A 144,179-nucleotide genomic window follows, 5' to 3' on the forward strand; every position below is an offset into this window, starting at 1 on the left:
GTAGTACAGCCTGATTAATTCTGCTAAAATAAAAATTACAGTGAAGGATGAGATTTATTATACAGTGATCTTCATATAAATATAAGTCCATGTCCTGTGGACAAAAATGCGAGGTATTTGAAAAGTCAACACTAAAGAAGAAAGAAATAGAATCCATAATGCTTTTGTCCTTGGCACAAAATGGCAGATTATTTCCTGGTATTATTTTGTATCATATTATAGCAATTCTTAAGTGAAATGCATCAAACTGACTATTTAAATTTAAAATTTGGATATTTTACAATAGTTACATGCTAAATTTTTTTTAGGTAAATTGTGTTTACTCTGTGGTCAAACTTTATTTCTTCTCACAGTTCATAACTCTTCATAAATATTACATGTGTCTTCACTGCGTCTTTAGCTTTTATGAAGTTTTCATAATTTTTCAAATAAGAGACACAAATTAAGGAATTAGTTCAAGCCTCCTTAAAGGAATCATCTCACAAGTGCTTGTGGCCAGGGCTTGAAACATACTGAATCAGGTTAATTAATATTAAACATACTGAATCGTGTTCATTAACAAAGTACTGTACATCTGAGGCAGGTTTGTGGCGAGATTATTCTCTGCCCTTTTCTAGCTTACGGATTTGTGTTATGTAGGGATAGTCAGCCTGACCCAAACCTTGTACTATTTTTTCAGGGAATGAATACTTAACATGTAATATTGAGTAGATGTACCTAGCACCCACTTGGCCTCAGGGAAGCTGCCATCAGTTGACCAGATGCCATTTCCACTTGTTTCCTGGATAGCTTAGGGTTGTGAAAGCCTGTGTTGCAATGGCTGTTCTGAACTGATCAGCCTGACAAAGATCCTGGCTGCTGTGTTTTCTATTTCTTTAGCCCAGGAAGTGGTTGTGTTGTTTTTCTTGTTGCAAGTGATTTATCACCAGCAATTTGACTACAACTTGTAGGCATGGATGCAGAAAAAGAATGTTAAAACACAATCTGCTGGATTACAGCTGGAAGCTAAATTGTGGAGAATGATATTGATATGGTTACTGAAGAAAGCAACATTAATTATTTCTAACCCTTAGGTTTTTCTCAGTCAGTAGGAGTATCACTTACATATTCCACTAGAGATCAGGCAAATTAACCAAAATATAGTAAGTACTTAGGAGGACTGTTGGAAAAGAGAAAAGGCATATGCCTGAAGATACTCTGTGAATTTTTAGCAATCAATAGGTGTTTGGACCATTTTGAGATATTCCTTGCCTGCCAGCTCATGAAGCAGATCAGAATTAGAATTAGTCTTGTTGTTTTTTTATAATTGGAACATGAGAATTCTGAGAAATGTGGACCTGTTCTGCCTTTAATACATGCACCAGCAAAGGCTGAGATCATCATTATCCTGTTTCAAAGGATAGTCATAACCACAAGGACAGAAGGGTTTGAGAAGAGTAAAGGACAGTTGTGAAGGGAGAGCATGTAGGGTAGCTGAGCTCAGAGAATCGGGGCTGAGAAGTTTTAATAACCATACCAAAGCAAGGATTGCAAGGTTGGCACAGAAATAAAATGGAAAGGCACCTGCTCACCACGTGTGAAGAAGTTCTGTGCCTTTTATCCTTTAGTTTGGAACAGTGAGAATAGAAAGTGATAGAACAAAAGTAGACACAGTAATTGAGAATATGAATAGCCCCTAAAGGGCTTCCACTGGGGCTTGAAGAGGCAAATTTAGGATAATAGGCATGCTGGTTTTGACAGTGTGTACTATCTAAAAATTTTACTGCCTCATGTTTAGAAAGCCTCTGGAAAAGCACAGAAATAACAATAAATAATAGATTCTCAAAACACTATCTTTGCTGCTAATGTTACCTTACATTTGCATAATGCTTAATAGATTTCAAAGTGCATCTGTATAAATTAGTACATACAATTTTCAAAACCCTTTTGAGTTATAAAGGACAAGTACTATAGGACACAAACCTTGTAGGCACTGAACTTGAAATGAGATTTAGAAAGGCTCAATTATTGTATCCAGCATCAAAGCAATTTGCAACAGGTGAACTGATGCTCAGACCCCCAGCTTTTTCATGTTAGAAATCCAGATATCTAAGTGGTATTCATATTAATTATGTATTTCATGTACAGCTGGATATATATGAAATATTTTGAAAGTTAAATGCTTGGTGATGTATTCTGAATTTCAAAATGAGCAAAAGACAAAAGTTTTGTGCTATGTTTGGCAATTCTACCAGAGCAAGAATCTTAGTTTAGTTTGGAAGAAAAATCTTGGTGCAGTCATATGGTTCCTGGTTTTCTCACAAAGAAGATGGGATGAGCAAATGGGGTGAAAACAGGTTAGCTTGGAAAACTAGGAAAGAATGGCTGAGATTAAGCAAGAAAAAGGAGGAGCTACCTCCTGACTTGTTAGTGTGAACGACCAGGAGCCACATTGCAGTTTTGCATGGTATTCTGGTCCTTCAAACATCCATAACAGAAATCCTTAATCATATCTGCTTTCTTGCAGGAAATAAAGCAATAAGGTATATGTCCAAATTCTGAACAGCCTTCTGAACTCAGACTTCATGGCACTTTCCAACCATGACCAGGGGAAAGGCAGGCTACTGAACAGTGAATTAGCATTTAAGTCCCAGACATTGCATGTCATATGCTCTTGCTAATTTTCCATTTCACATGTTCATTTAAAACTAATGCTATAAGATTATCACACAAAATAGTTCAAAATAATTCAAAGTAATTTCAAGTATTTGTTAACATCAACTGCTCTTACAAGCATCATCTCTTTTGAGATGATTTCTCTGTAAAGAAATATTCTATATAGACTGCTCGGGTCACATTTTTTTGCAGATAGAGTTCCATGATTGTATCACATTGAGTCAAGGACAAAAACTTCAAGAAGCTTGTATTTTTTGGGCTGGACGTGATGACAGCCATTAGTGAGAAGGAGGTAGAAGCAGCAGCTGCTCTTGCAGCTGTGGAGAGTTGCTGACACAGGATTCAGTTGGGAAGACACTGAATGGAGTGCGGTAATTTGGTGGAGAAAGCTGAAGAGAAAGCAGAGCCGACCACAGTGAAGAATGACTCAGAGAGTTTTCCCTACCCATAACTTTGTTCTGCCAGAGTTCTCTTCAGCATTTTTGTCATTGTAAATTGGAGGCTTGGAATCAGCAGGAGACAGAAAGAGTCTGTGATGAACCCACAGATGGAGGTACTTTGTTTCCCAAAAAAAAATAGAGAATGAGAGGTGTAGCTGCATACAGAAAGGAGGCACAGAATGTATGAAGGCTTGTAGACAAAGGCAGTTGTTAGCTGACTTCGGAGGGAGGAACTCCACTTAGCTGCCTTCTGGGAGATATTAAGAAATGATTTCATTTTATCCTGTTCTTTTGAGAAAGAGGAGAGAATTTAGGCTTAACTCTACAAAATAAAGAAAACTGACTTTGTCTAACATCTACTCTTATTGCCAGCCCAGTGCTATAAACTAACAAGCAATACATTTACTATATTCCTTGATTTGTGTTAGTACTTAAAGCAAGTAAATAGAACATGTTTTGAGAATTTAGTGCTGAAAGCATTCATGTTTTTCATAAATCATTTATCAACACAGAGTTAGCATACGATAAAATTTTCTGATCTAAAATGCCTAATTTCATGAGCATATCAAATGCATACCGTCATACAAGCACTATCACAATTGGAAGATAGATTCTCATTATGATAAAAAGATTCTCCTAAAACAACACTTTCCTGGGAGTCCCCTTTTCTTGCACTTGACCTTGGATCTCAGTGATGTAATACTACAGTTGCTCCCTTTCAGAATTTAATTATAAATGTCTAATACAGTGGACAGTCCTTCGTTTTTTAGTTTCATTTATTCTATTTCTTGTGTCACCTAGATTCTCTTATTGATGCATATTATCCATAGTATGCATAAAACATAATGTGTTTATTACTGTTTCCAACTGATGAACTTCCTCATTGATCTAATTTTTGTCTGATGCATATAAATCCTATAGACTCTTAATAGATAAGTTTAACTATGAATTTGTGCTTTGCAAAGAGATTATGTGATTGTATATAAATCAGAAATATTACAAATTAAGAACTAGCTATGCCAAATATAAATATTATATTATATTATATTATATTATATTATATTATATTATATTATATTATATTATATTATATGTTAGGCTCAACAACATGCTTGGGGAAGCAGAAGAAGAAAATCCAAGGTAGAAGGCAAAACCTTGAAAACATCATACTTGGACAAATGAACAGAAGAATAGATGAGAAATACACAAAACAATTTCCACATGTATGGGGGACCATAAAGTGACCGTACGTACATATCTTTGGAATTCCTGATGATGCCTAGAGAGAATGGATTACAGGACATGTATACTGAAATAATAACAGAAAACTTTAATGTGGAGATGGAGGAATATCAAGTACAGGAAGCAAATAGAAGTCCAAGTAGGCATGTTCAGAAATGATCTTCACCATCACATATTACAGTCAAACATTCAACAGTAAGATAAAACAACAACGTGCATCAGGTGACCCTTAGAGAATTCACAAATGCATTAACAACTATTTTATCATCAAAAGCCTTGCAGATAAGAGAGAATGGGGAGACAAAGTCCAGATCCTACAAGAAAACAAGCTGGCAACCCACCAAGGCTTTCATTTACACAAGAAGACAAAGCAAATATATCTCAAAACAAAGTAAAATTGAAATATTACCCATCCAGCAATACAAATGATGCGTAAAGATATGCTAGATAATAAAGCAGGATGATAATCAGCATCAGTAAAGATTATAAAGTTATAAAATCTCTTAGTAAATATATGCAGGAAATCCAGTGCCAGTGAATGTATTTACAGAAAGATGGTAGGACCAAGTCATTAGCTCTCTATACTAACCCTGATCATAAACAACCTAAACATTCCAATCAAATGATACAGACAGGCTGAGTGGATTAAAAGAGAAGACTTGTCCTTTTGCTGTCTACGGGAAACAATTTGCCAACTAATACATACAGATTGAAAATGAAAGGATGAGAAAAGATATTTGTAGCAAGAGAAAGAAAACTAAGCTGGAAATAAACTTAGATGTTGGACAAAATTGGTTTTATTTTGTAGTGTTAAAAAAAAGTCATTGTAATATAAGACAAAATATACTTTAACACTAAAACTTTGAAAAAAGATGAAAAAGATTACTTGGTGATGAAAAGATCAATTCAACAAGAAGAAGTAATTATAATAAATGTGTAAACACCCAAAGCCAGGGTACCTGGTTATTAAAAAAAAAAAACTGTTAATGGATCTAAAATGATGCATACACACCAATAATAATGGGCAACTTGAGTACATCACTTTCACCAATGGCAGATCTCCTAGACAAAAAATCAACAAAGAAACAATAGAGCTAATCTATATATGGACTATATGGACTTTATGTATACTTACAGAACACTTCACCCCACAGAATATATGTTCTCTTCTCCAATACATGGGACCTGCCTTAGGATCAATTACATGCTGGGTAATAAAGGAAGCATAACCAATTCAAAAGAATGAAGTCATATTATGTATATATTCTGACAACCATAGATTAAAGCTAGAACTCAACAATTGAAGAAACTCTAAAAATATTCAAACACATGAACACTAAATAACACATAAACAAATGATCAATGGGTCATGGAAGAAAAAAATTGAAATAAAAAATTTCCTGAAAACATTTGAGGATGAGAGCACAACAAACCAAAATTATGGGTTAAAATAAAACCAGCAGTAAGAGGGAAGTTCATAGTAAATGGAGTCTACTCCAAGAAATCAAAAAAGGTGTCAAATAAATAACCTATCCACGTTTCCAGTGACCAAGAAAATAACAGAAAACCAAACTCAAAAATTGTGGAAAGAATGAAATCATTAGAATTAGAGAAGAGAGAAACAAAATTGCAATGAAAAATAGTACATAAAGTTAGGAATCTGAAGAGCTATTTTTATTTCCACAACAAAATAGATATGTAAGCAGCCCTTTAAGAAAAAAAAAAAATAGAGGGAGGATACCAAATATTTAAAATCAGAGGTGAAAAGAGAAATGTAACGACACCAGAGATATACAAACAATTATAAGGAATTACTACAAACAGCAATATGTGCCGACAAATTTGAAAATTTAGAAAAAGTGGATGAATTTCTGGACACATAATACAATATATCTAAATTGAGCCATTGTGGCATAAAATAAAACCTAAATAGACCAATAACAAAACTGGAAATTGAATCAGTAATAAAGACTCCTCAAAAAAGAAAAGCTAGGGAATGGATAGTTTCACTGTTGAATTCTATTGAACTGATGAAGAAAAACAAACTCTAGTTCTTTTTTTTTTAAGATTTATTTTTATTGGACAGTCAGATATACAGAGGAAGAGAGACAGAGGAAGATCTTCTGTTCGCTGATTCACCACCCAAGTGGCCACAATGGCTGGATCTGAGCCAATCCAAAGCCAGGAGCCTGGAGCCTCTTCCAGGTCTCCCATGTGGGTGCAGGGTCCCAAGGCTTTGGGCCATCCTCCACTCCTTTCCCAGGCCACAAGCAAGGACCTAGATGGGAAGTGGGCTACTGGGATTAGAACCAGCACTCATTATGGTATCCCAGCACGTTCAAGGAGAGGAATTTAGCTGCTAGGTTATTACGTTGTGCTCCAAACTCTATTTCTTCACATATTAAATGGGAAAAAGTTAGAGGCATCTCCACTAAGATCCAGAATCAGAGAAGGATGGCCACTGTCTCCACCAGTATTCTATATAGTCCTCAAAGGTTTAGCCAGAACCATTACACAAGAACAATCATCACAGATACAAACTGGAAGGAGGAAGTCAAACTATCTCTGCTTGCAAATGAAATACTTCTCACATAGGGAAACCAAAAGACTCTACTAAAAGCTATTTGAAACAATCAAAAAGTTTGGTAAGATATTTGTGAGACATAAAATCAAAACACAGAACTCAATAGCCTTTTTATACACAATCAATGTTATGGTTGAGTTCCATTCACGGCTGCTACAAAAATATTAAATATCTTGGATAAAATTTAACCAGGTTGTGATAAATTTCTACAATGAAAATGGCAAAGCATTAACAAAAACAATAGAAGACACTAAGGTGTTAATATAATCAAAATTTCTATACTACCAAAAATAACTTACAGCTTCAGTGTAATCCCAGTCAAAAGACCCATGACAGTCTCTCAGATAGAGATACAAATGTTGATAGTAACAGGGAAACATGAAAGATCCAAAATGCGTAAAGCAATTATAAATAGCACAAGCAATACTGGATGCAAGACAGCTGTAATCAAAACAGGCCGGTCTAAAATCAAAACTGAAGATTAATGAAACAAAATTGAAATCCAAATATTAACCAACAGATATTCAGTGATCTACTTTTTGACAAAAGCATGTAAATTGATCAGAGCAAAAGGGCAGCTGGGAAAATTGGACTTATGTGTGCAGAAGTATGATACAATATCTATAACTTTACATCTCATGTAAGAATAAACTCTAAAATACATCAGAGATCTGTGACCTGATTGCATCAAATCACTAGAGGAAAGCATTGGAAAAGCCCTGAAAGACATAAGTCCTGCCAAAGTATTTATGGAAGCAATCCCACAAACATGGAAAATTAAAGCAAAAGAAAAAAAAAACATTTAAAGAGGGATTCAGACAGACTAAGGAACTTGTGCACTACAAACCAAATAGTCAACAAAATGAGCAGGCAGCCAAAACAATGGGAGAAGATATTTGCAAATTCTCAGACTAATATATGATATATATCCAAGATCTATCGTGTTCCACAAACTCAACAACAAACAATGCACTTAAGAAATTTAAAAAAAAATAGACATGAACAAGCAGTTTTCACAGGATGAAACTCAAATGACTAATAGATATATTAATAGGTGCTCCATTTTATTAACCATCATGGACATATTGTGGTTTCACCTCCCCTTGGTTGGAACAACTATCGTAAAGAAATCAGAAGCAATTAATGCTGATAAAGATCTGGAGAAAAGACACCTACTGTGCTGCTCATGGGCGTGTACACAGTGCAGTCACTGTGGAAGAGTCCTCAGAAACCTGAAAACAAATCTACCATGTAATCCGGCCACCCCACTATCAGAATTCATCCAAGCAAACTAAAATCAGAACATGGTTTATTTATCTGTACCCCCATGTTTACGGAGGTTGCCAATCTGGATGTCCATCAATGGATGACTAGATAAAGAACATGTGACATACATACGTTATTCAATATAACTCACGCATTAAAAAAAAAATCTTGTCTTTTGCAACTACATGCAATTGGAAGACACTGTACTCACTAACAGAAGTCAGTCCACAAATATAAATATCATGTTTTCCCTGATCTCTGATATAATATGCAGATTACAAAGATAGAATGTGAGTGAGTGAGATTGACATTTTGGGATTTAATTATGGTTGACAACTTTTTTGGTACTCTTTGGGAATACAATAAGTAGAGCTTTTTTTTTTTTTAATTTTCAGCTTGCTGTGTCTTGGTATATTTACCTAATGGAATGCTAAATGTGTGATTATGAAGCAAATGGATGCATGTTACTGTAAATATTTAGAAAGCAAAGATTGAAATGAAGGCGAGTAGGTGGGCATGTAGGGGGGCAGAGTGTGTAGGGCGGGATATATCACCATGCACTAAAGTATTGGAAATGCATGAAATTTATTCAATTCATATAAAGACATTTAAAAATACATTAAAATAATTAATTGACCGCATAGATGTGTATCTATTTCTGGACCCTGCTTTGTGTGTATGTGTGTGTGTGTATATTTGTTTTTATCATTCACCTGCATAACTGTATTTATGACAATATGATACTACCTGGAATACTATGTTTTTTACTAACCTTAAAGCAAACATATGTGCTCGTTAAATGGATTTTTCTTTTCACAATTGCTTTGGATAATATGGGTTCCATCTAAAGTTTCCTCAGAGGACCAACTAGAGTTTTATTTTGAATATATGAACAAATTTTGGACAGACTTTGCCATTATAGTTTTCTTGCATGTTTCAATTTGGTCATGCAAAATCTATTTTAGCACTTCTTTACAGCTTAAGCACCCAGACGTCACACATATTTTGCTAAGTCTATCACCAAATAACTCATTGTTGATATTGTTATAATTGAGCTGGCTTAAAATATTAACTTGTGGATTTATTAGTAAATGGAAATTTAATTGATTAGAGTATATTGACTTTACATCTAAAAATTTGTTAATTTGTTGCTTCTTATTGATTACAAAGGCTCTTGGGAATAATTGACTACGTTAATGTAGCATGAGATAATTTTACTGCTTTTTCCTATTTTTACTTTCTATTCTGTTTACTATTTTTTTTGACTAAGACTAAATAATAAAATATCAAAAATTTGCCTTGCTACTGATGAGAAAATACTCAGTGTTAGACGATAAGCATGCTGTCTGTCATATTTTATTGATATTTGTTATAAAAACACAGTTTGTAATATGAGTGCTTTTTTAAAGAAAATGTGCAAAAGTAATGTTTAAAACTTAAATTTGACCAATTTTGTCCAATAAAGCTGTTATAAAATTCTGTGTTGTAAGCATATGCATCATCTCCAAAGCCTCCTCCAACCATCTTTACTTACCATTATTACTATTATTTCATGAAAATGACACTTACATTACAATTAAGTGTACAAAGTGGTGTGCCTAATTGTGCACACGATTTTGTGCAGCACATCTCCAGGTTTTCTTGTCGCACCAAAGCTTTGACTGATACCTTCCGTTTTCCTCTTCCTTTCTTCCGGAGACCATTACTGCATTCTCTGTTTCTGCATCTCTTTTTAGATTCTATAAAAGAGTTTCTGTGTCTTTTCTCACTCAGCTTAACACCTCCAGGTCTGTTTATATTACTTAATTTAAAGTATATCTATAGAATACCACTCAGATATAAAAAAAAAATCCTGTCTTTTGCAACAAAATAAATGCTACTACAAATCATTATGATTGGTGGAATAAGTTAATCCAAAAAAGCAATATGTTTCTCTGATATTTTGAAAAGAAAACAAGGAATGCATAGGATAAAGATGAATGCCTTGAGATTTGATTGTCGCATTTAGATCTGTCTATATTCTTGTAAAATGTGGCCTTGTGTTTATTGTCTCAACTTGTTGAATATTATACTTAGTGGTGCATTAAGCCTGTGATTATAGAATGGACTGAACTTATGCTTTTGCGAAAGTTAAAGAAAAAATGAAAAGGAAGAAAGCAAGGGGATGGAAGGAGTGAGAGTAGGAGGATGAAAAGTTATCTCGGAATTAAACCTATGGCATACGTCAAATCTACTCATTATGTTAATGCAAATTGTAAATAGAAGAAAAGAATATCAAATATATATGTCTATCACATTTTCTGCATATTTATCTGTTAACAAATATTTTTGTTGTCTGAACAATGCCTTTTGTGAATAATGCTGCAATGAATATGGGAGTATAGGTGTCTCTTTGACTTGCTGATTTAATTCCCTCTTAAGGTACACCTAGAGGTAGGAATGTAGAAGCAGACAGTTGTTCCATTTTATTTTCCACACACTTATTTTCCACACACTAACTTATTCCCCAAAGCCAACAACAGGCAGGACTGGGCTGGGCCAGGACAAAACAAGGAGGTTAAGAATCTATTTGGGAAGGCCGCGCACAATAGCCTAGAGGCTAAAGTCCTCACCTTGAGGACGCCAGGATTCCATATGGGCATCTGGTTCTAATCCTGGTGGCCTCACTTCCCATCCAGCTCCTTGCTTGTGGCCTGGGAAAGCAGTTGAGGATGGACCAAAGCTTTGGGACCCTGCACCCATACTGGAGACCCAGAAGAGGCCCCAGGTTCCTGGCTTCGGATCAGCGCAACACTGGCCATTGTGACCATTTGGGGCGTGAATCATTGGAGGGAAGATCTTCCTCTCTGTCTCTTCTCTGAATCTTTTTTTTTTAATAATCTATCTTGGTCCCTCACAAGACTAGAAGGAGTCCATGAACTTGAGAAATTATCTGTTGTCTTCAGGAACATCAGCGGGAAGCTGGATTGAAAGGAGACAAGTGAGGACTCAAATTCGCACTTCACTGAGGGATACAGGCTTCCCCAGGGGTAGCTTAACCTGCTGTACTATAACACCACCAACCTCCGGAATATTCTGCTTTTTTATTTTTCTGAAGTAGTTCCATAGTATTTTCCATTACTTTGATAACATTTCTTTGCTTATTGAGATATCTGAGGTTCTCATGCTGTTTAGCTATTATCTCCTTATAAAATATATTTTTTGCAAATATTTTCTCAACCACAGATTGCCTGTTCAGTCTGTTTATTTTCTAGCTTTTTTTTTTTCGGTAAGTAAAAACATGTAGTACTACAGTTATCGAGCAGGAGAAAGATTTGGGCACTGAATCATTGATAAAAGAAATCAAAGATAATACAAATAATTGAGAAGATACTCTGTAGTCTCACATTCCAAGATTATAATGAAATGCTCATACTGCTTGAAGGAAAATTCTTATTCAATGAAATACCTGTCAGAATTTCCATGACATTTTTCACAAAAATAGAAAAATCAAAACTAAAATGGCTGCTTTCAGAGAGAAGTACTGAAGATCTTAAATACTCTTGCAACCTTTAGGAAAAAGAATTCAAGAAATGAACAAATGAAAAGGAACAAGGAATACCAGAGGCACCATGCTATAAGATTTATATAACATACTGCAATTTTATCATTGCAGTGGCTACATTACATGATCCCCAGTGACCACACATAACGCTAAATCCCACATTTAGTGCATTTCACTTTGGTTTGTTTGTTTGGTTGTTTTTATCTTAAAGATTTATTTTATTGGAAAGGCAGAAATACAGAGAGAAGGAGATACAGAAAGAAAGATTTTCTGTCCACCTGTTCACTCCTCAAGTGGCCACAATAGCTGGAGTTGAGCTGATATGAAGCCAGGAGCCTCCCCCTGTATCTCCCATGCAGGTGCAGTGTCCCAAGGCTTTGGGCCATCCTCTACTCCCTTCCCATAGGCAGGGAACTGGATGACAAATGGATACAAACTGGCACCCATATGGGATCCTGTTGTGTGCAAAGTGAGGATGTAACCACTAGGCTATCGTGCTGGGCCTAATGCATTTGTAAAATGTTATTTATTAATTTATATTGTGACTAAGACTGAGAGAAAGGAAGGAAGGAAGGAATGGGCTTTCTGCTGGGATACCATCAAATTCCCACACAATTGAGGCTGTGCAATTCCAAAGTCAGGAGTCTCCCATATCAGTCTTCTAATCCAGGCTGCAGAGATGAATGGCCTTGACTCACCACCTGCTGCTCCCCAGGCTGCACATTAACAGAATGTTAGAACTGGAGCCAGTCAGGCCCAGCGCAGTGGCGCAGGTGGTTAAGGTCCTCTGGTTAAGGTCCTCGCCTTGCACGCCCGGGATCCCATATGGGCGCCGGTTCTATCCCTGCAGCCCCACTTCCCTTCCAGCTCCCTGCCTGTGGCCTGGGAAAGTAGTCAAGGACGGCCCAAGGCTTTGGGACCCTGCACCCGCGTGGGAGACCCGGAAGAGGTTCCTGGATCCTGGCTTCGGATTGGCATAGCATCGGCCGTTGCGCTCACTTGGGGAGTGAATCATCGGACAGAAGATCTTCTTCTCTGTCTCTCCTCTCTGTATATCTGCCTTTCCAATAGAAAAATAATAAAAATAAATCTTTAAAAAAAAAAAAAAAAGAACTCGAGCCAGTCAGGCTCAAATACAGACTGCACGTGTCCAAGCAGAATCCTAACTGCTATGAGAAGTGTTTGTCCATTTCATTCCAAGGCAGATCCTTGTAACTTTAACAAACAGCAATTTTCTTTAGCAGGTCAGTGACTTCAACCTTCTCACTGACAGCAAGAACTTTATCACTTTTCTGTGGCATAACTTGATTGCCAGGATGACTACTCTCAAGTGCCTTTATTAAGTTATCTTTAACTTGAGCATTATTATTATCCCTGCTGTCACTCTGATAACTTAGATGGCTAATATGTGATTGACAGGCAGGTGATATATACAGCATGGATGAACTGCACAAATGGATGAATAATGTCCCAGGTGAAATGGAGCAGAACAGCAAGAAATCTCATCACTGTTTAGAATGGTGTTCAACTTAGAACTTATCAATGGCTGCTTTCAGAAATTCTTATTTTTTGATCATGTTGACTGTGGATAATTAAAACTTTATGACATGAAAATAGTTAATGAGTTGCGATGGTAATCCATCAGCCTGGTGCTGGCATAAGAACTGACTTACAGACAAATGGACAGCAGAGAACTCAGAAATCAACTATGTATTCTGATCTGTTGATCTCTGGCCAAGTTGCTGCTACAAACAATGTGTACAGTATAGACTCTTCAATAAGTGGTGTTGGAAAACTGGATATCCACATGCAGGAATGAATATGGGCAGCTTGTGTGAGATGATCTATGAACTGGATTTATTATAAAAGCACAGCATAAGCCTCAGTCAGGATAGTTTATGAATCAGGTTTTGCAAGCTGGGTGCTAGTCCAGCAGAGATGAAAGGATAGGTAGGAAGTCTCTGTACTATCTTACCACTTTCCCATAAGATTGAAACTTTGTGAAAAACAATTTATTTAATGGAAAAATAATTATAAAATTTCTTATACAGCCCAATGACAACACAAAATCCACGCTGTCTCTGGTACCTTAAACAAACTCCTTCAGATATTACAACCTGGCCCTAAACATTTTATAATGGTTCTTTTTGGTTTCTAGTAAAAGCAGCAAATTGATTGTAGCAGATTTTAGACAAGGACACTTTTATTTTCAAGCATGTATGTGTGCATTGAGTACAAATTTGAGTAAGTCATGAAAACTAGAATGTGCAAGAAAGATTTTCTTTTTCTACTAACACTGTAAAGTCAAGTATTTTTAGCCAAAGAATGATATTTAAAGGCCAAACAGTGAAGGATAACATACTACTATAACCAAATGCAAAGTTCTGAAGCCATTTTAAAATGTCTTTTACACTAGTTGGGAAACTTAATATGACAAAATATTATTCAATGTAGTTTTTATAATGATTTATTATTAAAGATTCATTTATTTTTTGTTGGGAAGCCAGATATAAAGAGAGGAGAAGAAACAGAGAGGAAGATCCTCTTTCCAATGATGGCAATAGCCAGAGCTGAGCTGATCCAAATCCAGGAGCCAGGAGCCTCTCCCAGGTCTCCCTTGCGGGTGCAGGGTCCCAAAGCCCTGGGCCATCCCTGACTGCTCTCCCGGGTCACAAGCAAGAAGCTGGATGGGAAGCAGGGCCCATACAGGATCCCAGTGCAAGCAAGGTGAGAACCCCAGTCACTAGGCTACTGCGCCAGGCCCTAAAGATTTATTTTTTATTGAAAAAGCAAACTAGCCTGACCGAGAGAAGAAGAGACAGAGAGAAAAATCTTCCATCTATGGGTTCACTCCCCAAATGGCAATAACAGCCAGAACTGTGCTGATCTGAAGCCAGGGGGTAGGAGCTTCCTCCAGGTCTCCAAGGTGAATGCCGGGTCCCAAGGCTCTGAGCCATCCTCTACTGCTTTTCCTGGCCACAAACAGCAAAGTGGATGCGACGTGGAGCAGCCAGGATACGACCTGGTGATCATACGGCTTCCCGGTGCTTGCAAGGAGAAGACTGAGCCACATTAAGCCATTGTGTCAGACCTTCAATGTAGTTATCGAAAAGAAGAAAAGAAAGGCTAGGCTTGTTAGTTTTAGTCTGTCTAGAATTGTTCATTTGAATTGTCTTCCCACTACTGAAATCCAAAATTCTCGTTTATTTCATGTGAGTCCTGCAATCTGTCTTCTTCCTGCAGGGTTGAAAACTGACACTAAACCTTTTGGCTTGGTCGCTATTTAGGAAGTAGAATGTGTCGGGAAAGGCAGAATGACTCTCAGGCAGATACTGTCCTCGGGGCCCCACCCACACAAACCGCTGCTGAACTTCAGAGTGACAGCCCTGAACCAAAGGAAAGCAATAAGCACTGAAGTTCTTGATGCTAGTTCTTTTTTTTTTCCTTGAAAGAGGCTGAAACACAAGGAGGTGTTTAACATCCACCAAAAATAATGAAGAGGAGAACGTGCAAAATCTGTGAGAAAGGGGCACATGAGAGATCCCTTCAAAGATGCATTTTTTATAAGGATCAGATTTAGGGTGAAAACAGTAAAAGCCCACAAGGGGAATATGTAAGAAGAACATTGATAATAAACGTATTATAAATGTCTCAAAAGAATATCTGAGTAGTGATTCAAATTCTGAGAATGCCTAGACATAATATTAGCTTCAGATGTGGGGCAATATGTAGGGCATTTGGGGAGTTACCAGGGGTAATTAGGAGATAAACCAAAGCGAAGACATTACTGCCGGTAAACCAAGGACTGAGAAGATGCATATGCAGGTTTTCTATGGGGAATTATAAATGCAATCCATTGCACTTGCTCTGATGCAGTCTTGGTTTCCTTTATGTGAATATCTAAATCAAGTTGTTATTGTTGTTGTTTAACCTAAGAGCCAGATAACTTTCTGTCAGTTACGAGTATTTGGAGAACAGCTCCAGATTTCCCACATTGACATCAATATGTCTAGTTATTGATGAGAGACAGTTAATTGCAAAGAGAAGTGTAAAACTGAGGTCAAAGGTGTATTAAGGAACACTGATGTGCTTATCATTTTTCTTGTCCAAAGAATTTGGACATTTTCAATGAAAAACAACTGTAAAATAAGAGAAATCAATTCATCTCGAGAGGAAATCTTCAAACTTTTCAGTTTTGCAATTTCTTTGAAATCTCTACCTAATTTTACCTGGTATTTACATTTCTTTTACATATCATTGCTTTCTGTTCTTTCCCTAATGTTAAAATCTGTTTAATTGTTGCTTGGGTTTCTACTCTGTACAGTCTCTAAGCCTTCTTTTCTCTTTGCCGGTTGCCTTCTTCCTCAGTGCAACTTCTCCTCCAAAGACTATTTGCTTCATCTGAAAATACCAATGAAAGCACACATGAAAAAAAAAGAAACAAGTATAATTCCAGAGCCGTATATTGTTTCACGTTAGTTGGCTTCACTTGATACCTTCCTTTTCTCACTAGGATCTCAGTCACACCTGCTCTTAAATATGGCAACTATTCACACAATGTTTTCTTTAAGTCAAATTCCTTAAGGCAACTTGCCAGAAACATACCTGAAAATGTTGATGCTTCTACTACAAGCCCACCACAACACAAAATTTGTGTTTTAGTAATCATAAGTAATGTTTATTTTATGTCTTCACTGTACTGAGCCAAGCACTTTAATGTTAATACACATTCTCTCTCTCTTTCTCTCTTCCCCTCACCCCCCAACTGTGATAGAACTATAAACATGTGCTTTAAGTGATTCAAGGAAATGTTAATCCTTGGTACTACCGGGAAGGGGCTTTGGAGATTTAATTCAGGTTAGTATTTAACTGATCTTAAAAATGAAGGTTGTTTTGGATTGTCCTGCTGGACACAATGCAATCACCTAGGATTGAATGACTGATTAATTGGAGTGATTTGGCAGAATAGGAGAGGAGATGAGGTGGAAGAGGAAGGCAAAATCAAAGCATGAGAAGGATCCTATTCCCTGAGGCTCTACACTTGGAGACAGAGGTTTGTGAGCTAATGACCCACAATCAAATAGATATGACAACTGCTGTCTTACAATGAGATGGGGCTGAATTCTGCATGGAAAAAAAATATGTTAAAATAAATTTAGAATACTGAATGAGGTTGTAAGAGAAATCATCCCAAAGCCCTTGGAATGGAACACCTTGACTGTGACCTTATGATATCCAAACCCACCAGCTATGACACCTCGTATTTTTGACCTACAGAACTTGAGAAATAACAAAGCCAGTTAACTTCATTAACATTGTGGTCATTAGTTACAGAAGAATATGAACTAATTTCAATAACACTTTATTGAACACTTATGCACACAATTGTCCTTGCCAGTTTTGAGATGGGGTAGGACAACAATGACAAGACAATCTTTGCCCTTTCTGTGTTTTCATTCTAGTACAAGGAGATACACATACATCATATTGGCTACTTATAATATGTTTGATCATGTTTATAAGGGGAAACAGTATAAAACAAAAGAACTTCAGTGATTATTCTTCATAAGCTGAGGCTTCATATGCCTTATATAAGATCTGCACTTTTACCTTGAAAAAAAGAGTGATGCTTGTAATAGATATTATTGCTGTGTTTCAGATGTCTTAGTTTTATCAACATATGCACATATTTTAGGACGTGTATCCTATCTCCAAACAATGCAAAACTGTCTTGGAATTTACAACCACGTTGCTGCACCGAGGTCTTGTGATACAGCAGAGTGTTCAAGTGCTGAGCCTTGTTTCCAACAATATGTTCACCAAATGACTAAATTTCAGGTTCTATTTGACTTCTTAAGTTACAAACTCCTTTCAGCTTGCAATACGCATGACTCTATAATTTCTGAAATAAGCAAAAGTATTTTCTTCAACTAAAATTATGACTGGTGAATGCATAATATTTTATGTATGCATTCAATTGTAATACTTCCAAAAATATATAATTTAGAGTTGAAATGTTTCTTCATATACACAAAAAGAACTATGGTCATTTCTGTTCTTCTCATTTGTCCTCACTGTTTGGAAAAACAAAAGAATAAGCCATATTTCTAAACTAGTCTAAAGGTGATAATGTAGTTTCCCCTTACTGTTATTCTAGTGTAAAGTGATTCACAGAACAAATACAATTTGGAAGACAATGACAGGAAATGGTCAAAAGGGATCGTTTCTATTGACAAGAAAGGTGTATTGTGAACGGTTTTCTTGCTTTTTGCCTGCTTCACATCGTGTAAAACTTGGCTCACATGAACACCAACCTGAGACACATCAGAATATTCAAAACCCGTTTGGATTAGCTCTCTTACCCGTCTATGACCATCCTTCTCATGTATATTTGGAAATATATCCTTGTATCTCCACTTCTTATTCTATCTGAAACCATAAACATTGAGTCAATGTAGTCACGTAATGCAAAATTTTTTCATCTGTTCTCCAAGTATTTCTTGCTTTGTGGATTTAATCCTCACTTACCCCTTGTATATAAATTCTAATCCACATACTTGTAAACTAAAGCCATTTATGCAAATAAATAGGAAGCACACATGCAATGCACAGGGAAACAATTTAAAAAGTATTCTAAATATCTTCGGTTTTTAACTTAAAAATAAGGGCATTTATTAGAGTCTATTTAATCAATGTTTTGTGCGTGTCATAACTTCGGACTTGTAGTACATTTCTTGTGTCATTATATTGTAGGTTGCCTGTCCATTGGACCTAACACCACATATGCCATGAGGGCGCTGATTAATTGCTTCAGTTAATTTTTGCATATGATAGTTTTTATAGAGTAAGAATTTTCTCTAATCCTAGGTGATTCATATTAATGGCCTTCATACATTCAGTGAACACATATATTTATATATATATAACTGTATTTATATACAAATCACTACTCTAATGTTTATGTGCTTTTTGTAGAAAGAAAAAAACTGCATTTTTTTTTTCATCAGCTGATATAAGGAACCTCAACATTCAAATATGAGGAGGTCCTCTTATTGAAAGCTTATCTTTAATTTGAGGCCATAATCTTTTTCCAATCATATTTTTCTCTTACATTTAGTGCTTCACAGAAAGTTCTTTTATTCTAAATCTATTCACCATGGTGACGCCTCCAGTAATGGGAACTTCAGCCATCTCATTATTGCAGCAACTTCAGTGTTCTGGGAAGGAAGATCATGTGATTTGAAACGTGAAAATTCACGCTTTAAACATAACTCTGGGGCAGGTGTTTGACTTGGGGTGCACATAGCCCATATCAAACTGGCAAGCAAAATTTCTGTCCCTGCACCTAATTGTAGATTTCTGCAAATGGACATTCTGGAATGCAGCAGCTAATGGCTCAGTGGCTCATATAGATCAGCCCCTGTCGCCAACATGGAAGACACAGAAACTTAGAACAAGTTTCTAGCTCTTTGCTCCATGCTGCCCCATACTCGGTTGCTACTGGCATTCGGCAAATGAACCAAATGAAATATGATTTCTTTCTCTGTGTGTGTCCGTGTGTGTGTGTGTGAGAGACCACCATTCCTCATCTTTATGTGTTACAAATTAAGCAAATAAGTATTTTTTAAAACTTTATAAATCCCTCCAGCAACCATAAGAACTCATGGTTTAAATATTATTATTACTACACACACATATATAGAAATAGAGACAGAGACAGAGATAGAGCGAGAGACAGGGACAGAGACAGAGAGATATGACACTGAAAAGGGGCCAGCTGGTGGCTGAACAATTTAGTTCTTGCTTGCTGTGCTGCCATTCCACATGCATTCCATTACTAGTTCTGACGCTCCACTTCCTAGCCAGCTCCCAGGCAATGCCCTGTGAAAGGAATAGAGGATGGTCCAAGGCCTTGGACCTTTTACATTCATGTGAGAGACTCAAAAGGAAGCTCCTGGTTTGGAATCAGATTAATCCAGCTGTTGCGGCCACTTACGGAGTAAATCATCAAATGGAAGCCTGTCTCTCTTCATAAATCTGCCTTTCAAATAAAAATAATAAATCTTTATTAAAAAAACATTGAGGGTCCGGCGCGGTGGCGCAGTGGTTAAGGTCCTCGCCTTGCACGCCCGGGATCCCATATGGGTGCCGGTTCTATCCCTGCAGCCTTGCTTCCCTTCCAGCTCCCTGCCTGTGGCCTGGGAAAGCAGTCGAGGACGGCCCAAAACTTTGGGACCCTGCACCCGCGTGGGAGACCCGGAAGAGGCTCCTGGCTTCGGATTGGCATAGCATCGGCCGTTGCGCTCACTTGGGGAGTGAATCATTGGACGGAAGATCTTCCTCTCTGTCTCTCATCTCTGTATATCCGCCTTTCCAATAAAAATAAAATAAATCTTAAAATAAACATTGAATATAAGCGACTTGGGATAAAGTTGATGACAGTAGTAATTAAAATGTAGATATTTAGTAATTTAACTTATCATAAATAATTATTTATTACACTTTATTTATAAGGCTCCTTTACAAAATTCTGAAATAAGTCAACCCCAAAAGGTCAAATATTAGTTGTTTTCTCTGATATAAGACAACTTTTATGCCAAATACAGGATAGATAGATAGGTAAACATTATATACATATATTTTCACAGCTGAATTTTAAAACAGACTAGCACACCGGGAGGTGGAGATATGTTGCTGTGTGCATCTCTACTCCTGAATAAAAGAAGAACCCCACTGAAACTGTTCAATAAAACTTGAAAACCAGTCAGAACTTTCTACCAGTATCTATACCTACAATGTCAAAATACACTGAAATAGCAGAATGATGGACTTATAACTGTTGCTGAAGGATTATATCATTATACTAATATGGGAGAAAATGGGGTGAAGGGGCAAGGGCAGCAAGAGTGGAAATACTTGTTTATAGAACTGTATCATGAAAAATAAGAAAAAAAAAGATTTCTTTCCAAACACTGATTTTTATTATTTTCAAATATTTAATAAAATTGGAAGTATTAAATTGTCTAAAAAAAGATATTTTATTTTAAAACTTAAGTTTTATATATTTACTTAAAGTATATAAGTTTTGTTTATATGGTTACTTAAACTGTACAAAAAAAAATTTAAGCAGAGTTTAAATGCTACATTTATCCATATCTGGTAATTAATCCTGACACAGATCAACAATCTCTCCAACATCACAGGAACCTTCCCCATGTTCAACTCCCATTCATGACTCCCTCTTTGAATTTCTTCAATCTCTGGTTTTAATCATGAAAAGTGATGCTTGCTTCAGAACGTCATATGTTTAAGCTTAACTTATGAAGAGGTGTTTAAGAAAAACGCGGACAGGCTAGGGGAGGATTCTTGAGTACACTTGTGGATCTCAGCTGGGGAAGGAAAAGGACATTCATTGCTTCCTCCCCAACCCCACCCAGAGAGTTAGGACTCAACACAGAGGTGGAAATGTTTCACAAAGATCACATAACTTGCAACTGAGCACTAAAGTAAGACACCTCCAACCTGCAGACAAATTGGATCCCCAAAGCTCATTTATGAACTCACTATTCCAAATTCAGAACTTACTTCTGCACAGAAACATTGTCACAAATATCACAGCCAATGGTTACAATTCCAGGTTGTTCATAGAAGCCTATATTAAGTATAATTTGTCTGAAACATAACACATTTAGGATGAAAAATAGGTTTAAATCTACCACACACATAATTAAGCAAAACAAAAATTGAATTATTGTTCTTATCTTATTGTTGGCACTTTGGAGAAGCTAACTTTAATTAGAGTATGTATGTGACAATTTATTAGGGGTGTGAAAGAATTCTAAGGACATTTTCAAATATTTTAGGTGACATTTTCCTTTACTTCCTCTTTTGAGTTTTTATCCTGGAAATACCATGATTTTGTTTCATTCTAAGTTGATCATTATCATCTGCCATTTGTGATCAACCAGGTTGGGCAGAGACTTTAGTAAAAAGGTAAATGCCATCTACATTTTTTTTCTTTGCATTCAAAACTCACTAAGGACCACACTGTTGTGCTCAGAAACATGTCCGTGAATTTGTGTTGAGACCATGGTCACTGTGGGTTGCTCCAGGTCAATGACTGTGCTCTGCTTGGGAATTGTTGGTTCTGAAAAACAATGGGCAGCTTTGCTCTGACTGCCAATTTTGCTTGGTAGACTCCCTAATGGCATCGTGAAACTGCTGCCAACAACAGAGCAGACCAGGAGCTGTCTGCCAGCTTTGCCTTCTGCCTCCTTCACTTGGACTTCAGGGTCCTTCAAATGCCTTTTTGGTCTTCTTCGGTTTCCTTCTCATGTTTCTTCAAAAATGCATCTTCCTATGTCTTTGTATGCTTCATCTTATTTTGGCATGTACTTCTTGGAAGAGCCAGGCTGCAACAGATATGCTCTTTCTTGTCACACTAAGTCTTAAAGTGTTAAATGGAAACACATCAGGAATAGACTTACAGCTCTAAGAGGAAGTAGCGTTAGACATTCTTTTCTTCTTTCACTCAGCCTGGAGAGTAAGGGAATTGTCAAGAATGTGTACAGAAAAATAGTTAGAAATGAAAGCTATGAAATTGACAGACACATACCACTCTTTTTTTTTTTTTTTCCTGCCAGTAAATTAAGTAAGGCTACTGGTGGGTGAAATACAGGTTGAACAGAAAAGATCACAACTTTTAGGACTTTTAGGAACATATAAAGGAAGGAAAGCTTTAGAAAAACACATAGCACAGTATGTTTGGAAGGTAGGCTCAGTGGGGAATCTTGTGAGATTTATGTTTCGACGCTTGAGATTCAAGTTATAGAGAGAGATTTATGACCTGGAAGAGGATCACAGTTGATGTGTTTTGTGTCAGGAACCTGCATGGTGGGTAATCTCTTCTTAAGGATGCTTTCTCGATACTCATTCTAGCCCATAAAGTCATCAGTGGAAGGCAATATTCACCAATGGAGTCCTCAGTATGTATGTAATGCTAGAAATGAAACTGTCTTTCTTTGAGTTCTTAATATTTCAGTTCTGATGAGGAAGCAAATTTGGCCATGGAAAGTTTGTGAAATTAATACTAAAAGTGTAAGGTCATGAGTTTCTGGCAATTGCCTATCTTTTCGGGTTTCTTTACTTCTCCAGAGGAGACCCTAAGATCCGTAAGTTCTGATGCTGACCCTCATTAAATGCACAACTTAAAAATGTTTTCTCCCATTTTGTATTTCTCATTGAATCCACATAGTTGCTTATTTGCTGTCCAAAAAGCTTGATTATAATTTTTCCAAATTTTATTTTATTTTTTGTCTAATCTAAAAATCTAGAAAATCATTATCCATTTCAATGCTTTCAAAAGGGTTTATGTGTTCTTATCCTAATACTTTTAAAGTTTCAGACATCATATTTAGGGTTTTAATTGATTTTAAGTTGTTTTTTGGTCAGGAAGATATGAATCGCCTAAATTATACACAAAAATGTACATCACTAAGAGATGTACTAAGATATTAAATAATACAGGAGCACTATGAATTACTTTAAATAAAATACCTCATGACCCAGGTGTTATATACTTTCTATAAGGGCTCAAATTTATGGAACTGGCCCATGACATGTATAAAAATATGAACAGGACTAGAACTATTAGAATGATTGTATTCTCAATGAAAAAAGGCACCCTTTAAGTTTAAAAAAATGGTTTAAGCTAAAATTGTTTTAATTATGAATTTTTTGACATTTAATGAAATAATAATAATAATCATATATAACCTCTTGTAGCAAACAGAGTGGGAGGCAATATTCTTTGACTCCTACCATCAGGCCAGTATCACACCAATATCAAATCCAAAAAACATCACAACAAAAGAGGATTATCAGTATCACATGATCTCAAATGTAAAAACCCACAATAAAATTTAATAATCAGTATACAGTCATAAGGGAAACGTGAAATCATTATAACTGAGTTGGGTTTTTTGACAACACGACGTTCACTGCATTCAACATCCAATATTAACTCAGTATATAATTTAGCATAAACCACAAAAGCTCATGGACAATGGAGTTAAAATGTATGTTTTATTCAGTGAAACAAATTTAGAAGTTAATTCATCTTTTTTTTTTTTAATATGTAAGGTACATTTTTGAGCTTTTGAATGTCCCTGTGTTTTTGTAAACTAAAACAATGCTATACTCACTTACTAGTTATGCAATTTTTGGGTGATGTCAATTCTTTCAGAGTATGCAATTGTATCATCTGCAAACACAACAGTTTGATTTTTCCCTTTTTTCATCTTGCACTAGCTAACTTCCAGTCTGTTGTTTACAGGAGAGAGGGAACACCCTTCCTTTTTCCTGATCCTGGAGTGTGAACTTCTAGTTTTCCACAATGAAGTATGATGCTATCTACAGGGAATTTCAGTTTTTGGTAAATATTTGATCAAATGTAGGAAGTTTTCCTTTATCCCTAGTTTATGCAGAATTTTTTAAATCATAAGCTGAATATTGAATTTTGTTAAATGCCTCTTATATATAACTGTTGTTACAATAATGTGGTTTATCCTCACTAGCCTGTCAATACAATGAACAACACTGATTTATTGGGCTGATGAAGTCACCTTGCATCCTTTATTAATTCCCATAATTTTTATATAATATCACATTGGTGCAAGAGTAATTTACTTAGGATTTTCCTTTTATATTCATGAAAGACCTTAGTTTATTATTTATTATTTCATTTTCTCATATCTCTGATTTTGGCATTTAGGTGATTTTACCCTCAAGGTTTTAATAATCTCTACTTTTTTATTTTTTGAAAGATATTGTAGATAAGTTGTGTAACTTTTTCATTAGATGCTGGCTGAATTCAAATGAAATTATTTTGATTTGGGTTTATGCTTTGAAATATTGTTAATTGTCTATTCAGTGACTTTCACTGACCTGTTCAGGTCTCCATTTCAACTTGAGTGAGTTTTGGTACATTATGCTTTTGATAGCATTGGTCCATTTCATGTCTATGGCTTATCATACTTATGGGCACAGAGTTGAAAATATTTTACCTTCATGATATTTTTAGTCATATGGGATTTATAGTGATGTTTCCTGTTTATTTCTGTTAATTAGTTTTTCTTAGTCTGGTTAGATGTTTATGCACTTTATTGATGTTTTAAAGAAGCAAATTTCTAGGGCAGTGTAACAGTTAGGCAACCACTTGGAATGCCTGCATTATATACCTGAAGGCCTGCTAAGAGTCCTGGACTTAATTCCAATTCAGTTTTCTGCTTATGTATACCTTGCATGGCATGTAGGAGCCCTGGACTGCATCCCTGGCTTATGACTTCAGCCTAGCACTGACCTTTATAATCTGGAAACTCAGAGTGAAGAAACAGACAGAGGATCTCTAAATGTCTCTCAGCTTCATGATTTTCATGCAAAACAACTAATTAAGCAAATAAATACATAAAATTTTAAAACCAGTTTTAAACTGTATTGAGTTTCTCTATTGAAAACATATCTAGGGCCCGGCGCGGTGGCGCAAGTGGTTGAAGGTCCTCGCCTTGCACGCCCGGGATCCCATATGGGCGCCGGTTCTAATCCCGGCAGCCCCGCTTCCCTTCCAGCTCCCTGCCTGTGGCCTGGGAAAGCAGTCGAGGACAGCCCAAAGCTTTGGGACCCTGCACCCGCGTGGGAGACCTGGAAGAGGCTCCTGGCTTCGGATTGGCATAGTATCGACCCATTGTGCTCACTTGGGGAGTGAATCATCGGACGGAAGATCTTCCTCTCTGTCTCTCCTCTCTGTATATCCGCCTTTCCAATGAAAAAATAATAAAAATAAATCTTTTTTAAAAAAAAGAAAACATATCTACTCTAATTTGTAACTTTCTGATTTTGCTTGTTTAAAATTTGTTCCTTAGCGTTGGTGTTGTGGCATCACGGGTTAAGGCACCTCCTATGAAGCCAGCACCCATATGGGTGCCAGTTCAAGTCCCTCCTGTTCTGCTGGCTCTCCTGTTCCCTGTTCTTTTTTTTTTTTTAATGTTTAAACTATGTATGTATTTATTTTCATTATTTTTTTATTGTTATTAACATTGTATTATGTGATACAGTTTTATAGGCACTGGGGATTCCCCCACCCCTCCCGCATCCCTCCCCCCATAGTGGATTCCTCCACCTTGCTGCATAACCTCAGTTCAAGTTCAGTTGAGATTCCTTCATTGCAAGCATATACCTAGCATAAAGTCCAGCATCTTATTGTCCAGATAAGTTCAGTGGCCTCTTGGGGAGACCTTCTCTGGTCTGAAGGTAGAGCTAACACAGTAAAGTTCCGGTCAGTTAAAATCCCCAACAAAACATCAGAATCAATATACAACGTTTATGGAAATTAGTCTGGAGAACACTCAAACAACTCAAAATCTGCATACCATATGACCCAGCAATAGCACTCCTAGGAATATATCCAAAACACCTGTTCCACGACAAACCAACATGCATCCCTATGTTCATAGCAGCACAATCAGTAATTGCAAAAACATGGAAGCAACCAAAATGCCCATCAGCAGAAGATTGGATAAGAAAGCTTTGGTTCATCTACTCCATGGAATACTACTCAGCTATTAAAAAAAAACAAAATGCAGTTCTTTGTGGCTAAATGGGCCCAACTGGAAACTATAATGCTAAGGGAAATGAGTGAAGCCCAAAAGGTTAGATACCACATGTGTGCCTTGATTTAACCTGTAATTTTTGCTTGGTGGTTTGTTATTTTTTGAACCTGTCATTGGTACTGTATCAACCTAGATGTTTTGAAGAACTAGACACAATGATTCAAAAATTCATTTGGAAACACAAAAAACCACGAATAGCTTGAACCATCCTAAAGAATAAGAAGTTAGCACGGGGAATCACAGTTCCGGACCTGTGGACATACTATAGAGCAGTGGTTATCAAAACAGCCTGGTACTGGCACAAAGATAGAGAGGAAGATCAATGGAATAGAATAGAAGCACCAAAAGGGAACCCACACAGATACAGCCAATTAATCTTTGACAAAAAGACCAACGACAATCCAAGCAAATGGGAAGGCCTCTTCAGTAAATGTTGTTGGGACAACTGGCTGATATTCTGTTCCCTGTTAATGGCCTGGGAAAAGCAGTGGAAGAGGGTATAAACGTTTGGGCCTTTACCTCTCATGTGGGAGACATAGGAAAATATCCTGGCTTCTGGTTTTGGCCTTGCCAAGCGTAGCCATTGCAACCAAATTAGGAGTGAACCAATAAATGGAAGATCTTTCTCTATATGTCTCCATTTTACTCTGATTTAATAGAAAGAAGGAAGGGAGGAGGTAAAAGAGGAGGGAATGGAGGAAGGAAGGAAGGAAGGAAGGAAGGAAGGAAGGAAGGAAGGAAGGAAGGAAGGAAGGAAGGAAGGAAGGAAGGAGGGAAGGAAGGAGAGAGAGAAGGAAAGAAGAAAAAAGAAGCAAAGGAAAGAAGGGAAAGAATGAAAAGATGAAAGAAAAAGAAACAAAGGAAAAAGGAAAGACAGAAAGAAAGGTTGATTGGTTTGCTCCACTTTATTTTAGTATCCTGAGTTTGCAATTTCGATACTTATGTTAAAGATACTTTTTCTAATATATATATATATATATATATATACATTGTAATAAAATTCTCTGTAATCATTACTTTTACTGCATCTCCCAAATTTTGTTGTTTCCACTTTCTTTTTTTTTTTCAAAAAAATTTGTAATTTTCCTTGAGCTGTCTTAATCAAGCATGTGTTGTTTAGAGGAATATTGTTTGATTTGCTTATATTTGATTGTAAATGTGTAAATTTATTTTTGGGCTTTGTATCTTTTTGTGTTCCTACTGCTGTCTTTGATAATGGTTTATTCTTTTTCCAGTTCCTTAAGAAAAAAAGTTATAATTCTTGAGATTTTATTTTTTCTTAATGGAAATATTGATTGCTATAGAGTTAGAACTGATTTGCCTTGTTGCATAAATTATGGTATATACAATCACCAAAGGAATTTGCTTCAATTTTTAAATTTCTATTTAGTTTTATTCTTTGACCAATCATTTTTTATAACATGTCATTTAATTCTGAATACATATACATTGTACGATTGTTTGCCATATTGTGGTTTTTCCATACTTTTGCTCTTGGAAAATATACTGACCAAATTTCTTCTTTCTTAATTTATAATGAATTGTTTTGTGACATGGCATAGTTATCTGTCTTGGGAAATATTCCATCTGTACTTGAAAAACTCATATTTTGCTTCTATTTGATGCAAAGTTTTGCTGAGTTTTTTTTTTTTTTTTTAAACTCAGGTCCTTTGGCTTACAGTGTTGTGCAATTCTATTGTTTCCTTATTGATAATCTATTGTAGAAAATGGAGTATTGTGGAATAGTATCAGTGTATTATTGTCTGTTTCTCTTTAACTTTGTAAATATTTAGTAGAAGCCCTGAAGCTTAGTATACATTTTACAAATACAGTATCTTCTTGATGCACTAATTAATCTTCATTCTTCATTGTAATCTTTTTGTAAGATGCCTGAAGCTTCTGTGGGTAGGCTTGCTGTTAGGCTTCAAGAAGACTGGCTTGATATTAAGGCATCAGGTAAGCAGGACTGTATTCTGGGCCCACAAGGCCCAAACACACTCAGGTTGGCCTACACTCTGAATCAATTGTGTCAGCATGAAACCTGGAGTCCACAATGGCTGGCTTGTTTCTGGAATAGGATCTAGCCTGATTCCAAAGGAGCTGACCTGGGGCATGTTTGGACATGAGGCTGGATCTATAAGGACTGGCATGAGCTAACATGCACCTCTATCCTGAATCCACTCTTAGGACTATCCTGGATCTAGCATCCATGAGTCTTGAAACTATTTCAGGAGTTGATTCAGAGGTTGCTCTTACATTCTTCTGCAGAGAGTCTGTAGGAAGCCTGGCATTGCAGCTAATGACACCGCCTGAAGCTTTGGGGAGCAACCTTTAAACTGAGTCCATGGAATCTGACTTGTCATTGGGTCTTGAGCATAGATCCATAGCAGCATTTTTGGTAACCTGGCCTGTGGGAATTAGCTTTCAGATGCCTGTGCTTATGCTGGCCTGGCACTATGGTGCCTCAGGGTTTGGTCTAATGTCCTTTGAGGTTAGCCTAGCAGCTACTTCTATAGGGCATTTCTTTTTCTGTAGCCACAGTTAGATGCTTACTCGCATCTCTATGCTGTGCTATGTCAATTTTGTGGTAGGGAAGCAACTAATGTGAAATTCTACTTTATTCCCTCTATACTGCATCTTTTCTTATTTCTGTGCCTGACCCAGGTGACATAAACTCTCACCTTGTCTCCTTATCACTTATAAGGTATGTTTTCTCATGAGAAACTGTTCAAACTGATATTTCTATGATAAGATAAGCACTAGAAAGCTCTACCATCTTGCCAATGTTACTAGTTTCTAGATCAAATTGACTATGCATATACATACATGTCTCATGGTATTATGTTATATTACAAAAATATTAGAGGTTACATGAAATTTTACATAAATTATTTTAGTAACTTCAGGTAGTCTCATTTCTCAATATTTAACAAGGATTCTAGTTATTTCATGATTAAATTAGTTATTTGTGTATTTTATTTGAGGAAGAGAGAGAGTAGAAGAAGTCATTTAGAGTAATTCCTTTTGCTGGTTCATCCCAGAAACATCCATGGTAGCTGGGGAAAGCTAAATTCAACAGTCAGAAATTCACTCCAGGTCAGCCACGCAGGTTGCATGGTCTCAGCCGCTGGAGCTATCATTCACTGCCTGCCATGGTGTAGGTTAACAGCAAGTTGAAATCAGGGAAGGGGCTCGTACTTGAGCCAAAGCCTTCTCAATAAGGCACAAAGACACTGTAATCAAAGTCTAAACTGCTGGGCAACTATCTCCTCCTCCAATTTTCAAAATCTTAATAAGTTAGTATGAATCTTCTTGAAGTTCTAGAAAAAAAAAATAATCCTAGATACTTTAAGAACAAAGTAATTGCTAGGTACATTTGAGAAGTCTGAGCATTTTTCCAAGATTCAACTTTCCAGTTTTTCTCTTCACCAACACGTTTACTGCTTAGTATTCACATTTGCTAAAACATTCCATTAAAGCCGGGAGTGATTTCTTTGTATCCTTTGTTGTTTGAAATGTTAGACAATCTTATCTTTCACTATAATTTTTATTGGGCTGGCTGGAGAGTCTTGTCTTGAATTAACATTTTACAGCAAAAAAAAAGCAATAGAATTTGTATATTAATTATATGACAAACTGCCTCACTCAATTAACATTTTTCATACAAATTTCTTCCACTGACTTCATTTTCTCAGTAGTAAATCATGTTAGTAGCAAATAATAAGTCAAACATTTCTGATTTTAAAATATTCAGTTATACTTAATTATCCAAAGAAAATGCATATAGACTAGCACCTCTAAAGTATTATTAAATATCAGTAATGTGAGCAGGGCTGAACAGTTGTCCTAACTTTAATTAAAATCCATTTTTTTCTACAGTGTAACACAATGGTTGGTCATTGCTAACCTAATCATGCTTGGTACACTATGGAACTGTCTAATTTGGTATATTCTGTTGAACACCCTGGTATAAGTTACTCAGTCTAATCATTTCTAAAATCTTGCCTAATTATCACTAGTATCCAATCAACAAAATTCCATGACAATGTCTGCCTCTGCAAATAATACATGATCTAGTCAGTTATTGCAATAAAATAACTTTATATTTAGCTTATAAATTGTATATATACATATTTTTAGTAATGTTGAAAATTATTTTCCAACATATTAATAGCTTTCCAGGCTTGAAATTTGATGACTGACACATTACCTTAATGGAATACATCTGGAAGTTTTCGTTTTCTATCTGTGAAAGTATTTTTCTGAGTCCATTTCATGCAGACCCTCCATATTGCAGTACTTTAGGATACTTCACCGTGTTTTATATTGAATCCCTGAAGTTTTTATCTATTCATATTTGCTTTCCCTTCAACAAAATAAATGTTCCTTTTGTTAACTTTCTGTTTTCTTTATTTGTCAGTGTTCATGCTTGCTGTGTTTCCTACCTCTTGCATTCCTGGTTTGTGATTTTTACTACTTTAAATTGAGTAATTTATTTTCATCTTTGTTTATTGATGCAATATAAGGATAAAACCTTTTACGGGTGCAAATGAGTTTCATCTCAGTTTTGATATACAATATTTCTGCTACTGTGATTTTGAAGATATTCTTTTGTCTCTGTTGATTTCATCTCTTGAATGTGAGAAAAATTGCATCTTTAAGTAGTTTGCAATGTTTTGTTTTGGTGCAATTATTTGTATTTCTCTTTGTATTGCAATATGATCAGAAAATGTCATCTAAGATGTTTCACTGCTTTAAATTTTAATTTAGATTATTCTTTTATGATTAACATGTTGCAAATTTATGTTACCATTTTCTGAGGAAAGTATGGGGTTTATGTATATCAGCATACATAAAATCAGTAATATTATTATTTTGATTATTATACATTTGAACTTTTAAAAATGTTAGTTACTGTTTTTATTAAGTTGATTTCTCATGGTATATTTTTGCAGTGTTGGCTTTGTATTTAATGTCCTATTAACTTGAGGCTTAAAGCCATGATGACAACATAGTATTAATTATATGTCCATTATTGAGACGTCTCCATTTTTCTCTCATTTGGTACATAAGTACCTTTAATCAGTCTTGTCAAGTGTACCAGCTTCGTTTGCATATAAGTACACACATATCTGCCTGCTTTATTTTTATTCTCCTTCCACTATAGGTATTTTGAGTTATTTATCTTAGGAATATTTCTTGTGTATGACCAGTTGTCTCTCTCTCTCTCTTTTAATGGCAAAGAGCCAAAGAAAGAGACAGAGGAAGAACCTCTGCTCCATTTGTTCATTCTCCAAACGCTAATAACATTTGGGCTGGGAAAGGCCTTAGTTGGGAATCTTGAACTCAACCCAGTTCTGCCACCGAGTCCCAGGGTTCCAGTCACTGAGGTATCACCTCTCAGAGTGCTAAGGACCAGGAAGCAGGAGCAGGAGGATGGGCTGGACTCCAAACCAGCACTCAGAAATGAGATGCAGGCATCACAAGTGGCATTTTAACTTCTAAAACAAGTTCTAGCCCCAGTGCATATTTTCATGGTGGAGTTTATCTCTATTATTTTAAATCTTGCTTATATAGTTTACCCTACTTGGAAGTTAGTTTGCATTTTTAACTTGTTGACATTTTCCTACATTGTTATAAACCCCTACATTTTCTTCTTTTTATCTCTACTTTTTCCATAAACTTGAAATCGTATAGTATTTTTTTTTGCTTCTTTTTGTGATTAAGTTTATAGTTTATAGCTAATGGCTGGTTTGCATTAAACATCATCATATGTGAAATTTCTTTAAGATATTAGTTACTGTCCTTACCTGGTCTCCACTCCTATACCTTGAGTTATGTGGTGATGCTGGGATTTTGCTCTAACCCTTACAGTGATGATATTATATTTACATGTACTTTTCTCTTAGTGTCCATTTCTTTCATTTGCTTCTTAAACATAACTCACACACTTCTTTTGCCATTTCTCAGTGATTTTCTAATACATGATATGTACTTTTGCACTTCCAATCTATTCTATATTTTCACCATTAGTACATTCTCTATTTGACATTTCCCTTTTGGGTTAAATTCATCCATGAAGTTGATTTTTATGGATCTATGTTTGCTGTATTTCACTTTTTTTGCATGCTTAAGAGCGTCAAGCTTTGCACTACTGTGTTCCCAGCGACTTAAACAAATATAAAATATTGATTTATAACAACTTCTCTTTATCCATTCAGATCTCAAGAACTTGGAATCTGTTAACTTATTTCAATAAGAATCTAAAGCCATCATCTCACTTTTGGTCACTGCACTTTCTTTCCTGTCAGAAGGTTTATGAGATTTTCCTTGAACTTCATTATTTATCTCACTTTTTTTATACCCTGCTAAGTTCCTTCCTGTTTTATTTATCAGGGGTATCATACAGCAGATACCCCGAGACTTCAGCATTTAACCTCAAAAATCTCTTCAACCAACAGAACACGACTATTACCTGTGCTTTCCGTTCTCTCTGTTACCATGGATAACTATTTTACCAAGTATTCAGTTCTCACATAGTATAGCATGACATGTTACCCACTTATTATAATTTTGCTCATTATTTTTATAACCTTCAATAAATTTCCATGTCACCTGATGCCAAGTTGCAAAACCAGTGTCATCTATGTTAGATACTTGTAACAGCATCTTCCCTGATAACGACGATCACACCACTGCAAAAGCAATCACCCTAAAATTGCTACCTACCGCAATAAGCATCTTTTTTTATCTATGCAATGCATTTTTATTTAAAAAATGCATTTGTTTATTGTGCTTATTTCAAATGAATAGAAAGAGGGGGAAAGAAGACAAAGAATGACAAGGAAAGAGATACAGAGAGATTGATTTCATTCGCTGGTTCTCTTCAATATTCAAAAAATCCTGGCTTAATGTCAGACTGAAACCTGGAGCCTTTAGCTCAGTCTGGGTCTCCCTGGGGATATTCAGAATGCAAACACTTGAAGCATTGCTCATTCCCTTCCACACTGCACAGTAGCCAGAAAGCAGGACTCAAATCCATAGCCACTGGGCCAAATGTCTGCCCTCAATGTGAGTTTTTTGCAATTTAATTGACTATATTGAATTTAGCACCCAGATTTAGATGAGAGAAAAGTCTGCACAGTGTGATTGTAGGTAATCACTGGGCAGCAGCAATCCATGATGTTTTCCTTGCAGTGCAAAAAATTCAAGAAGCACGCTCAAATATGTAATCATATTTCAAGTTTTGCTTATGGTCATATACAAACATGTAACTGTCAAAACAAGGCAGTTGGCCTAGCTGGAAGAGAAGAGGTAATTATACTCAGCTCACTATGAAGCCATGACAATTATATGGATATATATCCACGTTAGAGTAGCATGAATAATTTAGAGTTTTAATTCAATCTAGACATATTTTGTTGCTGTTGTTAAGCAGAATTCAATAGCAAACTCCCCAAATCATATTTCATCTTGATACATATGAATTATAATTTTCCTATATAAAAAATCATGAAAACAGAGGTCAGTACAAGCAGCACTAATATGTCATGTCTAAGCCATACAGATTTCTCTATGTTCATCTTCTGTGACTGCTAATATTGTCATAATTCTATTTTGTTAAGAGAGCTAAAAAGAACCAGTTTAAAAGAAGTTCTTAGCATCCCAAACTCTCATAGTTGGTAACAATAATCTAAGTCAAGGCCCGGCACAGTGGCCTAGCAGCTAAAGTCCTTGCCTTGAATGCCCTGGGATTCCATATGGGCACCGGTTCTAATCCCGGCAGCTCCACTTCCCATCCAGCTCCCTACTTGTGGCCTGGGAAAGCAGTCGAGGATAGCCCAAAGCCTTGGGACCCTGCACCCGTGTGGCATGCCCGGAAGAGGTTCCTGGATCCTGGCTTCAGACCAGCATAGCATCGGCCATTGCGCTCACTTGGGGATTGAATCATCGGATGGAAGATTTTCCTCTCTGTCTCTCCTCCTCTCTGTGTATCTGACTTTCCAATAAATAAATAAATCTTTAAAAAAATAATCTAAATCAAAAGTAAACTACCATAAGGAATGGGAAAAAAAACAGAGCAAAAAAAAAAAAAAAAGACTCATGCCTATAGCATGTTATAAAGACTAAGAAATTCTTTCCAGCTTAGCCATATGTAAGATGGGAACTAAATCTCCCCAAACCACAGGCATAGCTCCAGAGCCCATGCCTTTAGAAAAGATGGTAGCAGAAAAAAATATAGGAAAAGGGGGCCCATAGGGGGAACAAAAATCGAATTAGTCCCTAGAAGAGAGAATTTTGTATTTAATATAGTTTTACAAAGAGGTTTGTTAGCTGTAATTCAGAACAGTAAGACTCAAAGTAATTTTGTGGACAGAATTCCAAGTAGCTTATTTTAGGAGGCAGGTCTTCTGGAGAAAAGAGAAAATCTTGGAAGACACAGCCATTTTTCTGAGACTTATGAGTGACATAGAAGAAGGAAACTGGGGCAAATATTAAAGAATGTGAATAAAATTAAGGAAAAGAAGTGTTAGCAAGGCTTGTGTATCCAGATAAGCTATCTTTTGATACCAAAGCAATAAAAAATAGTACTACTCTGTAGAAACACAAAAGAAAACAAAATTTAAAACAGAACTCTCCCTTCCTAAAGGAATGTAGTGAACTATACAAAAGAAAAAGATCATTTCAAACTATAAAACATAGAAAACTATATAAAGATTTCCAGCCGCATTTGCACACAAGTGGTTATAATCTCAGAAGACATCATATTGCACACTGGACTGATGGTCACCAATGTCTGGAAAACGGAACATGGAAATAACATGAAATCCAAGATCAAAACTTTGATGTTTTAAAAATTTTCCCAAGCAAAGAGTCATGAAACAGGAAAACCATGAACTCATCATGCAATATTAAACAGCGTTAAACAAGCATAACAAGATACATAACTACCACCTTAATTTAAAATTCAAAAACTCACACAAAGAATCACAGCCTTGTGAAATAAGAGAGAGAATAGGATTTTAGCACAACAGCTTTGGCCTGCTCTTGCAGTACTCACGTTCTAAGTTGCATTGCTGTCTTGAGACCTGGCTGTTCCACTTCTAATCCTGGTTCTGGCTAACCATCCACCTGGGAGATTCATCTGGAGTTGCTGGTTCCCAGCGTTAAGCCAGGTAACAGCCCCAGCCATTGTGGCCAGTTGGAAAGTGAAGCATGAGTTGAAGACCTGTCTTCACATCCCAAATACACATACCACCAAAGTCCTTCCTCTCCCTCACTCTGCTTGGAAAAATCCATCAATAAATCAATTGTTTAAAAAAAAAGTTCATGGGAGCTGGCCATTATCAGGAATAAAATTTAAAAAAACAAAAAGAAAAGAAAGAAAAATATATGGGACTTAACTGAAAATGGAGTAAGTAATTAAATAAAAATGTGAAGAAAAGGCAGTGAAACAGAAAACAGAATATAAAGGCATTCGATAATGTGGAGTAAAAGATCATGGTAAAGTGATGAATAAAATAGACAAATTAAAGCATAGTATATATAATTGGATCCCTTGCAAATTAAAAGTTCAAACTGATGCAATCATAACAGAACAGAATTATTTTGTAAACTATTTTCAGCATATTTTCTCAGGATAAAAGACCTTCATTTACTTATGTAAAGGCCATTAAACATGCAAAAATATGCCAGTACTTACATACCAATCATAAATTAATGTTAAAGGGAAACAAAACTTGAGGACTATAGTCTAAAAGATCAAGTTATATACTAAAGAAAGAAAATTGATGGTGGCATCAAATTTTTTTACAAATCAATAACCTATAAAATAGCAGAGTTGCATTTTTTTCAAAAATCTAGGAAATAAAGTGTCACCTATACAGCCCAGTTGTCACGGAATATTAAAGTAGTAATAAGCAATATTTATCCTCCAAGAACCCACGAGAACTGTGTTCAAAGACCTATGATTGGAGAATTTCTAGTCTAACCAGACTATTTCTAGGGATACTGGTCAAGAATGAATGATAACCATTGTAATTCTGTGAGACAGTCATGTGTTCATATTTAATTTTGAACCATCATAATGTTTTTAGTTATTATGCAATTATATTTAGGGTGCTTTTCTCATGTTTTATTTTCATTTAAAGGCAAGGTGATGACAAGAACAAAATTAGTGCAAATGCAATGCATCTAACATTTGGAGAAAACAAGAAAAAAGAAACATGAAATGATCTTAGTGATTACCCTACAGTGACAGAAATCTAACCTATATAACTAGAGGTGAAAGCCACAGAATTGAGTGATAAGAAAGAATGGACACTATTACAGGCAAAAATTTTACGGTGCCTGTGTGGTAACATAGTGGTCTAATCCTCCTCCTACAGTGCTGGCATAACATATGGACACCAGTTCATTTCCTGGCTGCTCCAACTCTAATGTAGTTCCATGCTTATGGACTGGAAAAGCAGAGAGGATAGCTTAAGTCCTTGCACCCACATGGGAGACTCTGAGGACGCTCCCGGCTCCTGCATTCAGGTCTGCTCAGCCCCAGCCATTACAGCCATTTGGAGAATGGATCAGCAGATGGAAGATACCACTTTTTCTCTTTGTTCCTTTCTCTCTGTAAATCTACCTTTCAAATATAAACACAACTAATCTTTTTTAAAAAAGCTAAATGTTAACAAAAATAAAATTTTCTCACATATCAAAAAGAATGGAAAAAGTAAAAATAGCATCATGTAATGAAAGTAACATTATTCGTGTGAGATAATTTACCAGCTAAATATAATCAACACATACTTTATTATTAAGAGTGATTAAATTCAAGCCACACAAAAATAATTTTTAAATTCCCCCACAAGGACATGGCCTGATGGCCTAGTAGCTAAATCCTCACCTTGCAACTGCCAGGGTCCTACGTGGGTGACAGCTCCTCTCCCGGCTGCCCCACTTCCCATGCAGCCCCCAGCTTGTGTCCTGGGAAAGCAGTTGAGGAAGTCTACAGCCTCGGGGACCCTGCACACTCGTGGGAGACCTGGAAGAAACTGCTCGTGGCTTCAGATTGGCTCAGCTCTGGCTGTTGTGGCCACTTGGGGAATGAGCCAGCAGATGGAACATGTTTCTCTCCGTTTCCCCTCTTTGTAAATCTGCCTTTGCAACAACAAATAAAATAAATCTTTAAAAAAATTTCCTCACAAGTGAAAATACAACTTTATTTATCGACTTCAGATTCAAGCAGTGTTTTGAACCAGAGGGATCCAACATGTGAAAGCAAAATTATTGGGTGAATGTCCTGTTTTTATGACTTTCCACCTGGAGCCAGAATATAACAAAGTGCATCCTGCATCAGGTTTTACAAACGTGACTGGAAACCTCAAGTGTTACTGGCAACAAAAGTCAGAGGAATAGGAACAGTGCACCAGTGAAGCTGGAAAGTATAGTGCAAATCCTGGAGAGGGAATCCCAGCGGAGGAGACCCCCAGTCTGTATGTCAACCTTACCCACATCCCTTTAGCTGTGTTTGAGGCTAATCCTTCAAGCATTATTGCACAAGAAGCATTCCATACAACTCAAAAAGGCTAAAAGAGCATCACATCAGTAAATGCTATATGTCATCAGGTGGGCAGTTGAGTGTTTGAATTTAGTTAACAGAAAAAGAAATAGAAATTATCATTTTTCAGAAGATAGCAGAATCCATAATTTATAATTCTTGAGACACAATATCCAATAAATACAACATTCAAAGTTACCAGCTAAATGAAGAAACAAAAAATGACTCACACTTGACAGAAAATAAAAATCAATGTAAATGAAATCTGAGATAGCTAAAATATTAAAATGGGAAGACAAGAATTTTAAAACAGGCAATATGACTAAGCGATATCTTAGCATAGGAATGAATGTGATAAGAAATGCATTTACGGGAACTGGTGCTGTAGTATATTCCATATTTCATGTTCTAGTTGTTCCACGTCCAGTCTAGGTCTTTACTAATGGCCAATGGCCAAGAAAAACAGCAGACCATCATCCCAGCATTTGGGACTCTGCAACCCATTTGAGAAGCCCAGATGAAACTCCTGGCTCCAAGATAATTCACCTATCACAATAGGTATATTTAGAACTGTGTTGTATTTTAATGAGTAATAGTTTCCTCTGGAAGACACTAGCAATCTTTGAGCAACTGGCTGGTTGTCCAGGACCATGCAGAAGGAATATGGGAATGCACTTAAAGTATTTTACATCAGACTAAATTCTCAAATCTGCTATGTGCATACAAAGAAGGAATAGGAAAAGTTTCTTATTGGCCAAATCTGAGAGAATTGGAGTATTAGAAATAAATATTGGTAGAAATGGTTAATGATACACCGAAAAATGAGTCTTACTGATACTAGTTTTCAAAGGACAATGAAGGAGGGAGTCAGTTTTGACCTTTTGTTATTGAACCATGTCAGCTAACAAATGCAAAAGGGCATGATAATTAATAGATGACAAACCCATTCAGCTATAAATCAGCAGGCAAGTCAGTCTTAACATACGACTTCACAGATTAGAGGTTATTTACAAAGGGGGAATGCTAATATCACAAAGGAGAAAATTAGTAAACATTACTATCAAAATGTCAAATTTAGTATCACCAAGAGTATTATAGGATCAGCTTGACAGCTTAGCAAGCATCCCCTAAGGGCTTTGGTTCTTGTCCCGGCTCCTCCACTTCCAATCCAGCTCCTTGTTAACATAAACCTGGGAAAAGATGGTCCAGATGCTTGGGGCCCTACCACTCATGTGGGAGAACTAAATCAAACTTCTAACTCCTGTCTTCGGCCTGACACAGCCCTTGCAGTTGTGACCATTTGGGGAGTGAACCAGTAAAAGGAAGATTCTTTCACTCTCCCTCTCTTTCTCTGTAACTCTTCCTTTCAAATAACTAAATGAATCTTTACGTATCTACATACATTTATTATATAAATTTGTATAGGTCATAAAGACATAGCTTACATCAATATTATAAATTTTGAATATATAAAAATTATAAATATATACACACATATTATGTATATAGCCTACTTATTGTGGAATAGATAGCTGGATTAGGGTCATGAGCGTGGAAGCCACTCCCCCTACCATCTTTGTGGTCCCTTCTGCCCAACTGTGACACTCACCTATCATCACCTGGAACCTGAGAGGGGGCAGTATTGCATTGTTGCATAACCACTCCTCTCACAAGACCCCATGAAGGGCCATGACAGGGAGGGCTTGCTGCCTTGGAGGCCTGCTTCCATCACTGTCACTCTGACTCTTGACCTCCCCAGTGCCTGCTCACTCTTTGGCTTCCTGCGGACAGACTCTGAGGACAGGTAGCCCCCCAAGCATGACCCCTGTATGCCTGTATTCCTCACCCTCTGTTCACTGCTCTGGCAGGACAGTAAAGATGTTAATGTTAAGATGTTTTGTACTTCTAATTTGAACTGAGGCCTAGCAGTAATAGATGTATGCAGAGAAGCCAGGGAAGGGTGAACACCGGCAGCTTGTAAGTGCCTAGGTTGTTCACTTTCTGTCCCTTATGATTACTTATACTGCTGGGGAAGCTGGGACATAAGGTTTCAGTTTAATGGATGAATTCCAGTGTAATGACTATTTGCTGCTCTTGGAGTTTAGGTTCAGACTGAATTGTCATATGGACTTGTCATTAGCTAATTTCTAGTGGGCCCTGTTTATCATCAAGCTTGGTTAATAAAGACTCCTTAATATACCCTAAACTTGTCTGGAATGATCTTGCTCATGCCCTTCAACAATCTCACCCCATGCATCTCTAGCTCTCATGCACTGAGAATAATTTAAGCTCTCCTACGAAATATTCTTGGTAATATAAATTTTAACCTGTTTGGTAATATAAAGTTTAACCTGTCTTGGTAATATAAAGTTTACCTGCTGTAAGGTAAAACCACCACGTTTCACGCCAGCATCCCTTATGGGCACCACTTCAAGTCCTGGCTGCTTCACGTTTCATCTAGCTCCTTGCTAATGTGTTTGGGAAAGCAGCAGAGGATGGCCTGGGTGATAGGTCCTCCAATCCAGTTTGGAGACTTGGAAGAACATCCTGGCTTTGAATAAGCTCAGCTCCAGCCATTGCAGCCATCTGGGGAGTGAACTAGTGCATGTAAGATTGTTGTACAGTGTGAAAGAGATCACGCCTGGCAAGTCTAGGATGTATTAAGGAGTCTTTGTTAGCCAAGTTTGGTGATGGCAACACCCTTTACTTTAGGAATCACTAGCAGGTTCAGAGTTGCACCTTCCTAATTACAAGCTGTGGTTGCTAGGCTACCATTTATCTGGTGATAACAGAAATTAGCAAATGAAAAGTCACAGTAGCAACCTGGTCAGAATTAAGAAGAAAAAAATGGCCATTACCTGTGGAATCCATCTATTAAACTGAAGATGTATGTTCCAGCTACCCCAGCAATATAAATTACCCTGACAGACGTGTAGCAAACAACCTGGACACATATACAAAATTGCAAAAACTGACCTCTTCTTGACCCTGAGCTAGCTGCCTAAGACCATAACAGGATCTTTGTCTCTCTTTCTGTCTCCTTCTCTCTGTAAATCTGCCTTTCAAATAATAACAGCAATAAAATGTTTGAATCACAAGGAAACAAATGAAATGAAAGACATTCTACCCAACAAATGGCTTGCATTTCTCAAAAATAATGTCATGAACGACAGAAAAAGGTGCAGAACTATTATTTTTAGGAAACTATGCTAAAGAGTGATGACAACTAAGGCACCATTTGGTCCTAGACACACTGGGGAAAAACACAGAGGAAATCAGTGTTACTTACTTAAAAATACCTAAAGTTCTTACAGTTGTTACGTTGTTGTTTCGAGCAGCTAATTCCCACAGCCGTGTTCTTTTACTCATGGGCGGAAAACACCACATGCAATGAGGCACTTTAGCGCATTTCTTCCAGCGGGGCAGGAACCGGACTGAGGTGGTGGGAGAGCTGGGAGGAAAGGGGAGGCTTTATGTCATTCAGGTGAGCCCATAAATTGTGGGGGGCAGGGATTGGGAGGGATTGAGGGCAGGCCCCTAGGGGATTGGTGCCTGAGATTGTCACAGATGATTGCCTAAAGATAATTGGTAAGTGGGCAGCTTTGGGGGAGGGGCTGAGAGATTCAGGGTGGGGCTCGCAGGTGAAATGCGGGATTACATCTGATTGGTGGACGGTTGGACAGGCACGAATTTCGTGAGCTGTGAGGAGGAGGAAAAGGCATCAGGTCCGGGGTGAGATGTTCGAATCACTCCTTACAATCAAAATATGGATAATATAAGTTAATAATAACAAATCAATGTAAATTTCTTTCATTTCAAATTTAATTATGGTCATAGAAGCCCATTCTTGCTGCTGTGAGCCACCTACCTCATTAGAGGGGAAAAACTTAAAAAAAAAATAGTGAAAGTAAATGAAGGCTATAAAAGTGTCCATTATTCTTTTGTTAATTTTTCTAAAACAAAACATTGGAGAAAAAGAACATTGCAAAAGCCAAACAAGCTTCAAAAATCAGACAAAACATTAAATACCCTTGTAATTTAGGGAAATGAATTCTGATCCTCTAACGTTCTGGCTTCTGAATGTAATTTAAGAGATCAAATCAAGACAAAAAGCAGTTTTGATGCAAAAAAAAATCCTCAACAATGCCCTTGCTCATGGAGTAACATACTCTTTTTTTTTTAAGACTTACTTTATTGTTTTATTGCAAAGTCAGATATACAGAGAGGAGAGACAGAGAGGAAGATCTTCTGTCCATTGATTCATTCCCCAAGTGACCACAACAGCCAGTGTTGTGCAAATCTGAAGCCAGGAGCCCAGATCCTCTTCCAAGTCTCCCACTTGGGTAGAGGATCCCAAGGCTTTGGGCTGTCCTCAACAGCTTTCCTAGACCACAAGCAGGGAGCTGGATGGGAAGTGGGGCTGCTAGGATTAGAACTTGTGCCCATATGGGATCCCTGCACATTCAAGGCAAGGATTTTTTAGCTGCTAGACTACCACACCGGGCCCGAGTAACATACTCTTAACTGCCAATCCCACATACAGAATATATTTTTGAGACCAGTTTCCTATTCCCAGAATTGTTTTTCCCAGGAATCCCTAAACCAAGAGAAAAAGATTACCACATACAAAAGCAACACATGAGAATATCAAGAATAAAATATGCTATTACTCAGCAATATTGAGATTTTTAAGGACAAAAGAATTGACATAAATGTCTCCTTTTCAGTGTTTTTAAAATTTTTAATTTCTTTCCCATGACTAGATGATAAAACGAGAATGTCTTTCTAAGTCTGAGATAGATGGATGTTCTGACTTCTCTTGTATGTGTTGGGGAGGGTGGTGTGCTAAGAAAAATGCTAGGGTAGGGACTTTAACCTAGATCTTACAAGAAATCGGTTAAAGGAGTGATGGATATTGTAGACGGGGACTATCCAGGTGAAAGACTCTAAGTTTTGAGAGCCCAGGGCTCATGCTGCTGCTTCCTCTGAGTCCCTCTGGACTGGGCATGAAATGATGGCCCAGCCTCTACAGCTAACTTCTAAATATGAAAGGAAGTCATCCCAGACTGCTGCGTTTTATAATCAGTTCGGCTATTGACTACTTTTGTACTTCTGGTTTAATAAAATGATACTTGCTTGTCTTGTTCAAGTTACTCTGTTTTGGTTTGTGACCCAATTCAACTCTCCAGGGTAATCCGGATGTGTTGTAAAAACAAACGTAGATCCTGAAGAATTTAGTTCTGTTTGAATGTCCCTTGAGTTATGTCCCTTAGGGACCTAGGTGTCCAAATTCAGTACTCTACCACCACAGATAACTCATACCATTAACAAGTGTAAAAGTCAACATCCCACTAGACAGAATAGACTGAGCTGTGTCAACTGAAGTCAAAGAAGACAAGAGTCTCAGGAGAAAAGAGAGTGAACTTGGACAAATGTTTCCTGTATCAGTCACTTGGAAGCATTGAAGGCCAGAATGTGGGGTATGTGAGACCAACTGATGGCGAAGATGCAGCCCTTTCTGGTTAGACTGAAGAGAGTATGTGCAGTGGTTCTGTTAAGAAAGGAGAACAGTGAGTCATTAACCCCAAATTACACTGCTTTAAGTTGAAAATTTGAAGGACATGAGCTTTCCTCTGACTACTTAATAAAATATTTAGAAGTTATTATATGATGACTCAAACAACAATAAATTGTGATGAGTGTAGTTGATCTTGAGACCTGGCCAATATTAAAGATCCTGCCAAAGCAGGTCTGGCATTTGGCTTCATCACAAAGGCAATCGTGTAGATGCGGAAGCATCTGCTGTCCTCGCGACTGCTTACGTTGAAATGAAAGCTATTCAATCAAATATTTATAAGTATCGCTTCCATTGGTGGCTAGATAGAAATCAAGTGGCGAGAAACCAAATTTCTAATAAATATATGAATAGCCATTCAGTTGACCACTCTTTGACATGCACATCATTCATAAATCCTGATTATTTTTCAGTATGTGCCTTGTAACAAAATTAAAAACAAGCCTTTACTGCTAAGTGTGTAGAATAAATGAGTTCTGTCAATATGGACAACAGTAATCATCTGGTACAAGTGTTTCTTGCTTAAAAATTGGGATTGCTAACTCAATCATCTATTAATTCATTTAGCACATATTTTGACTGAGATACTGTCACTGGTTCTGAGGATAAAAGAAGCATAATTAACATTCCTAAAACTTACCTGTAAGAGAATCATTATAAAAGGGAAAAAAGGAGGGCCTGGTGCGGTGGCCTAATGGCCAAAGTCTTCACCTTGAATGCGCCAGGAACCCATATGGGCACCGGTTCTAATCCCAACAGCTCCACTTCCCATCCAGCTCCCTGCTTGTGGCCCGGGAAAGCAGTCGAGGATGGCCCAAAGCCTTGGGACCCTGCACCCGTATGGGAGAACTAGAGGAAGTTCCTGGATCCTGGCTCTGGATAGGCTCAGCACTGGCCGTTGTGCTCACTTGGGGAGTGAATCATCGGACGGAAGATCTTCCTCTCTGTCTCTCCTCCTCTCTGTATATCTGACTTTGTAATAAAAATAAACAAATCTTTAAAAAAGGAAAAAAGGAAATGAAAAATATGCATATTACTTAATATTATATATTAATTAATATTTGGATCTTGCTTTGAATTCAGCCTCAGCAGTGACTCAGTTTTAAAAAGATTCAAATAATAGCTATTGGGCAATGTGTGTCAAAAATGTCCAACAGATAGATTGCAATACAACATTTAAATTTTTTCTAATTCTAGTTTCATTGGTTCTCTGTGATAATCATGTACGTATCATGTAAATTCCTTTCAGCCTATAAGCTTCATAAGAAACAAATTCCTTTTTTATTCTTTAAATGGGTTCATGAGTACTTTTTCCCTTTCTTAAGTTATTTAAGCTTCCTTGTTTATCGAATGGTGGGTTGCACAGAAAGGTGTGACACGTGTATCACTTGTCAGGATTTTCTAGGCCAATACAAAGACAAGCACGGTATTTTATAATGCCTTTTTCACTTTACAAATCAATCCCTTTAATATTCTATCTTATTTGACTGAAATTCATATAGGATAACTGCAGGAAGCTTTCAATTATAGTCCAAAGCTTTGGACCGTCCTAGACTGCTTTCCCAGGCCACAGGCAGGGAGCTGGATGGGAAGTGGAGCTGCCGGGATTAGAACCGGTGCCCATATGGGATCCTGGGCGTTGAAGGCGAGGACCTTAACCACTGCGGCACCGCCCTGGGCCCAACCAAAGGTTTTCTAAGAGCATGGTAAACCCTGGCTATAATCTTCTTCATAAATTTCACAGTTCTTCTCAGATCTGGAGAAAGTCATTCTTCCAATCTCTCGTGATTTATTTCACTCATCCAGCATTCCCTGTAACCCCGACCTCCGGATTTTCTTCTCTTCATGTATAAACTCTGCACACTCTCGTTTTACATAATCTCTATAAAAGGCTGTAGTTTCATCTCATTCCCACCACACATTGGTCTTTATTATTGTAACCAGTTTATTATGTAGGTAACACATTTTGTTAATTTTTCTACTTTAGTCATTATTTAGATTCACTCTAATAAAGAAATGCCAGAACTGGCATAATAAGGACATAAGAAGGAGAGTAGATAGCAAATATTTACACATTGCTAACATTTCTTTATCCTTGTCGCAACTGAAAACAAACGCATACATAAACATGGTAGAAGAGAAGGGAGGAAAAATGCTATTCCTGAATGCCTATAGTGTGTTAAGAAACATATTAGGTTGTTTTTATGTTGTTTTTTGCTTAGTAGAAGTTTGACTCGCATAAGTGTGAGGGTGAGTGTCCTGGTCCAGGATGTTAGGCTCTCATTCAGGACACTATCCCATATTGAAGTGTCTGAGATCAAATGCAGCCTCTGATCCAGCTTCCTGTTGTTGTCTATCTTAGTAGAAAGCAGATTATGGCTGCAGTAGGTATGGAAGACCTGAATGCAGTTCCTAGATCCTAACTGACTGACCTAGCCTAGGCTGTTGCAAGTATTTGAGGAGGGAACCTGTCCAGTACTGGAAAGATTTTCCATTAGTTGAAAGGGCCCAGCGAGATAGCCTAGAGGCTAAATCCTCGCCTTGCACATGCCAGGATCCCATATGGGTGGCGGTTCTAATGCCAGCAGCCCCGCTTCTCATATAGCTCCCTGCTTATGGCCTGGAAAACCAGTTGAGGACAGCCCAAAGCGTTAGGACCCTGCACCTGCATGGGAGACCCAGAAGAATCTCCTGGCTTTTGGCTTCGGATTGGCACAGCTCTGGCCATTGTGGCTACTTGGGGAGTGAATCAGCAAAGGGAAGACCGTAAAAATGAAAAATCTGAAAAAAGAGATTGATTCATTCTCTCTTTGCCTCTCCCGTTTTCTGCCTTACATATGAATAATAAAAATATATATATATATTTGTAAAGAAAATGAATGTGGCTGGGATGAGCATTTAGTGAGACATCCTGTATCAGATTTCCTGGCTTATGCCCCTGCCGAACTGTGTGCCCAGTGCAAGGCCCCAGTAACGTCCAAGTAGTTGGGTCCCTGCCATCCATGTGAGAGAACCAGGAGTTGCAGACTCCTGGGATTACTGTGTGCCAGGCCTCACAGCTGTGGGCCTTTGGAGAGTTGTGCATGAACGATGTCTTTCCCTATATCTCTGTCTCACCTTTTTCTCTACCTCCCTGGCTGTCGCTCTCCTTCCAAATATTTTTTTTTTTTTTTTAAAGAAAAGAAGTGCAAAGTTTTCAAATATTTTGGGCCAAGATTTTGATTGGCCCATGTAATTCAGTTAGTCCTCACCTCAATAGTTAAATCAATCATTAAGTTTTAAAAAGAAATTCACAAACTTTCATGTTTACTTTTCTCATCAGGACTTACTGGATGGACGATTGCCTGACTATTTCAAAGAGCAGATTCTGATAAATACAAGTAGATCAGTAAATGAGATTATGTTTTCCAGCATGCCTCCTTTAATCCCATCTTTTTATTTTCTTTTTTTTTTCAATTAAACACACATGCGAGTTGTAAAGATGACGTAACGGAACAGTGATTCAGGTACATTCATGCACACATATGTTTATATGTTTGTATGTATCATCAACTTAAACTTTCACAAAATCTGCAAGAACGGGTGGGTTCAAAATACTTTAAAAAGTAAGTAAGCAGCAAATAACCAGTAAAGTTTTTCTCATCTCTTCTATGCATTTTAAAAAGAAACAATTCATTTTACCCATCCATTTTATTAATTTTTATTTAGCAACTACTAGGAACTGAGAGTTTATCAGTGGGATAGAAAATGTACCAAAAGGAAAAAAGGAAAATGTACCTGCCTGTGGGGCAGTACTCTTCAGACAGACAACAAGCTAACAGATATTTGAGGGGAACATCAGAAAATTCCAGGATAATGTAAATTGTGAAAAAGCTATGCATGGTTTCCAAATTGCTTTTCCACCAAAATAAACTTATTTCTTAACTTCATTTCCACACAAACTTTAAGAAACACACAAATACAATATACATGACATTGTAAGTGTTGCCTCAGAAAAGAAAATGTAAAAGACAAAAATCAAGAGTGGGCGGGGGCTATAATTTGAGATTAGGTACTTAGGCCAGATCATCTCTCTAATGAAATGCTAACTGAGCACAGATTGAAAGTTGAAGTTGCCAGCCTGGTGGTGCTCCAGAGAGGAGCACTGCCTCCAGGGGTACCCTCTCACAAAAGGCCCCGAGGCAAGCATATGGCCAGAGAACCTGGATGAGTGAGAAGAAATCAGATCAGAAAAGTAAGGGAAGACCAGGTCAGGCAGAGCACTTTGATCTTATACCAAAGTGATGGAAAGGCATTGCAGTGCTTTCAGCAAGGGTGTAATACGATCAGATTAATGTTTTAAAAGGATCACCACAACTACCGGGCAGAAAATAGCTATAGGGGCAGAAGTACACACAAGTGTTCAGGAAGCTACTTCAGTAGTTCACAAGAGAGATGAGACCAAGAGGCCTTGAAAACAATTTTTTGAAAAGTGTGTTGTCCCACGCTGTGGACATGAAAAATAACATACTGCTCTTATGGAGGAAGTCTACTGGAGGTAAGAATAGGGCAGATTATAAACAGGTCTTTGCAATATCTGAGTCCCTAGTTACTACAGATTGATTTTATTATTGAGAATAAGAGCAAATGCTTATTAATGCAACTATAATTGATCATGTGTTTAGTGATATGGATTACTTTTCTATAATAATTTTATATTTAACCTGAGTGGTCAGCAAGCATTGTAGAGGGGGAGGATGAGTAGATGTTAGCTCCAAATTTGTATATTTCAAACCCCCATCTGGATCCTCAATCCCTTTGTGCATTTTGGAGATGTTCTCTGTCTTTGGTTGAATAGATCTTGTGTCAAGCTTATCTCTCAAATATCTGATTTTGCCTGTGGTAACTTCTTTAATTCTATTCCACCATTTCTACAGTCTCTCAACCATATTAAAGTTGATACAAGGGCCTACAATAAAAAATGTTAAAAGATTTCTAGTCTGAGTTAGCATTCCTTTAAAAATCAAACAAAACGAATGAACAAACAAACAGAAAAAACTACTTTGAGTTTGTCTGCAGGTAAGGATAAAAGAGTGGCAAATTGTGAGAGAGCAATAATGAGAGGAATAAAATGAAGTATGTTGGGGCAGAAAGAAAAGAATTTGCAGTATTGGGATAGAAAGTAACCCATTATGGGCTCCAGATGGATGATAACTCCCTAGACCCAACCTGTTGCTCTGTCCTTTACATAAATAAATAGATGAATAAACAAACAAATAAATAAATAAATAAAAACTCTAAGTGAGAAACAATTCACTACTGAACCAAATGACCTCTTCAGATGATTTCTTTATGCATCAATTTCCTCATATATAAAATCAGTAAGTCAGGATTGATGTTCTCAGTGTCCTCTTCTCCTTCCGATATTTGCTAAAACAATATGTGGAATAAACAGTATATAAAAACAGGAATGATTTCAATAGAGTGCCTCTAAACTTCATGTTTCCTGCTCAGAATTTCTTTTCTTCTAGAATGGTATAATCATGAGATAAATCCTCAGCAATGCAGAATATTGCTTAAGAAAGAGCCAAAACATCCCAAAATAGCATGAATGTTGAATTGAAAGTCAGGTGTGGAAAACATTTTTTATTCTATTTTCTAGGTTAATCTTTATTAAAATTTAATTATTAAATATAGTCTTCACTAAAGCTACTGGAATTCTGTTTGCGATAAGGAGTGGCTGCAGTGTTTTCCATGGCTCTTATATTTGAGGTCAGGGAAACCTACTGTGAAGGTTGAGAATTTCTTTCAGACTTAGCCTTGAGCTTAATGATGTTCATGTTGAATTTTCTTGCCTCCAATGTGAAGGAACACATTCTGTAACTTTTATAGAGTTGGTCCTAAATGATTTTTTAAAATCTGATAATAGATTAGCTTTCTGTTTGATCTGGGCATAGTTTATTTCTGGGAAGTAAATAAGTGACTGGAATACATATTTCTCACCACTCCTTTCTGCAGTGATGGAGTTCTAAATCCTCATGTGTGTACGCATCGCCTGTACAATGGCTTCTTTTCAACAGCAGAGTGTATGCCAAAAATCTGCCTAGTCATTAGTTACTTCCCTTTGAAGGCATGAAAAGTCATTGGACAGCCTTGGACAGTGGTGTCTTGACTTATTTTTGTGCTTTAGGTAGTCACTCTTAGTACCAAGATCTTTACAAGGGGAAATGTAAACTCAGACATACCGTTTCCATAGTAGCATGACTCTCTAGTGCTCTCAATTCAACCACTGCAGGCACTAGTGGCAACTTACAGTTGATAACTACAGGAAAGAACAGACAGCTGAGAATACTTCAACTACTGGAATGATCCACTCACCTTATCCTTGTCTTCCTCAAGACTATCCTTGGATTCCAACTCTATTATCATTTGTGAATAAGTGAGGTTGAAATGTGTTTACATATTTGGTTCTTATCTGACCAGCTAGCTTTCTAACCCCTCTGCTTGACACAGATGCAAACAAACACAAACTACTAAAAGAAGCAGAAGAAAAGCAGCACTAATAAAGACTAAAAAATGGGCCCCATCTCATCTTGTTTCTTATGATTTCGCTATTACTTCCTTGAGAGCAGCACTGTCTAATTTTTGGAAGGGTTTAAAATGTTCATTGAGCTAAAGCACTTTCATACCAATTGGTTGTTCTGTATTCAAGTTATTACAACTCTGAGCATTAACAATGTTCTATCTGAAACTGTTGGGATAGGTCAGATGTCAACATCTGACTATCTAATGCCACCAAATTTTATATTTTGGCAATGGCTTGGGGCAAGCAGTGGGACATGTAATTCATATTTGCTTAGTAGTGTAATTAACTGCTTTTATTTAACCAGGGCCAATTGCAAGGATTTCTGACAAAAGAAGTTTTTCCCAATTTAAACTTTTTCAAGCTACACATGTTGTCCTCTTTCTTCCTCTTCATCTTTTTTTTTAAATAATTTTATGGGAAGTGAGTGGCTCAAACATGGATCACCCTAGATTTCAATAAAAAAGACAAGGCTTATAGCTATTTTAATTTGAGAAAAATAATACGAAGGATGATCACAGATCCTGAGCTATTATTTGGCCAAGATTTGCTGCAAGCTTTCAAGAAATATTATAAAAATATAGATCTGTTTTAAGATGCAGTGTAATGTATAATGGTTGGACAACAGTTTTCAAAGTGGTTTTACCGCTTTACATTATTTTCTCTGTGTTGAACTAATAGTAGATCTTCATCTTCAGACTGAAAATCAGTGTGATTTGCAATGGGGAGGCAATGGAGAGGACTTCTTCACAAACTGTTCCAGGAGAAGACTTATGGTCCATTTGCCTTTCTAGTCAGTTCTTTTGCATTGTTTATAAAATTGATAATACTGGGCCCAACGTGGTGGCCTAGCAGCTAAAGTCCTTGCCTTGAACATGCCGGGATCACATTTGGGCACCGATTCTAATCCCAGCAGCTCCACTTCCCATCCAGCTCCCTGCCTGTGGACTGGGAAAGCAGTCAAGGATGGCCCTGCACCTGCATGGGAAACCTGGAGGAAGTTCCTGGTTCCTGGCTTCAGATCGGCGCAGCTCCAGTCGTTTCGCTCACTTGAAGAGTAAACCATCAGATGGAAGATCTTCCTCTCTGTCTCTCCTCTTCTCTGTATATCTGACTTTGCAATAAAAATAAATAAATCTTTTCAAAAAAATTTATGACACCAAAAAGAAATATGAAGTCAAAAGGAACTGACAGACTAAAAATGTCTTCTGTGACTTGGTTTGTAATTATTACTAACGTAACTTAAATAGCAAATAATAAATAATGTTTAAATCACTGTGAAACACAAGTTCCTAATCTAAGCTCTTATATCCACTGGAGCTCACTTTCTTACTTATAATTATTTGTAATAACTTAAAATCATCTAAAAGATATTATTCATATTTATTTCTTTTAATTATCTTACAGCATAGCCAATTATATATTTATCTGTTAGTAAAAATAACAAAGGTTAATTATCCATTCGTAAAAATATGCAGGTTGGTAAGAAGGTTTTCAAGCCAACTTAAGTGATAATAAAAGCACCTTTGGAAGTGCAGAAGTCATGAGTCATGGAACAATGGAATATCTCATGTGGTTCTCACTGTATCATGAGGGGGATTTTGTGAGTTCAGCTTTGACTCCAACCTGTTTTATCTGCAATTTCAAGTTCTGAGGTTTTCTTTTCATGTTTTTTTTTAAATTATACCTGTTACAGATGCATTTTAACAAAGTCAAAGTATTTCAAAAATAACATCATGCCAATTCACTATGATATTAATGTATGTATAATACTTAATTTTACTCATCATTCAGTACACGGTACAAATGGTGATAAAAGATAATCCATATGAAGTCACAAATAAATGAGAGATGAGGATAAGGATGACTTACTTTTCTGTGTAATTATACATAGACTTTGAAGGTGCTTTTTCTGAAATGCTTGTGACTGGAAATTCCTCAGGTTTCGGAGTTTTGATGAATTTTGGAAAACTTAAATAGACTTTAATGGTTGAGCAGCCCTAATATGAAATTCCAAACTAAAAATCCTCCAAAATTCAAAACTTTTCAGCATGATGTCAGGGTCCAAAATATTTTGGATTTGGAAATATTTCAGATTATGTGTTTTTGCATTAAGGATGGCCAATCTGTATGATAATATGATTTCTATAACTTTAGAAATCCCATTCAAATAACCAAAATGAAAACAAAAACAAAAACAAAAAAGATATAACAAAAAAGGAAAGTGTGGGATAATACTAACCTAGTTGAAAGAAGGAGGAGGTGTGGGGAGTGTGAGAAGAGATGGTGAGAGAGAGAGAGAAAGAATGGGACACAGAGAGAGAATTTCCTACCTGCTCATTTATAATCTAAGTTCCTTCAGCAGCCAGCGCTGGGCCAGGAGGCAGCCATTAGCCAGGAGCTTCATGTGCATCTCCTACATGGCTGGCTACTACTCCAGTCAGTGAGTCATCATCTGCTTGCCGCTTATGTTGCATTAGCAGCAGCAGCATACAAAAGCAGGTGGAACTCAAACCCAGTACTTTGTTATGGGATGCTGGGATGCTTAAGCTGCTGTAACACCTCAGGGATTCTTCATTTTGTTTTATTTATTTGATCAAAGTAAGGCTGGTCTTACATGCTTGATGTATAGATGGGGAAGTAAATCCAGTAAGATTATGACTATGTCTTGTGGGTTTGTCCTTGCTATATAAAGTATTACATGTCACTGCCTTGTGTTTTTTTTTTAATTTAAAAAATTTATTTATTTTTATTGGAAGTCAGTTTGATAGAAAGACAGGCAGAGAAAAAGATCTTCCATCCATTGGTTTATTCCCCAAGTGGCCACAATGGCCTAAGCCAATCTAAAGTCAGAAGCTAGGAGCTGCTTTTGAGTATCCCATGTGAGTACAGGGTCCCAAGGCTTCACGTCATTCTCTACTGCTCTCCCTCACCACAAGCATGGATTTTGGTGGGAAGTGGTTAGCTGGAGCACACAATGGTGCCGATATGGGATCCTGTTATGTGCAAGGTGAGGATATAGCCACTAGGATATTGGGCCAGGCCCAGGCACTGACTTCTAATATGCCGTAATTTTTGCTATTTGTTCAACTGTTGAAAAATGGGTCAGAAGAAAGTTGTGGATTGTAAGTAAATACCTTGAAACAGAAAAAGGACTAAATTTTAATATTTTAACATCTACCCTCAACCTAACAGAACAAATAACAGTGGACCATTGCTTGTAACCACCCATTTAAAATGAAATTGGGTCTGACTCCTAGACAGTACAGATTCATATTATATCAGAAACAACAAAGCAATTTAGCCAGAGCCACAGCCAAACGAGTTGTTAAACTAGGCAATGGGGAAGAAGGTCAGGGTGGGGAAGACAGTATCAAAGGAAATCAATGAATTGGACCCAAAATATAATAGTGACCTAAGCAAACTTTGGAATAGTCTACAATGCAAAAATCACACAGGCAATAGGTGAATAAGAAAACTGAATCCAATTTGCTCAATCTATCTGAAACTGACCAGGTGTAAGAACATTCATCAAACCATTGATAGACTAACAGCACCCATCCATGAGCAGTCTCATTTCTGGACATTCAGGAGTCCTTGACCTTGAAAGCAATTCTGGACCAATAGTCTAACTTGATAAATGATAACTTCTCAGAGAGAAATGGAATTCTCCCAGTCTGCTCTGAAACACACACACACACACACACACACACACACACACACGGTATAAAGATGTATAGCTATACCCTGGAAAGACCCATGAATTGTGGCATCTTCGTTCTACCATCAAGTCACTGATAACAGCTGTACACTTGATGTATTCAGTATTATTACTGATGCAAACACCTGCACATGTCGGCCTTGCTCAAAACACTCAGAGAAATCTGTGTTGTGTGATAGCAACATGTACAAAGAAGACATTGACATAGAATAGGAATACCAACGCTCATTACAAACAATGCCTAGGCAACATTTGTGCAAAATATAAAACAGATATATAGGTAAACATACATAAAAATATATTCAAATTGATGAACTATATAGTGGAGACCAGTGTATCAGGAAGTGAACATATATTGCAGTATGCATTTCTATTCCTGAATAAAAGGAGGAGACCCATAAAACTGATGAATATACCTCAATAGTATGATACTAGATTTTCCAACATTAGCAGTGCCTACAATGCTATGATAGATTTAAATAGCAGATCGTTGGATTTGTGACTTGCTGAAGGACTAAACCATTATAATAATATGGGGGGAAATAGTGGGGGAGGAAGAAAAATAAATAATGTCTGGGGTTATGACTGTGCTATCTACAGAACTATAGTGTTCTGTCTCGTGCCCCTGGCCAAACAATATCAAAGTGTGCTGGAATTTTCCTACACTTTTTAAAATAAACACAATTATATTTTATGTCATTTTCTACATTACAATTGCTGACTTATTTTACTCAATTATTCCCACTAAGTTGTGAGCCCTGTTAGACTGAAGAACTGAATAAAACAAATCAGTAATAGAAATATATGTTACATATAAGTAAATATTTTAACAAAATATCAATTTTGAGAATGCACTTGTGGCTGGGGCACAGATTCTGGTTTTCCTGTTATAAATGTTCTTTGTTCTATAGAAATTCTATAGTCATTTTGAAATTATAGATATACATTAACAATGGTTCCTTGATTTATTTTACAGAAGATCATCGGCTTACTTTACATATTAATCACCATTCTCTCCTGAAACCCATAGAAGAGTAGACCTCCTTAGCACCCCATGTTGCTCTCTCCCATTAGTTAAATTTTATGTTTATTTAGTATTAAGTATTTTTATAATATATTTATGCCAGACTTTTTGATGTTCTATATCTTTAACATTATTTATTTATTCAAAAGTTAGAGAAACTGAGAGAGATGTCCCAACTGCTGGTTTACTTGCCAAATGTCCGTAATGATAAGAGCTGGCCCAGGCAAAATTCAGTAGCTAGCACCTCAGTCTGGGTCTCCCAAGTAGGTGGTAGGCTCTCATCTATTTGCATGTTTACCTGCTCCTTTTTTTTTAAAAAAAAATAATACATTCATTTTATTTTTGATGATGTTTACATAGTTCAGAGGGATGCCCATGTGGACCACGAATTAGGGTGGTGAAGATCAAGCAACGGGGAAAAGTGGATGAGACACTGCTTCCAATCTCCTTTTTTTGCTTCCTGTAGCTGGCGAAAGTGGAAAGAGATGGGGAGAGGGCTGCTCCCAGGAGCCCAACCACATCAGTATCTGGGATTGAGAGATAGCCACCTTTGTTGGAGTTCTGAGTTCAGTGGTCCAGTTGTGAAGGTTCCCAAGAAACCTTGCCAGAGGTGATCCTGGACTTGACCCCTGTATGTGCCAGCCAGTATGAGTTTCAGCTCAATCCATCACCCATATTATACATACTACACATTACTACTACCATATTACACATACACTGGTAGTTGCAGTCACTTGGACAGTTCTGTCCCCGGCCCCATCTCATGCGCACACCAATAGATGCTGCATATACCAGTTTTATATAACATTTTAACTAATTAACTTTAAACCAAATAAATGATGAAAATAAAAGCTAAAATAAATTAGTATTTCAATGAAAATTATGCTGCATATTTTGGATACATATTTTTAATAATGAGCTATAATACTATCGAATTAAGTGGGGTGGGGATGAAGCAATTGCAAAATAGTCTGTAATAATTGTAAAACTCTTTAAAAAACACTGTGGTTGGATGATTCAGAAAAGTTTATGGTTTCTGTAAGAAAGATAATTGGCCTATTTAAAGTTTTCAAAGTAAAGCTGTTCTCAAAATGTTGGGACAAATATATATACATATGTATACACACACACACATATATATACATGTACAGCAAGCTCTAAGTTATAAGAAATCTTCAGATGTGGCTTATCCTGAAATGATTAGATATCTGGCTTTTCCCTATTCATTGTGTGTTTATTAAACTTCACATAATACTTCTGATTTATATGTTTATTCATTCATTCATTTTAAATTTAGTTGTGTGTGTGTGTGTGTGTATGTGTGTGTGTGGAAAGGCAGGGAGAGAAAGAGAAAGAGAGATGAAGAAAGAGATTCCACCCACTGTTTCATTCCTCAAAATGTCCATACCAGCAAAGGCTGGTCCAAGAAAACTGGGTACACGAAGAGTATACATTAGCAGGAAGCCGAATTAGCAGTGAAGCTTTGGTTTACGACTTTGTATTCCAATGTGGGCGGTAAAAATCACAAGTGGCAACTTCATAGCTACATCAAATTCCTGTCCTGGTTCATGTAACTTTTTAATGTAATCTTCTCAAAACTTGCAGTAGAATGACTCATTCACAGAATTAATATTGATTAATTAATTTTTATTGTGATCACCTGCTTAAAGTAATACTTAATGATGCACTGGCTACAGTTGTTAGCACGGTGCTTGCCCTCAGATAACTTGCAATTGAATACCAATGTATATTATCAACACACACAACTAGAATCAAGCACTTATATAGGTGGCACAAAGTCTAACAGGTGTTCACATACAGAAGTGTAGATAAAAACTTGTTTTTTATTTTTTTAAAATTATTTACATATTTATTTGAAAAGCAGATTTACTGAGAAAGAGGAAGAGATACTGAGAGGGAAAGCAGGAGCAATAGAAAGAGATTCTTCAACCACTCGTTTACTCCCCAGATGGAAGCAATGGCTGAGGTTGGTCCAGACCAGAGCCAGGAATTAGGAGCTTCATCCAGGTCTTCCATTTGTGTGGCAGGAGTCTAAGCACTTGGGTCAGCTGCAGTTTCCTTTTAGGTGCCTTGGCAGAAAATGAATTGGAAGTGAAGCAACCAGGACTTGAACCAGCAACCATCTGCAATGCTGTACCACAATGCTAGCCCGAGATTTATTTCTTTGATCAACACTTAGGTTTAAAAATACTGGCTGGCTATCAAGAACTGTGCTGAGTTACTGGGGTATAATATTAAGACAGACAAATCTTTCCTACTGGATGTGGCTGGTTGCAAATGCGTTAAGTGGAAAGGTTTCTGATCAGTACACAGAGTTTGGAAAAAAACAGATGCTGAAATAAATGAGTGGCTTAAGTGAAAGCAGGAAAAGGCTCTAATTCCATCCACTGAGTGATTAGTGAATCGTCTGGCTAGGGTGAGGTAGCGGAGGAAAAGAACTGAGAGACGAGGCTGAAACACCTCTTGGTGAGACCAGCTAGCTGAAAATTGCTGCTGCCCCTTTCAGAACCCCTTCCCTCTTCCGTGGAGGGCATGATTCTCAGTCCACTGCCACCAATATCCTATCTAGGTCTACTTCTTTTTGTATTAAGAATTCAAATCCCATTTATGTCCTTTGGAAGACAGTCAGCAGCCAAAAATACTTCTTGCAGGTTTGGTTAGTTTGAATCTGTCATCCTGGACTGGAATTAACTCAGAATCTGAAGTTGAAGATATGAAAGTTTTTAATCAACATTACTCAATGCAAGTTAGCAAGCCTTTCCATGGCTTATGTAAGTGCCAGCTCTTGAAGAAAAAAGAGGAAAGAAAGCCAGAGAGTTTGTAACTCCAATTTTACCCTGTAATTTCTTGTCTAAAGAGTGTGCTTTGCCCCCCTGAGTCTTACATACTAAAGTGTCATCTATATTTGGAATTTATAGCTTCTTCTTTTTATGTTATTTGCTTTTATAGCTTAGGCTTTACAAATTCTCAGACTATGTCTATATAATGCCTAAAAAGATTTATTGGGCAACAAATTTGCTTGGCCATTTGCATCCTAATGGCAAAAGCAATTTCTTTACCCAGAATAGTTTATTTTCCTTTCAGTTGCAAATGGGGATATTTTAAGGGAAAATACATTATTTTGGTTCAAAGGGGAGATATTATAGCTCCTTATTTCTGACACCTGTCAATGTGCAACCACACAAAAGTTCTTCCTCGGCCAGGATTTTATGGCTTGACTCAACTGACCCCATGCTACATTAAAATTAACTAGTTCCTTCATATTTTAACCTTCAAAGTCATTCTCTAGGTTTGTATGGATAGTTCAAAAATATAACATCCAAAGAAGAAAAAAGCATTATTTAATGGAAGAGGCAATTCCTACTCTTCATTGTATACCTCTAGATGATGAGGAGTAAGAAGGGAGACTGGCATTGTGGTATAGGGGGTTAGGCCACTGTTTGAGATGTTCACATTTCCTATTACTCATCAAAGTGCTAGTTTGAGGCCTGGCTACTATGCTTCCAATGCAATCTCTGAACATTATGCATGCTGGTAAGCTGCAGATCATGGTCCTTGCCACACATATGTGAGACCCAAATGAAGTTCCAGCACCGACTCTGTCTCTATTGCTGTTCCTTTAGGAAAAGGAATAGAGCTCAAAGCAGTTAGGATTGTCTTTACCCAGAGTCACATGGTTGTTGAAAAAAAAATAGTCTCATGTTAAAAACTGACTTTCCTTTTTAAAATTATTTATTTATTTTTGTTGGGAAGAGAGATCTATACAGAAAAGGAGAAACAGAGGGAAAGATCTTCCATTTGCTTGTTCACTCTCCAAATGGCAGAAATAGCTAGAGCTAAGCCGATCCAAAACCAGAAGCCAGGAGCTTCTTCCAGGTCTTCCAACAATTTGGACCATTAGCTGCTGATTTCCCAGGACATAAGAGTGGAGCTGGACTTGATGTTCAGCAGCTGAACTTGAATTTGTGTCCATAAGGGATGTTGGCACTTTCAGTTGGAGAATTAGCCTGTTGGGCCACTACACCAGCCTCATTTATTTGTTTATTAAAATGTATTTACAATTATTAAAAACACAGAATTCCAGAGAGATGGGAAGACAAAGAGCAAAAAATTTTCTTTTACAAAGCATTGGCTCACCTAAACTCCCTTCGAGCATTCAAGTCTTTCACTTGAAGCTCTAGTGCTTGGTTTTCGACATCCTTTGTTTTCCTTTTTTAGCTGTACATTCCAGAGTAAAATAATTCAAAGGTAACAGGATAAGTTCCTACCTTCTGATTTTTTGTTTTGTTTTGTTTCGTTTTGCCCTGCTGTATTAGTGTGATCATGCATGCAAAATAACCTCACAAGCATCAGGTACTGTTCTTATGAGATGAACCCATTTACTCACTGCGGGCTTTTCAGTCTAGGGTTAGAATTGTTTCATTTCAGATACACACAAAAATCTTCATTCTTGTTCTTCAGTTTTGGATTCCACATAAATTATCTAGCCACTTCTAAGATCTGTGAAAATGACACTGGCAGGCATTGGGACAGTCAAAAGAAACCCGCAGGCCAGACTGCAAAGTCTATTACAGGAGATATTGTGCATATCACCTTCCTTTGCCTGAAGTCAAGCAGTCAGAGCATAATATTGGCAAGAATGAATTGTAGTTACGCACTATTGTAGGCCGATAATTCTCTAAGAGGTGTCGTGTATTGGGGGAGGGGCGGGGGAAGGGTGCAACTCAAATAGAGGAAAGATAAAAATAGATAGCACATCCTTTAAAAATATCATTCTCCTTTTGTGGGTTTAATGACTCAGTAGAGAATCCCAAGGGGACTCTAGGGAAAAGATCCTCACTCAGAGGTGAGTCTTTGGGGTAGCAGGTAAGATACTTCTTGAGAAGCAATTGTGTAGCACCAGAGTGCCTGTGTTTGGATTCTGGCTTCACTGTAGATTTCAGCTTCTTCCTAATGTTCGCGGAAGAGGCAGCAGGTGATGGGTCAAATACTTGGGTCACTCCTACTCACGTTAGAGCTTTGAGTTCCAAGCCTGTGACTTGGGCCTAGCTTGGCCCAGTTGTTGTTGTGGACTTGGGGAAGTGAACCAGGTTGCTTTTACTTTTTTCTCTCTCCAAAAAAGATAAATTAAAAATTTTTATTTAGGAATTCAGTTCTACAGAAATACACCTAATTTTACTTGCCATGAAACTTAGTGTGTTTATGTTTTCCTTTGACTCCTGACATAGAGAAAGAAAAAAGCCACAGTGGAAAGCAGAGGTGACTTCTAAGAACTGGATTCATCAGTTCACAAATCATTTGAGGAAATGCATATGATTTCTCAGTAATATAGGAAAGCTTCCCTGAGAAAATTATCACCCTTTCGTGAAGATTAGCCATGGGAATTGTCAGGTTTTATCAAATTCTGAAATTTTATAGGAGTAAAACGCAGCTGTTAGGAAGGGAAGAAAATGACCTTAAGCAAAAAGTGATTAAGAGTTTTCCAAGTTTTCCACATGGATTCTTCGTTTGTGTCATTCTTTGTAGTCAACATGGGTAGTTGTATTATGTAATTTTAAGCTGTTGTACAGATATGCCACGGTGTACAAAAATATCTTCCACCATGAAATTAAGATGGATGTCATTCATACTGTTGTATAAACTGAATTTAATGAAAGATGAGTTGATTTTTGTATTCAGAAAATTTCAACATACACAGACACATATATACACACACCTCTCCAAGGTCAGGGTTCCTGAACCCTGGCAATGTATCAGGTTGACATGCACTACTGTCTACAACCAAATTAAAGCATCAAGGGATAGCACCTGAATGTCTGCTATTTATCAAGTTTCCGCAAGTGACTTCACCCAGCCAATTTGAGAACCACTTTCTTATGTTGTAAACAGTGTCCCTGAACTAAAGCAAAAGAGTATGAACAGAAGTAGAACGAGATACATTCTTTTCCTTAGCAAAGAACATTTATGAAAAAAAATCTCTAAGCTTAAAATCTATTTTAAAAACATTTTTGATACTGATATTAAGGTCACTGGTACCTGAGTGTAGAAGCTCTCCCTGGTCTCAGAAAAACAAGTCATTATCCAGTTGTTAGCTATATTCAAAAAATTCCTGCCCTGCACTCAGCATTCTGCCAGGCTCTGTAAGACATAGGAGATATTTGGAAACCTTAACTTACAATTTGGAAAAACATAACGCAGAAATACCAATTAATTAGTGATGTGTCTTTAAAATAACACAGAAATGGATGGATAGTATAGATGACAGAGTATATGTTACAAGCAAATATCTAATTTGGGCATCAGATCATTAATTTTTTAAACTTGAATTTTTTTGAAGACATAAATACAGAGAGAGGGGGGGATCTTCTATCTGCTGGTTCATTGCACAGATTCCCAAGAAAGCCTGGCCTGTGCCAGGGAAAGTCAGGAATTCCGAACTCTGTCTTGGTCCCCTACTTGGATGCCAGGAAACCAAAAATTTCAGCCATCGCCTGTCGCCTTCTAGGGTGCAAATTAGCAATGAGTATTATCAGCAGCAGGGGGTAGGGACCCTGTACCTGGAGGAGGTTCCTGGCTCCTGTCTTCGGATCAGCGCAGCACCAGCCTTTGCGGTCACTTGGGGAGTGAATCATCGGACGGAAGATTTTCCTTTCTGTGTCTACTCCACTCTGTATGTCTGACTTTGTAATAAAAATAAATAAATCTTACAAAAAAAGAAAAAGAACACAGCTAGACATGATGTATTAAGCACCTCCTAATGTATTACAAAAAGCCCTTGGGACGTATACAAGATTTTACAGTGTGTTTAGAGGAGAAGGAGGACCTGTCCCTTCCTACTTCTTGCTCCAGAGTCCATTCTCTGGCTCTTAAGCAAAAAGTCTCCTGAGAGCAGCACAGCTTGGGGTAAGACAAATAAAGCAGCCAATGAAAGACTGGCAAACAGCAACAGAAGTTTGGGCAACCTGGAAGAGAGCCTCTCTATGGGGAATGGAAGAGAAAGAATACACGTGAATTGTACAAAATGAAATGAGAGAATTCAAAGGACCTTGAGTGTAAAAGTGAAGATCTGAATTTAGCAGGCCAGGGTTCCTCACCCTTGCTAAAAGTTCCTGATGCCAAGGTCCCACTACAGAGATTCGGCTCTAATTGACCTACAGCGGTTATTGGGTCTAAACAGGCTTAAAAGCCCCCAGGTTGTTCCACTCTCTGTCCAGAAGATCATGGGAGCCATTGAAAGCCAGACGTTGGAGCCTCTGCAAAATTGCCAAAGAGGATTAACCTGGTGGTAAATGAATAGAGTAGAGCAGGGCAGAAAATGGAGGACAGGGCTCTGTTCCAAGGTAGACACCTAGGGGGTATGGAGAGGAGGACCCATACTAGGCAATGGGTCTGAAATAGTGCTGGAGTCAGAGGCCCTCTGCAGCTCTGACGCTGTTGTCACTTGTTTGCTATTCGCCCTGGGAAAACCACTGAATTTTCCTGTCTCCATTTCTCAGTAAAGTGCTTATATTGCCCCCTGAATATGCCACAAAAGTGCTATGAAATTCGAATTATATAAATAACAAGTAGTAGGGCAAAAAAGAAACTGAAGCACAATGCACGGTACTATAATGGGTGTGATGCAGTGCAGCTGGCGAAAACAGCGGACACCTGGTTTCTGTTAGTGATCAGGAAGAACCACTTGAAAGGCATTAACTGGTACTGGCAGAAGATCCTTCCAGAAGAAACAGGAATGAAGGGAAAGAGAAATAGTTTATGAAAAGAAATGGCAGAAGTGGCAGACCAGAAGTTGGGACAATGTTGCCCTCCCAGGGACATTTGGTGTTATCTGGAAACATTTTTGGCAGTTCTAACTAGTGAAGGACTGGGTGCTGCTATCCTTTGCTGGATAGAAGCTGCGAATGCTGCTAAATTCCTCGTAGTGCACTAGGCAGCTCTCCATCACCAAGTAATGTGAGGCAGTGTATAAGCAGTGCCAAAACTAAAAAACATGGTGCAGATACTATAGATGTGCAAGGGCCCAAAGGCATCACGAACACGTGGTTGGATTACTGCCACTGGTGACTAAAACGAAGATCAGAGATTCAGTGACCCGGTTAACATCCCCAACAAGTGGAAGCCATGGTGACAGAAGTGCAACATTCCTGGATCCTGGTCAGTGGTCTTAGGAGGGGCCCCCTGTGACCCGTCTCCCAACTAAAGCCTGGCTTCTGGTGATCATATCAGAAGGGGTGGAGGTCAGCAGAAAGGCTACAGCTGAGTGCGGGTGAATCTCTGGTGGAGTTTAACCGAAACAGGTGTGTCTTATTTGCAAATAACTTAAACATGGGGAAAGGAGCGGACCACAGAAGGTATAACTACGGGTGAACCCAGGGTTACCTAGAGTTCAGAGGGAGGCTTGGAAATGTCTCTAGCCAGCCGCTGAAATCACGTAGAAAAGAGGTGCCATCAGCATAACAGTGCAGTGGGCCGAATGTCCAAACTGGCAGCTGAAACTTTGAGGTCATGGCGACATTTGACTTGTCGGGGGAAGAAGGGAGATTTGGAAGAGAGCAGCGGGATAATTGAAGACGGTCGGCACCCAATTTCCAAGTGCTTCCTCATGAAGAAAATTCGGGCGACAAGGTCAAGCCAAGGACTCACAGAAGCAAAAGCTTCACCTTTGTTTGCTGAGAGCGAAGAGGACTTGATGGCCTTGGACAGACCTGGCACAGCCATCAGCAAACGCTGGGCCACGGCGCTATCCGCCTGCGCGCACTAGATGGCAGTAGCGGGGCCCGTTCGGCTGGCTTCCCGGTCCTATAAGGCGCTGCTTGTTTAAGTACAGTCTCATTTAGTTGGAGCTGCAGGGGAGTGAGGGAGAGGAGGGTAGAAGGCGGAGAGCGGGAGCGCTTGAGGGAGAAGGGGGCTCGCGGTGTTTGCGCAAGGCACGGGCTCCGAGCGTCTACCCTGACGCGGGCTCGCGCGCTCCGAGAGCACAGCCGGGCTGTTCCGAGTCGGGCCGTCGCGCGGCAAGAGCTTCGTCCGTCCTGCTCGTCCGCGCCGGGAGAGCCCAGAGGGGACCCCGGGGACACGAGCGGCGCGTTAGACCTGAGAGAGCGCGAGCGAAGAGGCGAGAGCCGGACTGTACCAGAGAACCTTCAGCGCGGCGGAGACATGAGGACCTACTGGCTGCACAGCGTCTGGGTGCTGGGCTTCTTCCTGTCCCTCTTCTCGTTGCAAGGTAAGGAGCGGATTCCTTGAGCCCTGGCGCTCGGCGGCCCCGCCGCCAGGTTCGGGGTGGTCAGGGCTGTGAGGAGCGCTTGCCTTCGGCGGACGAGGGGGCGTCTGTCCAGGTCCTGCGGTGTGCTCGGTGCCCTTCGTTTGTGCGCCCAGACTCGGTGCTGAGGCGGGCGGGAGGCTGCGGGCTCTCTGCTACGCCGGCGTGGACGACGATGGTGCGGGGTGTCGGACCCTGAGTGTGGCGTGTGCGTGTGTGGTGTGGTGTGTGCTGTGTGGCGAGGGAGGCAGGGGCTGCTGTCTAAACTCCAGGCACCACCGCGGTGTCCGCTGTCCCCAAGTCCCCGGTGCTGATACCACTGCATTCCTCCTCTTTCGTGAGGGAATTGGCACTTAAGTTTAGGATGAGACTGGGTATCCGCTTGCGCACCTGGTACTGGCATCTCCGTGCCAAATACACCCCACAGATTCTTCTGCCCCGGGGGGGGGAGGGGTGGTGGTGGTGGAGGCTGCGGGTGGAGGTGGGGGGCGGTGGGTGAGTGAGGAGAGAGAAGGATTGAATTCACGGCTTGGTATAATAGCTGTGCTGGCTCGGAATGGTCTGTGTGGTTCATGCTTGGAGGACCAAACGGCTAGTGCTGGTGTTTACTTTGAAGAGGTTTTGAGTCTCTCTGTTTTGACTAGGTTATGAGATAAATTGATGAAGGTTAAAACGGAAAACCTACATGGTATATTCATTTCACTTACAAGCCTGTTATCCTCAGCTCTTCTCTATGTGAAACATACTTACAATACAAAGTAATTCAAACGTAAGAATTTGTGTCTTTTGAATTCCCCTGGCACACACTTCTTGCCCGTGACAGGAGCCCTTGCATAATTAGCCAGAGAGTCTGAGCCGTATTACTCTACCCTTATGGTTCTACTACATCTTCATGTTTGGGCTTTCTGCCATCATTAGGACCTGCACTGGCTCCCCTTCATCATGCTGCTGAACATGCATGTCTCTTCATACACACACACACAGAGCCCCTTTCACTAACATTCAGCATGGAGTGACTGGACGGGCAACCCTTTGCTTGGTTTTCTTCTGACAGCTGGTTGCTAATGTTACGTTTGTGGGTTTCATTTTCATTGCTGGGGGATATTTTGTGTAGCTGTAAAGCCCCCTTGCCAAATGCAAAGAGAATAGGCTCCCTGGCTACTTACTAGTTGAAGCGTTGCAAGTAAATAAATAGTGTGTTGAAGTTACATTTTGAAATATGCTTGTGGGAACAGCTGGATCTCCGCCATAACACAATTGCAAGTTACAGGTTCTAAAAACTTCCTCATCTCCAAACTCACTGACCCGTTGCTTCCCTATCTAAATTGCAAGGTCTTGTAATACACAATTCTTCCAAGCATATATGCATGGAAAATAGAATCCCAACCAAGACTTGGCTTTTCAGATTTTATTCCCTCATCCCCCCCCCCCCTAAACCTCTCAGGGCTTCCTCTGTGATTTCAGATATTGCTGCAATTCAGCTTTTCCATACCGAGCCATTAGCATGGTGACTGTGCTATACCAGCAGCAGAGGTTAATCCCTTTCCTTCCTATTCCATTTAACTCTGGGAACTTAGCTCTTGAGAGAAAATGCTGAAAATGAAGTCACTAATACATGTTTCTCTTAAGTTTGGATAATGCTGTGGAATATTCATGACACAGCCAAGGGGTCGCGTGAGTGAAGGGCACATTGAGCTGATGTTGGATGGTGCTGGGAAGGGGTAGGGAAGGTCTAATGGAGAAGCGAACAAGATCATTGTATTTCAGGAGCTGTTCCACTAGAAATAATAATAGAGGCCTGTGTTTTTCTTTAGTCATACCAAAGTGAACTTTGACAATTCTTAGAAGTAGGAAATCTATCATTTGGCTAAAGGATGGCTTTTGCTCCTAGAATATTGTTGTTTTAAAAAGGAGTTTTCAAAGTTGTGTGTGCGTGTGTATGTGTGTGTGTGTGTGTGTGTGAGAGAGAGAGAGAGAGAGAGAGAGAGAGAGAATATGAATCGGTGAATTGTTTGAGTTCTCAAATTTGATTCACTGATGTCTGAACAGCACAGGTACTGTAATACATTGGAGTTACATGGTAGGAGGAGAAAGTGGAATAGCCAGATGGGGATAAGAAACATAAAGGCAACTTACCAACTGTTCATACATGTTCTTTCTTTTTGCCTGAATCGTGGTGGCTTTGGGGTCTTCTCCTTGCACACACACACACACACACACACACACACACACACACACTGTGTCAGATTTTATGGCCTCTTTCAGCAGGCCATGTACTTTGGCTGTTGATCCTTTTCTTCAATGGTTACTTGAATTTCTCACAATGGTATCCATGTATTCATAGAATACTCTTCTTAGTATTCCTTTTGTTTGGATTAGATGTGTTCAAAAACATTCAGTGTGAGTGTCGAGGGCTATGTGGTACTGAGGGAGAGATGTTTCACTGAATAATTTGGGTGATCCCTATGATAGTATGTAAAGTTGAAGTCCTAACTTTGTGATCTTGGACAAGTTGGCGAGAGATTGGTAAAATCTCAACATTTAGTTGTAGACTGTTTCTCAGTGATGTTTATATACTTTTGTTTTGAAAAAGCTCATATGAGATAAGTTAGTCAAGATATGTTTGTATATGAATACAATTAATACTTGCGTTTTCCTGTTTCTACAAATATCCTAGAATACTCTGATGTAGCAGGTTGCCTTGTCCTATTTATGAGATGAAGGGTTAACTTCTGAGTAATGGGGAGTTGATGAGAAGGTCATGTACTTAGTGACTTGGTTGAGTGTTCATCCTGATATCCTAGTGTTTGTGCTTGATATTAATGACTATCTAGAATTCTCAAGGGAATATTCTCTAGACATTTATGACTGTACTCTTACTGTTGCACTTACCCATCACCTTGAACAAGCAGCTTGTGATTTTTATAAATGTAAAAAAGAGCGAGCAAAGACACCCAGAAACATCTCTTTAGAATGCTCCATTTTGTGCTTGATTTAGTTTGAAGCTCCTGTGCCATTGGCTAGGAGCTGGCTGTGTTTCTTTGTCATCTGGCGGTGGTCCCTTCTTTCTCATGCTCCAGATCCATTGCCAGAAAGCAGCCAGTGCTTTGCTCTGAGGTTGGCTCTAGTCTGTCCCCTTGGCATCTGGGGCAGCAGTAGCTGCATGCCCTTTGGGGACGGCAGAAGAGATGAACTCCACTTGGCTGCCCCACCCCCATTTCTCATTCATCTGGGTATGAAGGTCACCCTGGCTTCTGCTTACAGCTGGAATCGGGAGGTTGAGTGGCTAGGAGCTGAAAACAGTGGAGTCATACTGCATCAGAAGCAGCGTGACCAACCCCTGAGGGCAGCTGCTAGGGAGGAAACAGCCTCGGGTGTAAGCCTCTTGCAGCCACTTTGACGCTCTGTTTTAAGAACTTTTCAATTGCTTTGCCTAGCCTGTTCAGAAGAGTACTGCCCATTGCTCTGCCTAAATAGCTGTCATGTGAATGAATGGGTGATACTATATCTCCTTCTGATGTGGATTAATGTGAAAATCAGAAATAACTTCTGAATCCACATTATATCTTGGTTTACTATTTAATACAGAAGCAAGTAATTAAGAAACTTTCCTTAACAATTCTGAATTTACTTAGGTAACACGACAGGAGTTAAGCTCTATCTATAAAGTCTGGTTCTCTACTAAGCGGATAAATTGATCTTGCTTGTCACCCTACCCTGGGAAACATAGAACAGTAGAACAGGTTCTTGAGCATTAGATGTCTTGCAGTGAGGCCCGAAAGCTTCCAATGTAGAAGCGTAAGTCTTTTTATTTAAGATATTGGCTTTCCAAGTGAGGTTTAATAACACATTGTTAAGAATAATATACTAACACTGAAAAAAAATCTAAATTTTGCTTTTGGAGGGTGATGAACAGATCTGGTTCCAAACTTTCAAAAATGACAGTTAGTACAACTACTCCATGTCTGGATGCCTTCTATCATCCACTCGGTCTTGTGCTGCCTTCTAGCAGGAGTTCTTCCCAAGCAGTGTACAGTGTGGAGGTAAAGCACTTGACCAACAGGCCTTGGTGTTCCTTGTCTTTCATTTGGTAAACGTCAGTGCCAGGAGACTTGGATTCATTTAGCACAATTCTGGGCACATGCTGGAGCTACCATATTTTCTATCATAGTTTTGTGCTATGAACATTCGTAATTTCACATCAGATTTGCCTAACTTTGTGTCTATGCTGAGCGGCATGGTTGAAGGAAGAGATAAAGAAATACTTCACTTGCACAATTCCTCATTTTGGACTAGTATCCTGCTGTGTTTTTCCTGTGTGCTGTATCATACTTTAGGATTTTAACACATCTACACTGTCAACAGAAACAGTGGCTATCTAGGCACTGGGAAGTGAAGATAGTCAAGTGGTAAGATCATGGGGATACACATTAGGCACCTTGGATACTGGCTTTGAATTCATTAATTCCCTGATTAAAAATAGATTATTTAATGCGAGCCTCACTTTCTTCTCTTACTGGATTGGAATATTCATGGCTGTAACATGTCATTATGCATGCTTTTCAAGTTATAAGGCTTTAAGTGAATGCATTATTTGCTTCTGTGAGAGAAGATAAAGAGTTAAATTAAAAGGAATTATTTGGCTGCTTGCCACTGTCTGAACAGAATTTACCAGTGTTCATAGCTATCTCCCTCTCTCTTCCTCCATGCTTGCTTTCTGTCTCTGGATTTGGGTGAGAGCCATATTGAGCTCCCAGTGCTAATTTAATGCTGAGGGGAGATACCAGTATTGATACGGGGTTACATAAGCCGCCTCTGCCTTCTCAATTTGCTGAAAGGGCTTAAGCCAGAAAACAAAAAATTGAAAGAAAACACGTGTCCACTTGTAATTCCATGCTAACCACCACCCCGTGTTTGTTTGCCTTTTCTCATAAACCTACAACAGTCTCACTTAATATGTTAGCTTGCAGTACTGAGGAATTGCTGAAGGAAGGAAGAAATGTTATGGGATCTAGATTCCAATTAACTTTGCTACTGTGGCTGTGTAACTCTGTGTGAATCACTGTTGTTTAGTAAATGAGAGTGAGAGTCTCCGAGATGAATGAATCTTGCTGAGGGTGCCAAGCCGACCAGAACTCTGCTGCTCCCATCACCTCCATCTCTCTTTCTATACTTCGGTGGGAAGTGGTAGAAAGAATAGGAACTCATGTACAGAGAGATCTCAGCATAGTTGGCATGTCTAATTCATACTTGTCTTCCACTGAAATGTCAGTGATATTAAAGAATTTCAGGAAGCATTTACAGGGCCGTTTTTATAACCTCATTTCAGTGGGAGGATTAGATGCCTTTAAACCAACAGCACAACTTAGTTTTTACAGCTTTACAAAACACAATACAGCTGAGTGTTTTGAGGAATTTATATAAATGTCCCTGTCCTAAGTTTCTCGTCTACAGAAAGTATTTTGGCCCCGAGGTGACTAGGAAAACAGGTTCACTTTTCTTCCCACCTGTGCTTCCTTCAATCTGGCAGCCTCAGAAGCTGTCTCTTACTTGCTGGAGCAGAGAGCTATGATTCTGTCTGCTAGGAGAAAGCCCAGATGAGCTGTTTCTGAACATTGAGGATTCTGGCTGGGGCACTTGACCCAGGCAGCTAGTGACTAGGCCAGCCTTCCGCTAGAGACCCTCATCTCCAGGGAATGGAGAAAAACCACCTGGGGATTTCTACCTCATGCAAAGGGATAATAATCCCACCACCTTGCCTCGGCCGGACCCGTGCTGCTGTGTCAGATGCGGCTTGAAACTGATCCTAGCAACAACTATGGTTTTGTTACTGAAATTTTAATTTCCTATCTTTCCCATTAGACAGTGTGGCTTGCAATGAGGAGGAAAAATGAAGAGTGGTCATGTTATGGATTTAAAGTTATTTCTATTTTGTATTATGTGTGCAGTATAAAGAATGGGTAGTTATGTCGTTTGGCGTGGGTAAATACAATGACCAAAATATAGAAAAGTAGATGATCACCTGTGGATAAAACTAACATCCCCCTCCTTCTCCCTTGCTTTCCTTGTTTCCATAAGTGTTTATCATTCCTTAAGGGAACACTTTCATAAACTTTATGGTAAGAGAAACAAATACTTAAAAGATAATATATTAATCACTATTGTAATGAAAGGCAACAGAATTTAGGGTACCATGAGAAAATATTTTAGGGAGACTAAGTTTAGTACGGTTAAAAAAGGCTTTACTGAAGAACTGACTTGATTGGAGTTTGAAGGGTTGTATGAGTTAGCTGAGTGGAGAAGATAGAAAGAAGCATCATATCCTGTCGAAGCTTTGAGTTTCCCAGGGGATAGACACCTTATGGACGTCAAAGGGGTAGGAGTGTGAAGACCAAAAAGGACCCAATAGTATCTAAGCCTGACCCGATGAAGCAAGCTTAGCCTGTCTTCAGGTGCATTTCAAGGGCAAGGATTTAGGCCAGGCTTGGGGGCTGAGGGAAGGCACTGAAGTTTTAAAGTAGGAAATTATCACCTGAAGAGGGAATTTTCAGAAAACTATTGAAGTGTAGGACAAGGATGGGAGGGACTGGTGATAAGCTGGTTCAGAGGTTTTTATTACAAAAAAAAAAAAAAGAAAGAAAAGAAAAGATAATGATGGTTTGGGGCCAAGTTGTGCCAGTGGAGGTAGAGTGACTGCACTGAAATTTCAGGGGCCAAAATTTCAGGACTTGGTTGAGGGATCGTCTCTGGCATGGGATGGATAAACAACAATTGAAACTGTGGTGGAAGATCCAAAGATTGCAAGAGACCCACGTATGGATCTAACCTATTTCCTGTTAAACCAGCCTGTTACGAACTACCTTGTGAGGTCATAAGCTGCTGTCTCCATGCTGCAGCTGAGCAAAGATGTCCCCAAACGAGTGAAGCAGAGATCAGCTTTGACACTTGTGCTGTCTGCAAATCTAGGCTGTTTCCCTATGCTGTGCTTTCTGCCCTAAGAAATAGTATAAATGGGATTGATTTGCAGAGTTCTCAAAAATTGTGCTTGAGTAACCAGCTCTGTGGCCCTGGGCAAGTTGTTCTGATTCAGGAAATGATCTCTAAGGTGTCTTAGAGCTAAGAAAAAAAATTAGCCTGCTTTATGATTTAATTCTGATTAGGGAGAAATGTAGTCTTAATTAGCAAAACTGCTGAATTAAATACTATTTTTAAAGATAGGTATTCAAGTTTTATTACATGTGAGTGCATATAGAAAAGTAGCTAATTCCTAATAGTCTTTTAAGAAGGACTTGCTGACCTAATTTAATGACAACATTTTAAAAGGGCCAAACTTTTCTTATAATTGGAAGCAGCACCCTTGTTTACACTGAATCCCAAGATCACAATAATGAATTTTTGGGTACATATTAGCATTTTTTCTATAAAAGCTTATCTCTGGATAATGTACTTATTAATTCAATAGGAATTTTGAAATATTACTATGAAATAATAGGTTTTGCATAGAACAGTATAAAGCAGAACAGCATGGTAAATAAGTTGAGAGGAACCCAAGAAAAGGAATGTATCAGGGATATAGATTTACCCTTGATATTAAAAGAGGACAATTTATTGTGGGAAATGAAAAAATGAGAGGGATTTACATTGGGGAAAATAACATGAACAGAAGAAAGGGTGTTCGCTCTGCATTTGAGTTGCAGTATAGTCTCTGGCTTAAGTGGAGTTAAAGTCCATGTTGAGAAGTATTTCCAAAGAAGCCTGGAGAAGCAGGGTGAACCTTGGATGCCAGGCTGAGCTGTTTGTACTTGATCCTGAAAGAAATAAAGGGCCATTGATTGGTCCAGGAAGGAAGTGACATAAAGGAAATGTTGCTTCTGGAAGACTAATTTGATGCCAAGAAACCATTTGCATACATAATACAGAGATTCAAGGCTTGCTTTTGTCTACTGCACATTCGAAGCCACTTAGCTTTTTAAAATAAAATCTATGAATATGTGCGGCAAGGCTGTCATCTTAAAGTCACTAGGGTCATCCGAGGAGGGTGAATATCAGGACATCTTTTAAAGACACACAAATGGCCTGTAGGGTGACTTTGACATATGAGTTTTCTGAGATTTAGACATGCGTCTTACGAGGAAGTGAGTAGACAAGGATGTGTGAGTAATAATACGTAGTATTACAGTGTGTAGTGTATGACGAGTAGTTAGAGTGAGGATAGCTTTTCCTAGATTGCTGAGTTTCCGATGTAGACCATCTGTTTAGTTCTGTTCTTGTATAATATATGGTGAGAAAATATTGTTAAATAAACCTTGGCAACACTGAAGGAACGTTGAAGTATTTCCCATTGCCTTCTGAAGCAAAGCTTACTTTTTATATTCTTAGAATGAATGAGGCTATAGTGTTGCCTGGCTTAAGTCATCAGTTGTTGTTTTAAACATGTATTACCATGAGTTAATGGAATAACTGCAGAAAAATAAGAATTGAAATGCACAAGAAAGAAAATGAAAGAGAAATCATATTCTTAGTGTCAGAGAACCCCTTGTTGTTAGATAATTGTTATAGGGCATTCCAGAGACCCCCTACCCGCAATATATATTGTATGTCATATTATAAAATGAGAGATAATGATTACATGGGGTATATTTAGTTTATCCATCAATGCTGTATTGTTGCATATAATTTCTTGTGAAAACTTTTATATTTAAGATAGAGCAATACTACACGATGCCATCCATGATAAATTGTCTCTGCTTCTTGCATTATCACATAGTGGCTGTTAGCAACCTTAGGAAACTAACAATTCTGTTTTTTTTTTTTTTCTTTCAATGGCCTATGTTGGATTGTCTGTTAAATGACACACTCTGGCCATTATTTTTTCTTAGGAGCCTATATACTCCCGGCAATTTGCTTATGAAGTGTTTTTACTCACAGTGGCTAATTTGGGTCCAAGAATAACCTGTGGGAATGACAGAAAGGTAATGATATGAACACCTGTAATGTGAAGATTGCAAGGTAAAACTTCACGGCTGCCTGGAAGTGTGCAGGAGTGCTTATGCATTCCAGAGAAGAAGAGGTAGACCTCCGTCCTTCAGTTCACTGGCTGTAATGGCCAGGGTGGGTGAGGCTGCTGAGTCTGACACTTCTTCCAGATCCCCCAGCTGGGTGCGGGAGCCCTGGTGCTTTGGTCATTCCCCACTGCTTTCCCAGGCACAGTAACAGGGAATTAAATCGTAAGTAGAACAGTTGAGTTTCTAACAGGTCATCATATGAAATGCCAGTGTTGCAGGTGATGTCTTTTTTCTACTATGCTGCAAGATTACTCCTTTCATTTGTTATTGTTTGAGATTATTTATCCTTTTGAAGATAAGGACGCTATTAGGGATCATTAGAGCCCTGTAAGGGACTTACAGAGACCCGGAACTTGAAAGGAGCTAAAACCCTGGCCAGTGGCAGAGTGAGTCATGTCCTGCTCCCCACTGGAAAAGCATTCCTGTTTCTCCACCATGCTGCTTCTGGCTTCAGAGCATCATTGGTTTAATGCTTCTCCTTGGAATTTGACTTCATTATGAGGGGCCGTTTTACCAGGCTTCTTTTGATGACTGGCTGTGGGGAAATCTCTCCGGCAACTCTCAAAGCTTCTAGGACGTGGCAGTTTAAAAGCACTTCCGCATTGATCTGACATCTCCAAGGCCCACCTCAGTGTTACTTTTAGAGTTTGTAGGTGGATGACATCCAGCACGGATGACTCATCTGTATTTGTCAGTTTGTTTTCAAAGATCATACTTATTTGTATCTTTTAAATGCCTCTGCAATATATGAAACTGGGAAAAGTTACTGTGTTGGCTTTTCTTGTTTTTACCATTTTATACTGGATGGGCATTCTTGTAGTAAGATGGTTTGGGGTGATGGACTCTGTTCCATTCACAGAACTTCTATCCAGCTCTTCTGGGCACCATTCCTATGTCTTTCTGAAATCCTCAGTTGTATTTGATGTCTTGTGTATTGTCTTGTTTACCTCTTTAACTTTGTGTTTATACATCCGTTTCACTCAAATAGCTCTTATACTCTACTAGCTCACAATAAAGTACTTGTATTTCTTGGACCTGTTTTTACTCAAGGCCTTCAGATATTCATAGTTTTCAGATGTCTTGTGCGTTATTTACATTGATAGTTTTCCTTTATTAATGTCATTTTATTAGCATTTCCTTTTCTAAAAAATGCTGTGATTGCTTTGTGTGGATTTCCATCCAGCATCTGGATGGGATAAAATTTTGTACACACAGCTTGGCTCATGCAGCTTTTCCAGTTGCTTTAGACAGACTCCTGTCCTGCTCAGTTGTACTTGGTCCTTTGTCCTGTAATAACTAGCAGTTACAAAGGCACATCAGTCTTTTCTTAAATCATCACCAAGGCTGTGTTTATTTATTTTTTTTTTTTAGTTTGCATTTAGTACATAAAATCTCATTGTTAATAGCAGCTTTTGGTTTCATTTGTGATGAAAATTAGGGTCATTATCGTAGTAAGACATACTATTGTGTCTCCCAGTTAAAACATTTTGACTCACTTGCATATAGAATTCTTAGTCAGAAATATCCCATATAGTTCAGTTGTCCATATTTTCAGTAAAAGTATATGTAATCTGGTTCCTAATTTCAGATGCTATTTAAAAAATTTTTTTGATTTATTATTATGACTTATTGATGTTTCCTGTCATATATCAATATGTATACCTTATAAGAATATATGAAATGTAGGAAATCAAAGTAATTCTCTATTATTTAACTCAGTAGGTGCATAATTTTCTATAAAGCTTTTTTTTTTCAGCTTAATGATACATTTCATTGGTTCTGGAATTTTCCCTCCTCCCTCCACCAATCCCTTGCACAAACTGATTTCCCCTGTATTAATGCAGTAGCATAGTCTTTCGAAAAGTCCCAAGTCCTTCATTCTGCTGTGTAAGTGTGTCCTGACATTAGTCCATTCGCTCATTTTCCTCATTGAACATTTAGCGTATGTCCAGATCTCTTTGTTTCTGTCACTACTACTCCTGCTGCAGCTGTAATTGTCTCTAAATCTACTTGTTCTATAGATCCTTTGTGGCTTTGTAGCAATTTGTCTTCTATTTTGAGAAGAATAATCTTAATGGTCCTTTCACTAACCCATAGGACAGCAAGGTATTTGGAAACACTGCATAGCCAGATTCCAATTTGCACTTGAGCAAAATCACTTCATCTCATTCACTTAATTTAGTCATGTGCAATGAACACATGGCTTAAAAATTATAACTTTTCTAATGATGCTTTTTAACATTTAAATGTCTTTAATATTAGCTCTTATTTTGTTTGACAAATGGTAAATATTAAACATAAGGGATTGGATGTCCAAGGATAAGAGAAAAAGGAAATGGTAAAGAAATAAAATTATTTCATTTGAAGTTTTGAATGTATTTTCATGCAGTTGGGAAAATCATTTTGTACATTTTATTCAGTAGCAACATGTTTTGCTCTTGGACACGATCCTGTCTCCGTCCTTCACTATCTGGTACTCATGTTCTGTTGAAAAAAATCTGGCTACTCACTGAAATGTTCCTTCTCAAACTGCCAACATGTCCTAGTGATCCAATATGAGTACCTGTAGTCAGGTCAAGATAGTTTGATTCACTGTTAAGTAAAACTTGCTACTCTCTAACTCCTCATTCTTTAACTCATGTATCTTAACCGGTATCGTTTTTAGTGGTATATTTATTTTTACAGCACTGCAGTCCCTAATGCAAATAGGTCATTTCAGAGTCTGTTTACAGAAAGCAAAGCCTGACTTCTAGGATATGATAACATAGTGATTTTGTGGAGAATTCAGCATGAAAGAGGACAGCGACCTCATTGTCTCACATGAAAGAAGAATTTTCATGCATACAATTTCAGTGTGCAAAGCAAGATTTGAGAGTGAGAAAGGTTTCCTACCATGGTGACAGGAGGAGTTGTAAGTTGACCAAATCTCTCCCAGAAATGAGTCAGAGGCCAACTCTTAGAAGCTCAGGAGTCTATTCACTGGCCGATGCCAACCACTGGACTGTCCCATTCTACTACATGTGCAAAAAGGGAGCAAGAGCAATCAGGCCTGTTCAGGGCTTGTTAAGCAATGATCATCTAATCAACTAAGAGCACTGGCACATAGTATAAATCACTCAATCAACTAAACATACATCAGTGTGCAAAACAAATGATCCAATCAACTGTAGTGGCATGGAACACAGATACATGCACTTTAATCTATCTACTCAGTAAGAGTTGCATCCCTCCTAGCAGCAAACAATAGAACCGGGCACATAGGTGCTTTCATTTCCATTTACAGAAAACAATTTGGGGGTCTAACATAATGGCCCAGTAGCTAAATCCTTGTCTTACATGTACTGAGATACCACATGGGTGCTGGTTCATGTCCTGGCTGTTCTGCTTCCCATCCAACTCCCTTCTTGTGGCCTGGGAAAGTGGTGAAGGACGGTCCAAAGCCTTTAGACCTTGCACCATATGGGAGACCCGGAAGAAGCTCCTGGCTCCCGGCTTCAGATCAGCTCAGCTCTGGCCATTGAGGCCACCTGGGGAGTGAAAAACTGAATGGTAGATCTTTGTCTTTCCTTCTGTCTGTAAAAATCTGACTTTCTCTCTTTAATATTTATTTTTATTGGAGAGGGAGAGAGAGAAAGAGAACAATTTGGGGCAATCAGCTTACTGCCTGAGCTGTAAAATTAAAGCAAAATCTCATCCTTGGATGCGATGCCGTCTTGTGATCCGCACTCTCAGTCCCTTTCCGTACTTCTCAAGAGCCCAAAGTTCTGTCAAAGCCAGGTTGTGGGCATATCTCAGAAATGTTTCAGAAGACCTAGCCTTATTGTCACCATTATTTATTGTCTGGGCTGTCACATTCTTCACTGGTTTTTAGTTACCTAGCAGGAGAAGGGCAACAGATCTGGCCAGGACAGTAATGAAGGAAGTTAGCCATGAAGATCAAGAGAATAGATTTTTCTTAAGCAGGTCCTGGTCTGACATCTGCTTCAGGATGGCCCCCTGTACATTTGGTTCCTGGGTGGAGTCCTTCTTTAGTTGGCTCTTGGTGGATCCAGTGTCCTTTCCCAGATACCTTGACAGCTGTGGGAATCTTCATGATGAAGGTGAGGCATGTCTCATACCAGGGCAAGAGGCTGGGTTGGTGATGTCTCAGGAGCCAAACCAGATCTCCTACCTCCAACAGCAATTGTCCATTGTTTCCAGGTCTACTCCTCACACCAGTGGGTGGGAGTGATTAAGATACTGTTGGAGAGCCTAGAGAGAGAGGGAGGTTCCACTTCCCAGTCACTATTCTTACCAAAAACTCCAGAGGAACTCCTCAAAGGAGGCTAAAACAGGGGAGAGCAAGATTTTACATTCTAAAAAGAAACATTACCAGGGACAAGAAGCCCAAACTGCCTATTAGCCCATCTCATTGCTCAGTGGGATAACTAAAAAAAAAAAAAAGAAAGTATGACACAAAACAATTATCTTTACCTGGTTGCAAGTGGATGGTGTTCATTATACAGTTTATCTATGAGAATATGTATGTATGCTTGTTTACATAGCCATTTGTTTTGCATTTTGCCTAAAGGAGATTAGCATACCAGAAAGTGAAAAGATGTTGCAGTGGGAATCTCTACTCCCGGTGAAATAGATACTCCTTCACAATACGATACTAGATTGTCTACGTTTATCTATACCTACAATGCCATATGGACTAAAATAGCAGAACGTTAAACTTGTAACTGTTACTAAAGCAGTACATGACCGTAATAGTATGGACTAAAATGGTGGGAAGGGAAAATGGGAATGGAGAAAGGGGTGGGCAAGAGAAAATCGCCATACCTACAAAAATATATAACAAATTTTAGAAGTAGATAATGCCATTTGCCTATAACTTTTGATTTCCATTTACAAATTCAGTATGTATCCCTGTGAGTTAAGTGTTGGAAACAGTCTAATCATGTACTGGCATGGGGTGCTAATTGAATAATACTAGTTTACCTGGAATTTGACTATTTGGAATGGAACAAATTGTAGATAGAAATTTCACACTATCTGAAAGTCATGGGGATAGAATATCATGGAGGGATTGTATAAGCCAGGTCCTCAACATTTCAAGGTGATCTAATATTAAATGCATGGTGTGTTGACCATATTAATTCACATCATCTTATTGTGTCAAAGGTGAAGGAAGTGAAGTATAGAGAAGTCTGTTTAACTTTATGCACCAAGAGAGTGATGGAACTTGGTTTTGAATCTGTAGTCTGGTTGCACTATCAGACACTGAATGATTATACTGTATTGCTACTGAATAAGACAACATTCACATGGTTATGATTGTATACGTAAGAATTGTCTTTCCAAGAATTCCCACAGAAAAAATCATAAATTGATGCAGTTCCAAGGCTCCCTCTATGTTTGTGAATTTTCGCTCGTGGCTCTAAGTGACCTGTGTGTACTGGGTTAATACTTTTGTAGTATACAGTGTGGATTGAAATGAGCTGCATTAAGTATAAAATCATTCACAGAGATAAGTGGTAGGGAATGATGATGCTAACGACAATGGCAGCAGGGTTGGGGAGGCTGGTGTTTCTGTGGCTGATGCAAGTACAATAGAATTTTATAGCCACTGTAAGAAAAGGCAGGCAATACTTATAGCATAAAAATATGAAGTATCTTTTTAATAGCTCAACTCTTAATACCAGCTGCTCTAGCATTTGACATTGCATGAGAGGAAGCAAAAACATATATATTTGGAGTAAATAGGCCTTCCAGCCTTCCAGACAACATTCAGCCCAGCAGATAATTTGACCGAAGCAGGCGCTTGTCTAAAATTTCCCATACATAGTGATAAAGTATGTTCAGGTAATATTATAAAAAAGGAATTGGTTTTACATATTTTCTGTATTACAAAAGCAATAACCAAGCACAGTTTTCTTGGATAATTTTTTTTTACATCAGAATATACATATATATATATATTATCTACATTAGGACACAAAATTTTGAAAGTGAGAAGTTGATGGCATTGGTAATTTCGGTTATTAATTTCAGAATATTCTCAGAATATTCTCATGTGAATCAGACCAATTTTGGCTACTTTGAGGTTGTTTTGAAGATTAAGTACAAAAAACATATTTGAAAAACTTCAGAGTACTGATGAATTTAGGATCTGATTACCATTAAAATATATATCATTTTAATAGGCCATTTAGTAGTTTTCTCTTAATAGCTTCCTATTCTTTCCATGGAGAATATTGTGAACATAAAACTCTTCTCTGTTAATTCAATGAAACAGATGATCTATAACCTCTACTTGCTTTGCCAAATAAAGATGTGCTTGGATATTTTCAGCACTGTCAATGTTTATTCAACTCTCCTTCTTAGATTCTTTATCTCCCCAAGCCTCTTCTTTAAAAGGCTTTTCCTCTCCTAGATCCTTGTAAACAACACTTGTCTGTCTTTCAGTATTTTTTCCCCAGCAATCCACAGCTCTAGCACTGTATTTGAAGTTTGGCTTCAGTGGGTCTTTGAAGCCTGACTCATTCTCCTAGCTTACATTGATCTCAATACACCGCATCCTACAGCTGCTGCACAAGAATCTCGCTGTCAGGCTGCTCTGTGTGTGTCATGCCCGGCTAAGCCATGTGGCTGGGAGCATCCATGACAGGCAGATGTTACTGCCTTGAAGTATCAACAAATTGGAGATGTGCAAAAGTTCTTGCCATGTAAAATCAGTCAGTCCAGTGGCACCTGGGAAGTAAAACTGGGCTCTCAGAGATGCTTTTCCCTTTTGGCTAAAGTTACTGTTAGAAATCAGCTGGTCTAATGCGGGAATTCATTCGTTTGGCTACTTCCCCTCCTACAAGGATAACATTATTTTTATTTCCCTGGTAAATTTTAAACGAAGTTTTACTTCTAACCAGTCTTCCAGCAGTGTGACACGTATGATATATGTAATAATTCCTCATATACACCTTAACAGTCCATTTTTTCCTCATATTCAAATGAGCTTTTATGATATGCTTCATGTAGTAAAGGGGATTTGACATGTAAGTGAATTTTCCCAACTTGGAAAGGCAGTTCTATATCAGAATGCCAGTGCTGCTTTTGGCAACTTGTACAGTGAGTACAACGTAAGTTACCAAAGTAGCTGTTATTAGAAACTTTTTTCAGATAGATTACTACATAGACAACTTTCAGAAGGTGTTGGTTACATATGGCCAGTATGAAAATACATAGCAAAATATTTTGAAATGTAATCTAGAGGCTATGTATATGTAATTCTCATAGGTCACACAGTAGCATCCTTTGCTTCAAGAAGGCTTTTGATTTTCATTTCTTTAGCACATCTTGGTCATTTAGAAGCAGGCTAATCAATTTCATATTGTTGGTAATTTTCTATTTTTTCTTCCTGTTGGTTTTTGTTTTATGATATTTAGGGGGATGTAGAGTAACTGTGGTAGAAAATATTACATTCAAATGTGAAAATACAATGCAGTATGCATCTTTACTTTCAAATCAATGATGGGACTCCTAATGAAACTGTCAAGTATAGCTTGACAATACCTGCAATGTCAGGATGCACTGCAATAGCAGAATGATGGACTTCTGACTGATTGTGAAGGACTATACTGTCGTAATGATATAAGGGAAATCAGTTGATGGGGGTGTGGAGCTTTGGGGGGGGGGAGGAATCCCGTAGTCCATGGTACTGAATCATAAAATATAAAGTAAATAAGTTATTTCAGAAATTTAATTTAAACAGGTAATCTAGAGGCTATGTATATGTAATTCTCAATGCAGTAGTGTCTAGATCAACCATAAGGGTCTCATTGGGGATCTTGCAGTAAATTAAAATGAGGAGCGTCAACCTAAGATACTGTAAAATCAAACTCTGGCAGAAAGGCCCAATACAGATTTGAGACGCCTTGCTCTCTCAAGGCTAGAGGCCAGGGAGGCCTTTTCTCAGAGTGGAGATGTTAAGTGAAGACTCTGAGGAGTGTCTTTCCACCACAACATGTGAAAGTTAGGGTGGAATCATATTCTGCTTTTCTCCACTCCTCAGTTCAAATATTCCAAGCGTTTTAAGTGGTGAGTATACTTTCCCTGGAACATAAACATTTGATTCAACATAACAGTAGTTACTATAGCAAGGAACTCTGCAACTCTCCAGAAATTGAAAGACAGGAGTATGTGCCTACTGCTGCACGGAAGCCTCAGGGCTACAGGCTATCCCTGGTTTCACCATCGTTCGGTACCCAGGCTGCTGACACACCTCGCAAGCTCGCCATAGGACTGAGGAGTTTGTCCCGGGTGGTATATTTGTCAAGCAGAATGGTCAAATGCGATGGTTTCATGGTGATTCATGTAAGTGTTGCACATAACCTTGGATTTCATTCCTTTGGGTGTGTACCATGAGTTGTAGTTACAATCAAGCAAAAAGAGAAAGTACATTTTGGTGAGTGACCGTTCCTACCACAGTAACTACTGATAACAATATAATTCGCTTTGTATTCTCATAGATAATTTTTATGGACAGACACTCTGGTACACAAATAGAAAAACAGCCGGTCATTATTATACACTGTTATTTTATAAATGGGTTATTTTACATGTGACTGAGAAGCTACTCTTCTGTAGAAAGTGATGTTCAAAAGTGGAACATGTGGCACTGGATTGGAGATCGATTGTCTTACTTAATATTGGATCCAAAAGAAGTTATATAACTCATTTGTACTTATTAAATGTAAATATTCAAATACGAAATTATCGCACCTGAAAAAGTTGGCGTAGACATCAAAAGACACATAGATCTTGGTGTCGGTCGTCAAGATATTTGTGCCCTCTGAACAGCATATGCTTTTTGTATAAACTGGTGGTTAGATTAAATTATGTAATCGTTCTCTGATAAAATGTATCTGCTAATGAGTGCATTAATTTTGCATTCTCTTCTGAAATTAGCTGTGAACAGACATTCACCGAGTACTAACCACCTCTGCCATGTTGCGATCAGAGTCTAAGAAAACCCGAGGCGGATCAGCTGCCTCAGAGAGGTCTAAGTCTCTGGGTGAAGGAAATAAATCGATTAGGAACTAATTTTGTTTAGGATATTTATTTTTATTGGAAAGTCAGACACATAGAGAGGAGGTGATACAGAGAGGAAGATCATCTGTCTGCTGATTTATTCCTCAAGTGACCTCAAGGGCTGGAACTGAACCTTTCTGAAGCTGGGAGCCAGGAGCTTCCTCTAGGTGTCCCACATGGGTGCAGGGTCCCAAGGCCTTGGGCCATCCTCTACTGCTTTCCTAGACCACAAGCAGGGAACAGGATGGAAAGCAGAGCTGGCGGGATTAGAACTGGAGCCCAAATGGGGTGCCGGTGTATGGAAAGCAAGGACTTTAGCTGCTAGGCTACCATGCTGGGTCCAAACAAGTAATTTTTAACTGATGATTAGCTAATTAGTTTTACACATTCCAGAAAACCAGCTTAGCAAAAACAAAAATTCAGAATATCAAAGAAATTGATGTCCACTGATGAAAACCTAGGAATTATTTTTGTCCATATTTTACACATCCCTTTCTCACTGAGGTGTTGGACCTACACAGGTCACGGCCGTGAAACAAATTCACTGTTCTTTTTCTCTAAACATTAGTATACTAAATAATTCTTGAGTAAATTCAACAATATTGTTGGAGAAAAAAAAAATCAACTCTAAACCAACTTACAGGACACATAGCAATTCCATTTGTGTTAGTGTTAACTGGTTGCATGATAAAAGAAAATTTGGTAGATATCCAAGTAGGATTTGGCAAGGTTCGCAGTATGTTAGTTTTTCCTGTTTTTTTTTTTTTTTTTTTTTAGATATTACATTTTAAAATAATGTAAAGCTAATACAACCAATTGTTGATCTATTTCTCAAACTAATTGATGTATGAAACTACATAAATCTTTTTAGATAAGGATGAATTAAAAATAAAAATTTAGTGAAGCAGAGGCTTATCAAACACCATCTCCAGTGCAGTGGACTGCATTTTTCTGCTTAGGACTTTCTTTCTCACTCTGATGGAAAATTCTTGCAGAAAAAAATACCTTAGAGTATTTTGGTTGCTAATGTTTATGAATATTGTTTATGTCCAAAACAAAGTGCAACTTTTTAAAAAATTACTTTTTAAATTATATTTTGGACAATCTTTACATTGTTAATTGGGGTAAAAAGGTTCAAGGGCTATAGGAAATTGGGTGAGACTATTATTTCCATATTGTTCCCTTCATGTTTAAAGCGGGGTATTAAGAGAGAAGGCCCACCCAATTTCCCACCCTCCCCAGGTCCTGGATGTAGGGTATGCTCCGAGGTTCTTGCTCAAGTGGTTTTGATAGTTCACAAGTGCAACTTTTTAAGAAGAAAAAAGCATATTGTGAAAATTAACAGAGCCAAGGAGAACTACTGGTCTGATGAACCTGTTATCTGTTGTCTCCAAGCTTGTTAACAAGCCTTTTATCTGGGAGAACACTAAGCGTCTGGTATCTAAGGACACCTATTAGGGAGGTAAAAACAACTAAGTGGTCTGATAGATAAGCCTCCAGGTATCCTGTCAAATTGCACCTAATTGGCCAAAGAAATGGCTGTCTCTGCTTTTCAATCTAAGTTGAAAAGTGAGTTCACCCCTTTGAGAAGAGGCAACTGGAATGGAAAAGATATTCTAGCTGCAACTACACTGGTAGGCCTCAGTGTGACCTCATCCCTTTCCATTTATTTCCTCAAATAGCTTTGTACATGAACCTTCTGTAATCTACATCCATCAATTTCGTCTTGTCTCAAAAAAATTTCTGGGCAGGTCGGAAGGTCAAGTGATCACCCTGAGGTTTGACATACAATGTCCCTTCCACTGAAGGCCTTTTCCTTCTTATTGGTCCCAGTAGTCCTAAATCATTAGAATAACAAGGCCTAAACAACCCATGGCATCTCAGACTCTCTTATCTTGCTGTCCTTATGTCCCCATCATGTTGTGGTGGCAAGTTAATTTAGGCTAATTGCCTCCATAGTACAACTGCATGAAATGTGGCCTCTACACCCAATCATCTCCTCATTAATTCATCAAGCATGAGCTGGTGGGGGGGTGGTATAGCAGGCTAATTCTCCAGCTACAAGCACCTACACCCTGTATGGGTACCAATCCCTGTCCCAGCTGTTTCTCAATCATCTGCTTATCTGCTAGGAAGGTAGCAGAGGATGGCCCAGGGCCTGGGGACCCTGCACTTGTGTGGGAGATCTGAAAGAAACTCCTGGCTCCTGACGTCAGATCCGCTTAGCTCTGGTCATTGAGACCATTTAGGGAGTAAATCCGTGAACAGAAGACCTCTCTGTCTTCCCTCTAAATAGAAATCTGCCTTTCAAAAATAAATTTAAAACATTTAAAAAATCTAGCAAACATTTCTTGAATTATTATATTCTAGGAATTATTTGATGCAGTGGGTATTTGGTAGGCTACAAAGCTTCTTTGTTGTTGCTTTCAGTATGATTCATTGTAAATGCAGAAAGATTAATGAACAACTAAGCAAATGAGTAAGATAATGTTTAGAGAGAAATACCTACCATGAAGAAAGCTAAGGATAGCAGTGAGTGCTCTTAAAGGATTTATACCAGATTGACCACAATGAGTTCTTGTTATCCAGCAGTCATGTGCTAAGTATCTTCCTACCCACCTGCTCCCTGCAGCAATTCCATGTAGTATCTGACACTTGGCAATCTAGATGAATGAATGAATGGCTAATATCTGCAGTTATTTAGGCTATAACTTGAAGAGTTGACGAGCTTGATGAGGTGCTAAATTACCACAACCTTTAGGATTGACAAACGATATGTCCTATCTTTTGACCCCTAGAGTATGAAATGCAAATACCTGAAACAATATTTTGACAAGTGCAAAGAATGTTGTCATAACTATGGCTTGCATCTCTACAGTATGTTTTTTTTTTCTAATAGAGCCATTGAAATGATACTGGAAATTTGTGTTTTTTGAGATTTAGTGGAGTGGATTTCCCCAGATTCAGTGATAGAGATTTTATCACATAATCTATTCCTAAAATGTTTTGTATGCCATAAGGCAACATTTTTTTCAAATACCTAGTGAGTTAAAATTATAATTTATATTGAGTGATAGTATTGGAATTTAACATTTTAAAATAAAAGTTTATATTCATTTATTATACCAAATTCAAAGAAAATCAACATAGTATGATTCTTATAAAACTGCATTTTTCATTAAAATATTCATATTGAATACAAAGCAAAAAATAAAACTGAAGAAAAGATAATAAAATGGCAGCAGAAATTAATTAACTGAAAATAGAGTATAGAAAATCTTTGGATAAAATCAGCATAATAGGTAAATGGCAATTTCAATAAAGTAGCAAATTATGAACGATAAAGGTCTGTACCTACTGAAAGGGAGATTTACAATGGTACAAAATTTACTTTGTGAGGGACATTTTGTTGCCCTGCAAAATCCTAGTAAATTAGATGACTATATTAGTACATTATTATGAAAATTCATATAAAGATTAAGGTAATGTTGAAAATAGAAAAGTAGGAAAGTTGTTACTATTTTTTAAAAGTCTAATGCCTTACATGGCTTTGTAGGCAGGTTGTTTGAAGTTCCTAAAGTAGTTTTCATGTTAATTTTTTAAAGTCCAGCAAAGCACTATTATAGGAAAAGTGAGCATTGTTCTCTACTGTTAAAAAACAGTAATAATCAAACTTTGAAAAAATAGGCAGATGCTGCATTCTTTTCCTTTATATCAGCTCTAAAAGATGTTAACTTTAATGACATTTAGAGTCAAATGTTGCCTAGCAGGGAAGGGAGGGGCTGGAGAGACTGGAAAGTGGAAAGATGTTTCCCAGTTATGCATAATTGTGTGTGTGTATAATGGTATATATATATATTTAATTATATATATATAATTTATATATGCATATATATAATATATAATTGTTTTTAAAATTCTTTTTTTCTTGGAAGTGAGACTAGGAGAGAGACAGAGAGCATCCATCCACTGGTTGACTCCCCAAATTGCCACATCAGCCAGGCCAGGACTGGGCCAGGACTAAGCTAAAGCCAGGAGCTTCATCTGCATGTCCTGTGAAAGTCCAGGGGACCCAAATAGCTTGGGCTGTCCTCATTGCATTCCTAGGTCCAAGCAGCAGCAGCAGTCTGAACTAGTGCCCATAAGGAATTTGGTATCGCAGGTAACAGCTTTACCCACTGTGCCATCACATCGTCCCTGAGCAGTGATGTACAGACACAGCTGTGATGATTCCAGTTGCTCACTGGTGATCATGTAGTGGTTGTAGCAGGAGAGTAGAGCACATGGAACCTTGAACAGAGACATACACTTAAAATCTGAGAGTGATCTAGCAGTGACAACTGTCAATAAAAAAGGGTTACTACCAAGGCCATGGACAGTGGGAAGCATGGTGGGGGTGGGTAGGACGTGCCATGTAGAAAAGTTAATTTTGTGTCCTTTGATATTCTGTTGTTCAGCTGTGATTTTGAATCAAAGGACTCAGATCATCCTGAGATGATGGTGCGTGAGCAAGTATTAGGCCCGTCTCCCTGCAGGAACTTCTGTAGTGCTTTAGTGTGGGTGATGGGATGTAAAATGCCTGGAAAGAGTAGCTGAACATATATACACTCTTTTTTCCATTCCAGGAGTGGTGGTGCCCTTGATTTACAAATCCTTTCCTTGCTTTTGCTTTAACCAATTCTCTCCCCTCACACACACCACAATGCAAACCAAGGAACAGTTGTTTTTTGTTGATCCTCAGAAGAGGTTCAGAAAGGTTCTGATGGGTTTAGAACGTGTATGGTGGAAACTCCGTTATTAATTGCAGTTCTCCAGGAAATGAGGGTGTTGAATGTGATTTGCAATCAAGATGTGGTTTTGTTGTTATTGAGTTCAAAGGAGTCACAGGGTAAGAGGCAAAATCTAAATTATCACTGCAATGCATATTTGTAAATGAATGACCCATCATGCCCATTTGAATCCTCAAGATGTGTGCACACTTCAGTTTTCTAACATGCTGCCTGTCATTCAATGGAAACAGAATTCACAATTGTTTTCAATGTGGTGTCCCTCCTAAAGTTTGTCTTTTGCTCGTGTTTCCTGTAGACCGAAGTGCCTCTAGGCTGACTGTCAATCCAGATGATAGCGCAGGTTGTGCCGGAGCCACGCTCCCTGCATATCTTAACAGTGCCGTTGCTCCTGCAGCAGCATGATTGGCATCCAGCAATTCCTCAATGACTACAACTAGGACCTCTGAACACATTTACCATCTGTTGAACAGAGATAGGATTTCAGGACACCAGAATGTGTTTAATAGCTTCTTCAGGTTCTTTTCTTGATTTCCCAGGACGATCACTGAAAATATTGAAGAAAATTTGTCCCTGGGAAGGGCCCTATCAATTTCACAATAATAATCCATGTTTTCTTCAGAAATGGATATTGTGTTCAAAATAAAAAACCCAAAAACTATGGTACTTATTTAGAAATTGATCCATCTGATTTTTAATTTGAAAATGAGACTATTTAGGTATTTCTCCCATTTGTTTCAATCATTAAACAGTTTACTTTGTAGAATCAGAAGAGATTTACTGATGAGTTGGTTTTATAATATTGTAATAATATACTGTGTATACTAGTTTTTATAAGGGACTTTAAGAGTTTGTCTTCCTGATTTTTTTTTTGTGCAAATATTAAACACTACAAGCAAACAAAATCTGGAATTCCAGTGAGACTTGCATTTTGGGGCTGGCACGGAGGTAAGGAAGTGTAGTCTTTCGCCTGTAATGTCGTCATCCCATATGGGTGCTGGTTTGTGTCGCAGCTGCTTTACTTCCAATCCTTCTCTCTGCTTTTGGCCCTGGGAAAGCAGCAGAGGAAGGTTTAAATCCCTGGGAAACTACACTCAACATGGGAGACCATGAAGAAGCTCCTGTTCCCAGATTGAGATCAGCTGAGCTCTTGCCATTTGGGGAGCGAACCAGCAGAGGGAAGATCTTCTCTCTGTAAAATCCACCTTATTTAATAAAAATTTTTTGAAAGACATTTCTTGGGGAATTATGTCAGCAGATAAGAGTGAAAATGACCAGCAACACCATTTTATCTCAATAGTAACTTTTACAAATTGTAGGCAGTGGGTAAAACTTTCACTTCAGTGCTGTTCTCATGTTTGCCTAGATTCCTAAGGTTGATCCTTGTGGGTGGGATTTTTATGTGTAGTAATGTCTACTGATGTATCAGATCAATTGGAAGATTATAAAAAATGTCAGTCTAAGCAAACAGTACAGCCTTATGTTAAATTCAGAATATAATATGACCACTGTGATGAAATTTTATTGGATTGTTGTACACATTAGCAATGAGTTTAACATGTTAATTTTTAGGAATGACTTGTGTAGGCATTTTCATGACACTTTGGGAGAATTTTAAGCAGCTGCTTTTCAATTTTATTTAGCCTTAAGGATATGCTTGCATAGCAGGCAACGCAGACATAACTGCCTGGAGCTAGTGCAGAAAGTTCCCAAGCTCATCAAATGAAAAACAAGGTGGAAAAATGGGAATTAACAGTGTAACCCAAAGAATGCTGCCAGATGTATTGTTGGGCCTTGGGTGTGGGATTTGGCTTCACCAGCACTTTTACAAAATTTTTCCAAATTTTTGTCTTTATTACGTGATCATTTGACCACAAAAATGAGAATTAATTAGAAATGAGACTATCTTGATTTAGCTAGTGTTAGTGGAATGATTTATAATCTGAGGCATAGAATGGAATGGTCAAATAAAACTGGATTTCATGAAATATTGTAGCTGAACTTTTCTTGGTTATTACTCCAGCCTATAAGAGTCTGAACACCAGGCTTTCCTTCCAGAGAAACATGCACTCATAGTGTCGAAGGCCACCAATGCCTGTCGGTTAATTGCACAGTAGATATGAAATACTTTGTCATACTTCTGGCATTGGTAAATTTTTGCTTTAAAATTTGTGTATGACACAGGATCCAGCCGGTTGCAAAACTTCTAGAGGATCCAGTTGTCCAGTTGTGTGCATGTGGTGAAAGTATCATCTGGGTCAGTGGTTTTGGGAGCAAGTGCGTGTTGGCAATCCTATCAGGAAGCAGCTTCTCTTCACTGCTGCAATCATCCAGTTGATGATCAAATAATCCACACTGCGTTTCTGAACTTTGTGTTAGGACTTGCATCCACTGAGATATTAATGTGTTCAATATAAATAATGTGTGAACAAATTTGCAGTTCCACAAACACTACAACCTAAGAGTTATAATATTAAAGTTCTGCATGTACAGTAGTTTCAGCTAAAGACCTTGCCATACAGCAGCAGGCTGACCTTGTCCTGCCATGTGTAGATTTGCACACCAACTTTACCTGATTTTTAATGGAGAACATAGGACATCTTACAGTGGTAGTTTAAAATTTTACAGCCTAAAGGTGTAAGTGTGCTATGCTATTGATAACAACTGGATCTCATTTTGGTAGATAATTTATATTCCCCATTTCACATAAATTGAAATATGAGGAACCATAATTTATGCCAAAAAAAATCCATATTCCAGGGAGGTTCTATATGTATGGTTGTTTTCTACATTGCATTACTTGTTTGGAATCCTAATCAAGATAAAAGTTCTGAGACCTAAGTACTATTCAACCTGAAACTGTTGCATTTTAAGGTCAATTGTGAAGCTTTTCTCTAAATTAGAAAGTATGATAAATATTCCGTGTCTCATAGAAGTGATTTTTTAAAAATAAACTTTTGCACATCCTTTCCAAAGAGATGTCAAGATTCTACTTCTTACTGGTAAAAAAAAAAAAAAAAAAGAATCCATGTAATGGAAGGAAGATACAATAAGCATTTACAATTGCAAATAGGTTATAGGAAGCAGGCTTCTTACCAGATATGCTGTAGTCACTTAATTCTTGTTTCAAAGACTTTCAAACCCTGAGACAGGCACGTGTTTTGGGGGGCAAAGTGGGTGATTCTGGTAAAAACATAGTAAAAGTAGAAAAGAGGAAAAAGCTGTTAAGATCCTTAAATGTTTTCCCTTTTCCCCCTCAGAATTAGGAAGGAGATTCTCAGATTTTCAAATGATGGTTTCCCCTGTACTTCTAGCCCAAGTGGGTAAGGAGTTGCAGAAGAGGAAGCTAAGATCAATGAATAGGTAGGTTCCTTTCATGTCAACACTGCTAATACAGAAGCGTTATGATCGCTTGGCTTCATCTCCATATTTGTGGTTTGAGACAAAATTCTCAGTGACTTTTCTGCATTTCATTAATTCTAAGAATAGGAATTAGGCTTATGTTCATGTTCCACTTTCTCCCCACCTCCTTTCCCTTCCTCCAAATCATACTCTCTTCCTCATCTCCTCTCTGTCTTATCATGTCCCCACAATAATGACACTTTACATTTTTGTTGAGTGATCCAAGCAGAACACTGCATGAGTTTTGTTTACCTTTGTTATTTTTCAAACCCTTAGGTGAGAAGGCATTTGCCTCTACGTTTAGGAAAATCATGGTAAAGGTGGAAATAGAATAGAAATCCCAAGTTATCAATTCACATGACAGTTCACCTAGAGAGAATATTGGAAAACTTTGATCTATTTCAAGGCATATAAGTCAGGTACATTCAGGCAGTACAGTGGCACTATACGTTTCTTCGTAATATGCCCCAAATTCCCCTTAAGTAGGTTCTGAGTTATTTTTAGAAGGTGGAGTTCTAGTTCATATGATATTATGATATTATTATGATATTATTACGTGCAGCTAATTCCCTCAACCTGGTTCTTTACCATAAGCTGAAAACACCAGATGCAACACGGTATCTTAGGAGGTTTATTCCAGCAGGGCAGGAACAGGGTGGAGGTGGTGGAGATAAGTGGGGACAGCGAGGGAGAAAAGGGAAGGTGGAGCCACCTGGGGCCCCTTATGTTCAGGTAGACCTGCAAGGTGTGGGGGGGCGGGGATGGGAGGGATGGAGGGCAGGCTCCAGGGGATTGGTGCCTGCAGGTGAATGCCTAAGAATGACTGGTGAGTGGGTGGGGTTGGGGAAGGGAGTGGAAGATTGGGGGTGGGATTCTCAGGTGGAATGCAGGGTTACATCTGATTGGTGGATGGTTAGACCTATGCAAATTTCGTGAGCTGTGAGGAAGGGGAAATGATGCTGGGCCCAGGGTGTGATATTCGAATAACTCATAGATTCTGAAAGGAGATCCTAACTGTTGTTAAAGGAAAGAAGAATGTAGAATTGAAAAGCTACTGCTTCTTGAGTGTCTTCCTGATCCAAACTAGTTAGACATGTCTCTTCTATTGCAATCACTGTGACTGTGTTGTCTTTCCCACTGTTCCTTTGCTTACAGTATATGTGTCATCAAAATTCGAGAACTCCTAGATAACATATAGATCTTGCCTGTTTAATCTCCTGTTAACCTCTTCGAGTTCATGGTAATGATTTTCTTTGTAACACATATTACTTTTAGTGATTTTATATTTAGCTGTTGGAATGAAATTAGTTTTTTAAAGTGGAATGTCAGCATTAAGAACTATTCTCAATCTTCTATCCTAGTGGAAACTATAGTGTCAAGGATACACTCACTCCATTTTCAGTAATATGTAATTTCCCTTTAAAAGTATGGGCAGTACTCCTTGCAGTATGTGCTATTTGCCATCACTATTATGTAATGCACATTTATTAATCTTACTTGAGTTTGGTATCTGTTATAGGCTGCATTAGTGCTTGGCTATAAAAAATAAATAAAATAGGAAACATAAGGGGGAATAAATGCATTGAAATATCTGACTTGTCAGGTATAGGTTCACAATAAGATTGATAAAGTAGTATGTATGTACACTTGTGCATGATGTGTGTTCAGCATGGCAACATTACACTCCATACAGTAAAGCATACGGCGAAGTGTCATGGCATGGCCATTGATGATAGGATTTTCCAACACTGATGACTTATTATTACCTACTTTGTAAATTCTGAACCAAGAAATGTGAACCATTTCTTTAATAGCATATTTATATTGAGGGAATTCAGTGTGTATTAAAACTAAGGAACACTTGGAGCCCAAACAACCTGCCAGGCATCTCGGGCTTCTGCCCGTTGCCTCTGATGAATTCTTCCAGGCATCTCTGGTGACTTCTGAGTTCTACCGGGAACCCTTAGACTGACCCCCCCCCCCCCCCCCCCCCCGCAGAGGAATACCCAACTGCTGTTTCTCAACAACGCCCCCTGTCAGCAGGAAGCAGCCAAGAACTGATCACTGTCCCATTTCCCCCTAACAGCAGTTAGGGACTCTTCTTCTGGGGGGTGGAATGCGTGAGGAGTTAGACTGCGGAGTAGGCAGTTAGGGCATTCTGGGTCCCTGAGCCATTTTCTTAAAGATAAAATGGCATTTCCCCACCATGTCTTAGACTCACCAGAGCACGTTTCTTCTAAGAGACAAGGGCGGCATTGACATACCAATTCCCCACCTGAAGCATCAGCCATTGTCTCCGGCCATTGTGGGGGAGGGCCTCAGATTGTTCCCCTTATTGAAAAGGGACCAAGGAAGTAGCATGTCTGACAGCTTTCTGGACCTTTTGACTCAAAGCCAGGTAACATGGGGACCAGGAATTTACTTTTGTCTTTGGAGAAACCCCTTTGAAGTAAACCTTGAAAAGGTACTTTTCCTTCTGCCACTATTGCAGGAGGTACGGGTCGTTTCTATCTCAAACCCCCCTACCCTCAATAACAAAAAACCCCAAAACAACAAAACAAACAAGCAAAAAAGGTAAATAATTTGTATTATGATTAAAATATATTCAAGTTCTATTTAAAAATGATAAACCAGCTTCTCACTAACACACTTAACATGAGCAGTCAGTGAGGTGTCTGAGTCATGGAGGATTGGGAAAGTCCTTCATTAAGACTACTCTGAATGTTGCAGTATTTCAGGCCTCCCTAGATACTGCGAATAAATTCCAAGAGCTGTCTCATTTATTGCTACAACCAAAACACGTGCTGACTAAATTCCAAAATTGCCCACTCTATGTTCCATAATGTCACAGCTTCTTAAAATTTATTGACATGAGGGATATTTCAGGTAGTTCATACAATTTTACCAACACAATGGCAATCCTCACCATCCTCCTGCTTTCTTAGTTTTCTTTGAGTTTTTCCAATGATATTCCTTAAACTGACTTTTGAGAGTTTCTGACCATGCCTCCATGAGACAAGTCTATCTGCAAGGTGGTTAGGCCTTTCTCGTACGTGAATTCATCTTTTCATTGTGTATTTTGTTTACATTGGAACATTATCCTTGTCTGAAATTGCATTGTTTATTCACAACTAAATTTATATGACAAAAAATTCTAATGAAATATCCAAGATATAATTTGTTTCTTGCAAATGAGTCAATATCTCCCACAAGTAAAAGTTTGTTACAAAATTAAACTTTTGATCATGACCTCATCAGGCATTGCTTATAAGGAATATAATTTTTTTTTAATTTTAAAATTTTTTCATATTATTTCCTTCATGTTTAAAGGGGGGTATTAAGGGAAAAGGCCCACCCAATTTCCCACCCTCCCCAGGTCCCAAATGTAGGGTATGCTGTGAGGTTCTTGCTCAAGCGGTTTTGATATTTCAGCAGTTATGAATCGCTGCCAATTTTGCCACTCCAAGCACTATGAGGTCTTTGAAGAATCCACTGATTGACATAGTCCATCATAGAGTCTCTGTTTGCCCCGTATTTCGCTGTCAACATATAGCTGAGATGGTTGGTTGACCTGTTCTGTCTTCTCTCTTTTCTTGGTTAGGGTTCTGAGTCCAGCATTTTGATTGGGGAGATCTCCAAAGAAACTTTGAGGTATTCTCAAACCAGATAGGAATATAATTGTAATGACTTAGGTACTGTTGGTTTTTTCCCTCTATTTTATTTATAATTTTATAATACAATTCCCTTATCCCTTTCCCAAATATCTTCCCTCAACTTATTGTACTGGCAATTGCAGGTAACAGTTGAATAGCAGACTGATGGACTTCTGACTGTTTATGAAAGACTATACTATTGTAAGAATATAGGGGAACATTATCCTTTTTATTACATTCATTTTTATATCAATGGATCCAGATTTTGTCAAGCCTGGAATAAGTCTTGGGATTGATGGTACTAAGAAAAAAATCCTATCTGAAAGGATTCTGAGGCTATATCTGTATCAATATGAATTACATGCTATAATTTCTTAGTAGTATGTCAGTGGGTGCTTAAATGTGAGGTCATTAAAACTTGAGGTGGTTTACCTTTGTGCAGGTGCCTGGGCCATGAATAAGAGCATGGATGAGGGTGCCTGTGCTTTACATTGTCTCCAGGACTGTCTCAAACCCTTACGTGTTACGTTTCTCTTGTGAGGCTAAATTAATGCTTGTAAACGGTGCTCAGAGCGAGCTATTTCCATAGATGTCTCAGAAATGCAAAATCTTGTTGTTACAATTTGTGCTTATTTAGATTCATCTTAACTTTCAGAGCTAAGCCTGTGATTGTTTGGGGATGGCTAAACCTCATGCTGAAAGTTAAGATAATGAGACCTATATATTCAGATTCCTGAGTCAAACTTGAAAATACTCAGCTCCAATGCAAATACGAAGTGGGTAGTACACACAGAGAATATATAGATGTATTTGTGTGTGTGTGTGTGTGTGTGTGTGTGTGTGTGTGTGTTCCCACCTGAATTTGCAGTGGGAGTTATTGGCAGATGGCAGGAACAGAACTGCTTGTTCTGTTCTCTCAGGCTACCTGGTGAGCAAGCTGGAGAGGCAATGAGAAAAGTCCCAATTCTAAAAAGCCAGACACATTCAGAATCAAAATGACAAGTTAAATCCACTTAAATCAAGTTGATTTTATAATTTAGGATGTTTATAGCCATGAAAATAGTGAAACTTGATTTCTTCTTCTCTAATCCACTTATGGCACCTGGTGGCTTTATCACTCAACATTTATCATGGCACTTAATCATATCTGCTTTGTGTTGTTACCTGTTTTGTGGGCATATATCTTGTCATTCTAATTAGGTTGTAAACTCCCATGAAATAATAAGCATCTTTCCTTTTAGAACACGGTTTTCGCTAACGTGCTTGTTTTTTGACTTATAGGAGGCAGTCCATTATATAATTACCCTATAACCGGAAATACTTTGATTTTAAGTAAGCAATAGAAATGCTGCTCTTAAGTAACTCTAGGACTTGTCCATCTATAATACAAGTGGTCATCTCCTACCATTTTTTAACATTTTTTTATATTTTTATTGGAAAGTCAGATATACAAGAGGAAGAGAGACAGAGGGAGATCTTTCCTCCATTGATTCACTCACCAAGTGGCCACAATGGCCCGAGCCGAGCTGATCCAAAGCCAGGAGCCCGGAACTTCCTCCAGGTCTCCCATGTGGGTGCAGGGTGCCAAGGCTTTGGGCCGTCCTCAACTGCTTTCCCAGGTCACAAGCAGGAAGCTGCAGGGGAGGAAGGGCTGCCGGGATTAGAGCCGGCTCCCATGTGAGATACCAGTGCATTTAAGGCGAGGGCTTTAGCCACTAGGCTACAGCACTGGGCCCTTCTACCATTTTTTTTTTAAAAACAAATCTGTGTTATCATTGAAGTTATTATCTCTCAGAAGTAAAAAACAGAGTTCAGTATACCTGTCTAGTAGTCTACTTCTGTTTTTGTGAGTATGACATATTGAATCTCATTTAATCCATTAGACTATCATATTTCCCAATGAACATCTATTCACAGGTTTTGCAAATAAGTTTTAGAAAATTTAAGGACCTATTTGAAGTAGTGTGCCCCATTCCACATCCTGAAAACTTCAGGTTATATAAAACATAAAAGCTCATTTTTATCTTTCTCATAAAAGAATGAATTCTTTTAATGCTACCTTTCCCACAAAATGTGTGAATCTTGAGTTAAGGAAGAAGGTCCAACATGTGCTGATAAAGAGTCAGAACAAACCTGTAAGGTTCTTACTGTTAAACTGCAGATGAGGAGACCATGATTCTCTGTTCCCTCCACCAACCAGAAAATGCAAGGAGCAGAATGTAAATGAGATTTGTCAAATGTCAAGCATCACCCAGTTTGTTTCATTGTATTGTTTTCCAATCAAAAACTACAGGCAATGCTTTATAAAAATCAATTTCCTGTACTAATATTTTAAAAAAATATAAATCCATTACTTTCAACTTAAAATATTTCAGGATATTTACATAATTAATATAATATATGCATTGTTAAGGATATCTTCAGCTTCAAGTACCACAATATTATTGGAGCAGTTTGAATAGTGTGTGTGTGTGTGTGTGTGTGTGTGTGTGTTTATTTAAGAGATAGACAGGGGCCCGGCACGGTGGCTCAGTGGTTAAGGTCCTCATCTTGCACGCCTGGGATCCCATATGGGCGCCAGTTCTAATCCTGGCAGCCCCGCTTCCCATCCAGCTCCCTGTCTGTGGCCCAGGAAAGCAGTCGAGGATGGCCCAAAGCTTTGGGACCCTGTACCTGCGTGGAAGACCCGGAAGAGGCTCCTGGCCTCAGATTGGCATAGCATCGGCCTTTGCGCTCACTTGGGGAGTGACTCATCGGATGGAAGATCTTCCTCTCTGTCTCTCCTCTCTGTATATCTGCTTTTCCAATAAAAATGAAATAAATCTTAAAAAAAAAGAGAGAGATAGACAGGCAGAGTTCTCCCATACACTAATTTACTCCCCAAATATCTGTGATAGCCGTGGTTAGGCCAATGCCATGAGCCTGCAATTCAATCTAGTTCTGCCACAAGGGTGGTAGAAACCCAACTACTTAATATCTCACTGTTGCCTGTCATAAGACGTGTGCGAGTCTTAAGCCATAGGCAAGGTACCTGCCCTGAGCTGCGTATTTTTAAGTCACGTATCAGAAAGGCTGTGCTGGAGAACATGTGGACAAAATTCTCTACTGTTATCCTTGCCTGCATGCTGTTTGTTTTAAATGTCATGCATCCAATACCTTTTCCTGAAACCATGCTCCAAAAGCTATAGTATTTTTCAGTTGCTATAAACAGATTCAGACGGAACAGCAGCTGAAGAATGGCACATGTTGGGGATTACTACAGTTTGTTTATACCCCTTTGTTCAACAAACACAACCACCTGTCTAGAACCCCAAGCACATACATGTTTATATCTTTATGTTGGAAAACATATTCCATGACTGCACAAGAAAATTAGAAATTGAGACCTTGTCTGGGCAGACAGGCAAATAGCTGGCCTGAGGAAGATCAAAGTTTCCTTAGGAGGAAAAGGAAATAGAATATTGTGTAGATTACTAATAGTGCCTGTCACCATATACCACATGCTGCCTTATTGGTTTCATTCCACATTCTCAGTGTTATTAAGTTTATTGATTGGTTTTGATGATTCAGCCTTCACCATTTCAAGGTCTATAGAGATAGATTAGGTCTAAATTTAATAGAAGGGGGGATTTTTGCTTCAATAAAAATGTTGAACATTTTAGATACAGATTACAGATAAATTATGTCTTCTATTTTTAAGAAAGTTAGTTATGGTTATATCTTCAAGATGTGTCAATGCTTTGTTTATACAATAACTTGAACTGTCTTATTCAGAGCATGTGTTACTATAGGTAGAGTCTGAAATGGCACTACCCGCTGAGGATAAGGAAGTTAGTAATAATAAAAATTTAGCTACTGAGACTTTAGAAGACGATTTGAAAATACTGATCAGAATTTAAAGTGGGCATATTATTTGGCTCAGCAGTTTTACCTCAATTTATCATACAATATTTACAGTTATAAAATTATGAATTGTACAAAGTACATGTTACTAACAGTTTGGTAGTGACTATCTGAAAACACTCAAGATAACCTTACATTAACATTTTTGCTTCTGATAAAATATATTTATTCAAAACACAGAGAAGGAGAGAGAAATCTTCAATCTGCTAGTTCATTCCTGAAGTGGCTACAATAACCTGAGCTGACATAGGTCAAATTCAGGAGTCTGGAACCTTGTCTGAGTGTTCAGCATGGCTTGTAGAGGTTCAAGCTCATAGGCCATTTTCCACTGTCTTTCCAAGCCCATCAGCAGGGAGCTAGGGTGGAAGTGGAATAGCCTGGACATGAATTGACACCTAACTGGGATAACTAGAATTGTTGGTAGTTTAACTCATCACAGTGCTGGCTCCCCATGAGTGTTTCATATGTATATACATTGCTTCACCTTTCATAGTGAACGTGAGTTCTTTCATGGTAAAATAATACATCAGATATGTATTGCAAAGAAAGAGCTGTAGTCTCTCTGACTACATTTCCTCATATTTTGAGTTCTACCAAATAAGCATTGAGATAACCACCAGAGTGACTTTGGCAATAGAAGTTATTTTCCTATTGTTTTGGAGACTGAAATCCAAGGCCATTGTACCAGTAGGCTGGGTTCTTCTGCAGATGCTTTCCTTGGCTTAAACATGGCCACCTCCTCACTCTGTCTCCATCTTTACTCTGTTTGCTGGCATCGCTTGCTTTCCTCATGATGTCACATGTTCTGTTCTATCTGGGCTGTGTGTTTAAGACCTCATTTATTTTAAGACCTAATATCCAACTTCAGTTAATTTTGAGGGTTAGGCGATCAACATGAATTTTGAGGAAGGTAACATCATTTAGTCTGCAAAAATACTAATGATAGAAAGACACTTATAATGTGAGAAACTTTATCATTTCCCTCCTCAAACTTCAGTCTCCAAAATTAAAATGAGATTTTAATGTAATGTTAGAACAAAGCAGAGTAGATAGATCAGGTTTGTTTACTGGTTGCTTGATACTTGGTGCATATATGATGGTAAGTTATAAGGTGATTTGGATTTTCCTGAACTGCAAAGTTTCAGTCACCTATATTTGAAATTATTTGTGAATTACATGCCAGTGTAATCCAATAGCATTTCCTTAGTATGTTTTTCTGGGGCAACAGGGCCCCTGATATCTCTTATCTTTATGGGAACCATCCATATTTCAAGTCAGGTACGGGGAGGGATCTAGGTATCTTACTCTGCCTCAGTCTAAATCTCTACTCCAAAATGTGTACAGTTTTTTACAGATCAGAATGTGCTTTGAGTACCTTTTGTATAGTTTTCCTTCTTGCCTCAGTCTTTTGGAAATCTTGCAATGTGGTGAAACATGTCTTCTATACTGCCAGCTTCTTGACAGAACCATGTGCTTGCCTCCATCTCCATGCTTGAAGATAATCAATCTGTGGAGTGCGACCTGAACTTGTCCTTCCGCTGTATGAATCTGAGGTGAATGCTACTCTCCAGGAGGGATTTTTACATTGGTATTGGAGGGCCTCCTGTAAGGTCATTGTCGTTTCACTGTAGTGCTTTAATTTCTCAGTCCTGCTATACATGGATTTCTGGGGTCTTAGGACCCCAAGACCAACCTCAACATTCTTTTCTTTTTCTTTGAGATAAAACCATGTTTGTGTAGTGCTAGAAATACTCAGCTGCCTAAGACTTTGATTTCATTAATCCTGCATTCTCTGTTATGGCTTCACGACAGGCTACTATGTGTGTGTCCCCTACTCAGAAATATTAAACTTCACAATGTCATTTTTATATTTATATTTATATTTTAATACGAATATTTAATATATAATATAATATTTAATATAATATTAATATAAATATTCATTTATATTTCTGTATTAGTCACGTTTCTATGACTTCAGTACAATTTCTTAGACAAGCTGTATGTGATGCAATGAGGTTTATTTTGGCTCCTGCCTTTGGAAGCTCCTTGTGCTCGATCAGGAGAGCTCCTTCTACTATTTGACCATCTGGTGTGGCTATGGGATGGCAGAAGAGTGTGTGGAGGAACATTGACATGTTGAGACGGGAAATAGAAAATGGGTAGACGCAACTTGGTTCTATAACCAATCGTTTCGAAGCTACCATCTGAAGACATGCCTCCAGTGACATAAGTGGGTTAACTTTCTCTTACCACTAGCCATCACATTCACATCCTAGCTTTCAGTGTCTCACATTCGAATGCACAAAGGTGGATACTCTTTGTATGCTGTCTTTGTTAATGTGCTTGCTCTCTTACGACATTTGTAGATCCTGTTTTTGCCTCTGGACCTTTCAATATCTGAATCACACTTTGTGTCTTGCTTGCATGGCATTCACGTACAAAAACTGAATGAATGTTACAATCTACATTTAAATAATTTCTTTGTTTCATTCTCTTAATCCCTATAGCAGATAAAGCAGAGGTTTCTTTATTTGCCTTCAAGGCAGTTTAGTAACTAGATATTCAGCAAAATTCACCTAAGAATGTATTGGTGACTAATAAACAAGTATAGAGAAAAGCACGAATCTTGGTATCCTCGTTATGAAGTTTTCCATGGATTAAGGATTTTTAACGTTGCAGCATGAAAAAGAAACAAACAAAGCCACTTTTTTCCCACAAGCTAGTGTCTTGACGTACAAAGTACATAAAAACAGGTTTCTTTTTCTTTCTTTTTATTAAGTGAGTCAGAATGCAATGAGTTCTATTTTTTCAGCTTTTCTGTTGCTACTCAGTCTGTCCCCTAATACAAATAAGAATGTTGAGGATGACAGACTTTATCAGAAACCTTTATATCCCTACACATCACATACTTAGTGGCCAGAAAAAAACACATACATACAGCAGTATTTAGCGATTATAGAAAGCTTATTTTAGCTAAAAGGAAGAAAAAAACAATCTAGAGATAGATATGTGAGAATACCTCCAAATGGAGAAGTAAAAACAGTTTGATTTCTTAGCAATTGGCCCTGGAACCTGTCTTATTTAACATTTTCATAAATGATTTGGAAGAGGAAATGCATGGTGAATTATCCAAGTTTGCAGATGACACTAAACTCTTCCAGGTAGTGAAATGCCAAGCAGATGGAGATAAACTGCAGGAGAACTTGCCAGGCTGCGTGAGTGGGCAGAAAAGTGGTAGATGAAATTCAGTGTGGGCAATGAAAGGTAATTCACTTAGGAAAGAATAATACAAGCCAGGCTTATATAAAAATAAATTGAGTTATCTATTTGTCTCATAAAAGACACAAATGTGTTTAGAGACTATTGTTTGAGATAAGTTTAAAGTATCTTGAAAAATCAAGAGGGATTTAAATGTAAACACACATAAACTCAACTCTTAATTAAATTAAATGATATGACGTGAGAGCTTTACTTCATTTGTCGGATAGTGCTAATTGAACAATGAATATGTGTTAGACTCTACTGGAAATGGAAATCTGTTCAGTCGCTAAATCTCAAAGAATGTCTATAAAATAATTACAGATTGTTAATGAGGATGCACTACAAATTGTCAATTATGAAAGCTTAGGAGCAGTGTAAATAGCATTGATATAATTTTTGACTATGTAAAGGATGTACTTTTATCTTATGTGATATTACAATTACCAGCATGATAGGGAGTGTAAGAATTTGTTTTCCTGGGGGTTTACAAATGAGAACTTGGGAAAGTCTTTCCAATCACCTTGTGTTCTAAGTTTCTAGAATAGTGGAAGATACAGATTGAAGCATTTTTTGTTTTATTTTCAGACTGCAGGGTTTGTTATTTTTCCATGACCAACTAGTACTCCATTTAAATAAGCAAACTGAAGATACTTACCCCATTCCATATCTGAAAGGCTGCAATGTGAGCAGGCTCTGATTGGTGAATACTGGGTTATTATATATACTGGGTGAAGCAGATATGTATGAAGAAATAGCTAGTCAAGAGTACCACTTCAACATCTTTCATTTTTGTAAAACTCTATGTAACTTAGAAGAATTAAGGGTAAGTTGTTCGATACCGAACAACATAACGAAAAACAAATTTGAATTGGAATTCCAACATGATGGCAGAAGGGAAAAAGCAAATGGAGTGTTCAGTAGAAGAGAGTAATCTGCTTCCTACCCAGGCTCGTGTTCGGTGTAAACGTTGGCGGGAATTTTAAATTGTTGTGTTTTGGTCGTAAGTTAGTGAACACTTACAGATCAGAGAACGAGCTAAGAAATCTTAGCCAGTGAGATAGCTTGTAGTAGACTCTAGAGTTTGAAAAGAAGTTGAAAGATGAATCAAATAACAAAGAAGAAAGGTTGTGGGACTGACCAGAAGGGGGCAAGAGAAGTGATGAGAAAAAACATAAGATCCAGAAAGTAAAATTAACATAAAATGTAAGGTGACTGAGATTCAGTCAATTTAAGTATGTTATGTTTCCTGCTACATTATTCTACCTCTTTGAGTCATTAAATTTGTGAACTGTTACCATGGGTTAATTAATATTATTATGTTATAAACTTGTAGTACTGGAAAACATTACATTTAGTGAAATGATCCAATTTTTAAAAGACAAAGATCAGACATTTTTTTCAGATACGGGGTAACTAAAACAGAATGTGAAACAAGTAATTTGTATAATAATTCACTTTTAAGGGGAAGATGCTTATACAGGAATGTACATGTTCTGCTTATATCTACTTCTACCTGTTGTTCTTCATTTCATCTTATTTGTATAAAGCTGACCACTTCAGAACAGCCCTGCTTTCTCAGTCTCATTATTGCCACTGGCCTTTTATTCTAGTTGATTCAGTGTAAGTATTTAGCAAAATACTGATACGTTAATAGAATTTTGCTTACCAGTTGCACATCTAAAGTATATATGGTTCAAGTGATCTCACAGTGAAAAAATGTTTGCTGCTCGGGCTGTAGTAAATACAGTTGAATGTGTATAAATTACTAGATGGACCATGCTGTTGAGTTTTTCTACTTTACTGTGTTGCCCTCAGGCTAAAACATATTACACCTGTTGCTTGTTTGTCTCACAGATAAATATTGTCATTTGAAAGCGAACACATAAGTATCACCTACTTTGAAGTGTAGAATAATTTTTTATTTTTCTGAAACATTATCTTTTTCATTGAAAATGAGATTTTCCAGCAGAAACAATAAAAACAAGTTTTCAAATAGAACCTCATAATTCTTTTCCAATTTCTATCCACACTTTCCCCACTTAAATCTCTAATTCAGTTTTAGCTCTTTTCCTAGCTTGGCCATGCAAAGCTTCTTAAATTGTCATTTTGACATCTTGCTCATTTTTCATATTCAAAAATTCTTTTTGCCATTTATGATAGGGCTTGGATTTTTTCCTAGAAAAATCCTGTTGGTGACAACTGTGGGTGTCATAGCACCTGGTTTTGGTAATTTAAAATGTAAACCAACAAACTCATCATCATTTCTTTTCTAGGATCGTAGCACAACTAAAGAGGATAAACAATAACAAGAGCAAACAATGGCAGTGCAACACCAGGTTAAGCAACAAGGTGTCCTCAAGGGAGGTTTGTGGAAAGCAAAGGATATAGAATGTAGGTGGAAGTTGACGTGTGAGGCCCATTTCTTGCAACAGAACACACGAGACCCTAACACTCAGTAGGCCAGACTTTATCGAGTAGGCATTTGAAATAATGTGAGTAATCTGTCTCTGAATCCTTGAATTGTGGAAGAAGAGGAATATAAACCATTTCTACAGGGACTTAAGCTGGGTGTGAGTGCATCTATAATTCATCTGCCCATGCTGAGGTAACTGTTTCTGTCAAATTCAGGTTTGCACTCCTCATAGCACCTGGCATTCAGTGACTATTACACAGATATAGTTGAATTCAATCTGGTTAACATTGATGTACAAACAGAATGCCTGGCTATTGTAATAGCAGACAGCAGAACTATGGAAAAAGAAATACAAAACTGGTGTAGGGATTTGAACTTTGGCTTGGGGAGCCAGAGAGACAAAGCAGCGCTGGTTGGGGTGTTGCACAATGAGTCAGTGGGGAAAACGTAATCATGGAAAGAGATCACAGGGGATTTTAGGCATGATTTTTCCTGATGTTGTAATTTTTCATAGATCTAACACTCCTTTAGTCTGTCCTGGTAGCTTAATGTAGTAGTTAGCTTCAAAAAATATCTGAAAATATTCCTTTTGCCTTCAAGTTTTACTTTCAAAATTTATCCAATCATTTCCCCAAATTTATCTCATTGTACTGTGTTCAATAATCCTGGCAGGGGACTCTTCATTTGTAAATTTTCTGTAGTTCCAAATGTTTTCTTACCAACTTATCAATAGCTATTTTAGCTGTGTCTTCACTACTTCCTAATTGTTTAGTGTTCTTTGCAATGGAAAACAAAAAAGATTTGGTATCTTAGCTATTGTTGAGTAGTCATTGATTTTATGCCCGATGCATTTATTTAGAATCTAGCTTTGCTTTCACATTGATTCAAAAACTTTGCATAGTTAGTTTTCGTATCATTTTTAATTACTTTTGCTAGTGTCTATTTTTTTGTGACCATTGTCTGCATTCAGTTGTGAGAAACTGGTTCATACTCTATAATAAACTTGTTTCTCAATAAATGCTAAATAATGCTGCATGATGATGGCTTTGAAAGTAAAGGAGAGTAATTTAGCTCTTGAAGTGATCATAGTTTAAAAGAGGAAAGAGAAGACTGGCTTGAATGACCCAAATCCACCCAATATTGATAGAGCACCGGGTATGTAAGGATCTCGGAAGGAAATCCTTAAGGTGGCTAGCTTAGAGTGCATTTATTGAATACAGAAATTTATTGATACAGAAAGATGGATTTGCTTGGGTATATCTTTGTTACATGTGAGTCTTGATGACAGCAAATGTGAGAGAAGGATAACGCAAGGAGTTTGAATGGAAACTACTGAATGTTTGAAAATGCTTGAGTATCAGATCCTGCAATTATCATCTGAATATATGGTATTGGGGAGTAAGAAAATAAAATGAAGTGATATGTTTAAGCCCAGACTCAATACACATCTTTATTAAGTTAAAGAAGCAGAACAAATCCTTTGAAATACTTTGATAAAATTAATGCACTGTTTATTTGATTGCATGCATTTTGTACTACACATTAGTTCTTTAGGATACAAAGTAACGAGGCATTGGCTGTTTTTCTTATTTGGTGCTTTGTATGTTGTTGAAGTGGGATCTCAGTGTCGTAAAAACATTATCGATATGGAAATAGCAAATATTATAATTACGTGTAATAGTAACATCATATACTAAGATCAAGTCCAAGTACCTGACCAAATCTTGTAAAGAATCACAAATTTGGCTCCATTATGTCTATACAACTCTATTATTTCTTTCCACATTATTTCTTATTTCTATACTTTTAGTCAGTGACTCCTGAAAATATCATTAATAAAGTTGCTCTATCCTTTAGGCTTTCACCTTTATCTTTTAAAGTCCATTGCATCCTTTACACGTGAGTTAAAGCCTTTAATCTTCAAAAACCTTTTATCCTTAAAATTAGTTGTAAGAATGACTGCCACATAGTTATATTGTAGGTGAAATATAAGCCGTGAACTCTTCAAAGACAAAAGCAGCACTGCTTCTGTATACTACAGTGACAGTAATGACAAGAAGGGGCTAAAACATAAAGGGTTTTCATTTTAAGTTTGTGGATTCTACAAAAAATAATAATAATTTGTGTTATGGAGGCAAAATAAGACAGAGGCATGGGTTATTCATTACCATTATGGATTCTCTAGGCGTGGATTTGACTTACTAGCTAAATATTAAACCAAGCCAGTAGTGGTATTTCTGTAGAATCTAAACAGTCAACTATGGCTCAGTGAACATAAAATTAAACCCACTTCGAAAATACTCTCCCCACAATGAGATTCTATAGTCTCTCCTGAAGGCTTGTAAGTGTTGCCTTTTATTGATTTCTGTCTGCAACAACCGAGTGATGTTTGCTTGGTATTAAATAAGAGTGATGACAGCAACAGATAACAAAGAGATCTATTCTTTTTAATGTCAGAATCCTCTGAAGGGATTTCAGTTATTTGTCTGATGGCTCAATGGTAGGGTGGCCATATTATTTATTGTTGAAGTGAAGGTACTTCTGACAATGAAAGTGAACTTTATTAGTGATTATTTTGGGACCATGAGAATCAAGTAGAGCTGCCTAAGATAAACTAAAACATGATTACCTCATGTATTATAATCTCAGTATTTGGTCATGGAGCAGTGAGAAAGATTGTATATTAAGGTGCATTCTGGATCCTTATTTCCTAATCTTGTGTCATAATTGATTTTAGTTGCCTCATGATAGATATTAGATATTTCATACATGAAGAATGAATACCAGTAGAATGACAAAAGAAATCACTTATCACATTTTTACCAACTTATTTCTTTCCAATTTAGTACAAAGTATCTTTCTTACATTATAAACTGTGTATACAACTCATCTTTATTTAGGTATCCAATGATGACTATTTACTTATTCATAATTAGAGATGTTAAGCATTTAGTTTTTGCTTACACCTGGTGTGGAAGCCCAAGATATGTTGCCTTTGGGACACTAATGCCAATGGTCCAATGGTAGGATCTACAGGCAACTAAGTATACTCAACATTGTTAAAAGCAGACTTATTTTCATAATCACATAAATAACAGGAAAGAATAATAAATTGGGTATTATTTACTATCTTGGACCTCATCGAGAAATTGCATTGGAATTCTACTTCTTTTTTTTTAAGATTTATTTTATTTTTATTGGAAAGGCGGATATACAGAGAAGAGGAGAGACAGAGAGGAAGATCTTCTGTCTGATGGTTCACTCCCCAAGTATCTGCAATGGCTGGAGTGGAGCCAGTCTGAAGCCAGGAGCCAGGAGCTCTTCCGGACCTCTCATGCGGGTACAGGTTCCCAAAGCTTTGGGCCATCCTCGACTGCTTTTCCAGGCCACAAGCAGGGAGCTGGATGGGAAGCAGGGCTGCCGGGATTAGAACTGGCTCCCATATGGGATCCCGGGCGTGCAAGGCAAGGATTTTAACTACTACGCTAACACACCAGGCCCTGGAATTCCATTTTGGACCAGTTAGAGTTTTAAGATTTTAATTATAGTAAATCAAAAAGTGTTTTACAATCATACTTTTAATTTATCCATTGAATGTTTAAGAATTACAGAAAATCCTAGGGAGCTGTGAATAGATAAACAAGAAGCAGTGTTTAAAAAGCTCCAAGAATTAATAAATTTTCTCAGTTGAAATAAACTGCTATTTTGAAGTTATTTTCTGAAAAAATGTTTTAACAAGTGTGCAAGAAGTATTTAAACTTTCCCTTATGCAGTATGGAAGCACATCATGAATTAAAATATTAAATGAGGAACAGTGTTCAGAGAGAATATTCTGAAGTTCAGCGTCAAGTGAATGGGACCTACTTGAGAAAGCACTTAGTGACTGCACAGAGTTGTTGAAATCCTTTAACCTTAGTGGTTTGTCACATAATGAATAATACTATACAGGGACCACAGGGAACACTCAATTAGTGTTTGCTCAGGGACTTGGACTTCACAAAGACTTTTGCTTTTCTTACTGACAAAGAGGCAGCAGTCCTATGGCCTGATGTGTCTCTACCTGTCTCCCTCCCACCTTTGGGTGATACCTGAGGTATCCTTCAGTCCTCTTCCTTATTTCAAGTAAAGCATAGTTCTGAATCATGGTTTTCATGAACGTAATACATTATTTTTGAAAACTTCATATCACCTAGTTCTCTTAATTTGTTGACATAAATAGAACCTTTGCCCCAGCAGAAACTGCAACAGATGGCGTCTAAAGCCAGAAAGAGTGATTAACCTGTCCCATGGAGGGTGTGAAGCAGCATGTTTAGAAACAAGTGTGGCTATAAGATGACACTTTGTAAATGTCTGAGAAATGAATTCTTCAGACCTTTAGAGAATAAGGAGATGGAAGGGATGGATAGGGGTACAAAGCAGAGCAACTTGAACTTCATAGTGTTGAGAACTGTGAGTTCTCAAGGTAGAAATGTGCTTAGCTCAATACTTTGCAATAAAACACTGAGATGTTTTACTGTAACTGAAGAATGTATATTTATAATATTCTGGATGCTATCTTCAGTATATGGATATGATAAAACAGACTTTAGCATAAAATACTTAAGCTTATAGATATTTGTATCTTATTTAATTAGCGCAGCTCTGACAAAAGCAATTGAAAATTGATTGCTGGCTGGCTGGGATCGTGCTTATATTCCTTGGGTGATTATTGTAGTTTTCACCAGTTTGTTTTCTGTGTAGATCCTTACAGTTGTTTGATCTCCTGAAAGATGCTGTCAAATTTAACTACAGTGGTTGAATCTTACGTTAATATTTGTGTAAACAAGTAATAAGCTCAGAAAATATCAACTTCAGGTCATAACTTTGACAAGTACTGTATTATTAGAAGTTATTTTATCCTTTTGTTCCAGTGTTGAGCAGTTGCAGTAACAGTTTCCTCTCAGATGTTAAAGATAGATGTGTGCTGCATTTTGTTCCCCATCACTCACTGAAAGTTGTCCAGGGAATTACTGCCGAGCATGCCACCACGGGCAGCAATGAATGTTGATTTTGCAATCCTGAGAATAGCGGCTAGGGTGTCACCTGAACTGATGCCATTACCATACTTTTCCAACCTGCTTTTGTCCATGTGATGTGTCGTGAATTAACATGAACAGTCAAAAAAGGAAGAGCTTCCCTCAGATGAAGAGAATTTCAGCAGTAAATTCAAGCTGATATACTTGAAGCTTTATTTTGAATTAAGCTTTTACAATCTTGTCTTAATCTGATCGTACCAGTACAGCAAAATACAAATGGTGTTTTTATAAAAATAAACGAAGGGAGAGGGAAGTATGGTTCTCTTTTGAGAATCATATCTACTAAACCTGTTCCCGTTAATAAAGTTTTCACTGAATATAAGAAAAATATTGTAAAATAGCTTGTAAATAACAAAGTTTTTGTATTTTTTTTTTCACTTCCTGACAAGTAGACCATCCAGGACAGAGATTCTGGCAGGCTTCACATCAAACAAGGGCACATTTCTCTTAAGGAGTAACTTGTAGTTGTGTTCTCACATTGCTGAAGGAGCAAGACAGCTTTCTAGGCTGGTTTTTGCGAGGCTAATTCCATTCATGTGGGCTGTGTCTTTCTACCTTCTCACATGATCACCTTTGCAGCTAAGGCTTCACATAGGAATTTTAGGAGGATATAAGCACCCAGACCATGGGATTTTTCTAGCATTTTCACAAAACTTGTCACCAGACCCTCCCATCCATTTTATATAATTTAAACATACTTTCAGACATCTAAAGATAAGTGTTTCTTGTAAATATCATCGATTTTAGGAATGAAACTCAATGTATTTCACTCTGGGACAAACTGTTAACTATGAACTGATGAAATCGAATGCGTAATGATGCTTCCAGATTAGTTTGGGACAGACAGACAGTTTTATTCCATAAAGGAAAAACGTGGGAAAATGAAGAAGTGACAAGTCTCAAGTCCCAGTCTTAACAGAGGGGGGAAATGACATGCCTTCCAAGCTGACAGGAGCACAGGTTCTGTGGCAATATGTTTGCCAGGTAGGGGTGGTAGAAATTTGTCAGCTTTGAGGTAGCACTCTCCCCGTGGCTTTGAATGTTCTGCCTTATACTTTGGTAGATGCAGTGCACAGCGTAGCTTTCAAGGATCGGAGGGCATCCTTGGTGCCCAGGTTGCAATCACAAGCTGGTAGCTTTACATCTGTGGTGGAATGGATAAGCCCTCTTGAACAGCCTTACTGGTAATTACTGGTTACTGCCCTATTGGGTCCTGTTTGCAATGATAATTCTTTTTTTTTTTTTGTTTGTTTGTTTGTTTTAATGATCAGAGATATAGAGAGGAGGAGAGACAAAGATCTTCCATCTGGTGCTTCACTCTGCAAATGGTCACAACGACCAAACCTGAACTGATCTGAAGCCAAAATCCAAGAAGTTTTTCTGTGTCTCCAGTGCTACTGCTTTGGATCTTGTTCTACTGCTTTCCCAGGCCACAAGCAGGGAGCTGGAAGTGAAGTGGAATAGCTGGGATATGAATGTGTACCTAAAAGGGATCCCAACACATGCATTGGGCTGGTCCCACAAGGATAATATACTTGAAGTGTCCATCTGCTTAGGTTGGGATTTGTAGGCTCCTTCAGTTGAAATCTAGGTGAAATAGACATCTCGCACAATCTGTGAACTCAGTTCGCTGATGGAAAAGCCGCTGTGCTAATGTCACTAAGATTTACCGGCTGTGTCATTGAGAAGAGTGATTAATATGGCTTGAACTTTGCAGTCAGAATTCAGGGGAACAAGCTTTGGTTTCACTCTGCCCTCAGACTCTTGTATTTTGTGCTTTTGACAAGGGGATGGGGAAGACCTAATGATCTCTGGAGTATATTCAACTCATTCTTTTCCTCTTGTCTGAGTTTCATGAAGCCCCTACAAAATGGTGGCTTGACCAATCTCTTGTTTGAAGAAGCTCATTGTTTATAGTCAGGCTGAGAATTTCCTAACTCTGTAAAACATGCTTCTCTTTCGTTTGAAATTCTATCTTTAGATCATTTCCCTTTTTGGTTTTACTGAAAGTGACTATGAAAATTCCCTATTTTCTATTTATGTAAAGTGGACACAGAACACATATTATAATACAGATTTAGGAGCCAGTGAGTCTTCTCAACCTACCCTCCTTCATGCCTGTACATCCAACCCACCCTCCCTCATCCTTCTCCTACTTTTCTCCCCAGTATCTGTAATAGCATGCTTCCATCTCATTTTGGAGTCACAGGCTTAACATTCCACTAGGTGAAGATAGCAATACACAGCAAGTATAAAATCATAGAGAACAACAAAAATTCCCTACTGATTCTTGGGAATATAAACAAAGACTATATAAAAAATCTCAGGATTTTTAAAATCCCTTGGTTTTACAGTTAATGAACTGTGTGTATTTGTGAGGATCAGGGAAGATATATTTTGGATTAATGTATTATACTAAGTCCCATTATTTCCAATTGGATCTAGTTATTGTAGAAGACCTTATTCCATTCTTTTTTATGGCTGAGTAATATTCCACAGTGTATATATACCACATTTTCTTTATCCAGTCATCTGTTGATGTGCATCTGTGTTGTGTCTGTATTTTAGCTATTGTGAATTGAGTTGTAATAAAATTCGTTCTACTCTGCCAGTACTTTATTTTAAAAATTTCTTCTTTCGCGTATGGTTCTTGATCACTCCTAAGTCTGCTATTCACAGAACACTGGAGAATACATACAGGTCTTTGAAATGTGTTTCCATTTGATTCTGAAGAATATTTTTAATCCAGTTTGCAATGAAATGCTCTTTATTTTATCCTGATATCTTATCACAATGCTTTTTACCATCCATATTTGTAGCAACATTCTGTTCATGGCTGGTTAAATATTTCTGGCATGATTGAGGCTTTCTCGGTATCCTCTTTTGAGCTCTCATCAGAATAGCCCTTTACATTGTGTCCCCACAGTGCATATGCTTTTCTCATAATGCATTTCAGAAGTCTTCTAGCTTGTACTTATTACTCCAGTATGAAGGCATTTCACATTTTTAGGTGTTTGCTATAGCAAGAAAATATAACTTCTCAGTATCAATTTTTATTTTTCTAATTCCTATCACTAATTATTGGTGGGGAAGTGATGGTTGACGTGATAATAACTAGGCCTTAGGATGTGTATCTCAGAGTCAGGATAGAAATATGAGCAACTGTGCAGCACCCAGGTACAAGCATGCCTGTGCAGTACTCAGCTGTTGTTCAAGTACCCACTCCCTGTTCATTCCCTCTAAAAACATTCCCTTTGTAACTAAGCCATAACGTGTGGCTTTGATTCACTTTAGTGTACATTTTGTGAGTTTTGTTATATGTCAGCTCTTCATTTAGCCTTTAACAAAATCTCTTTACCTTCTAAACATGTTTCAAATTGAGTAAAAATTTTTATGCTGAGATTTTTTTTATAAATTATGCTTAATCTTTTACCTTATCAATTAGAGATTTATACATGATCAAACTAATGTTTATAATGTAGATAGTATTGCCTAAAATATCAGCCATCAGCTCTAAGAAAGTTGTTTGGATTTAGTTACTTGTTTTTTGGCTATTTACCTCATAGTACCTTCATTTTTGGATTTTCTTAGAGATTAAAAAAAAATGTTACTTCCCAGGAAACAGTTATTTTTTATTTACCATTTACATGAAAGGTTTTTGAAGTGCTGTAATTAGAGTTTCCAAAGGGTTACTTGGGTCAGATACAGCTTTCTCTGAGGAAGCAAATACAAGTATAAAATATCTGGAATTCTTTTTTCTTTTTTGGGGGGCTGACTGAATGTTAAATAGTTCATTTCCCTTGCTGCTCCTTTTGCTGATATCATTCAATTGCACATGCCTTAAAAAGTCCAAGAAAAGTTGTGTGTTAATGAAGTCTAATTTTTGTGCAAAAAGGCAGAAGATACATTGGGGATAGACTCCAATGGTCAGGTGGCTACAGAGCATTAAAATGTTGTGTATCACTTCTTCACCCAGACGACATGGTGATGGATTCCATCTTTCTGAATTGCAGAATCCAACTAAGAATGTATTTCAGACACTGTATTTACATCTTGAAAACTTTGTATTACCTTAGTCGGTAAAATTTTCGAATATTAGAGACCTCTGGACAGTTAAGTAAGAATTTTAATGAAGTCAACCACCCATCAATTCATGTCACCTATTTCTGACCTGTCCTAGCTAGACGCAGGAACAGCAGATGGCCAGGAATAAAGAAGTGAAGTAGGTAATGGCATCGTATATTAGAGGAATTGTAAGTAGGTGGAATGTCAGCGTTCTGTATTATCTCCCACCCAGAGGCTCTCAGTGTCTTCTCCTATTGCAGAATCCTGTTCTGAGATTTTCCTATCCTTTGACAACCAGGTATGTTCACAGAGAGCACCTATTTGACTTTTGGCCCAGGCTTTCTCAGGAGCAATGGCACAGTAAAGAACACATTTTCAACAAGTACATGTGAAACTGAAGCACACATATTTTTTCATTTTCCCCACTGAGCATTTCCTAAGAAACTTATTTAATATTATATCATCTTCAGCATTTGAGACCAGGAATGTAATTGCATAGGCCAGTCGAATAGCTTGAACCAACTTCCTGCCTGGCTGAGAAAAAAGAATATTCCTTTAGGATGATAAATAAGATAAAAGAAGGCTTATTTTAAGCCCAGATTATTTCCTTCCCCTCCCTACCTGGACCTTGAGACATTGTTCATTGATTCGGCTAATCAACAGCAGAGAAATGCTTCCTGAATGCCAGTCTGCATGGTTCTGGGGTTTTAGCTGTGAACAAATCACTGCTTGCTCCCCATACCCCTCTCCAGGTGAAACTTATACTCTGATTGGAAGGACAGAAAATACACAAAATCAAAGATAAATTAGAGTCTATGTGAAGTTAATTTCAATGAAGAGAATTTTGTGGGCCATCCTGGAGCAAGGGGGAAAGCCTCAGCTTTATTTTGTAAAGGTGGGTAATGAAAGGTGATGCTGAGGCCAGATCTTGAGGGAAGTACGTGAACAAGTGATAAAGATATCGGAGGAACTTGACCTAGCAACGATGGGCAGGCAAAGTAAAAAAAAAAAAAAGGGAGGAGGACCCAACATACCTCGAGCATCAAACAGTAAGGATGGTTGGACTAACCAGGAGAGACATTAGAGCAATGAGATTGTGGAGGGCCTTGTAGAACATGCTGGGCATCATATTTTCTCTGAATCATAGGAAGGGACCAGAAACATGACATATTCTGAATTAAGGATATAAATGGGCATTTGTGATGACAGATTGGACAGGAGGATGAGTATGGCAAAAGTCACAATAGTGGGCCTGGCGTGGTAGCCTAGTGTCTGTAGGTACTTGTCTTTCACATGCCAGGATTCCATATGAGCACGGTTCTGGTCCTGGCTGCGCTACTTCCAATCCAGCTCCCTGCTTGTGGCCTGGGAGGGCAGTCAAGGATGGCCCAAGGCCTTGGGGCCCTGCTCCTGCATGGGGGACTCCAGGGAGGCTCTGGGCTCCTGGATTTGGATCAGCATAGCTCCTGCCATTGCTGCCATTTGGGGAGTGAATCAGCAGAAAGAAGATAATCCTCTCTGTCTCTCATTCTCTCTCTGTATATCCAACTTTCCAATAAAAATAAAAATCTTTTAAAAAGTCACAGTAGTGACTCATGTAGATGTGTTTAAAATGGTGAATGCAGTAAATTCAGATGGGCATAATGTAACATGGAGCAAAGTGGTGAGAATGAATGTCAGGACAGTGGTAAGATTGCAAGATACATGCTGAAGGCAGAACTGGAAGTATTTCACTTCCAGTTGGGTATTGTTGGCTATGAAAGAAGAGACAACTCTGAGCTCAAATTTGTCCAAGCAACTCATAGAATGGGGTTGCTGTCAACTAAAGGCAAACCTGCAGGAGAGATGTATTATGAAACCGCTGAGATGATGGGAAAAACATTAGGAAATACTGCTTTAATAAACATTTGGGCAAATATGGTTATTATCAGCATTATTTCTTAAGGACAGTGGGATTTTTTTCTTTAAAGTATGGAATATAGCAGTATAACAATGCTGTAGACTGAGAAACAAATTTTAAATACTTCTTAAGAATCTGTAAACACAGATGTACAAGATGAAGGTGCTGGAAGGTTTAGTGGCTAACGAGAACCTGTTTTCTAGGCTGTGAAGATAGTAGGTCATCTTCATTTTCTTAGCAAAAAGAAAGTGAAATAGGTCCCAAGTGAAAGGGCCCTGATGACATGCATGAGGTCTCCACTATTATGATCTTTACACCTTCTGTAGGATTCAATACCTAATTCCATCGCATTGGGTGCTGGGAGTTAACACATCCATTGGCAGAAGAGTGTGCCACAATCAGCTAGTATGGCTTCTAGAAACCAAACCTGTTTGTCAGCCGAGTAGGATGTTTGGCACAGTGTGCAGCACATGGATCCTTATCCTGTGAGATGCCTGTGCTGTTGTTCACCTGGGCTCACTTGCTCATTTTCTCTTTGTTTTTGTTTGTAATGTTGATTCATTTCTTAACTAGTAGGAAATTCCTCTGGGATTTTTATAGCCAGCAGTTAGGATGATTCCATATAGAAAATGCAGTAGGAGCTAAAAAAAGAAAAAGCACTATTTTGTCCTCATTCATACACTCCTGTTAAGAAATTTTACGTGAAGAGAAGAATTAAGGTCATTGTCTATTCAGGTAAATCAGATCATCAAGTGGGATAGTTAAGTTTGAAAAACTTTTTATGTACTACCAAGTTTGACAAACTGCATTGAGCAGTAAAAATGGTGATCCAGCTTTATTATTATTTTTGTATTGATTATCTATACAAAAAGCTAGTGTTGTTAGAGAAAATAAGTAGATTTGTGAGTATGCCATTCTGAGTAAAGAAAAACCCACTTAGCATTTTAAACATTGTATCATTTTATGTAATATAATTATCTTTTAGAGCCCTGATATGTGATAGAATATTTTTGGGTCACAAGTCAGTGCTTATCTCCAAAACTATGAAATTTCCATGTTGCTGAAACAAGCACATGAGATACTGCATCATCAAGCTATCTGTTAGTTGACGGGACTTATTAGTCATGGAACACATGAAACATTGATATCTTACAGTAGTCTTCCATGAGCATGAGTGTGTGATATATGTATGCTTGCTATTCATTTATGAAAGGCCCATTTCATTTCAGCTTTCAGATTGGGTGGCTTTCCTTTAACACTACTTGTCAGGTCGTATGGGATTGTGGTGGCAGATGCAAAATTTTTGTTCTTCAGTGCTATTACACTCATATCTCTCCTTTACTCTGATGCTGACATGCCAAGTGCAAAGGCGGTTATGCAAGGTTTGATTTTTTTTTTTCTGCCATGGATGGGGTTGAGAGGAGGTCTTTACAAGCCCCTTGGTCAGCAACCAGTTCTGGAGGCGATGCAAAACCCAATATTGATCCAGCACTGAGAAATCAGTGACTGTTACATTATATAATTATTGATGGAGCCAGAAAATGCCACAGGCAAAGTGCAACTACTATTTGTTATGCTGGATTGTCTCTCTTGCTTGTGTCAGGATGCTGTGTTTCGCTTGTGTGTTCCCATTCCATGCTTGTTTATATTACATGCAGTTAGCTTTCATATTTCTCTTGTGATTCCAGCTTAGAAAATGAACACCAGTTTAATTTAGGGACTGCAAGCAAAATAGCTTTTTAAGACGTGCTCATGGGCCCCTCCTTCATACCAAAATGTGAACACGGACAACGTCTTAGAGGAAAGACTATAAGAAGAGTGCATGATACTGTCTCAACCCAGATGTTTCGAAGAATGGAACTTGCATTATTTTTAACATATTGTTTACCCAATACTATGTCAATTAATTCCATAATATTGTATATTGATACTGAGGTTTGGTTGGGGCTTTTAACTGACCGGACCTTTACTCTGTTAGCCCTGTCTTCAGACTAGAGAAGGTCTCCCCAAGAGGCCACTGAACTTATCTGGACAATAAGACGCTGGACTTTATGCTAGATATGTGTTTGCAAGGAACGAATCTCAACTGAACTTGAACTGTGGTTATGCATCAAGGTGGAGGAATCCACCATAGGGGGAGGGGTATGGGAGGGGTGGGGGGAATCCCCAGTGCCTATAAAACTGTATCACATAATACAATGTTAACAACAATAAAAAAAAAAAAAAGAGTGCATGGAGGAAGAGCCTGTGTTCTGCCTAATTCTATTCCATCATACTTTCTGCTCAGCATTTGCCCCATAGAAGAAAGGTAGAAGTGGTTGGCAAAGTCTCCTGCTGGAGAGTGTTGATTGAACATCTCCTGGCTGCATGGATTTGTAGTAATTCCTTAAGGGAGAGACAAGAGGCATTTGAGATTGTGAAGGTAACATGACTGTATCCTACATGTTATTCAAATTGCACATGTGTAGTATTTAATGCTGTTTTGTTCTACTGACTCCTTGTTCCAGTTTCTTTCTTTCCTTCTCCTCATTGCTATTAGTCGTGTGTTTGTAGGTACACATGCCTATCAGCAATCTTAGCTTTTAGCTGAAACACTACCTGATTGTTTTCATTTTGTACTAGAAATGGAATTGGTTTCCCAAAGGTTGTTGGGAAAATGGTGAGTGAATTAATGCCCTTATTGTGAGAATGGGTTGGCTATTGCAAAAGTATGAGCCTAAAAAAGAGGGCAAGTGTGTCTTCCTTTGCTACCATCTCTGTGCTCTTCTCTTTCCAACTCCATTATGAGGTGACATTGCAAAGTGTCCCTAGACTTCCCAGCTTCTAAAGTTAAAGGAAATGAATCTTTTCTTGATACATTTCCCAGCCTTCCTGATGGTTACAGCGGCACCAAACAGACCAAGACGATATGTCTTTGACTCTCCAGCTTTGCCATATATGTAAATGGAATGGCTAATTCCTCTTTTGTGCTAAATATGAAGATCTGTTTGAATTGACATTATCTCTGGATTTCAGGGATATGGGCAAGCTGTGAACAGCGAAAGGCCACCAGTACTTTGAAATGTGGCAGTTAACATTCAACAATTGACTTCTTTTAACAGAGAGTTAGGATAAATTGTTAAATTACAATTAAGGTCTGCATTTTTTTAAAACTAAGGTCTGACAATAGGACCTGATATGTTAAAGACTGTGTAAAAAGTTAAAGGAACAATTTTGTTATGCTAAACAGATCTAAATTACATATCCTGAGAAAAAATTACTCAAGGTGATGCTGGTACCTCTTTGGGAGTATAAGCACTATAATTCTTTACTCATACAAAATGAGTTTGTACATTCAGGTTATTTTATAATTGCTTATTTGAAGTTTCTAAGTAAATGAGTTTCAACATATTTAGTATCTAGGGCTTTGTGCTACAAACAAGTTATAGCTGCTGCCACGTTGCTTATGTATGGCTTGCACAATTCCACTCAGTGATTCCAGAAAATCACTGAAAATTCCTGAAACCATAGTCTCCTTTATTAAAAAGTTGAACTCCTGGGGCTGGTGTGGTGGCATAACACATCCAGCTGCTGCCTGCAACACGAGCACGTCATACGTGCACTGATTTGCATCCCTGTTGTTCTACTTGGGCCTTGGTTCAGCAGATGATTATTCAAGGGTTTGGTCCCTTGGGCCCTTGTGGGAGACCTAGATAGGATTAGGCCTGCCCTAAAACCAGTAGATGAAAGATTTTTCTCTTTCTCTCTCTCCCCCACTCCTACCCCTATTTCCCTCTTTATGAAATACATCACATTCCATAGTCTTTCAAAAAAAAATAAAAACAAGGAACTCATTGCCCATCTATGAGTACTTCTGGTTTTTTTTTTTTATATATATAACTATGTAAGTCTAGAAACCATGGAAGTATCTTTTAAGTTCAACATTGGCACAAATGATGTGTTTAAATACCAATCATTATGCTTTAATTCTTTGACTTGGTTTTGTTAGAATTTGAATTTTAAAGACTTGAAGAATACTTTTCTTAGTAATTCAACTTAACAAATGATTAAAGGTTATATAAGACAAAACTTTTTGTTCTCATAGATTGTCTACAATAAGCTAGATGAAACATAAAGAGGGAAATTAATAATAATTTTAGAGTCTTATGGGGAACTTCTAAATAGAGAAAATTGTTAGACCTTAAGACTCTGACAATAGTCAAGTATGCATTTCTATTTAAAAATCTCAAACTTTTATTCAAGGCACACGTTATTTCATTTTTAATCCATCCCTCCCCTCCAGTCATAATATCAATCAACAAAATATTAAAAGTGTAAAAAGTGAACTTAGTAAAATAAGTTGTATGACAAATTACTTTTTCCCTTTCCTAGAAATTGAAGTGTTTCATAGACTCAGGTGTGTTTAATTTGGATATCATGAAAGATGTATCTAGGCACAAAGATAAATTTACTAGAAATGTTAAAAAATCATGGTTGACTCATAATTAAAACGAGCTAAGACTATTACAAGAAAGACATTTTTTTCCTGTTCTCAAGCTTTATCAAAGGCAAAAGGTAAAAATAATCAACGTCTTGCAAAAGCATTTGGTCAATGTTATTAATGAGGTAATTCTTTCTGCATAAGCCTTCTTAGAAAAAATAATGAGAGAAAATGTGACAATAAATTGCAGCCTACTTTGTATTGTGTGACATTTTTATTAATAAGAGTCAACTTTAGTGGAAGAGATAGACTTTCTGTGCATTGCAAATACAAATTTCATACTTTATGCATTATATACCAGCATGTTCTTTTATCTGGAACCAGGGGCAAAGTCAGTTTTTATGGACCCTGAGGCTTTTAAGTTTTGAAATCTCCTAAGAAAAAGACTACAAAAAAATTACTTTTGAAAAATGCATAAAACCTGAGCAGGTTGCTTTGCAGCATCTTGGAAAAGAACTCTGTGCTTTTTGTGAAATTCAGTGTATATTTGTTACAGGACAAACACGATTGTGTCTTCCTTCTTCAGTCACCTGAAATCAGTCATGTTTTAATTGTATGAATTTTATTCTTGATAATTTTTACATATTTGATTAAGGGTCAAGAGCTAGAAGAAAGTTCATGAGACCATTGTTTTGACATTCTTTGTTTCCCTGCCTGTATCTGGGGGGGGAGGGGAAAGATGAGGGGAGAAGTCACACCCAGCTTCTCAACCATCCCAAGGTTCCCAAAGTGGGGCATGCTCTGAGGGTTCTGCTCAAGAGGTTTTCATAGTTCAACACTTCTGTATCACTACCGATCTTGCCACTTTAATCATGATCAAGGCCTTTTAAACACCTAGGTATATTCTGCTTCAAGTGTACACTGATTCCCAACGTGTAGCAGTATCTCTGCTGGTTCCCAAGTTGTAGTGTTAGCTAGGGTAGAAGAGCATGAAACATCACAGCCCTACCATTTAGAAAGTATTTGCTTTCATTAGAACCAAAAAGTTAAGATACAAAGTTCATCCTTAGTCCTGAAATCTATTACTGCCAGCTCACTACTAGTTGTAAACATCTGACCCAGTGTTCTGTTTAGTCCATCAAATGCAGTCTGTTCTCCTAGAATCTATTCAGGCTTAAACAATCCTATTAGTTATCACACCCAAAACAAACCATGAGGTACTTAACATAGCTCAAATCATTGGTAGACATGGCACGTGACAGGGTTCCCTGGAACTCAATGATGCCATTTCTATTTAGGAGTTCTTCTGGGGCCTCCCGTACATGCAGACTCAATGCTCAAATGGTCGTGTCTAATTGAATCATGTCAATTTTAAGATTTAGATTTGGCATGCCAACTGAATACCTTAGAATCTGTCAGAATCAATGAGCAGTCATCTTACTTCTCTCTCCCTTCCCCCTGATGATGCTAGTCAGTTCTCTATTAACTTGCTCTTGGCTCTCTCCAATGTCTGCCCCAGGTCTGTAGTCACTCAGGAGCTGGCTGATTTGAAGACATGAAGGCAAATGAAGCAAGAAACTGTATGTGGAAAAAAGAGAACTGTAATACATTCTTGATAGGAATGCAAATTAGCACAGCCATTATAGATAATAGTATGGAGGTTTCTCAAGTAACTAAAAATAGATTGATTATATGACCCAGCTATCCTGTCTCTGAAAATACATCTATAGCAAATGAAATAAGCATTTCAAAGACACAACTGCATTCTCTTGTTCATTGTGGCACAATTTGCTACAACCAACAAGTGGAATCAACCAAGATACCCACACAGCACATAAAAAAGTCTATATATATACTTATCTTATATATCTGAAGATAGAAGTAAGATATCCTCAGATATAAGTAAGTTAGTAATGTCATATCATAATTAGGTGACTGTTATGAAGTTATGCAATTCTTGTGTAGCTCATTATGAAACAAATTGAGAGGTGAGGGATTTTGGTTGGGATTTCGCTCTTGGATATCCTTTCCAAGTTCTTCAGTTTTCTGCGTGAAGTCTCTTCCAGCACTCAAGGTCTTAGGTGACAGGTAGAATAGAAATCCTTGTGCATTGTGAATCATTGCATGAAAAAAACTAGTAACGCTATACTAAGTCTTTCTCTAGGGCTGTAAGAATTCTTTCAAGTAACAGTGAGATTCTATGAAAATACAGTTGAATAATATGTAGTCACATGAATTTCCTTTCTACCGCTTAAATTTAAGATCAGTTTGTAACCTGAGAGTCAGAGGCAATTCTACACCCACTGATTTGGACTTCTACTTAAATCAAGAAGAACGGTCTGTGAGTTACGATACTCCCCTCTTAAATCAACTTCTTTACCCATTGTTGATTTAATTCAATAAGTTTTACTCTTTTCTTCAAGATCTTGACTCACTTTCCTTTCTCTGAGGGAGAAATGTTTCTCTGTGATTCTGAAACTGGGGAATCGCCCACTTGTTAAAGATTTGGTTTCCTTCACTATCTCTCCCAAATTTCAGCAAAATTTTTCAAATGGCATTTACATTCATTACCTGCGCCCATGCCTTGTTGCAGTGAAGGTCTAGTACATCTACAAGTGTTAGCATGCCTACAAATAGACTGTGACATATCGTCACACTATATATACTGCTTAGTATGGCCTTGGGCCATCAAATATCTTAAGCAGTTTTATTAAGGTAGAGACTTTGGCTTACCAATGATGTCATGGAGCAAGGTTCAGCAAACCTCTGTGAAAGGTCAGTGAATATTTTAGAGTTTGTGACCATTTAATCTATTACATTCATTGCTGATACACCATTAAAGTGGACTAAGAAAATATTTAAATGAGTAAGTACGGCTGTGTTCCTTTCTCATTTAAACACAACAATATAAATGGGAGGTGGTCTATATTTGGCCCATAAATGTTATCTTGTTGAACCCTGGAGAGGTAAAAATGGAAACTCATTTGGTACAGCTATCTGATTTTTCAGGTAAACAAACTAAAATCCAGAGAGAAGATATAATGTGACTGATTCATGCCAAGATGAAAAATTACACATCTCAGTTATTAAGATTGATGACTTATTGGAAGGTGGAGAGGCATGGGGAGAGAGATGGTTCATCTTCTAGCTCACTTTCCAGATAGTGCTAACAGATCGGGGCCAGACGGAAGCCAGGAGCCAGAAACTCCATCTCCGTCTCCTATGTGGTTGGCAGGGGCCGTGGTACTTGAGCCATCATCATCTCCTCAGGTGCATTAGCAGAATGCTGGGTTGGATTGGAAGTGATGTAGCCAGAATTCAAAGCAGCACTCTGATACGGGATGCCAGCATCACAAGTGAAAACTTAACCCATGGTGCTGGCCACTCATACCCAGTTTTAATTCTCCATTAAGATATCCATTACGTCAAACCATAACATGCTTTTTGATTTGTCTTTTGCCAGGAGAGTTTATTCTACTCCAAACATGAAGATATTTCTATTGCTAATAATGACAATGGAAATTTTGACTCCATATGCTTTTTAAAGTAGAAAAAATGATTTTGCAAGGTGTTTTTCGTATTGAAGTTTTGTACAAGGATTGAAAAATTATTCCCTTGAACCAAAGGTTGTTTGAAAAAAGTTTTTAGGGATTGTTTGACAGCTTCTTGTAAGCTTTCCAGTCCATAGCAGCACATATTAAGTATCATGTTTATGTCAAGAACAAAAAGCAGATCTAAGTGATCTTTAGAGTGAAGCCATATTACAGAGTTTTGGTTTGAAGCCTTTGTAATTCTTTTCATTTGATAACTCAAGACTTAGTAATGCATTTCATTTTATAATGCAGGACTTAGTTATGTAATTGTCTTCATGAAACAAACCACACAGAGGCAAATTATGGGCAGTCTTCGGAGAAATTTTAAAATGTGCTTGTGTTGAGTTCATGTAGCATTTTCACTCAACTTACCAAGAAATGAAAAATCAGGGTGTAGATTTTCAATTCACTTCATAAGTGGAAGATAAATTCATTTGGGTTTTAGATTTGTACTGTATAGTCAGTGGTATATGTGTGTCTATTAATCACAGACACGTAATGAAGTGCTTCTCAGGCCACGGGGTACACAACAAAATGTAGAGTGCAGTTTTGGCCATTATCCAGTTTCTTTGGTCAATGTAGACAGTCAATCTACGTAATTGAGGGCCTAAATTGGATTTTCTGGCCATAATTATTCCTGTTTGTCTATACACATCCATCACATTTATCAGATAATTGCCATATAGGATTTTTTTTTTAAATTCTCTGGACGCAGTTGTCTAAAATGGAAAGAGGACTGCTCTGACAATAATACTTGGGTCTAGTTTTGTCTCCATAATTGTGCAGGTGACCTTTGTGTAAACTGCTTAAAATCTCTGCACTTTAATCTGAGCTTGTACATTCATAGACTTGGTCATGTCTGAAATTGTGCTCAGTTAAAATGATCTAGAAGTATATCATGTCTAGTTTTAAAAATTATATTTTAAAAATTCAATCTGTATATTAAATGATAGTTAATCATATACTTTCATTAATATTTGTTTCTAAATTGATTTTGAAAATCGGATCCTATCACTTTCCTAATTGGTTATCTAGTTATGTGTGTTTAGTGATGAAATAACATAGTATTTAAATTAGTATAATATTTACAATTGGATATTTGACCTATTGTTTGTTATTGCATTGTTTTTGACAGAGTTGAACAGGCTCAGACCTGATGAATGCTCACCAAAATGTCCAGGCTATTCACAGCTGGATGTGTCTGTTCTATGGAAGTTGTTCACTTAGGCAACTCCTGAGCTGATTAAAAGCAAACCATTGACTTTGCTTATGTACTCACATTTAAGATAGTATTGGTATTTTTTCCCTGACAGGAAGAAACAGAGGTGATAGAATCAAAATAAGATATTTTTAGATAATCACAAGTATTCTAAAATCAGGGATAGAGAATAGCCAAGAACCATGTACCAGACAATTCAGTATTTCCTAAAATATAATTCATAAATTAAAGCTTATATTTACTATCTTGCCAATATTTAAAAAATTACATCAAATTAACATCCTTGAAATTGATCTTAAAATGGAATTTAAAAAAATAGTTTACTCCCTTCCCAATTGATCCTAGCCCCTCCCAGATTTTGTTTTGGTTTTTATTTTTATTGCTTACTAATTTTACCAGCAAAGATTACCTGATCTACTTGCCATTTCTCTCTGTTCTTTGCTTCTAAATCTGACTAGTTCCAGCTTTTCGCTGTCAACCTCCGAATGAGCCCATTTCATTCTGTTCTTTGCACCTTTTGCAGTTTCCTCCTCCACTGTAAAATGCAGGAAACCAATATCTAAGACTTAAAAAATCATTCACTGTTAGAGACATTAAGATTTTTGTTTTTTAACAGTGGTCTTTTCACTTGGCCAAGGACAATTGCAATAAAATGATGAGAAGGCATATGAAAGTGTCAGGAGGTCTATGCATGGCTTGCAGTTGCTCGAAGAGTTAAAACCCCCAAGAGGAGCGAGATATTGCCCTGCTTAACAGTTCTCCACCTCAACTCCACTGGAGACTTATGAAAATAATGCCTTCCTAGCTCATGTTCAAGTCACATTGAACTATCCATATTCCTGAAGAGTTGATCTGATATCACAAAATCTTGGCATTATGTATGATTATTTATTTTGTAGATAAAACCTGCTAGACATGTAAAAACCAAGAAATGATGGTAATGAGTGAGCTAGGTGGAAAAAATTAATTAGCTGCCTTTTATGCTTGTTATTTGGAATGTTGCTACTATTGCAATTACAACTGTTAACTGACACTCAGCTAATATACTCGAGAGATGTATGAACACACATTTATAAATACTGTACTAGAAAAATACAACATATTCATTGATAGGTATTATCATATAATGGGATATTATAGCTCACAAAGTTTTATAGTGAATGATAGGTGAAATCAATTTCTGTGTGGAGCTAGCCTGAAAAAAATATTCTCTAAATATTCAACATTACTTTCCTAGGATCTACCCTTAGTATTTTAGATGTGATAATTGTGGGATTGGGATTAAATTTTCTACCTTTTTTTTTTTAAAGTTATTTATTTTTATTACAAAGTCAGATATACAGAGAGGAGGAGAGACAGAGAGGAAAATCTTTCATCCGATTGTTCACTCCCCAAGTGCACACAACGGGCCGATGCTATGCCGACCTGAAGCCAGGATCCAGGAACTTCTGGGTCTCCCACACGGGTGCAGGATCCCAAGGCTTTGGGTCGTCTTTGACTGCTTTCCCAGGCCACAAGCAGGGAGCTGGATGGGAAGTGGAGCTGCTGGGATTAGAACCGGCGCCCATATGGGATCCCGGGGCGTTCAAGGCGAGGACTTTTAGCTGGTAGGCCACGCTGCCGGGCCCATCTTCTACCTTTCTATCCGTTTTCCAGGTAATGCTGTTGTGGCTGATTTAAGAAACGCACTGAAAGAAACAGTTCATGTATGCAGATATACTGGTATCCAGATGTGTTATTTTAATACAAAATATATAAAGTCAATAATGGCTTCAATTTACAGGATCATATATTGCTCATAATTATGTACATTAGGATGGCATGCATTTTCAGGCAAACATGATTTCATTCATCTGGAATAGTGGATGACTTGTCCTTTAAAGACAGGAAGGACTTTTTTTATGAGCAACCAGGTATTAGTTGAAATCCCGCTTTTTTGGAAATAACTGACAAGTAACAATTGTACTTGTTTACAGTGTACAGTGTACTGTTTTGTCATACATAGACATTCTGAAATGATAACCACAATTCAGTTAATTAAAATCCTAATCACTTTTATCGTTCTATTTGTTTTTCACTGTGCTAGCAAATTTTGTCAGTCATATAGTAATGTTAACTATAGTTACAGCTGTATGTGAGATTTTTGGAACTTACTTCTATACACTAAAGTATTACTTCTTTCGGTCCATATTTTTTATCTCCATGCATCTTCCCAACCCTGTGAATCACTGTATGCTTTCATTGTTGAAAATATTTTTCTACCCTTATGATTTATGAGTTAGCTATTGATTTCAGCTCACCTGATATTCTAAAAGATAACTGTTTCTATTAACCTTTTTCAGAGTTCATAAGCAGAATCATGCAATATTTCTTTTTGTGCCTGGCTTATTTCATTTTGCATAATACCTTACAGTTTTACCCATATGTTCTGAACAGCAGGATATCATACTTTTCTTAGACAAGTATGTATTTATTCACTTGAGATGCAGAGAGACATAGAAAGGGAGATAGGCATCTTCCATCTCCAACTTTCACTCCCCTAATGCTCATTCAAAAAGAACTGGGCCATACCATATTGAAGAGCCATGATCTGAATCCAGGTTTCCCACATGAGTACGAGTCTGAATTTGCTTTCTCCTGGTGTGCTCATTAGCAGAAATCTAGAAGGCAGGACTCCACTATCCCAGGTACTTCAGTATGAAGTGTAAATATCCTGCCAGCTGTATTAATGTTCTACACCACTACATCTGCATCTTAATGTTTTCATTGTCTTTCATTTTTTTAGTGAAACATTTATTTTTATTCAAAACGCAGGCTCAGAAGTAGAGATAAGAGATGACGAGAAAAATGTTTCATTTACTCAATCACTCTCAAAATGACTGCAATGGCTTAGAACTGAACTGATCCAAAGCTGGGAGCCACAGGCTTTTCCAAGTTGCATTGCCCATGTGCTTGGAATACTCTTCACTGGTTTCCTGGGTCTTAGGGGGCTTGATTGGAAATGACACAAGTGGAACTAGAAATGGAGCCCATATGGGTTGCTGGTGCTGTAGGTGGAACATTGTCAGCATATTAAGCCACTGTGTCAGCCCCACTCTGTTTATTAAACAAACATACAAGCATACATATATTTATCTGGGAGGTGGTTAAAAGATAGGCAGAGATCTTCCTTCTGCTGGCTTGCTTAAATGCCTTGCTTGAAAGCCAGGACTGGGCAGTCAGCACTGGTGGCCAAGCATGCCCTCTTGTTCCCTCACATGGTTGTCCAGGGCCCAAGGATTTGAACTATTTTTTTTGTCCCTTTAACAGGAAGTAGAATCCAAGATGTAAATATCCAGAACTCAAACTTGTGGTCAGATTTTGGATCCAGCAGTGTATCTTCTATATACATATATACCATATCAGAGCCATCCTGAACTTTGTTTTAAAGGATGAGTAATTCTTCATTATATATTGATCAGATGTACAAATGTAGATTCTGTATGTTTATAAAGGCATAACACTTAATCCCTACCTTGTTTGATCATAATACATTTATAATTTGGTGAAACAAAATTTCCATAGCTTAGCTTTCATGCAACTTAACATGAAGATAGTCTGACTGTCTTCAGCAACTCAGCTGACACCGTGTTCTGCACATCCAATTTGATTTGTGTCCGTTTTCCTCACTCCTATTGCCTGGGTGCCAGTTAATGTGGAATGCCGTGTGCTTAGATAGTTCTTTTATTCTCAATTGAAGTGGCTGTAGAACACAAGTAAGCTGATTGGAAATAGCTTTTGTGCACTAGATTAGATCAGTGATATATTCAGGACCTAAAATTGCTTAAAGAAATATGTCACTGTCCTGTACTGTATTTCCCAGAAAAGCAGAAAGCATAAGTGATTAAAAACACACTCCATTGTTGTTTCTTATTTGCAAAAGCTTTTGCAAATAATTCACAATTGTAAAAAGTATTTATTGTCTTGTGGTTCTGGTGGTATATTAGTTTTCATGTTAGCTCTGCTGCACTTGGGTCAGAATAGATGCATCAGCAATCTTGGAACATTTTGTATTCCTTGGGATAAGGGAAAACTTAAGTTTTCTGCACCTTAGAGTAACCTGGGGTTGTAGAAGGACATTCAGAATCTTTGTTATTGTGGGAGACATAGCCAGTTGAATCTCTCCTGAATGTGCCCGGAGCAATTGACACGGATATGAATGAGCAGGAAACCTCCGGGTTCACAGGTTTAGGTAAAGAACCTGCTAGAGGAACAAGCTTATTTAGGGGAACTGCATCTTTCTGTTGAGACATAAATGGCTCAAGCCTCTGCTCCCTGGATGCCTAGGTGACAACCATCTCTTAAAAGTCTGGCACTGTTAATAAACTTTGGCTATTGACCATCAGTCAGTAGTCCATGTGTGTTACTAATATCTCCATGCACCAAGTCCTTCACTACAGGACAGGAAACATGGGGTGAAGGCCTAAACGTCTGAGCTGACTTGGAGATGCCTACTGTTTTCATAGCATCTGTGCATATCTTTACAAAACCACCTGTTACCCTCGCAAATGTCTGAATAGTCTACTATGTCTGGCTTACTGTGTAGCAAGAACAAAATTAATAAAACCTCTAATTTTTAGACTGTTATAATTTTTAGAGGTTTAATTTTTAAGACTGCAGCTAATGCTTCGGAGTTGAATTTTGTACGTGGTTTCCCTGTCTCTTATTCCAGTTATAACAAATCTATTAGAACTAGGATAATGAATCCTAAGGGTTATTGACAATAACTTCGGCCTTAGGAAAATACTACAGCATGTCAGAAACAAGCTTTTTTAAATTATATATTAAGCTGGTCCAATTAATCAAATGAGAGATTCAGAAGGTAATGTATTCCGCCTCCTACAGACTAGCATGGGAATATCAGACTTTGTCTTCCACCCCTGAACTGTTACTCAATTATGAATAAAGTGTTCCAAGGTAAAACAACTTTCTATACTGTTGTGCTTTAATTCTGTGTTGTTACTTTAGTAATCTCTTATGAATATGTTTGCTAAAGTGACTTCCATTGTTGTATTCATACGATTTCTTTAAAACCTCCCCAGGAAATGTATGTTTCTTATATGATTCATATCTTATTCTTAAAATGTATTATGGTTCATAGTTTTGAAGGAGAAATTGCTTTGAACTTACATGAAAATAAGGTGCTTACTTGAAGTATTGAGCAAGTTATTAAGACGACGATGGCAAGAGTATGAGCTAGAATGCACTTCCTTACAATATCCCACTTTTCTTAGAAAACCTACATCCAGAAACCTTCAAACTCTTGCAAGAAAATGTAGGAAATACCCTGCAAGACCTAGGAGTAGGTACCAACTTTCTAAGAAGGACACCAAAAGCAATAGCAGTTGAGAACAGAATAAACAAATGGGACCTCATCAAACTAAGAAGCTTCTGTACAGCAAGGGAAACAATCAACAAAGTAAAAAAGCAACCCACAGAGTGGGAGAAGATCTTTGCACACAATATAGGCGATAGGGGGCTAATTTCCAGGATATACAAAGAACTTCAAAACAACCAAAAAACCAAAACAAACAAGCCACTCAAGAAATGGGCACGGGAAATGGGCAAACATTTCACAAAGGAACAAGTCCAAATGGCAAACAAACATATGAAAAAATGTTCCAGCTCCCTAGCAATAAGGGAAATCCAAATTAAAACATCGATGAGGTACCACCTAACACCAGTAAGATTGGCCCACATAAACAAGAACACCAACGACGCTTGCTGGCGAGGATGCGGGGAAAAAGGAACCCTACTCCACTGCTGGTGGAGCTGCAAATTGGTACAGCCTTTATGGAAATCAGTCTGGAGAACACTCAAACAACTCAAAATCTGCATACCATATGACCCAGCAATAGCACTCCTAGGAATATATCCAAAACACCTGTTTTACGACAAACCAACATGCATCCCCATGTTCATTGCAGCACAATCAGTAATTGCGAAAACATGGAAGCAACCGAAATGCCCATCAGCAGAAGATTGGATAAGAAAGCTTTGGTTCATCTACTCCATGGAATACTACTCAGCTATTAAAAAAAACAAAATGCAGTTCTTTGTGGCTAAATGGGCCCAACTGGAAACTATAATGCTAAGGGAAATGAGCGAATCCCAAAAGATTAGATACCACATGTTTGCCTTGATTTAACCTGTAATTTTTTGTTTGGTTGTTTGTTATTTTCCGAACCTGTCATTGATACTGTCTCAACCCAGATGTTTCGAAGAATGGAACTTGCATTATTTTTAACATATAGTTTACCCAATACTATGTCAATTAATTCCATAATGTTGTATAACGATACTGAGGCCTTGTTGGGGCTTTTAACTGACTGGATCTTTACTCTGTTAGACCTATCTTCAGACCGTAGAAGGTCTCCCCAAGAGGCCACTGAACTTATCTGGACAATAAGACGCTGAACTTTATGCTAGGCATGTGTTTGCAAGCAATGAATCTCAACTGAACTTGAACTATGGTTATGCAACAAGGTGGAGGAATCCACCATGGGGGGAGGGGTATGGGAGGGGTGGGGGGGATCCCCAGCGCCTATAAAACTGTACTACATAATATAATGTAAGCAACAATAAAAAAAATAATAATAATTAAAAAAAATTGTACTACAAAAAAAAAATAAAAAAAAAATAAACTAAAAAAAAAAAAAAAAAAAAGAAAGTCATTGAAAAAGCTCCATTTCAAAGCTAGGTCTTGCACCTTCAACCCTTGATTATTTAGTTTGTCATATAGGTGCTTTATCATATACGCTTAAGGAGCTTACACAGTCACATAGGACACAAAACATATAAAACAAAAATTAAAGATAATACCGGTGTATGAACCAGCACCATTGTGCCCCTGCCCATGTTTTTCTTCTGTTGTATGTGATTATGTAAGCTCTTTAAGAACTTACAATATCTTGATGAGCTTAATTTATTTCTCAGTTTATATTGGTAATTTGTAATCTTGGAAAATATTATTTTGTATATTTTATATGCTTTGTAAAACTTATGCTAATCCTGTTAAGCAGGCTAATTCACCTGCTAGTATCCACAACCCAAGTGGATGTTGGTTTGTGTCTTGATGTCCCCACTTGATACCTTTACTTTCTGCTTGTGGCCTGCGAAACCAGCAGAGAATGGCTCAAGTCCTTGGGTCTCTGCACCCACATGGGAAACTTCCAAGAACCTGCTGGCTTCAGATAGGCTATTTGGGAAGTGAACCACAGATGAAAACAAAACAAAAAAATTCTTTCCATGTCTCTACTCTCTGTAAATCAAGTGAAGAGAAATCTTTAAAAAGAAATCTCTCTAAATTATCTTGTTGGCCCATTTCCCAGAACCTTTCCTTTCATTGAATTTGCAAGGACTGTGTTCAGTTACTTCACTTATCAATAAGCAGTCACCATATCAATACTTCCAAATCCATAAGAGATAATTAAGTATTTGGTAAGTTGTTAGTATTCAAAAGATGTACGTCTAAACCACTTTGTGATGGGAATTAAAATGTGTTATGTATACATGCACAAAGAAATACATATTTATTTCTCTTTAATCCCCTCAGTGTTTCATAAATATTTCACTTAATCCTTCAACCATACCACATGCTTTGATTAATCCCAAGAAATAATTAGAAGATATTTACGATAATGATTATATTACTTTATACAAATACTATACAAACCCATTAATCCTTAGGGAAAATCACAGCTGGTAAGAAAGTCAAATGCCCTGCATTCTGTAAAAGAGACATTAGGCCATTGATTTGATATTTAATGGAAAATTAAGCTAACTAAACAATATTTAAAAAATCCATTTCCTACTTTGTCTAAAATCTTCTCTAAAGATCATCCTTAACATTAACCTCTAACTTATCCATTGCTATTTTTACAGTAATTACTAGAATATATCCCATTGTCATATCCTTTTTAAAAATTCTGTTTGGTGATATTTAACTGGTTTTACGTTGAGCCTTTGCTTCTTGCTTGTTGGCCCATAGATACTGTTATGTTAAATTATCTCTTCTGATAATCTTAGAAAACTCTTCATTTCACTTTGGTTTTTAGAAAATCTTTGCAAGTGGCCATTTAGTGTACAAAGCTCTCTACATAGGTTAGGATTATGCTTGACAATTTAAGATGTTCATACCAACCCACTTGAAGGATTTATACCCTCTGTAGTACTTTTTGCATAGTTGTACATATTAGGTAATATGTTTACATTACTGACTTGGACTCATATTTTATATTATGAATATTTCCAGAATCATAGATACATCTCTGCTAAAAGTTGGATGTATGTGCAGGATCCTGAGGTCTTTTGGCCTCATACTTTGTACTGTTGATGCTGAAATAGAAAATTCTTTAATTTTTGGATCCTTAACATTAACATCTATATAAATATAGTATTTATATATATATATACTCATGTATATATACACACATATGCATAAGTATATATGTATGTATGTATACACACACTGAAAGAGAAGTTATAAAATTTGAATTAGGCAGTTATGGGGGAATACTTAATATCTAATGAAAGTATTCTGCTCCCAATAAAATATTTTCCTTGCTTTTCCTTCCATCTTTTCATCCAGTGGAAGTATCTTCTTTCTTTGCTAGTTTCTTTTAAAGCACGAGGTTTCTGCTTCTAGCACAGTTACCTAACTGCATCTCTCTGTCTACATTTGGAAGTCAGAGGCCTTAGTTTGTTGCCTTTTATTGTATCATGGCTAACGTAGTATTTTACAGAAAAAAAATCTCAGGCTAAAAATTTACTTACATTTTAATTGAGTCAGATTAGCGAAAATTTTGACATTCATTTTTTGGGGATGTTACTTGCCAGGAGAAATATTTTCTTTGAGTATTGAGCGAACTCTTACATGATTTCATGTTGTACACACTCAAGAAAAGGAGGACGGATCTAGAGACAGAACGGACGCAGAGACCAGCAGTGGAGATGCCTGGTCACTCATTGGACGAGGGTTATAGCTGGGGAATTCTTACTACTGCACAAGGAACGTTTTCTCTGCTGAGACAATTGGAAGCTGAGATAGCAATGCGAGAAAGATGGGATCAAAGCTGACAACTGAAACGAGCCAAAGTACAGAGGAACTGCAGATGTAGGTGGATGCATAGAGAAACATGTCGATGACATTGGATTTCTGTAGGGAGATATTGCTGGGTCTGGGGTTAAAAAAAAAAGCACCATAACAAGAGGATGAAGAAGGTAGTGTTGACCTGAATGCTCGTGGGATGAGTGACGAGACCATGAGCTCAGGCTGGGTGGTGCAGTGGGAGCTCTGGGGGCTTCGCTTTATTACTTCTTAGTCAAGTAGCTTCATGGCATGCTTCATGTTTGCGGTGGGCTCAACAGTCATGTTTTATTAATTAATCCTTACAGCTTTGTTCTGAGCCACATCTATATTATTAGCTTCATTTTACAGACAAGAAGGCTGACGCAGAGTGGCATTCAGCATCCACAGACATGCAGTAAATTAAGGGCCTTCTGCAGACCAAGTAACAGAAGACCCCTGTAAATTGACAGTAACAACCCCAAAAGGGGGGGTTGTTAATTTAAGTTCATCTGCCTTTTCTTAAGTCCTATTACTTTATATATATATATATTTTTTTTCTTTCTGTCTACTCTTTTTTTCTTTTGTCTACTGTTCAGATCCAGCATGATAAAAACGGGTAATCCCATTTTTATTAAAGTGAAAGAAAAAGAAACATGCTACAAACCTGTCAGGAGAATCCCATTAATCATCCCAAGCAATCAAATTGCCGGGCAATGAAATCAGTGTTAGCGACTGATGTCCGAAGCTATCCTCTTAAGCTTGTCGTGGCTGACATCGAGGGAACAGCCGGGCAATTCTGTGCCAGGTGGTGGAGGTGAGATGAAAGGGAGGAGCCTGCGCCTGCGTGTTTGGAGTCTCTGCTGGAGAGGGCCCTGCAGTGACTAGAATTTTCAGGAGAAAAACGATTTTTTTTTTCCCATAGGCAGTAAATAAACCTGTCCAAAATCCCCAGTTCCTTTTTTTTTTTTTTTATAACAGTTTGTACTTTTAACCGTTCTAATTTTATTCACTATGAGGTTAGTTTACCAACATTCTTGGTAAATATGTATTAGAAAAATAAGTACAGATTTCATTTTGTTGCTTCAAAATAAATCTGCCTTAATTCCATTTCCATGAACATTTTGAAGGTCCCTTGTATACTTCATCTATCTGAAATGCCTTTTACCTTTTGAATGCTTAATTTGTCCTTAGCTATTTCAATTCCAGCTTAGTGACCTAATGACTTCAAGACATTTTGCTGTCCTGGGAATAACCATCACATTTTTATACTATTTATATGTAGTAGAAACTTGATATTTAAATTCTACATCATTTCTTTTTTGTAAGTGCATATATTTTGCCTCCTTTTTAAAAACCATCTTCTCTGAAATAACACATGTCATGTGTCATTTATAGTTTCAGTAGCAAGATATTCCCTGTCACACACCTTTTCCTTTTGAATCCTTGAATTATGTACATCAGAAGGGAATAGGGTTGTCACCCACTCATTTCATGCTTGAGATTTTAGCGTAGGCTTTTAGTTTTAGGCTTGGTGATAGGTAAAATGATCAGAGAAGAAAAAGAGTATGAACCTAAAAGAAGTATTCTGTATGTAATCTGTTTCTTTGAGAAATGAATATTAGGATGATTTTATCTTTACTTTCTACTGACCTATTATGAAAGAAGTGTTTCTTATTCCTTTACCCCCTGCCCACACACACACAAACACTCCATACCCCACCCCACAACCTGGGAGTTTTACTCATCCAAGCCTCACAGGAGGGTCATTTATATAACTAAAGAAGCTATCAAAATGACCAGAAGATACAGTGGTTTGTCAGGCTGCTGCCAGTCTGCCCATGAATCCTTCATGTAAATTCATATTTGCTGACAGGGGATGCCCACGGAAGTGCAAACTGACTAATGGGCTGAGCTGCTGCTTAATATGGTTCATGCAAGACATCTTCTTTGTCCCAACAGTGATCTGCTTAGGGCTTCAGAGTTGGCATTCCAGTCTTTTAAGTAGACTCTTTTGTCTTTTCTGTGTCAAGATCTCTGCCTGATTTCTGAGCTAATTAGAAAGAACACAAACTGGTCTTGCATCTTTTCAATGTTAGTATGTTATTGACAGAAATTCTAGTCTGTCAGGTTAGTTTGTGGAAGCAAATAGCAAACACGCTGACTGGCAGCTCAGATCACTGCCATGGCAGTTGGAATGTCATGGTGTGACCTCTCCAGGAACTGCCACTGTGCAGGTGACATTGATCCCATAGCTCTCTGCTGGCCTGTCTTGCTGAATGAGGACATCCTGTACATCTTACAGGCAGAAATTGTGACCTCTTCATTGTTCTCTTTTCTTTTTCAAATGTGGTGCTGGGTTCAAAGCAATACTTCAATAATTCTGAAATGGAATTGATTTTTTTTTAAAACAATCTATCCCTCAAAACATATCTTGCATCAAGGACATGTAACTTAGCATGGTAATGATGTAGATAGACATGTGAAATTTGCTTTCCATTGTGGTCCCAATACTGCTCTAACATCATTTGATCTTACTAGGTTAGATTTCCCCTTTGGTGTCTTTTACTATGCCCTGCCATTGGTAATATTCCAGGCCATCTGTCTAGCTAGGCTGGTCCTGTATAGTTGCTGCTGAGATTTTCCTGCGTCTAGAGGTCATTGTCACAGAAAGTATAAGACCAGTTATTGTAGGACAAGCTCTGAGGAATTGTTAGAAATAGATACTTGTAGAATAGATTCAAGAATGCAGATTTGGGAAATAGAAAGCTGGACAAGGACACAGAAATTCAGCAAATGCAGATGAAGACAAATAGTTAAACATGATACCAAGAAGGTATCATGGCAGTATTGCTTACGGAATCAGACAGATAGAATTGTATTAGACTCTTCCCAGGCAGCTGAGTGTATTTAGCTTTTAGTTTTTTAATAAAAGGAAGGTACATATTGACACTTTTTCTTTTCAACTAGCTATTTAGCCGAGTCATGCTTTTTGGTTGTTTTTGAAAGGAAGCTCATTTTTAAAGCTATTTTAAGTAGATTTCCCCTACCCTATCTCTGTGGTAGCCCCATTTCTGTAATGGAAAGTCCCATTTGCCAGTAAACAAAGCCTACAGTATTATGTACACTAAGGTGTGAGCTGGCCTGCAGTGACATTTTCCTTGGACATATTTTTATCTGGTAAAATGAAACAAAACAGTAATTAAGCCAAAGTTACAGACTGTTAATGGAAAAATTCAAAGTGCTAGCCATTGATCAATGGGAGGGTGCTTCTGTAGCCCTTTGATGATACTGATCAACTCTCATGCTACTCAAGTTTATCCTACTGAAATAATGACAACATATACATAAAAGATGCAAACATCTATTTATGATAAAATGTATTGGATGTAATTTTAAGAAAATTATAAAACATTACCTAAGTTTGCAGAATACTTTAAAAACTCCGTAAAATATTTGAATGTAAGTTTTTTTCACAAATTATTCTTTAATTCATGCAAGAAATATATATTTTTTTAATTTTTAGAATTATTTATTTGGAAGGCAGAGTTGGAGACAGAAAGGGAAAAATAGAGCGAGGTTTTCCATTAGCTCGTTCACTCCCTGGCCAGCTGCAACCATCAGAACTGGACCAGGGGAAATTAGGAGCCGAGAGCTTCATCCAGATATCCCATGGGCACACAGGGAATCAAGCACTTGGGAAATCCTCTGCTGCTTTCCCAGGCACATTATAAGGAAGCTCGATGGGAAGTACAGTAGCCAGGCCTCAAACTGGCATCCATATAAGATGCTAGTATTGCAGGCAGCAGTTTAACCAGGCCCCTGAAGCCATGTATTAATTTACTTATAAATGCTTATATCACTCAAGCTGTGTGGCTAAAATATTGTATAAATATAAAAAAATTAAATCTACAAGAAATAACCACATTTAAAATATGATCACTCTGGACTCCACCATCATCAGTTCCTTGGGATGTATAACTGAGAAACCTAAAACAGAGCTTGAGAGAAACCTCATGAAAACATCCCTGGAGAACAGAGATTGTGCTTCCAGCCAGAATTTGACAAGGTTTGATACAAGAAATATTTAAATACCTCAGGAAACTTGTATTATCACAAAGCTAAACATAAATTTAAAATTAGGTTTCAGCATAAATATGCTTTGTTTTATTCCATAGATTTTAAATATTCTTATATACAAAGTCTGTTAGCTGAATATTTTGCACACATTCTTTTTTTTTTACCTTTGTTTCATTTTTCCCACGTCAGTAATAACTATAAAGGTATCAACCAAAGTTTCACTTGCTGGACTAAATTAAACCAGATCTGTACTGTATTCCTCACTAAGTTGCCAGTTACAGGAAAGTGCTGTGTGTTTTGAAAGTAATGCAAGGTCAAGTGAAAGAACTACTACAAAACATTCCAATGCAGTGCCAGTGCAGCAACACAACAGGCTAATCCTCCCCTTTTTTGCACTGACATCTTGTATGGATACTGGTTGGTTCCTGCTTGCTTCACTTCTGACCCAGCTTTCTGTTCATGGCCTGAGAAAGTAGCAGAAGATGCTATAAGTCCATGAGACCCTGCACTTACAAAGGAGACTCAGAAGATGTCGTTGGTTCCTAGATTTAAATCAGCTAAGCCTTTGCTGCTACAGCCATTTGGGGAGTGAACCAGTGGGTGGAAGAGATTCTCTGTCTCTTCTCTTTGCATAAAATCTGCCTTTCAAATACAAATAAATAAATCTTTAAAAAAAATCTTAATGCTAATTTTATGATACATAGAATACCATGATTACTACTCAGTGCTTTAATGATAAACAACACAGACCCTTAGTATGAATAGGAATTGGATTCTTAACTGTACTAATGATTTCACATATTCTCTGGTTATTGATGCTGTGTTTGTCTCTATTTTTAAAAATTGTTTTTAAAATATCATTTGAAAGATAAAGCTAGAGGCAGAAGTCTTTGATCTGCTGGTCCACTCAACCAAATGACTGATAAATCCAGGAACTTAGAACTGCTTCTGGGTCTCCCATGAGGGAAACACAGGGAACAAAGCAATTCTCCTCTTTCAATGGTTTTTCAGGGCTGTTGGCAGGGAGCTAGATGGGAAGTAGATCACCTGGGTCTCTAGCCAGCACTCAAACATGGGATGCTGTTGTCAAACCTGGCAGCTTAATTCCATTGGACCACAACAGTAATCCCCTGATTATCCCTATTCTAAGTGCTTCATAAGTTGTTGAAATTGATTTCCATTTCTTTCTTTCATTGCCTGTTTCCTCAGTGTTTCTACCTCTTCTCCCTACTTTTTATATCCACAGAATGCATGGTCTTTTTTTTTTAAAGAGTTATTTATTTTTTATTGGAAAGGCAGATTTAGAGAGAGAAGGAGAGACAAAAAAATATTTTCCATTTCCTGTTTCACTCCCCAAATGAACACAGCAGCAGAAACAGACTCTCCCGGGTCTCCCCGTGTGGGTGCAGGGACCCAAGGCATTACGTCTTTCTATACAGCTTTCCAGGCCACGAGCAGGGAGCTAGATGGGAAGTGGATCAGCCAGGACAAGAACCAGTACTCACATGGAATCCTGGTGGTTGCAAGACAAGGATTTAGCCAATGGGGCACTTGACCAGAATGTATGATCTTGATGACAGAAATTGTCATGGTCATTTTCAATTCCTGTTTCCTTTGTTAAGTGGCTTCATGCCCTTTTTATGGTAGACTTCTGACAAGGCAGTGTCAGTTGCTTTTCCTTGTGAAGACTTGGACAAAGTTAGAGTGATTAAGCATGAAGATGCAAAGGGAAATCATAGATGATGGATGCTAATGGGATCTTTGCAAGTTTTATGGTAACTTTCAGGAAGAGGAGGTTACGATGGTTAGACCTCAAATGCAAAACCAACTGGTGAATCCATAACTACACAAACTTCTTTTAGTTATTAGGATTACCTAGCTAATTTCTAATTCTGGTCCTTGGTTCCAAACATGCACTGACACTGATTTTAGGTACAGATAAGTCTCGTTCTTTGAGAAGAGAGAAAAATGTTTGAGAAAAAACATTGAGTTTTAGTCTTTTTAAGAGGAAGTATGTAGGTGACAGTGTATTGCAGGTTTGTACTAATATAAGGCTGTCTGGTTGCTGAATTGACATGTGTTTACATCTTACTTATTGTAAATTCTTTTTTAAAAAGCTTTATTTTGTTATAAAACCAGAGTTAAAAGGACAGATCAAGAAACTTTCCATCTAGTAATTCACCCAAAATACAACAATGACCAGAGCCGGGCCAGCCTGAATCTGGGATCCTTGAGCCTCTTCCAGGTCTCCCACATGGTGGCAGGGGCCAATGCTTCAGGACATCCTCCACTTCTTTCCCAGGCCTTTAGCAAGGATTGGAAGTGGAGTATCTGGGACTAGAACCAGTACCCAGGTGGGATGCCAGCACTGCAGGCATGGGATTAGTTTACTATGCCACTGTGCTAGTCCCAATTCATATTCCTTTTTTTTTAAAGAATTATTTTTATTATTTTTTTTATTGGAAAGGCAGATATACAGAGAGGAGAGACAGAGAGGAAGATCTTCCGTCCGATGATTCACTCCCCAAGTGAGCGCAACAACCAATGCTATGCTGATCCGAAGCCAGGAGCCTCTTCCGGGTCTCCCACACGGGTGCAGGGTCCCAAAGCCTTGGGCCGTCCTCGACTGCTTTCCTGGGCCACAGGCAGGGAGCTGGAAGGGAAGTGGGGCTGCTGGGATTAGAACCGGCAGCCCATATGGGATCCCGGGTGTGCAAGGCGAGGACTTAACCACTTGCGCCACTGCACCGGGCCCCCATATTCTTCATTGTCCCTTTCTCAGCCATAATAAGGCATAGTTTAGCGATGTTTGTTCTCAAATTAGTTTTCTCAGGCATATATGTGTATATATATAATTAGCAGGAGGTCATAGACACAATTATATTCTAAGAAGAAAAGTACTTTTGTTACAAAAATAATAAGGTTATGCATACTGCAAATGATCAGTGTACAAAAAAGAACAATTTACTTTTGCTATTTATAAACATTACAGGATAAAATATAAATGTTACTGATGGAGATGTATTTATATGAATCAGACTATAACATGGCACTATGAATTTCATTTTTGCATTTTGTGTTTCTTGCAGAAGTTTCTCAGAATGTTGTAGAAATTGGAAATAAATGAATGCCCATAAAAATAATATCTCCAGGCAATTGCAATATCTGATGTAAAGAGTATCTACAGGTTGTGAATTTTAACCACAGTTGACTTCTTCTGAAAATGTTTCTAACACAACCCAGAGGCATTTAAATCTGATATATTCAACGGTTTAGGGACCAAGTGGATAGATACTCTCAACCTATATTTAATTAATACATAATGGATTTAGTTGTAGTCAATTTTATTTTGGATAAAATGAAGGAAATTCAATTTCGTGTTTTCTTAACGGTTTTGAGAACTAGCTTTGGGGAAGAAATCACGGAAAGGAATGATGAGAATACAAAATGGACATAGGACAATTTTGGTGATATTAGGTTTCCTAGCTCAGTAGACAAATACCTGCATATTTACTGCCTTTTTAAGCCTATATATTTTAGACGTGTTTTTTAAAAGACAATACAGGCATCTGTGCCTTGATAAAAGTATGAATGTAAGAAATAGTTCATAGAAACAATGAAAGATGAATTATCATTGTTTATTTTTATGAGATAATTCTATCTTAAACTTTGCTTTCACAGTATTAGATATTGAGTCCAGCCAGACTAAGAGACACAACAGACACTAGAAAGTCAGTTAAATATTTATTAAAAACATAATTTTCCTAAGAAGACGAAAAATTGTATGTTAAATATGAGCTCCTTGTCCAAAGGAGAATATACACTAGCTGTGCTGAGCAGAGCTCCCCCGGGCTGCCAATGAAGAGCTAGGACCTTACTCGCATGCAGTTATTAACACTCCCAATAAATTCTCAAGATCCCGATCCCATTGATATATGTTGTGGCAGAAATAGCTCAGTGCACAAAGCGACAAGAAATGCTGTTCCTGTCAGTGGAGAGATATGGTCGTCCACATTAAATCAGGGGAGATGGAGACACCACAAGTGTAAGTTCATAATGCTGGGATTCCTCATCTTCCCTGGTCCTAACTCTGTCTTAGACACTTTTCCCCACCATGAGTTTGACAAAGGATGCTGTGTCTGAGATATAATGGTTGTCAGTGGTCTTCTGCCAGACTGGCCATCTAGAAACTGATTGTTTAGTTTTGTACTTTATGTAAACTTTTGGCAACTTTTGTGACCTTGGACTAGCCATTTTAACCTGACTCCCTGAAGTTTTATCACCAGGGAGACAAGGAATAGAATATTTACTTTGTTCTGTGGGACTGTTAAGAAAATTACACAACCCCTTTCTTCTCTGATCACTACAGAATGTAAGTTCACTGGTCAGATGGAAAGTACCACCTGCAGCATCACTAATCTTGGAGCCTGCTAGTTTTTTAGCCTGAACATAGAATCACTGAGTTTTTCAGAGAGAAGCAAAGTGTGAGTAGCAGTGAAGTTTCAGGGGTTTGTGGACTTCCAAAGCACTTAAAATGGTCGTCTGCACTCACCTGCCATGGGGACCCCTACCTTCTTTGTCTCCAGAAACACTGAGTGATATGTTGAATTAGTACAGTTAATTCTTTCTCTAATCCCTATCCCTGAACAGTCAAGGTAGGAGATACCATTCAATTGTTAAGACTTCTGAAGGGGTAAAAGACACAAGCGAAGCTGGGGCAAGGCAAAGCACATGTAGTTCAGTTAGCTGTCCCTTCCCAGAGAGGGAAACTGCAACTCAAAGATTATCAACCACGTGCTGAGTGCTGAACAGAACATATGATTTGCAATCAAAATCAGACCTATAAGACAGCATGCTGTTCTCAAATGCTCAAGGCAGGGTTTCATTATTTTATTGAAGCTAAATCTGGAAATGCCATGGAAAAAGACAGGTTTTCTCTATGGGAACCAAGGGACTTCCCACTTGAGAAAATGCCAAAAAAATAAAAAAGAAAGAAAGAAAGAAAGAAAATAGAATGGATGACCTTTGCATACTAGACTGGCCCTGTACCGTCTAGATTTTACAGGGCTATGAGCAGGCACACAGTTTTACAAATGGACATAAATTGGAAAAAAGGGAGGGGGATAAGGGAAATGTAGAGATGGAGAAATTAGAATGAATATTTTTTAAAAGCAAGCCAGAGTGCATGTGGACACTCCCAAGGCAGACATGAGAACAAAATGAACAGAGGAGAAGTCGTCAAAGACCATGAACTAGTGAGTTGTAGCTAAGTAAACTGTGGCTTGGATGCTGATGTGGGATGTTTTTGGAGGCAGTGTGTAGGAGGATGCCGGGCTGTACTAACACTGCACAACTATAGCGTCCACGATTTTACAGGGCACTTGTCATTTTCCACTCTTCATCATTACTTCTTTATTTTTTCATTTCAATTTTCTGTCAGTCAGGTATGAAAGCCCGTGGTGCTTTGGTACTAAGTTAAGTGGTTTTGATTTATTATCTGAAGATCTTCAAGTTCCAGAGGCACTTGCTCTTCTAGTCATTTACTCTTTGGCATAGTAAGCTTGCTGTTCTGTAGATATATTTTTTTCTTGTTTCAGATGAACAGCTTCAACCTCTTCTCTGTATTGTTAGAGAATTGGAAAATCTAACCCAAAATGAAATGGAAAAAAAAGCACAGGGTGCATGGAATAAAAGCCAATGAGAAGGAAAGGATTGCCTGGTGTTTTTGCAGAGAAAGATGCAGACAATGACAGGCCAATGTAGTAGATATGTTGTAAACTGCAAATACTAGCAGTCTATGAGCTAGGATGTCAGGTAGATATTTCAGTTTCCATCCAGCTAGGAACTCATACATGGGGATTAACATGTCAGATTTTTCAGATGCAATCTGCTGTTTTTAAAACACATAGTGCATTCATTGCAAGTATTACAGGGCCTCTTGTTTTTGCTGCTGCTGCTGTAGTGCAGAGGACCCAAGTGTGAGTATATGAAATTCTCAGAGCTATGGAAAAGATGTTTGTTTTACTCTTTGGAGAGCTTCACATTAATCACAAAAGCTCATTGTCTTGGACTTCTAGGAAATTTATAAGCAACTATCCTGCCCAAATGAACCATGAAGGAACTTCAGAAAGTTGATGGAAAAGTAGGGTTGATGAATATAGCTATATTTGGTCTCAGAATGTTGATCTGTGTATATTTCTGCTTTAATATGAATTTCCATGAACTTTTGAAAAAGCCCTGATTTACAGACATCTATGACCCAAGAGCTTTGTTTTTGCATGACTTTTTGTCATATTTGACAAAATACAATAAGCCCATATTAGAAGAGACTTAAGAATTAATTATCACTGAAATATTAGAGGCATTATGAGGCATAGCTGTTATGAAAAACAGATAACCAAGTACTAATCTGGGTTTACAATTTTGCCTCCTATGTATTAAGTATTTGCAACATTAGTGTATTAACACATAACCTTTCTTCATTCTTAACACATCAAATACATAGCAGTAAGAATTTTATATTGCTAAGCAGTTTATAATTTCATTTTTACTTGATCATAAGCCAATGTGTATTGTAGTTGATGACAAGTGAGATTTAGAATTTTCTTATATAAGATAAAAAATATATCAGGTGTTATGTACGACTAGGGTGAGTCTGATTCCAGATCCTATCTCCTTAATTGAACAATAGTAGGTCTGATTTTAAATCACTTCTCTATAATTTAATAATGGTATAAACCAGATCAGACATTATCATTCTTCTGTTGTTTAACTAGTACCTGAAGTGGGAAAAATATTGCTACTCATCTCAGTGGTTTCAGTGCTGAAGCACAGGTCTGACACTTAGAAAGTGCTCAATAAGTCAAAAACATTAACTATTTTTGTCATATTTAAAGATGATGTCCATAGTATATGTAATTAAAATTCATTTCCTACCAGTACAGATGTTTCTTCAATATTCAATTAATCATGTCTTAGAGCTCTCTGCACATATGCTGAGGCAGTGACTGTTCCCAGGAGAGCAGTGTTGGAATGTACATGTCAACATTTCC

This window comes from Ochotona curzoniae, unplaced genomic scaffold, assembly GCF_017591425.1.
Source record: "Ochotona curzoniae isolate NIBS_2020 unplaced genomic scaffold, NIBS_Ocur_1.0 contig_4093, whole genome shotgun sequence".
NCBI classification, from domain to species: Eukaryota; Metazoa; Chordata; class Mammalia; order Lagomorpha; family Ochotonidae; genus Ochotona; species Ochotona curzoniae.